Here is a 144,179-nt window from a genome sequence, read left to right as displayed (position 1 = left end):
GTGGGAATTGTCCCAGGGGAAATTGACCTAGGTGGGAATTGTCTAGGGGGCAGGGCCGTGCCTAGGGTCTCTGGTGCCCCCCTGCAGACTATCAGTTGGCGGCAAGGAAATGACGTCAGAAGAAGGCGGAACACAGCGAAGGGAAGGCTAGAGACATCAGGAGCGCCGCCTCCTTCACTGACGCTGCGCTGCCGGAACCGCCATGGAGGTAAATTTAAAAAGGAAAAAAAAAAGAAAAGGGATGTTGGGGGGGGAGGGGGAGAAGAGGGCGGGCAGTTGAACAATGGGAGCGGGAGGGTGAGCGAGGTGAGCATGGTGCGGCGGTGCCCCCCAGAGGGAAGCGCCCCCCTGCCATGCTTACCTCGCTTACCGTGTTGGCACGGCCCTGCTAGGGGGGAATGGGTGGGTGGTGAACTGTCCAGTGGGAACTGTCCAGGTGGAAACTTGCCTGACACTGAAGCGAGTTCAGATAGCCTACTGGTGCTGACTTTGTAGGACAAATGGAAAGGTATTGTGTGATGTCAAAATCTGCAGTAGATTTTGTTTGTCCTTGCATTTCATACGGTACAGTAATCTCATTTATTTACGCAGAAGAATCTTCTTTCACGGCACTTTCCATTTTGTAGTTATTTTCTTCTGAATCTTATTTAGGGTCATAATGCTGGTACTTGAGTTTTCTATAAAACTCACTGATGGTTATTTGACACGTGAGTTCAGAATTTTGTATTCTTTGGTATCTTCACTGTATCCAATAAGAAATCCTTCTACTGCCCTATTCTACAGTTTGGTACATTTCTCTTTTGGGACATAAACATGTATGGGGCAATATTCATCCAGCAACAGGCTGCATTATGTTAAGCACAGACTACATCAGCTAAACTAGGCCTGGATATTCAATTCCAGGCCATGACCAGGCATGAGCATTGACTATTTGGGTATGACTGTCCAGGAGCTAGCCGCTAGCACTTATCTAGGTCCCAGATGAATATCGACTGGGACCAGGATAAGGGGATCTGTCAGGCTAACACCCCAATTGCAGTCCCCTGATCTCTCTGATCCCCCCATCTCTAACACTCTCTGAGTCCCCCTCCTGCTTGATCCTTATTCCAAACACCCTATTCCTAATACTCCTCCCATCTGATCCTTCTTCCAAAACTCCCCCCATTTCTGATGCCTCCTGGCCCACCTGCCTCCACCCAACCCTCTTCTCACCAAGTCCCTCCCCCTACTATCCCTGAGACTTAGCTGGAGGTAATCCCTGGTGTTTAGTGGGATGGGGTAGGAATGGTTCCCTTGTGCTCCTGCCTGTCTGGCTCTGGGTTCAAAAATAGAAGTGCTGACCCCTAGCAGTAGTCTTGCCTTACTGCCACAAGGGGTCTGCCTTCCACATGGTGAATGTCGTTGGCGTTTATCATGTTGTTTCAAACAAATGTGAATTCCTATGTAATCCCCTGTTAGGTTGAGATTACTAAGGGCCCTTTTTACAAAGGCACTCTAGGGGAAGGGAGAGCCTATTCCGATCTGATGGGCTTCACCTTAACCAGGGTGGGACCAGGCTGCTGGTGTCAACTTTTAAAAAGGAAATAGAGCAGCTTTTAATCTATAAACGGGGGAGAAGGCTGACAGTCGCTCAAAAGCGCATGGTTCGGGAGAAGGTATCTTCTGAGGATATCACCCAGATAGGGATAATAGGGTTACTTGTGAGTAAGGATAACAAAGAAATCATAGAGGATCAGATAGCCTTAAATTAATAATGACCAGACAGAAGACAACATATTAATAATGCCATATATTAAACATAATAAAATATGGAACAACACGCATACATTGAAATGTCTATAGGCAAATGCCAGGAGCCTGAGGCATAAGATGGGAGAGCTGGAGTACATTGCACACAATGAAAAAATGGATATTATAGGCTTCTCTGAGACCTGGTGGAAGGAAGATAACCAATGGGACACAGTCATACAGGGCTACAAATTATATCGTAGCGATAGGGTGGATAGGATTGGAGGAGGGGTAGCACTGTATGTAAATGAGAACCTTGACTCAGATAGGCTGCAAATATTGCAGGAGACAAAACATCTATTGGAATCCTTGTGGATTGAAATTCCACGTGAAAAGGGGAAAAGGACAGTGATAGGAGTGTACTACCGTCCACCTGGCCAAGACGAGCAGACGGACGCAGCAATGACAAGGGAAATCAGGGAAGCGAATAAAAAGGGAAATGTAATATTAATGGGTGACTTCAATTATCCAGATATAGACTGGGTGAATGAAACATCGGTACACGCAAGGGAGGTGAAATTTCTTGATGAAATCAAGGACGGCTTCATGGAACAGCTGGTTCAGGAGCCGACAAGAGAAGGAAAAATACTAGACTTAATCATTAGTGGAGCTCATTATCTGGTGCAGGGGGTAACGGTGCGAGGGCCGCTTGATAACAGTTATCTTAATATGATCGGTTTTGATATTGGCTGTGAAGTAAGTGAACTCAGGAAATCAAATACACTAGCGTTTAACTTTAGAAAAGGAAATTACGATAAAATGAGAAGAACGGTGAAAAAAAGACTGAAAGGAGCGGCTGAAAGGGTAAAAAACTTGAATCAGGCGTGGATGCTGTTCAAAAACACCATCCTAGAAGTACAGGACAAATATATTCCGCGTATTAGAAAAAGAGGAAAAAAGACCAAACGTCAGCCGACGTGGCTAAACGGTAAGGTAAAGGAAGCTATTAGAGCCAAAAAACAATCCTTCAGAAAATGGAGAAGGGAACAGACTGAAGACAATAAGGTAAAACATAAGGAATGTCAAACCGAATGCAAAAAGGAGATAAGGAGGGCTAAGAAGGACTTTGAAAAAAAGTTAGCGTTAGAAGCAAAAACACATAGCAAACATTTTTTAGGTATATTAAAAGCAGGAAGCCAGCTAAAGAATCAGTAGGGCCACTGGACGACTGTGGTGTTAAAGGGGCGATCAGGGAAGACAAAGCCATAGCGGAGAAATTGAATGAATTCTTTGCTTCGGTCTTCACCGAGGAGGATTTGGGAGGGATACCGGTGCCGGAAAAGGTATTTGAAGCGGACGAGTCAGAAAGACTAAATGATTTCACTGTAAACTTGGAGGATGTAATGGGGCAGTTCTGCAAACTGAAAAGTAGAAAATCACCGGGACCGGATGGTATTCATCCCAGAGTATTAACAGAGCTGAAAAATGAACTTGTGGAGCTACTGTTAGTAATATGCAATTTATCCCTAAAAACAGGTGTGGTACCGGAAGATTGGAGGGTGGCCAATGTAACGTCGATTTTTTAAAAGGGTTCCAGAGACGATCCGGGAAATTATAGACCGGTGAGTCTGATGTCGGTGCCGGGAAAAATGGTGGAGGCTATTATTAAGAATAAAATTACAGAGCACATACAAAAGCATGGGCTACTGAGACAAAGTCAGCACGGTTTTAGTGAAGGGAAGTCTTGCCTCACAAATCTACTGGGTTTTTTTCGAGGGGGTGAACAAAGATGTGGACAAAGGAGAGCCGGTGGATATTGTATATCTAGATTTTCAGAAGGCGTTTGACAAAGTGCCGCATGAAAGACTCCAAAGGAAACTGGAGAGTCATGGGATCGGAAGCAGTGTATTATTATGGATTAAAGGCTGGTTAAAGGATAGGAAGCAGAGAGTAGGGTTAAATAGCCATTATTCTCGATGGAGAAGGGTGGTTAGTGGGGTCCCTCAGGGGTCTGTGCTGGGACCGCTGCTTTTTAACGTATTTATAAATGACCTCGAGATGGGAGTAACTAGTGAGGTAATTAAATTCGCAGATGACACAAAATTATCCAGGGTCGTCTCGTCGTGGGAGGAGTGTGAAAAATGACAAAAAGTCCTCGTGAGACTGGGGGATTGGGCGTCCAAATGGCAGATGAAGTCAACGTTGACGAGTGCAAAGTGATGCATGTGGGAAGGAGGAACCCGAATTACAGCTATGTTATGCAAGGTTCCGCGTTAGGAGTTACGGACCGAGAAAGGGATCTGGGAGTCATCGTGGATAGGACGTTGAAATCTTCAGCTCAATGTGCTGTGGTGGCTAAGAAGGTGAACAGAATGTTGAGTATTATTAGAAAAGGGATGGAAACCAAGCATGAGGATGTTATAATGCTGTTATATCACTCCATGGTGTGACTGCACCTGGAGTATTGTGTTCAGTTCTGGTCGCTTCATCTCAAAAAAGATATAAAGGAATTGAAGAAGGTGCAGAGAAGGGCGACAAAAATGATAAAAGGGATGGGACGACTACCCTATGAGGAGAGGTTAAGACGGCTAGGACTCTTTAGCCTGGAGAGAAGGCGGCTGAGAGGTGATATGATAGAGGTTTACAAAATAATGAGCAGGATAGAGTGGACAGAGGTGAAATGTTTGTTTACGCTTTCTAACAATAATAGAACCAGGGGACACAAGATGAAATTAAAATGTGGTAGGTTTAAAACAAATAGGAGAAAGTTTTTCTTTACTCAGCGCGTAGTTAGACTCTGGAACTCATTGCTGGAGAAGGTAATGACGGCAGCTGGCCTTGCTGAGTTTAAAGGGGGTCTGGACAGGTTTCTGAAGGAAAGTCCATTGATCGTTATTAAATTTTGGTTTTTTTGCCAGGTTCTTGGGGCCTGGATTGGCCGCTGTCAGAGACAGAGTGCTGGGCTTGATGGACCTTTGGTCTTTCCCAGCGTGGCAGTGCTTATGTGCTTATTTTTAGCATATGCTAAAAATAAGTGTGCGCTAAATGCTAGAGACGCCCATATATTCTTATGGGCATCTCTAGCATTTAGCGCACACTAAAAATGCTAGTGTGCCTTTGTTAAATACCCCCTAAGAGAGTAAGTCCCTGTAGAGATTCACTGGAGGGTGTGACTGGGTGGTCCCTGGATGGAAGGAAGTCCAGCCCAAGGGGAGCGTTTCCGGAATAAAATGCAGAGAGAAAGTGCAGTAAGAGGAAGAGTGACAAATGAGGTGGAGTTAGCTGTTAATAAAAAGACTTAGTTGCTATTTAGGGGAGAGATTGGAGAGAGTTTTGAGTTCTGCATATAGCTTTGGTTCTTTGGTTGCCTACAAGCCCCTGCCAAGTGACTCAAAGAAGGAGAAGGGGGATCCCATTGAAAGAAGTGAATCCATTGACTAAAGAGGAGAGTTGCTGTTAGGAGAAGTAGTGGCTGTGAAGGAAAGCTCCAGGTGGGTAGTGGAGAGACCCAGCACAGGAGCACGGGATAGGAGCCAGGGAGTTGCCATCCTGTAGCCAGAATGAGCCAACGCAAAGTAGACTCTGGGTGGAGGTCAGACCAGGAGGGTCTGCACCTGAAGCATAGTGGGAAGCACGTCCTTTGGAACACTGTCTTTGGGGATAGGAATGGACTGGAGCTGTATAAATTGTAAATAACCCTGTTTAAGAGTGCCTTGTAATGTATATTCCAATAGGAGGAGAATACAGGAGTTCCACTGGGGGAATACCAGTGGAAGATTTACTTAAGGATTGTACTATTGAATGAAGAGTTCATATAGTTGGATGTTCCTGTGGTTTGAAACTGAAGAATAAACTGTTTGAGGTTTAAGCTGCTGACTGCGGAGTGGTTATTTGGAATAAAAGGTGTACAGCTGTCTCCCCACAGGCAGCCTAACTTAACCTCCAGTTTTGCTTCCCACAGAGATTTGGACCTTAACTTTGAGTTATTAGCCCTCTCCTCAAGTCACTTCACTGGCTTCCTATCCGTTTCCTCATACAGTTCAAACTCCTCTTATTGACCTATAAGTACATTCACTCTGCAGCTCCTCCTCAGTACCTCTCCACTCTCATCTCTCTCTACATTCCTCCCCGGGAACTCCGTTCACTTGGTAAATCTCTCTTATCTGCACCCTTCTCCTCCACTGCTAACTCCAGACTCCGTTTCTTTTATCTTGCTGCACCATATGCCTGGAATAGACTTCCTGAGCCAGTACGTCAAGCTCCATCTCTGGCCGTCTTCAAATCTAAGCTAAAAGCCCACCTTTTTGATGCTGCTTTTAACTCCTAACCCTTATTCACTTGTTCAGAACCCCTATTTTATCATCCACACTTTAATATTCCCTTTCTCTTGTTTGTCCTGTTTGTCTTTCCTAATTAGATTGTAAGCTCTGTTGAGCAAGGACTGTCTCTTCATGTTCAAGTGTACAGTGCTGCGTATGTCTAGTAGCGCTTTAGAAATGATAAGTAGTAGTACCCCAAGAAACCCTAATCCACCCTGTTAAAATATCCAGGGGTACAAAATACAACCCATTCTTTATGCCCTAGCGGGGAGAAATATGCCCTATGAAGCACTGTTATGATTTTTTAATCTGTGGATGAATAAGTCATCAGCAATCTCAGGATTCGTCTAGCTCTCCTGTCTTCCACAGTCCTTCCTGCAATAGAGGATGCCTTCTTAGAAGATGTGCTGGTAGCAGGAATGTACAGGATCCCCCATGCAAATTTTGGTAGTTGTGGCCAGCATGTTTGCTTGTTTTTCCAAAAAATCAAAATATTGTCAACTGCATCACTGAAACATAAATAACAACAGACCAGTTCATTAACAGTTTCAAAATAGAAAATGATATGGGGACAGAAATATGCCCTATGATGCACTGTTATGATTTTTTAATCTGTGGATGAATAAGTCATCAGCAGTCTCAGGATTCGTCTAGCTCTCCTGTCTTCCACAGTCCTTCCTGCAATAGAAGATGCCTTCTTAGAAGATGTGCTGGTAGCAGGAATGTACAGGATCCCCCATGCAAATTTTGCTAGTTGTGGCCAGCATGTTTGCTTCTTTTTCCAAAAAATCAAAATATTGTCATCTGCATCACTCAAACATATAAATAACAACAGTCCAGTTCATTAACAGTTTCAAAATAGAAAATGATATGGGGACAGTTAGTCCCCATCCCCATGGGCTCTGTCCCCATCCCCGCCCCATCCCTGTGGGATCTGTCCCCATCCCCGCCCCATCCCTGTGGGATCTGTCCCCGTCCCTGCCCCGTCCCCTCAGGCTCTGTCCCCACCCCATCCCCGCAGGCTTTCTCCTTGTCCCCATCCCCACAGTTACCGTGGGTCCCCACCCCCATGTCTTTCTCTAGATGGCACTCTGGGCTTGGGAAGAGTTCTTTCTGGTACCAGAACTAGTAAATGACGTGGGGACAAAGTTTGTCCCCATCCCTGAAAGCTCTGTCTCCATCCTCGCTCTGTCCCCATCCCTGTCCCATCCTGTGAGCTCTGTCCCTGTCCCCACGGACATTGTCCCTGCCCCCGCCCCATCCCCGCGGACTCTGTCCCTGTCCCCACAAGCTCTGTCTGATCCCATCCAATGAAGTCTCGAACAGTTAGGATTTTATATTTAAATCATTTTATTAAAGTATAAAAAGAAACAATATTCGGTACAACTGTCATTTTATAAATTACAACCAATACAGAACAAGGATTTAAAAAAAAAAAAAAAAAAACCCTGTCTCCCCTACACCCTCACCAATATTCCCTCCACTACTGAGAAAACCGAACAAGCCAAATTACTACAGAATGCTACATGGAAAATTCATGCTAACAGTATACCTCAGATACACACACAGAACACATATGCCAGATACATAATAGCGGACCAAAATTGATAAACATATATTAAACCAAAACCCCAAGAAACCACACCAAAAAAACAGAAAGAGATGCATTTCCTCCGATACCGAGCAAAATGTAAAGATCACACATGCCAGGGATGATGTTAGGGGAGTGCAACTAGGACAACTGCCCCCAGGCCAGAGAGAGCCCTAAGCCTGCTGAAAGCTGAAGAAGGCATGGCCTGGTAGTGGGTTTTAGGGTCCCCTCCCAAATTTCTGCCCTGGGCCCTAGCTACATCTATCACCAGCTCTGGCAGAATACAGTGTGGGTCCAGTACTACCCCCCTTCTTCAGTGTAGGTCTAGCACTACCCCCCTTTCTCTAGCACGGGTCCAACACTACCCCCCCTCCCCCCTTCACCAGCGCAGATCCAGCACTCCCCCTCCTAAAAAATAAAAACTGTGATTACGGCGGATCCAGCGTCTCCTCCCTCCCTCCTTCCTTCCTTTATTCTTCCCTCCCTTACTGTCCTCCCCGTTGTGACACAAGAAGATTCCCCATAGGCCTTCACCAGGGCCTTCCTCCTCCGGTTTCTGCCTTCTGCTGTAACTTCCTGTTTTGTGAAACAGGAAGTTGCATCATAAGGCGGGAGTCAGCAGAGGATGGAAGGGAAGTCCCTGGAGCAGGCCTATGGGAAATCTCCTTGTGTCATGATAGGGAGAAAGGGAAGAACAAAGGAAGGAGGGAGGGAGGAGACGCCAGACCCCTGGTAATCGTGGTTTTTAGTTTTTACCACAGAAGCAAGGCTTTTTACCGCTCCTACAGGGCGGTATAAAGTTTTGCTCCTGCACCCACGGTAAACCTTGGTAGACAAAAAATATTACTGCGCAGATTACCACAGGTCCCTGTCCCTGTGTCATTCTCTAACCAGAACCCACTGATGATCACAAGGCAGGTTGTATATTGAAAGGGTATCATTTTGAGAACGGGGCGAGGGAAAGTGATCTGGACCCCAGGTGAGTTGGAAAGGCGATGTCAACCTCTGAATGGCTATTCTTTGGTCCACCAACACTGGAGGTAGGATGATGTCTGTTTAAAGGAGCGATTGGGTGTAACCTCAAGTTTGGTTGTGTGAATGTGAACCAGTGTGTCCCAAAGCCAAAACTGAAACCTCAAGTTTGATTATGTGAATGCAAACCAGTGAGGGCCGCCCCGCTGGGGATTCTCACAGCTTGCAATGCTAAACCCACAGTATTCAAGCCAAAATATAATCTAAATAATAAACGACTGTATTTTATGTCTATGCAAAATAACCTCCACAAACATGGACCACAGCTAATGAAAACTGAAATTAAAAACCACAGTACTTTTACTGTAGCTGACTTTGAGTCACACTTGGCATGACAGCTGACATCATAACTCCAAATTATTAAGCACACCGGTCAATATTCAGTCGGTGGCAGTCAGTGTTTTTTTATGCTCTGGCTGTCGCCAGCTACATTAAACCCATATATTCAATGCCAGGCGATGTTGGGGCACCAGCATTGACTAGCCAGGTGACTGGACTTCTCCTGGCCTCTGGTACATATGCCGGTCCCACAGGCACCTACATTAGACACTTATCCTTGTCCTAGCTGACTATCGGCTGGAACCCACATAAGGTTATCTAGTCAGGTCCCTCCGCACCGATTCCAATCTCCCCTCCTTGCCTCTCTAAGACCAAAGTCCTTCTCCATTCTGATCCCCCTTCCCCTGTGAGATTTTGCAGCTCTTATCGGAAGGCTGGTCCCAAGGCAGCAGGAGATGTCTTATTAGCGTATCTCCTGCTGCTGATGGAGAGGGCGGTTGCTGAGTGGGGAGCGTGAGACATGACCAACCAAAGCAGGAGTCTCCTGCTGAATGCTGGAGACTTGGCAGGCAGGGGAATTTTTGATCCATGCAAGCACATACAACCCAGATAATAAGATTCATTAGTTCTGGCCAGAAATTCTTGTTAACTGTAGTTTCAGAAGACGGCTGTTTGATTTTACCCCCTCACCCAATGGGGACTTTACAGCTTCATCATATTTGACTAACCCCTCTTCCTTTCATTCCTGACCAGTGACATGGGCACACCTAATGTGTTATTTACCAAGGGTGTGCTGAAAGAAAATTATTGTTTTTTTGGCTTATTTTGGTGTCTTGGTTTATTCAAAGCTAAATAACATACACTACACGAAACAAGATTGAATCAAGGCACATCCCAATTTTTATAGCTTTGCTACAGCTAAATCGCAACCTCAGAAGGTTTCTATCCCAAACTCTATGCATGGAGAGGCTAAAGTAGAGATCAGATCTGAACCTGGTTCTCCAGTGCTCCAGTCACCGGATTCAACAGTAAATTATTGACAGCAGGAGAAGAAGCATAGACAGTGCATGACTGTCTTTGGGGTATTTTTGTATTTTCTGGAGTATAGTTCTGGAAGAATGATTCATGTTGTATGCATTCATACTTGCCAAATGCTGTTTAAATTTGAATCTTCAGCACATATTGTTTTCTTTCACAAAATGCATCCATTAAATTTCCTTCCCAGACAGGCCCTTAGTTGATTTTTAATGTCATGGAACATCATTTGCAACTCGTTAGTAGCTCTTTAGTTAAAAAAAAAATCCCTAGTAAAACAGATGATTAATATTGTTAAGCTGTTTAATTTGCATATTAATTAGTCTCCATACTCAACTAATTAAAATAGAGCTTGTTTATATACTTTCAGAATTCCAGATTGCAGTTCCCATCTAGGTGTCTCCCAAAAGCCAGCATGCTGTTCTTTCCTGCCTAATGTTTTCCTGCAGCTTCCCCAAGTGTGCTGGGTATTGTCCTCATGTCTCTTATTCCCCTTCTGATCCTTCCTAATGGTCGGTGCTTTCTCTTTGGAGACCAAGGTTATATTAGTTTATTTAGGTTGTTAGTCCTATCAACAGAGTCACCCAGTTTCTGGAAGGAGACTTCTTCTCAATCCAGATTTTGAGCACATCTCTCCTCTACATGCAGTACACTGCAGTACTGATCTCAAATGCAAGAAGCAGGGACCACATGCATTATAGTACATTTGTAAATAAACTGAAAAAACTTCTCTCCATTTACTTGCAAACACTGTTCATCAAAAGTCACTCATAATTGTTCTTTTCTCCATTACCAAATCCACACATTCAGCATCCTGTACTATATACCTGAAATAGACTTCCTGAGTTGGCAAATCATGCGACCATATTTAAATCTGACCTAAAACTCCACGTGATCAGCATTCAGCATGTAGAAGCCAACAATTCTTTAAACCCTGACTGCTGCTGGTTAATTTAGACCTAAATATTCACTACAAGGCCATATCAAAGCACTGGCACTGAATATCTGTAGAGATGCCAAGTTACCCAGTTCCAGGCTGGAGATTTTGGGACAGTCCTGGATTTCTGACCACCCCATCCCGGTGCATTATGGGACTTCCAGCGTCGATTTCAATGGGCAGAATCAGACACTACAAATCCCACACTGCTTTGGAATGTAAGTTTAAAACCAAGACTGGCCAAAAAGTCTTCAGCCTGGAACAGGGTAACTTAGAATCTATATATCTGTCTTTGGCAGCGTTCAGAATTTATGTGGATACAGGTGTCTTTTTGCAGTCCTACATGCATGATTAGCTATGCAGGCACTGGTGCCTGCATAACTCCTGACTCCTCCCCTGCCTCTGGACCTCCCTGTCACTATCTGACCAGTGCCACAATGGTCACATCGAATTTTCAGCAGCACTGTGTGGTTAAATGCCACTGAAAATCTGGGGATGGTCTAGTCACTGTAATTTAGCCATCAAGGAGCCTCTCCTGCACAATTAAATCACACTGTAAATTGTTTTGAAAATCAGCCCCCCCCCCCCCCCCCATTTAGGATGCTTTTAAATCTGTATTGTAGCAGTAGTAGTAGTAGCAGACCGTCTTTCTTAGCATCAGTTCCACTGTTCTGCACAAATGGGTGTTATCCCTTCCTACCAGATAAAGAAAACTAAATTCTGCCAGTAATATCACCAGCATAAGCAGAGGTGCTCCCTGGAACAATCCAGTAATTTTCTCTACCTTCAGCAGGTGGTAGGTTGTGGTAATGGTGCTCCTGTCCCTGGCCTAGCTCCCCACTTTGCTGGCCATGGTGGCCGTACAGCCAGGCTGAACCAAACAGCCACTCTCAGGTCACAGTCTCAGGACCATATCTGGTTGAGTTCACAGCTTGGTTCCACAGCCTCCAGTTGCACTTCTTAATGCCACTGTGTGAGGCTTTGGCTCGGTCCTGTGGGGCCTTGCCCAAGGGGTGCAGGCCCCCATTCCCATTCCCCACCCCTCTTGCCCATTCACTCTATTTGGGTGTGCTCCCCTTGCAGTTCCCAGGTTTCCAAAAGTGCTCACATCAGTAGCACATATACAAAAGAAATTCAATTGAACTGGCTAGCTTTATGCTCTTTGTCAGGGACTTATGCTATTGTAAAGAAATAAGTAGGGAATTTCCTTCTAGGCATACTCAGAGCCGGGCACAATGTGCTGGAGCCCCGGACCAAGGTAGGCCAAGCCAGTCAGGCAAGCCCTTACATGTTAACTGCATGGTGGGGCATGCTGGCCAGCACTAGCAATGCAGTCTACAAAGCCAACAGCTGAGCAGGGATAATGGATTAATTTTATAGTGTTTAAATGTGGCTCATTGTTTGTCTCTTTTTTCTTTCAGTGAGCATTTTACATGTGCTGTTCCCCCCCCCCCCCCCAACCATTAAGCTGGCGGTGCCCGGTATATGAGGCTTGGGGAGCCAGCCGCCAGCCCCTAACTTTCACTGGGCCACTCCAGTGCCTGCATCACCCGTGTCCAGACCAGCACCTCTCTTTCCCCCTCCATCCCAGTTCCAGTATCCCTCCCCTTTCTTCCCCCCCACTTCCTGGTTCCAGTGTCTGTCCTTTTCCTTCCCTCCATGCCTCAGGGCTTCAGGCCTTCCCTATAATGCATCCCGCCCTCATTGACACAACCTCTTGCTTCCGCAAGGGTGGGTCATATTACAGGGACGGCCCCAAGGCAAGCTGATTCAGTTGAAGCAGTGCTGCTACCAGCAGCAAGGGGAAAAATGCAGGGACTGAAGGGAGGGAGAGGGTGAAAGGAGATAGATGCTGGAAATGGGAGGAGGGAGTAAAGGTGACAGATGCTGGACCTGCGAGAAGGAAAGGGAAAAAGAGGTGCTGAATCCAGGGGTAGAGAGATGAAGGAGGTGCTGCTCTACCAGATGGGAGAGAGGGACAGACAGGAAGTAGTGCTGGAACAAGGAGATGGAAGGAGTGGGAGAGGGGTAGGTGCTGGACCAGCACGGGGAGGGGGGTTAGAAGGGAGGGAAAGAGAGACTGAGACTGGAGAAAAAGATGATGATGGGGGGAAAGACATCGGACACAAGAAGGAGATACAGTGGAGTGGGGGAGAAGGATGAAGAGAGAGATAAAGGAGAGAGATATTGGCCCCAGGGTACAGAGTAGGGGTTAAGGGGTGTGAGGTGTGGGAGGAAGGGAAAAGAGAGAGGAGGGACAGGAAGACAGAGAAGAGGTATTGGGCATGGAGGAAGCATAAGGACAGGACACAAGAGCAATGCTGGACAGAGAGGAAAGAAGGACAAACAAGGACAATATTGGACATGGAGGATGCTGATCACAGAGGAAGGGATGTAGACTGCAGGACAGGTCACCATAGGGACACAGAGGAGAGATGCTGAAAGTAGAGGAGGGTAAGAACATTGAGATGGCAGATACTGAATGTGGAGGGAAGAAGGGATAGAGACAGGGATATAGAAGGGAAATGCTGGACAGGACAGATGGTGACGCGGAGGGAAGATTGATGGTGGACACGGAGAGGGAAGAAAGTCAAATGGACAGGAGACTGCACAGACAGGAAAAAAGCAGAAAAGAGACACCAGGACCAATGTGAATTGAAAAATAAAAGGATAACAAAGGTAGAAAAATATTTTATTCTGAATTTATTAAATGGAATATATCAACTTTTGAAAATGCACATCTCTGGTATTTTGCATTTCAGTTTCTATCTCTCTATTATTGTTGTATGCAGAGTCTGACTTCCTGAGGTTTCCAGTTCAGTTTCATGCCTTCATACCTCTATTACTGATGTATGGTCCCTTGTTTCATATTTGTTGAGGATCTATCTGGGTTTTGTGAGTTCAACTAAGGCAGTGATTCTCAAACTTTTTACTATACATTGAGGAACCCTTAATTTATATAAAATATTTGTTTATACAAACAGATTCTACAATCTAATTTCTTAAGGAAGAGAGTTTGAGGATCCCTATGGTTCTGCAGAACCCAGTTTGGAAATCACTGGAATAAGGTGTGGTACTCTGCTAGCACATAGTGCCTGTGTAGAGATTTTGTTGCAGTTGTGTTTGTTTTGTGTTTTTTTCAATCAGGGGCGTAGCCACGGGTGGGCCTGGACGGGCCCAGGCCCACCCATTTTCCTTCCAGGCCCGCCCATCCGCATTGCTGTCTCTATCCCTTTTGTCCCACGGAGGCAGCGCTTCCTTCCTGCCCTGTCTTCTCCCGAAGCTCCACTTAATCGGTCCCTCCCTGCAAGTAGAATCCTCCTTCGCCAGTCGCGCTGCGCTGCGCTGCCATGCAATTGCACACGCAGCTATGCTCCTCCCCCTGCCGCGTCTATCTGGCCCTCTGTGATGTACTTCCTGTTTAGGGCCGGATGAACGCGGCAGGGGGAGGAGCGAAGTTGCATGTGCATGGCAGCGCAGCGCGACCGGCGAAGGAGGATTCCACTTGCAGGGAGAGACCGATGCAGCGGAGCTTGGGGAGAAGACAGGGCAGGAAGGAAACGCTGCCTCCGTGGGACAAAAGGGATAGAGACAGCGCGAAGGATGCGGATGGGCGGACCTGGAGGAAAAATGGCTGAGCTGCTGGGACATGGGAGGGAGAGGAGGAAGGAGCTGGAGGGAAGGGAGAGAGTTGCTGGGACATGGGAGGGAGAGGAAGAAGGAACTGGAAGGAAAGGAGAGAGCTACTGGATATGGGAGGGAGAGGAAGAAGGGACTGGAGGAAGGGAGAGAGCTACTGGATATGGGAGGGAGAGGAAGAAGGGACTGGAAGGAAGAGAGAGAGCTACTGGATATGGGAGGGAGAGGAAGAAGGGACTGGAGGGAAGGAGAGAGCTGCTGGGACATGGGAAGGAGAGGAGGAAGGGACTGGAGGGAAGGGAGAGAGCTGCTGGACATGAGAGGGAGAGGAAGAAGGGACTGGAGGGAAGGGAGAGAGCTGCTGGGACATGGGAGGGAGAGGAAGAAGGGACTGGAGGGAAGGGAGAGAGCCGTTGGGACATGGGAGGGAGAGGAGGAAGGGAGAGAGCCGCTGGCCATGGGAGGATAGGGTGAGAAAGAGGGGAGATGGATGGAAGGATGCAGAGAGAAAGGGGAGACACTGGAAGGATGTGGAGAGAGAGAGAGAGGGGAGAATGAACAGAAAAGGGTAGAGAGATAGAGACACTAGATGGAAGGATCAGGAGAGAGGGTAGATGGGTGGAAGGATGAGGAGAGAAAGAGGGAAGACACCAGATGGAAGGGTAGGGAGAAAAATGAGACGCTGGATGCAAAAGAAAGAGGGGAGCTGCTGGATGGAAAGAGGGAGAGGACAGAGTAGGGACAGAGTAGGGAAAGACTGGAGAATAAGAGGCAAGAGAAAGACGAAGGAAAGCAGAATCTAGAGACTGGGAGCAACACAATGAGAAAAAGTAAATGGCCATACAACAAAGGTAAAGAAAATAATTTTATTTTAATTTAGGATAAAGTAATATGGTACCTGTGTTAATAAAGTTTCAGAGACCAATACTTCCTTCCTTAGGTCAGGAGAAGATACCATAACAGCATTATGCTGACCTGAGGCAGGAGGTTTTGGCCTCTGAAAGCTCATTGAAAAGGGTGTTAGGCTTTTAAATAAATTTTCTGAAACCTGATGCACTGAAAAGCAGCACTTTACCCCTATGTGACAAATGCATCTGATTAGTGTGACTAAATTTTGCTGGGGAAGGGGGATAGAGAGAAAATTTTGTGCCCACCCACTTTAGGTTCAGGCCCATCCAAAATTGGCAGTCTGGCTATGCCACTGTTTTCAATAGGTTGTGTATTGGTGTTTTAAGGCATGGTGTAATATTTACAGTGCTGTCTTTTCATGTATAAGGTTGTTGCTTTTTGAGTCTTGGGAGTTAGTGCTGTTAAGGTATGGTAAGGTTCTGAATGTGTTTTTGTACAAGTTTCTGCATAGTGTTTTGTAGTGGAGGGATTGTGTGTTGGCCTTACTGAGGTGACACCAAAACTTAAAACTAGTTTTAGTTTGTCATAACATCAGACAGGGTTTTAGAAAATGTTGCAGAATATGTTGTGTGTTGAGGTAATTGTCTTTATAGCAGACGTGTGTGATCAAGTTTAAATCATGAGATACAGTCGGAAGAGGGATCTTTAAATACAGTTGAATTGTTGCCATAGGTTTGTATGTGGTTTAGAGGGGCATTTTCGATAGAACGTCTAAATCAGAATTTGGACGTTTTCTGAACAGGAAAGAAGGTCATTTTCGAAAAAGATAGACATCTATCTTTTGTGTTCGAAAATACTATGGACGTCTTGTGATTTGGACATCCTTTTTTTTTGGTCCATCTTCGAACAAAAAACGTCCAAATGCAAAACGTCCAAAACAGAGGAGGAGTGGCTTAATACTTAGTGCAGTGGGCTTTGATTCTGGCAACATGGGTTCAATTTCCACTGCTGCTCCTTGTGACTTTGGGCAAGTCAAATGCACAAGAGGCATTTTTGGATATGACATCTAAGTCTGAATTTGGACGTTTTTTGTAAAATGTCCAAAATCAGAACAGGAAAGGTCATTTTCTACAAAAAAAAGTCTCTCTTTTCCTTTTGAAAATGCTATTTGGAAAAATGTTTTGTGACTTGGATAAGCTAGAAAGAATACGAATAGTCTCTGTCTACCGGCTCTTGCCGAAGCAGACCCTGGCCCCTGGGCAGTGGGAGAGGATCCTCTACCAGGAGGTACCAGAGAACCACATACCATGGCCTGCACAAGAGATGGCCTTTCAAAGGCCACAGAGGGAAGACGTAAAGGTCTTCCTCCCAAGGCCATGGTTGAACTAGGGCATCTATCTCCTGGGAGGCCAGCTCCCTCTGCTGACTGAAAATTTGATACTGGACATCATCAAGTTAAAATGAGGAGGACCAAAGTGATCCAGAATGAGCTAAAAGCCTGTTACCCCAACAACCACCCTCCTGAATCCAGAAGGGAGCAACAGAGAACTTCCGCCTGTATCTTGTCCTTGCCCACAATGTGGACGACTGAAAGGACCTGCAGATGGGTCTCTGCCCACCAACAGAGATACGCTGCCTCCAGGGCCACCACATGACTCCTGGCGCCACCCTACTTGTTTATGTGCACCACCGCCATGGCAGTGTCTGACGTCATTCTGACCATTTTCCCCTGGAGAAGTGGCCAATACTTCTGCAGAGCTAGGTGGACTGCCCAGGATTCCAGGTAATTTATGGACCAGGATGCTCCTGGCTTGACCAGGTGCCCTGAGCCTCTCAGCCCAGACAGTGAGCTCCCCAATCAAGGAGGCCTACATCCATGGTGATCAGAACCCACTACAGGGGATCCAGAGGAACACCTCTCAGCAGGTGAACCAGCCTGTCTCACTAGGCCACATTGAGCCTCACCTTGGGTGGCAGAGGCTGAAGACAATGGATGTCCTGCAAGGCTGATGCACATCAGGACAACAGAGCCTGCTGCACAGGGTGCATATGAGCCCTCACCCAAGGCACCACCTCCAGCATAGCAGCCACAGAGCCCAAGAGCTGCAAGTAATCCCAAACCATGGGCTCTGGGAGATTGCATAACCAGCACCACTGCACCTGGAATTTCTCTGCGCATTACTCCAGATGAAAAAAAAATCCCTCTGGCCATGTTTAAGCAGACCATGAGATACTCCAGGGACTGAGACAGGGTCAGATGGCTCTTGGACTGATTCACTAACCAACGCAGGGATTTCAGGAGGGAAATGACCTAAAAGGTAGCCAAACTGGCCTCCAAATCTGGGTTCAGCCAGTTCTGGACACATTCAGCCAGTTATCTAGGTAGGGATGAACTCAAATACCCTGATGCCGGAGGTGCACAGCCATCACCCCCATCACCTTGGAAATAATGTGGGGCGCCATTGCCAGGCCAAAGAGCAAGGCCCAAAATTGAAATTGCTGCCCCAGCACACAGAATCAGTTATCTCTTGTGATGATTTGCAGTGGTGATGTAGAAGTAGACCTCTGTGAGTTCCAGAGAAGTCAAGAACACCCCTGGCTGCACCAAGGCAATGACCAAGCAAAGTGTTTCCATCCGGAACAGCTGGATTCGCAGACAAGCGTTCACCCACTTGAGGTCCAGGAACCACCCTTCTTTGGGACCATGAAGTAGATGGAATACCTGTCCAGGTTGCAGTCCGCTGGCAGAACAGGTTTTGATGCTTTTATATCACAGATGCTGAAGGGTAAGAGCAACAGTCTGGCACTTTAGAGCCAAATTGCAGAGCAAGATAATGAATGTGTCCAGAACTGGATGGGCGCACTCCATGGAGTACCCCCTTTGACCACCTCCAGAACCCATTGTTCTGAGGTGATGTGGACAGCCTACCTCCCACCAGAAACAATGAGGGGCATGACACACCCTAACTGGATAAGCAAGCGGCTGCAGTCCTGCCTGAGGGACCTAAGGGTCCAGCTTGCTTGGGACCTCAAAAGGACTCCTGCTAGAAAGACCTACCCTTCCACTGCCTGGGCTGAATGGCACTGAGCAGAAATGAAGTGGCTCGCCCACTTGAGGCCGAGGATTGCTGCGTACCCTTGCCGCAGCTCAAGGAGATGGCAAGTCATTCTTCCCCCACATCCTTCATCAACTTCTCCAAGTCATCACCAAAGAGCAAGTGTGCAATAAAAAGGCATCTGATTCAAAAGCTTCTTGGAAGCTGCAAACACACTCCCTGGCGAAGCCACAAACAACGGTGACCCTAAATACCACCGAGTGGGAAGCCAGACAGACTAGATTGTAGAGGATGTCTGCCAAAGAAGGCCATCCCAGCTCCAGGAGAGAAATCTCCGAGGACCCCAGCAACTGCTGGAACCAATGTAGCATGGAGCTACATAACCGCCACAAATAGCAGTCTGAATGCTGGTGCCCCCACCAAAAATGCCAGGTGAAGCTACTGCTCCACAATCTTTTCATGGAGCTCCCTAAGGGCCAAACCCCCTTGGACAGGTATAGCAGTCACCTTCGTGACTGCTATAACCTGGGTATCCATCTTCAGGAAGACCCAACACTTTTCAACCTCCTCAGCGAAGGCATAGAGATGATCAAGATCCCCAGCCACCCCAAGGGGACCATCTATAGACTCCCACTCCACCATCATCATGCCGATGAGGGCCTTATGGAGTGGAAAATGCTTCAGGGCCCCCAGGTCTGCTGCAGGAGGCTAAAGCATAGCTAAGGCCCCCACAGCCTTGTCTAAGAGACAAGACAGCTCCTTATGACAAAAGACCTAGAAACCTATGGGACCGTTCTTCTACAGCCTCCCGACAGGGAGGGTCCTCGGAACTGGAGTCCATGGGAGACTGGGAGTCCAAGAGAATCTCTGAGTCCTCCTCCGCTCCCTCTGAAGAACCTGGACCCTCCGGAAAAACCAGATCTGTTCTAAGGCGTTGAGACTCCAAAATGGAACTCCTTAGAGGCCCCCCAACAAGAGGATGAGATTTAGGGTTAGAGATAGGGAAAGGGCTAAGATTAGGTCCCAAAAGGGGACCTGTGCAAGGTGTGCTTAACCATCTGGGTCAAGCTCTGAAGCCAAAATACCACTGGGACATCCAGTGCCCCCCCCCCCCCACCCCCATGCAGAGAGACCTGGGATGGGCAGGATTGAAAAAGCTCATGACCAGGGATTTATTCTCCCTGTGAGTGAATTGAGAAAGAAGGGAGAAGAGAGACACCAAGGGTGGCCCATCCCAATGCTGGAGATTTACCACTGCAATGCTGGAGATTGAAGGCCAAACGAGTGAGATTTTTTTTTTTTTTTTTTTTTTGCGGACCCCAGCCATGTCTAAAACTAGTTCTACAGATGCAGATTCTAAAACTGACATATTCCAATCAATAAATAGAAACTAAGATTATTTTTTTCTACCTCTGTTGTCTGGTCATTTTATTTTTCTTATTATGTTGGTCCTAGTCTCTGATTTCTGCTGTCTTCTCTTAACTGTCTTGCCAGAGTCTCCTTGTCCATTTGGCACTTTTCTTTCCATATCCACCATCCATTTTCTTTCTGCGTCCCTATCTGACCCAGCATCTCCCATTTCTGTGTCCCTATTGCCTCTTCACCCCCCCACCCCGTTCCAACACATCTCTCTCTCTCTCTCTTTTACTTCCCTTCTGTCTCTCCTAGTCAGCATCTCTCCCTCTCTCTCTCTCTTTCCTCCCTCTGCCCCCCCTCAGGGGTCCAGCAAGTGTTTCTCTCTCTCCCCTCGCTCCTGTTCTGTCTCCCCTTTTAGGACCAGCACATCCCCTCTTTCTTCGTTCCCCACAGGTCCTGGCACCTCTCTCTTTCCTTGTCCTTACCCCCCTTAAAGTCCAGCACCTCTTTCCCTATCCATACCCTCTTTCTTCCCCACCCCCTCATTGGATCTCCCCTACATGTCCAGAATCTCTCTCCCTCCTTGCTCCACCAATACTGCACCTCTCACTCCTACCCTTCCCCTGATACAGCACCTCTCATTGCTATCCCCCCAACGCTTGCAGGCACCTTTCACTCCTGCCACCCCCATCCCATGCAGGAACTTCTCACTTTTGCCCCCTCATCCCATGCAGGCATCTTTCACTTCTGCCACACCCATCCCATACAAGCACCTCTCACTTCTGCCACCCCCATCCCATGTAGGCATCTTTCACTTATGGTTTGGCCATTGGAAGGAGATGTTTGGAGATCCATAGGGTTTCCATGCTACTGCACTCCAGGAAGGCCTCTAGGTCCCTGGTTTATGTCAGGATCTGCAAGTTCTTGCATTCTGGAATGGGGAGTGATTCCTGTCTTCCTGGAGGGCGTGTTTTATGTGGGGTAATGTTTGGTATGTGTAAAAAAAACATTTTTTAAGTATGTGGCTTTGTATAAAGAGGTGGTTTGGTCCCTGAGGGTGGCTCATCTGTGCTCCTCTGCTATGCCCTTCATTCCCTTCATGGGACCTCAAGCTGTCCAAGGCTCCATTTGAGCACCTGTGTTCGGATTCTGCCAAGGACCTTATGATCAAGGCAGTGTTTCTGGTAGCTATCACCTTTGCTCATAGAATCTAAGAGCTTCAGGCATTATTTTGGCAGGACCCATATCTGTCCTTCATAGAGGTGTTTCCATTCCATGTTAATCAGGTCTGCTTGCCCTCCTTTTTGGCAGAAGGTTTGGCTCCTGGGAATCAGAAGCTCTATAAGCTAAATATGCTCTGGTACCTGGGAAGAATGAATTTTGACTCTGTCCACCTCTTTGTGCTTTCCATGGCCCTTGGAAGAGCCAGGCAGCCACTAGGCCTCCATTGTGAGGAGGATCAAGGCACCTATTGAGTCTGCCTACACTGGCACGTTGTACATGCAGGATGTCAGACTCACAGAAACAGAATGAAGCCTTGCGATCTGCAGGGCTTCGTTCTGTTTCTGTGAGTCTGACATCCTGCACATTGTAAGTGCAGGATGTCAGACTCAGAAACAGAACGAAGGAAGAAGAGGACCTCGGCTGGCAAGGATTTGGGTTCCCCGCCAGCAAAGGTAACAGACGGTGACGGCGGGAGGGGGGATTGAGAGGGTCGTTGGCAGGGGGGTCCAGGGCCAAATCTATGGGGGCACAGGCCCCTGTGGCCCCATAGTAGCTGCCTTTTTGAAAAGATTCACCCAAAGCAGTGTAGAACAGATACAGCTTGACATAAACAACTTACATTGTGTTAACAAAATAACAATAGTAAAATATGCAAATGGAAGCATAAAACACAATCAACGAACTAAACTCAGATCTAGGCAAATTAAATCCTAGTAATACAAAAGATGATATACAGTACTGGAAATATATTTATTAAAACAGCACAATAGAACAATTCATAAAACAGAAATATTATAGAAGTCAGCAGATTACAAATAATGCTCCATAACTGGCAGCATGGAAGAACATTCATACGACACAAAATCCTAGAATCCATTTCCTTTAAAGTTATATATTAAACATTCCTTCATTGTTTTAAAGCAGCAGTTCTTAACCAGTGTGTCATACCTCTCAGCTTTTCACATGACCAAAAATTTGGCATGGACAGCAAGCCCATGCTTTTCTTAACCACTACATGTATCTGCAGGTGGGGGGTGAATGCAGAGCAGGGTGTCAAGCACTTGAAATCCCCATCCTCATCACTAGTGCTTCTGGATTTTTTTTTGTTAAATTTGTACCCTGTGCTTTCCCACTCATGGCAGGCCCAATGCAGCTTACATGGGGCAATAGAGGGTTAAGTGACTTGCCCAGAGTCACAAGGAGCTGCCTGTGCCTGAAGTGGGAATTGAACTCAGTTCCTCAGGACTAAAGTCCACCACCCTAACCATTAGGCCACTGATTCAGACCTTTTTTAGCTTTGTTGAAAAAATTTTTTTTTCCCCTAGCATACCAGCACCTTTTCCCCATGCTGCAGCTCTATTTCTCACGTGTGGCAAAAGAGCACAAATGAGCAGACAACAGGAGCCAGTTGCAACATGTGCAGTGCTTCATTGCAGTTGCTGCTCTGCTTATAGCTCTCTTCTATCTTCTTGCCACCACCACCAACCCACTGACTGCCTTCTTCTGCCGCTGCTGCAACTGCTACCTAGCTAACTGCCTTCTTCTGCTGCTGCTGATACTGTGTATTTTCTGTGTAAGGAAGGTATCTGTAAAACAGTCCATAATATTTTATTGATTTCCTCTGAGATATTACTGAGAAAATATTTTAAGGAAGTTTTGCATTTGGATAATTTTGAAACTACTTCTATTGTTAAATGTTCTTATCTTTCTAATGCCTACGTTTACTAAGGTACGTTTTAGGTGCGTTAGCATTTTTAACACGCATAAATGGTTTATGCACGTTAAACGCTAACACGCCCATAGAAATGTATAGACACATTAGCGTTTAACGTGCCTTAACTTTACAGGAGCATAAACATACCCCTAAATCTGTTAATTATTTTCCAGAGGGGGCAGCTGACTTAATGCCTGCCTTAGTAATAGGTGATTTAACTGTCGTTTTGGAGGATTCACAGAAGGTTATTTCCTTTTACACTATATTGAATGGAGGAGTGGCCTAGTGGTAAGAGCACTGGTCTTGCAATCCAGAGGTGGCTGGTTCAAATCCTGCTGCTGCTCCTTGTAATCTTGGGCCAGTCATTTAACCCTCCATTGCCTCAGGTACAAACTTAAATTGTGAGCCCTCCTGGGACAGAGAAATATGCAGTGTACCTGAATGTAACTCACCTTGAACTACCATTGAAAAAGGTGTGAGCAAAATCTAAATAAAATTGTAAGCAACATTTGCATCTGAAAAATATGATGTTGTTCATTCTAAAAATGTACTTTAAAGTTTAAAAAAATGTTTTGCAGGCAACCCACACAGATTTTTCCAGATGTGACCCATGTCACTCACAAATGCAGAAAATTATTTTTGTCTTGTCTTTGAAAGCTATTTTTTTCCTTTCACTTCCCCTGTAGATGCTTGATACATTTTCAGGGGAAGACATATTTTCTTTGATCCTTCACACTTGGAGAAATTTGTAAAGGAACAGGAGAAAAATGTTAAGATCTAGGGGTTATTAAGGTAAATTGGCATGTATTATTAGGGATATAAATTATTCCCTTTTATTTTTTTCCTTTTGGAATATAGTACTTATGGATGTTCTCCTGATCTCTCTTCTAGATATGGACTTGAGGATTCATTTGGTTGTAATTGTTCTTTAGAGTCTCAGTGCTTAAAGAATTGTTTCCTTATCTGTTTTATATATTATGTAAATATAAAAGTTTGAAATTTCAACAAAAAAATATTTTATTAATGCAATTCAAAGTATATTGGTGTTTTAAGGCCATTTAATATTTACAGTGCTGCCCTTTGTAGTTATAATTGTTGCTCTTTAAATACTGGGAGTTAGTGCCTTTAAGATATACGAGGTTTGTTAGATAGGTTCTGAGATTTTGATGACAGCTTTCACCCAATCTCTCTCTCTGATCCTTCCTCCCACAGCCTTCACTGTCTCTCTCATACCCCCCTCACAGCTTTCACCCAGTCTGTGTCTGTATCTCTCTTATAACCACCTCGCCACACCTTTCACAGTCTCTCATCCCCCCCAGCCTTCACTCAGTTTCTCTTTCATACCTGCCCCAGCTTTCACTCAGATTGTCTCTCTCATATCCCCCTCCCCCACCTCAAGCTTTCACCCAGTCAGGCTGTGTTTCTCTCTCATAACCACATCCCACACATAGACACAACTTTCACCCAGTATCTCTCTCTCATCCTCCTACAGACTTCACTCACTCTCACTCTCTCTCACACCCACCCTAGCCTTCACTCTGTCTCTCTCTCTCTCTCTCTCTCATACACCCAGTGGCATACCAAGGGGGGGGCAGTGGGGGCGGTCTGCCCCGGGTGCACGCCGCTGGGGGGTGCCGCGGTGCACGCCTGCTGCGAGTTTACTAACTTTGCTTGTTCTCTGCAGCTCCCTCTGCCCCGGAACAGGTTACTTCCTGTTCCGGGGCAAAGGGAGCTGCAGCGAATGAGCAAAGTTAGTAAACTCGCAGCAGGCACGCTGCGGCACCCCCCCCAGCGGCATGCACCCGGGGAGCGGGGCGCCGCCCCGGGTGTCCGCCCGCCTAGGAACGCCACTGCATACACCCACTGTCTCCACTCAGTCTGTCTCTCTTGTGCCCCTTCTCCAGCCTTCACCCAGACTCTCTCTGCCCCCCACCCCCAGGCACTTATCTGTTTCTCTCTGGTTCTCTGTCTTATAGCAGCCACCAACTCTTGCCTCAAACTGCTTCTTTCCTCTCTGCACAGGGTTCTCTATATATTTATTTATTTATCTAATTGTCAAGTGTATATCCCACCTATCCAAAACATCTAAGCGGGTTACAATTTACATATATAAAATGATCAATACACAACTCAAAAATAAAAAATAATACGATAAAACAAAAAACATACAACATACAAGCTCTAAATAAAACCATGTTCAGCACAAAATTAACTTACATAATCAGCAAAATGCCTTATACATAGTAAATGATGGGAGATAAAGACCTGAACGGTCCATCCAGTCTGCCCAACAAGATAAACTCATTTTACATGGTATGTTATACTTTATATGTATATCCGAGTTTGATTTGTCCCTGCCTTTCTCAGGGCACAGACTGTCTGCCAAGCACTGTTCCTGTATTAAAGGTTCTGAAGCTAACCTTGCAGACCCTTAAAATTTACACTCCAGCCATCCATATCTATTCAGCCACCATCAGGCAGCAGACCATAGAAGTCCGCCCAGCATTGTTTTTTTTCTCCAATTACCGGTGTCACCACCCAATCTCCACTAAGATTTCATTGATCCATTCCTTCTAAACAGGATTCCTTTGTGTTTATCCATAAGTACATAAGTATTACCATACTGGAAAAGACCAAAGGTCCATCAAGCCCAGCATCCTGTTTCCAACAGTGGCCAATCCAGGTCACAAATACCTGGCAAGATCCCAAAAAAGCCCAACACATTCCACGCCGCCCATCAAGATCACAAAAAAACAACAAAACATTTTATACTGCTTATCCCAGAAATAGTGGATTTTCCCCAAGTCCATTTAATAATGGTCTATGGACTTCTCCTTTAGGAAGCCGTCCAAACCTTTTTTAAACTCCGCTAAGTAAACCACCTTTACCACATTCTCTGGCAACGAATACCAGAGTTTAATTACACGTTGAGTGAAGAAAACTTTTCTCCAATTCATTTTAAATTTACTACATTGTAGCTTCATCGTAAGCCCCCTAGTCCTAGTATTTTTGGAAAGCGTAAACAGACGCGTCACATATACCCTTCAACTCCTCTCATTATTTTATAGACCTCTATCATATCTCCCCTCAGTGATCTTTTCTCCAAGCTGAAGAGCCCTAGCCGCTTTATCCTTTCCTCATAGGGAAGTCGTCCCATCCCCTTTATCATTTTCGTCGCCCTTCTCTGCACCTTTTCTAATTCCACTATATCTTTTTTTAGATACGGCAATCAGAATTGAACACAATATTCGAGGTGCGGTCGCACCATGGAGCGATACAAAGGCATTATAACATCCTCATGTTTGTTTTCCATTCCTTTCCTAATAATACCTAACATTCTATTTGCTTTCTTAGCCACAGCAGCACACTGAGCAGAAGGTTTCAACGTATACATAGTAACATAGTAGATGGCGGCAGAAAAAGACCGGCATGGTCCATCCAGTCTGCCCAACTCATATGTGCTACGTTTTGTGTATACCTTACCTTGATTTGTACCTACCATTGTCAGGGCACAGACCGTATAGGTCTGCCCAGCACCAGCCCCGCCTCCCAACCACCAGCCCCGCCTCCCCCCACCAGCTCTGCCACCCAATCTCGGCTAAGCTTCTGAGGATCCCTTTCTTCTGAACAGGATTCCTTTATGTTTATCCCACGCATGTTTGAATTCCGTTACCGTTTTCATCTCCACCACCTCCCGTGGGAGGGCATTCCAATTATCCACCACTCTCTCCGTGAAAAAAATACTTCCTGACATTGCTTAGCGAGATGAGCATGCTAATCCAAATTGTTGCCAATAACTGTTAGCACCCAATTATTGGCACTAATTAGCTTGTTAGCCAATTTAGTTTTGCACACATCTCAGAATAGTGTGCAATGTTCTGCACGTAAATTTTTCTGCTATTATAGAATCTGGGGGTAAATGTCTACGAATTTGCTACACCTTTTCTTTACCCAAAACAAACCCGGACCAGGCCCCCTTTCATTTGCAGCACTTGGGTCTAATACTTGTATATCCCAGGCTTTACATAAGTACTGCCATACTGGGTCAGACCAAACGCCCATCAAGCCCAGCATCATGATTCCAACAGTGGCCAATCCAGGCGACAAACACCTGGCAAGATCCCAAAAAAGCCCAACACATTCCACGCCGCCCATCAACGACGACACCTAGATCCCTTTCTTGGTTTGTGACTCCTAACGTGGAACCTTGCATGACGTAGCTATAATTCGGGGTCCTCTTTCCCACATACATCACTTTGCACTTGCTCACATTAAACATCATCTCCCATTTAGACGCCCAGTCTCCCAGTCTCGTAAGGTCCTCTTGTAATTTTTCACAATCCTCCCGCGATTTAATGACTTTGAATAACTTTCAAGCTTATTTTCAAAAGTGATCGCCGACCATTACCTGACATAAATCGGGAGATGGCTGGTGATTTCTTAAAAGCGGCGAAATCGGTATAATTGAAAGCGGCATTTTGGACAGCATCGCCGCTTTCCCATTGCTTCGTTGGCGAAAGTTCAAGGGAGCGTGTCGGTAGCTTAGCGAAGGTGGGACATGGTCGGGCATGGGGTGGCTACCAGATGGCCGGCTTTCACCGATAATGGAACAAAAAAAAGCGGCGTTAAGCAGTATTTCGCCGGGTTTACTTGGTCCTTTTAGTTTCACGACCAAGCCTCAAAAAAGTTCCCCAACTCACCAGATGACCACCGGAAGGAATTGGGGATGACCTCCCCATACTCCCCCAGTGGTCACCAACCCCCTCCCACACTAAAAAAAACACAATTATAAACATATTTTGCCAGCCTCTATGCCAGCCTCAAATGCCGTACCCACCTCCATGACAGCACAATGTGTTCTATCCTCTGACAGCCTTTCCCTGGTTGTGATGTGGCTCTCGGGTGAGTGTGACACCTTTTCTGTAAGGTGCACTGCAGAGTCACATCAGCAATGCATTGTGGTTGGTGTAGAGTAGTGGGCTCTACTCCCATGGTGCTTTTCCCCCTGCTAACTGGGTCAGAGTGTGCCCTGTTTTGTTTCCGGTAGTCCATGAGGTAGTGGCCATTTTTGTAAGCCAGTTTTAGATCCCTTTCATGTGTTACCCACGTTAGAGACCTTAGTTATTACCTTGAATGTTGCTGAAAGAGGGCATTATAAACCATTCTGCCAGCTCTGACCTACTGCTAATCTCAGTCCCAGGGAGACCCTTTGCCAGTGGGGCACAACCTCTGATCTGCAGTTAACTGTGAGTAAACGTGCTTAGTCAAATAAAGGACTTTTTCAAAGAGATTAATCTTCAGGTGTCAACTGGTGTGCCAAGGTTCTACAGCAGCAACAAGTTCTAGAGGCCTGCATGTATGCAGGTCCCTGGAGCACTTTTAGTGGGTACCGCAGTGCACTTAAGGCAGGCGCACCCATGCCCATCCCCCCCTACCTGTAACACTTGTGCTGGTAATGGGAGCCCTCCAAAACCCACTGTACCCACATGTAGTTGCCCCCTTCACCCCTAAGAGCTACAGTAGTGTTGTGCATTTGTGGGTAGTGGGTTTTGGGGGGGGGGGGTTGGGGGGCTCAGCACCCAAAGAAAGGGAACTATGCATGTGGGAGCGTTTTCTGAAGTCCACCGCACTGACCCCTAGGGTGCCCAGTTGGTGTCTTGGCATGTGAGGGGGACCAGTGCACTACAAATGCTGGCTCCTCCCATGACCAAATGCCTTGGATGTCGCCGGGTTGGAGATGGCCGGCATTTTTTTCCATTATCGCTGAAAAACAAAACCGGCCATCTGAACCCCGGCGAACTCTGGCATTTGACCGGGCTAAACCATATTATCGAAAAAAAAAGATGGCCGGCCATCTTTTTTGATAATACGGTTCCGGCCAGCTGTAGGGCCGCCGCCGCCAAAATGTTCGATTATGCCCCTCTTAGTGTCATCAGCAAATTTAATTACCTCACTAGTTACTCCCATCTCTAGGTCATTTATAAATATGTTAAAAAGCAGCAGTCCCAGCACAGACCCCTGGGGAATCTCACTAACTACCCTTCTCCATTCAGAATACTGACCATTTAACCCTAATCTCTGTTTTCTATCTTTTAACCAGTTTTTAATCCACAATAGAACAGTACCTCCTATCCCATGACTCTCCAATTTCCTCTGGAGTCTTTCATGAGGTACTTTGTCAAACGCCTTCTGAAAATCCAGATACACAATATCAACCGGCTCACCTTTATCCACGTTTGTTCACCCCTTCAAAGAAATGTAGTAGATTGGTGAGGCAAGATTTCCGTTCACTAAATCCATGTTGGCTTTCAGACTTATTTTTGAAAGATAAGGGCGCCCATCTTCCGACACAAATCGGGAGATGGGCTTCCTTCTCTCAGGGCTGCCCAAATCGGTATAATCAAAAGCCGATTTTGGGCATCCTCAACTGCTTCCCGTCGTGGGGACGACCAAAGTTCACGGGGCATGTCGGCACAGTAGCAAAGGTGGGACTGGGACGTGATTAGGAGATTGGCGTCCTCGGCTGATAATGTAAAAAAGAAGGGCGTCCCTGATGAGCACTTGGCCGACTTTACTTGGTCCAATTTTTCTTGCGACCAAACTGTGAAAAGGTGCCCAAGCTGACCAGATAACCACCGGAGGGAATCAGGGATGACCTCCCCTAACTCCCCCAGTGGCCACCAACCTCCTCCCACCCTAAAAAAAAAAAATTTTTTTGCAGCCTCTATGCCAGCCTGAAATGTCATACCCAGCTCCATGACAGCAGTATGCAGGTCCCTGGAGCAGTTTTAGTGGGTGCAGTGCACTTCAGCCAGGCGGACCCAGGCCCATCCCCCCTCTACCTTTTACACTTGTGGTGGTAAATGTGAGCCCCCCTTCACCCCTTAGGGCTATGGTAGTGGTGTACAGTTGTGGGGAGTTGGTTTTGGGGTTTTTTGGGGGGGACTCAGCACCCAAGGTAAGGGAGCTATGCACCTGGGAGCAATTTGTGAAGTCCACTGCAGTGCCCCCTATGGTGCCTGGTTGGTGTCCTGGCATGTCAGGGGGACCAGTGCACTACGAATTCTGGCTCCTCCCATGACCAAAGGGCTTGGATTTGGTCATTTTTGAGATGGGCGTCCTCGGTTTCCATTATGGCCGAAAACCGGGAACGACCATCTCTAAGGTCGACCATCTCAACATTTAGGTCGACCATCTCTAAGGTCGACCTAAATGTTGAGATTTGGGCGTCCACGACCGTATTATCGAAACGAAAGATGGACGCCCATCTTGTTTCGATAATACGGGTTTCCCTGTCTCTTCGCCGGGATGTCCTTAGAGATGGGTGCCCTTAGAGATGGTCGTCCCCGTTCGATTATGCCCCCCCATGTCTCATTAATCCATGCTTTTGAATATGCTTTGTAATTTTGTTCTTAATAATAGCCTCTACCATTTTGCCCGGCACCGACGTCAGAGTCATCGGTCTATAATTTCCCAGATCTCCTCTGGATCCTTTTTTAAAAATCGGCATTACATTGGCCACCCTCCAATCTTCTGGTACCACGCTCAATTTTAAGGATAAATTACATATTACTAACAATAGCTCCGCAAGCTCATTTTTGAGTCCTATCAGTACTCTGGGATGAATATCATCCGGTCCAGGAGATTTGCTGCTCTTCAGTTTGTAGAAATGCCCCATTACATCCTCCAGGTTTACAGAGAATTCATTAAGTTTCTCCGACTCATCAGCTTTGAATACCATTTCCGGCACCGGTATCCCACTCAAATCTTCCTCGGTGAAGACCGAAGAAAAGAATTAACTTAATCTCTTCGCTACGGGTTTGTCTTCCCTGATCACCCCTTTTATTCCTCGGTCATCTATCAGTCCAACCGATTCTTTTGCCGGCTTTCTACTTTTAATATACATAAAAAAAATTTTACTATGTGTTTTTGCCTCCAACGCAATCTTTTTTTTGAAGTCCCTCTTAGCCTTCCTTATCAGCGCTTTGCATTTGACTTGACATTCCTAAGCTGTTTCTTATTATTTTCAGTCGGTTCCTTCTTACATTTTCTGAAGGATTTTCTTTTAGCTCTAATAGCTTCCTTCACCTCACTTTTTAACCACACCAGCTATCGTTTGGTCTTCCGTCCTCCTTTTTTAATAAGCGGAATATATTTGGCCTGGGCTTCCAGGATGGTGTTTTTAAACAGCATCCACGCCTGATGTAAAATTTTGACCCTCGCAGTCGCTCCTCTAAGTTTTTTTTTCACCGTTCTTCTCATTTTATCATAGTCTCCTTTTATAAAGTTAAACGCTAATGTATTTGATTTCCTATGTATACTTACTTCAAAGCTAAACTAGATCCTGCAGTGCTTGCTAGATTCTATCTCTTAATGCTGTGGTACAAAGTTTTTAAAACTAAATGGAAAGGACTATGGAGATCAGTTGATAAAATTTGCTTTTTATATTTTTATTTTGCCTATCACTAACCTACAATTCCTCCTTTAAACCCCAATCTTTAAGTTCCCAAAGCACAAAGCAAAACAGTGTTCACTTACCAGAGAAATGTCCTCTTTTCTCGGAACTTCTCAGAAAGAAAGTTCAGTGGGACCTTTCCTCTTTATATAGTTTTGAATCTAAGGGGCCTTTTTAAAACTGTCTCTTTCATGTTTGAATTCCATTACCGCTTTCATCTCCATTTTAATTGTATGAGGCAATTTGATGCAGTTTTAAAGGGAGTGCATTCCATGTAACTAGTCCTGTGACAAAAATTATATAAGCACGATCTTCGGCAAGACGAACTTGACGAACAGGTTAGTGGTTGCTGAGGAAGAGCAGACTGGATGGGCTTTTAGGCCCTTATCTGCTATCATGTTTCTATGTTTCTAAGATGTTTCTGTTTAACAACGCATACTGCTGACATCTTCCTTTCCCTTATCGGGTCTGCTCGGGCTTCAGGAGAGGACATTAGAGCCTACCTATTGTGTTTAACCTTCCCTACTTTTCTATTAAGATTGTAGTTCCTCCCCCTTCCCACCACTATTGGTTCTTGTAATCTCATGCTGTCTACTTCTAGACTGTAAGCCGCCTTGATGGCATTCCATAAGGTGGGATAGAAAATTCCAATAAACTTGAACTTGAATCTTGCCCCCCCCCCCCTTCCAGGTGTGTAGGAAAGGTCACATGTTGGAACAAATGACCATCCAAAAAACTTTGAAATGTAAAACCAAGATGATCATTCTGAACCTAAATCTAAATCACCTAAATCCAATAATTTTGAAGATAAAAGAGACTGAACAGCTACAACCTGAAGGGAGTCAAAGGACACTGGAGGGGGCTAATACATTAACAAAAAGTCAATGCAAGGGGTGGCATGAAGATGAAGCAATAGGGACTCAAAAGTTGCACCCGAGAAAGAATCTACAAAATATAAAGGAAGATGATCTGCATAAGTAACAGCAAGGCACCCACCATGTTTGGCTGACCTGTGGGCACAGTGAAAAGAATAGCTCAAAAGAAAAGTCTGGATGAGATATAAGTACATAAGTACATAAGTAATGCCACACTGGGAAAAGACCAAGGGTCCATCGAGCCCAGCATCCTGTCCACGACAGCGGCCAATCCAGGCCAAGGTCACCTGGCAAGCTTCCCAAACGTACAAACATTCTATACATGTTATTCCCGGAATTGTGGATGTTTCCCAAGTCCATTTAGTAGCGGTTTATGGACTTGTCCTTTAGGAAACTGTCTAACCCCTTTTTAAACTGGATCTGTGGTGCATGTATTGTGGGAGCTGGTTCTGAGGATGTATATGTAAGGGAAGGGGGCCCACTGGGCATTGTGTATGGGAAAATCTGGGAATATATGAAGAGGAAGAAGGTCTATGGAATGTATCATTCCTGATCTATAAATTGGTTTGCCCTGGACATACCATATCAGGAATGAGCCTCACTTTTAAACCAGGGTGTGATCTCAATATCTCAGATTTCCAGCTGGGGCTCTTCTAAGACCTGCATTGTGCCAACACGATCCCTCTCTGGAGCTTCTTAGAAATAATACAGACAGGTTACATAGGAAATTCTTTTCTTCTCATCCCGTTTGAGCCTTTTTGCTACATTTTCCTGATCTCTGATTGCTTCTCTAGATTCTTGATTATCTCCTGCCTGTATAAGTACCACAGAATAGCCCTGTTCAGACTGCTTGGGCCTCTTATCGCTCCTTCTCCCTCCTGATTTTATGATATTGGTGGAACATCTTTCTCCTTTATACTACCTTCCTCCTCCAGCCTACTTAAAATTGCTTCTTAAAACTGATCTTATTTAGAGGAGGGAGGGAGAGGGGATGAATAGGTGAGGGGGGAGGAGGGGAGAATGTTTACTGCTATTTGTAAAAGTTAACGTTGCTTGGTGTGTTAATAAAAATGATTTGAAAATAAAACGGATCTTATGAGATCTGTATTCCCAAGCATTGAATCTTCCTTTCAGCTTTTCATTGTTACTGTTCTTCCTTTTTTAAATAGGATCATAGTTTGAATTTGAAGATCAGAAGAATAGAACCCATTTTGTATGCATGGAATTTTTCTGACTTTAAAAAATTAGAATCCCTGGAAGAGGAGAGGGACGATGACAGTATGGATGTACATTATGTTATACTTTCACAAGCTTCTGGCTTTTAGTAGTCCTCATCATCATATGTGAACAAGTCAGATTGAAAATATTTGTACATGTGTGCCACCTAGTGGTTAGAGGTAAGATTGATACTGGTACCTGTACATAGAGTTTGTTCAAGCAATAAGTTTTATGGGACTTCAGTGCATTCAAAGAAAACTGCTTTCCAAAAATATGCTGTTCCTGCAATCCAGATGTATAGCAAAATATACTACTTCCCTCTTGCACTACCTGGAAAGCAGGTAGGGAGCCAAAACAATGACAGTATTCAAGCAGAAGCCATCAGTTATAACATCACCGTCTTCAGTTACTTCTCTGACTACAGATACATCTGTTTCTTCTGCCCCCATTGAAGTGTTACCATCTTTTAGTCTCCCAACTTTACCCATACTAAGTAGGCTTGTTCAGTCCATGGAGCCTACTATGGCACCTTATGAATCTCTCCCTTCCCGCCTAGTTAAACGTTTTATGCCTGCGTTCCTCCCCTACATCCACTCTGTGGTTTCTCCAAGTCTATCCATGGGCATGATACCTGATAAATGGAGATCTGCTTATGTTCACCCCAAAACTAAAGACCCAGCCCACTCAGAACTTATTTCCAAAAATCAGACCCTACATGCACACCAAACTGACTTTTGTCCTAATCACAACACTGAAACATCCTACAACCTATATCCTTTCCCATATCGACAAGTCTCAATCTGCCCTTCTCTTATCACTTGACCTCACAGCAGGGTTCAACTTGGTGGATCACTCTATCCTGCTTTTCTGTCTTTATCAGGCAGGGGCCTATGCCTGATTTAACTCTTACCTTGACTGTCATTCCTACATAGTGCAGACTGCTCAATCTGACTCAGCCCCTTTCTCCCTTGCTTCTGATGTCCCACAAGGTTCCATCCTGTCTCCTTTGTTATTTAATGTTTTCTTAGCACCCCCCCCCCTTTGCCCCTAGTACACTCCCTTGGGTTTACCACATTTGACTATGCTGATGACATTCGGTTACTCTCTATTCTTGATCTGCTAAATCTTCAGGAAATTCTAGTCCTTAATTCCAAACTCACACAGATTACTGATTGACTCTAGAATAAATTGGCTTTGAATCCTAAGAAATCCAAATTCCTCTTTTTTTGAGTGGAAGTAAAGATATTCCTCTTGTCTCTCCTCTACTTCTCTGTAGTATTTATTTATCGGGATTTATTAACCGCCTTTATGAGGAGATTCACCCAAGGCGGTGTACTGCAGGTACAGTTTAACATAAAACTTACAATTTTGTTAACAGCATAACAACAGTAAAATAAAATAACCAAGAATAAACATAAGTACAATAAGGGCCCCTTTTACTAAGCGGCGGTAAGCCCAATGTGGGCTTACTGCTCGCTATACAGGAAGTACTGTCGAGCTACTGCAGCAGCCTGGCGGTACTTCCCACCCCTAGCACGCCGTCATTTCCAGCACTACAAAACTTTATTTCTTTTTGTAGCATCGGAGTGTACCTGGCAATAATTGGGCAGTGCCGCACGCTGCCTGGTTACTGCCGGGTTAAGGCAAGAACCCTTACCGCCACCTCAATGGGTGGCAGTAAGGGATCCTCCCCAAAATGGCCACGTGGCAAGTGCTTTATTTGCCGCCCAGCCATTTCCTGTAGGAAAGTGAGACTTCCTTTTTACCAGCTGCGGTAAAAGGGGGCCTTGTCATACATGTAAAACAAGTGCAAACGCCAACATTGGCCCCCTTTTGCCGCAGCTTGGTAAAAGGGTCCTAAGTGAGGTAAACTTGAAAACAGTAAATTGAAACCTAATAATAGAATGTTCATTTAAGTCGTATTTTTATAGGTCTGGTTGTTCTCCCATCATCTGAGATTTTACAAAAAGACATTGGTTACTCCAGTCCCTTGGATGATAAATTGACTTTTGACCAACATCTTTATAATGTCATCTGTCGGTCATTTTATAAATTAAAACTGATCCACTCCATTCATTCTCTACTCCAATCATCAGCACTTAATGTCCTTGTCCATTCTCTAGTCATCAGTCAACTCGACTATTGTAACTCGCTATATAAATCTTTTACGTCTAAGAATCTCTACCGTTTACAACTTGCTCAGAACACAGCTATTAAACTGATTCACAAGGCTCAGAAATTTGACCACTTAATACCCCTTCTGAAGTCCTCACATTGGTTGCCACTCCCTCATCGTATTCTTTACAAAATCTTGCTCCTGGTATCAAACATATAAACGGCGAGTGACCGTACTCACTCGCAAATGCGCAGTAGAGACTTCCCTCTCTGCCCCGCCCCCACTTCAATACGTGATGATGGGGCGGGACAGAGAGGGAAGTCTCTACCGGCATGCTGCAGATGTCGGAATCGCTCCCCCTCCCCCGGAGTCGCAGCCGCCCCTCCATCTGGCCCAAACACTGAGAACTTACATCAGCACGCAGCAGCAGGCACATCAGCAAAGCTGCCGTCGGGCTTCCTTCTCTGCCTTTGTCCCACCCTCGCCGACGTTACGTCACACGAGGGCGGGACACAGGCAGAGAAGGAAGCCCGCCCCGACGGCAGCTTTGCTGATGTGCCTGCTGCTGCGTGCTGATGTAAGTTTACAGTGTTGCTCGGGCTGGGTGGAGGGGCGGCGGCAGCGACTCCGAGGGGGGAGAGCTCGGAAACCCCCCCCATTCCAAAAGTAGCCCGTTTTCACGGGCTCAACGGCTAGTTTAAAATAAGGGCCACTGGGGAACCTGCCTTTCTTGCCTGCTTGTTGTCTCCTTATATCCTGTTTTTAATTACCCCTCTCTAGACCCCCGCAGGACCCTTGCCCATGGATATGGAGAGAGGGTTTCAGAAGGCTCATAATAAGTCTCCTAAATATGACCTCTGTTTTCTGGCTCCTAATTTCCAAGGACATCCTAGGGCATCTATTCTCCCACATGATGTACTAGAGTTTAAAAGATAGTCTATTTATGTGATATAAGGTGTGAAATGAAACAGGGAAATTAACACAGAGACTAGAGAATATTGAGATAGAAATAGTCTTTTATTCTCACCAATCAGGACTTCAAGTTGGTACACATATCAGTCAGATTCTGGGTCCAACCGGCCAGAGCTTCGCCCTCTGAGATTCGTTGGGGAAAGACTCCGATTTTAGCTCAGATTTGCATTTCTTATATAGTATCTGGTCCCCATACAAGTCTATGGAGAGGGACTTTTTTTTATCTTAACCACAGGTCAGGTGTCCACCTGTTTCTTAATCTTTTTCCTGTCTTGTAAACTCCTAATATGGTCAACTCCTAATATGGACTGTTGTTCCTAATCTTGTGCAACCATCTCTTCTAAGATGAAGAGATCAGTTCCATATCTTGTGACTCTGGCTGCCATTTTAACTGCAACAGACTCCATGTTCTGAACCAAACTTTTTAGGATTTTAGCCATCAATTCCTTGATCTTGGCTTTTGCACTGCTTTTGAATGTCACACTAAATTCTAATAAGGCTTACCAAGCAACCCTGCTACTGCAGGGGCTCAGCAACCAGGCCGTCATAAGTTTTTCAGGCCTAGCCAGTGCCTTTTAGCAGTTTAAGCTGTTTAAGGTATGTAAATTGACCCACCACTATTCCAGTGGATGGATCCCAAGCTGGGACACATATTAACTTGCAGGAAAAGCAAGTCCTTGCTCAGCCAGTCATAGATTTTTAAACCTAGCTGGTATTTTCACAGCCTGAGTCCTAAAATCTGGCCTTCCACCCTTCCGGTGGGCATCCAGTGAGGGCCTCTTGCTGTACTATAATTATACAATCCCTACCTGCCTCTCCATTCATCGAAACAGCAACGTTTGACCATCTCCACAATCAGAGAGATGTCACTCATGCTAGAATTCGGTGCTGTATTTTTTCAGTACAAGGCCCTGAGCTCTGGAACCAGCTCCCAGAGCATCTTGGATCTCAATTATTTCTTGACCGGTTTGTTGAACTTAAAACTTACCTTTTTCCAGAGGCATTTCGTTGGAATTGGAGAAGGTGCAGAGAAGGGCGACGAAAATGATAGAAGGGGTGGGACGACTACCTTATGAGGAGAGGTTAAGAAGGCTAGGACTCTTTAGCCTGGAGAAAAGGCGGCTGAGGGGTGATATGATAGAGGTCTACAAAATAATGAGTGGGGTAGAGCGGACAGATGTGAAGCGTTTGTTTACGCTTTCTAACAATAATAGAACCAGGGGACACAAGATGAAATTAGAATGTGGTAGGTTTAAAACAAATCAGAGAAATTTTTTCTTTACTCAGCGCGTGGTTAGACTCTGGAACTCATTACTGGAGAAGGTGGCCTTGCTGAGTTTAAAGGTGGCCTGAAGGAAAAGTCCATTGATTGTTATTAAATTTTGGGTTTTTGCCAGGTTCTTGGGGCCTGGATTGGCCGCTGTCGGAGACAGAGTGCTGGGCTTGATGGACCTTTGGTCTTTTCCTAGCGTAGCAGTGCTTATGTACATATGTTGATGCTAGATACGGGTGCCACAGGGCTCTGGATATGTTCCCCTTCCTGATGTGTGTTCTTTGCCCCCCACTTTCCTATCATGATTATCGTAGTTCTTCCCCTTGTTTGTCTTTTTTCTGCTTCCTTCTTCTTCGTCGCTATTGATGTATAGTCTGTAAGCCACCTAGCTGGCATTGCTGATAGGTGAGATAGTACGTTCTTAATAAACTTGAAACAATATAGAATCATAAATATAAAAGTAACAAATATGGACAAAATCGTAAATATGAATGCATGATATATGAATTGTGCATGACTGCATTGTGCATGATATATGAATTGTGCATGACTAAGGGGGCATTTGAAAGTCAATTTCTGTGCAAGACAGAAACAACAACAATCCTACTCACAAATACCTGATAGAGTGGCCTAGTGGTTAGAGCACCGGTCACAGAGTTGCCCGGTTCAAATCCCACTGCTGCTCCTTGTGATCTTGGGCAAGTCACTTAGGACTAGGTTTACTAAGTGGCGCTATGGGCGCGTTAGCATTTTTAACATGCGTAAATGGCTTACGTGCGTTAAACTCTAACGTGCCCATAGAAATATATCAGTGTGTTAGCGTTTAGTGCGCCTTAAATTCCAGTAAGGTAGGAGGAGTTCCTTGGAACCTAAGTTAAGAGACTCTGAGAAGTGACTGTTCAACCTGTGAGAACTGTGTCTGGGACAAGCTACATGTTCCTGATTCATGAAGGAAAACATACATATTGGGAATGTGGAATCTAATGGAGACAGAGTACAAGGATTGTATTTGAGAGACTTTATTAAGGGTGTAGAACCTGTGACAAAACAAGCCTGTTTATTTTCCCATTGCACAGAAATAAAGTTTTTCTTTTGACCTTTTCACTACGCACAGTCTGTATTTTATGAGGAGTCCAAGCCTTCTGGTCGCTCATGTGATCACAATGTTGTTAAAGAATACCATCTTAGAAGCCCAGACTGTCTGTATTCCATGTATTAAAAAAGGTGGAAAGAAGAGCAAATGACAGCCAGTATATACTATGCAAAGCTCTTCATATGCTGCACTCCATGAGTTATACTAATTATATTGTCCACAATATGGCAGCTCTTAATAAAACTGGCAGGGGTGGGCAACCACAGTCCTTGAGGTCCACAACCCAGTTGTTTTTTTAAGATTTGTACAATGAGTATGAATGAGACTGATTAATATGAACAGCTTCCATTGTATGCAGATAGATCTCATACATATTCATTGTGGAAATCTTGAAAACCCAACTGGGTTGTGGCCCTCAAGGACCATTGTTGACCACCCTTGCCTTAATAAAACTGGTTTGGACTGGGTGTACAGGATAGGTAATAACATTCTCTAACCATTGCACCAAAATGTTCATGAAGATCACATAGGAGTTAAGATTGGTTTGTAACTACTGCACTGCGTTTCACTTTTCTCATCCTTGGATATCACCACCACACAAACCCTGTACATAGTATCTGGCACCACACCTGTCTCCAGAGTTTCATTCAATACCCTAGACAAGGCACAACCTAAGCCCTCATAATTTTATAGTACTCTACCACAAATCCATTTCCCTGAGGTCATTGTCTTGATAGCCTCCTTTGGGGAGTTCTCTTTTAATAGGTCTTTACATCTCATGTCTTCCTCAAGGCCACCCTTTTCAAATATTGCCAAATCACCTCTACCCCACAGCCCAACTTAGACTGATATAACCCTGCATAGAACACCCTGAAAGTCTCACAAATGTCATCCATTTGCCTTATAATCCCTCCACCGTCTACTACTTCTTTGACAAACCTGTCCCTCTTCTTCTCCAGCTGCCACACCAATAGCTTGTGAACCTTCTCCCATGCTTCATATAATTTCTCTTCACCATTCTAAGCAGAAATTCTGTTCTCTCAACCTCGATCTCCTTAATTTTACTCTGAACCCCACCAGCCTCTTATAAAACTTTGGGTATCCCTCTTGCTAGTGCTGCATCTGCAGTCTTTCCAATTCCTTATGGAAGATAAATCCAGGAGGCAAACCTTGTGAAAAACACAATCTTGATTTGTAAACTAAAAGCTCCAAGGAGTTCAACATTCGGTGCCCGACATGGCCATGTTTCACCAGGGGCAATGGTTACCAGATGGTGTAAAACCTCAGACGTCACCTTGGCTGGTCCAACTGATAAAATGCGTCGGTAAAAATCTTGTTGATACTCTAGAAATAGTTACTGTAAGCACCTGGCACTCAGAGCTCCTCCTGAGGTTACTGAACTGAGGAAAAGCTGATTTGTGTTTTGCAGAAGGCAGAAGCCAAGTCTGCTGTGTGGACTGAGCTAAAGTCATGGGATATGGCAGTGCTTGAGTTTGACCTGGTCCTGATTTTTACTAGACATCTTGTTTGATTTCACTCTGTTTTAGTCTTCCCTCTTTTCAGCAAACATGTTGATGGTTTCTTCACAGATACCTGAGGGTTGACATGATCAAGATGGTGCCAGATTGAATATGTTGTCCTAGAGCCCAAAAAAGCCTTGAAGGCTTTCTGGGCATGGGCAAGTGCTACCACCTGTGTGCCTTTTGCTGCTCCTCCTTCTCAGTCTGTTGCATCCAGACAGCAACAGCGATGGCTCAGGCCCCATAGTCCCCTCACTCATTGCACCTAACCCCCCCCCCCAAAAAAAAAAACCCAAAAAACAATAAAAACATCCTAAACTGGACGTGATGTTAAATCACTGCATCATGGCTCAAACAATTTTAAATGGTGCACCACCAGTGGTACACTATGGGGCTCATTTTCAAAGCACTTAGCCTCCCAAAGTTCCATAGAAACCTATGGAACTTAGCCTCCCAAAGTGCTTTGAAAATATGCCTCTATGACTAAGTCTGAACCACTTCCACCTGGCTGACATACTGAGGAGCATGACTAAGTGGAGAGAGGCTCCCCAGCCCCTCTTCAGCGTTACATTCAGCTACTCTGGCACATTTTCCAGGACTGCTATTTTCTGCTAAGCATTAGCAAACACTTTTACATTAGGGGAAGGGAAATGGGACTTGACATACCACCTTTCTGAGGTTTTTGCAAATACATTCAAAGCGGTTTACATATATTCAGGTACTTATTTTGTACCAGGGGCAATGGAGGGTTAAGTGACAGGAGCTGCAGAGGGAATCAAACTCAGTTCCCCAGGATCAAAGTCCACTGCACTAACCACTAGGCTACTCCTCCACTTGGCTAGCAAATCAGCAAATGTGACAATGAGTATCAAGAAAACCTGCATCCTTCTTAAGGCAAATTTTATTGACCCTCCATTGCCTTAGGTACAAACTCCAATTGTGACTCTTCCAAAGTTTAGAGAAATACCAACTGCTCCTGAATATAAATTGCTCTTAGGAACCAATGGAAAGGCATTAGCTAAAATCCAATTAAACAAAGGTCAGTTGCCGTGCTCTTTTCTGGAGCACTGCATTGCTGAGTTTAAATTTTTCTTTTTCTTTTAAAGGTTCTTAACATACCGAGCATGAAAGGGAACAGACTTAAAAGTCCACAGCAAGGCTCACATTGTGATCACAACAAACAGACATAAAACCGTCTGGGCAGATACTTCCCATCCCAATTCCCTGCAAGGATTCAGGCCTTTCTTAACAGAGACATAGCTAAAAGTTCAATTTTTGAGGAGCCCAAGGGTAGACTGGAGGGGGAGCAAGCATTTCTTCTCAGCTCTTCCCTCCTCCCCCAGCCCCTGCTCTTTCAGCAGTGAGGAAGCTGGCAGAGTGCTTCAGTTCAGCCATGGATGCCAGCACTGATATCAGATGGGGTGGGCACTAGACTGCCAGGGAGGGCTTTTTATGGGACTGGGGAAGGGGCACTAGACTAAAAAGGTTTTTGCTATGGGACAGGGGAATGGGGTGAAAATTACTACTCTAGAGATATTTGTGTGTGGGTGAGGGAGGGAGCCTAGGTCTTGGGGCCCATTGGACCACCAGGGGAATCTTTTTATGGGTAAGGGGAGGCTCAGCTGGCTCAGGTGGGGGTGGGGGGGGGAGAAATTAGTCTGAGGCAAGGTAGTTCGGTTGGAGGGAGAGAAGGGATGTCACTAGGCCCCCACTCCTCTCAACCAACCCTTCTAGCTGCCCTGGACCTGGCAAAGTTTCCCATGTTAAACCTGTGTGGGAAACTTTTTTTTTCTTTTGCACATAGCTGTAGGGTAACTAATGACCACATTTATGCATGCCACTCACAGTAACCTGCTCGTAAACCAGCATTAACAGCCTGAAATTTGGCCATGTGTGTTCGTATTGTACAGTGCAGAAAAACGAGCACAAAATACTACTACTACTTATCATTTCTAAAGCGCTACTAGACGTAGGCAGCGCTGTACACTTGAACATGAAGAGACAGTCCCTGCTCAAAGAGCTTACAGTCTAATACATGTCGAGCAGGGACTGTCTTTCTTCTTCTATATTTGTGCAGCGCTGCGTACGCTTTGTAGCGCTATAAGAATGCTAAATAGTAGATTGTAAGCTCTTTGAGCAGGGACTGTCTCTCTTTGTTAAATTGTACAGCGCTGCGTAACCCTAGTAGCGCTCTAGAAATGTTAAGTAGTAGTAGTAGTAGTAGTAGTAGCAGCAGCAGGTACTCTGAATCTTAGGAGCCGACTCTGTGGGTGCTTGAGCACCCTCAATGTTGAGAAAAGTCCTTGTATGTGTCCAAGGAAGGGTTATTTCCACTGGGCTTAGCACCCCAATAATTTTGAAAAGTTGGCTCCTATGCTCTGAATATGCATCCAGTTCTTGGGAGACTAGAGAGCTGGGCTGAGGGGCTTCAACGCTGCTCCACTGCTCTGGAACGGTGACGGCTCCCTGTAAACAAGAGGCGGAGTCAATCAGTATTGCTCTCTTACATTCTTGAAGCTGAAAAAAAAAATGAAAGCACTCATTAAATTGGTTGTAGAAGGAGACTTGGCTGTCCACTGCCATTTCTGCAGTTTTCTCGCCCAAACTAACAGTCAAATATTGGTCATAAAATCACAACGCGTAAAGCAAAGCCTGCCTTTTCCTAATCGTAATGTCCTGAGAATTTTTTTTGTAATCTGATGTGACGTTGCCTTGCCACAGCTACTGCGAGTGCTGGGGGTAGTAGTAGCGTCGCGTGACGACAATGCTCAGCTGTTTTGCGCGTATGCGCATGCGCCCTCTTCTTGTTCCTTGAGCTCCTGTTAGTTCGTCCGACTTCGTCGGTGCTGTAATGATATCCTTTGGATCGAAGCCGAGCTGGTTAATGAGAAAGTGGAGAGGAGGCGATTCGTCTCTTCTCTTTACCCGTTCCTTTTCCGTCTATGGACGGTGACAGGGCTCGAAAGGCGCATAGTGGGGTGGGCCCGGCTCCGCGGTGGTGCTCCTAAGGTGGCTTTGGCTATTGACTGACCGGTAGTGGCATAATGGACGTGGATGAGGCCTTAAAGTTGGTGGGGCAAATGGGCATCTACCAGGTGTACTTGTGCTTCTTGTTGGCCTTCCTGCTGCAGGTGAGCCCCTCGCTTCTTGCTGGACATACCTGTATTTGCAATTCAGTAAAATAAGTGAAGTTTTTAGGAGAGAGTCTGTCTTACCTTTTTGTAAGTAGGAGCTGTGCAATATATGTATACGTTATAAAGCGCAAAATGGATTATCATAATTATAGCTTGTCAGGAGGTTCTCTGCGCCTTCCCACCCCCCCTCCCCCCCAAAAAACAAGAACTTATAGCTTTAAATGGAGGTGGGGGGAGTACTTTTAAGAGAGTTGTTCACATATTGTAACCGGCTTTGAGTTGTCAGAACCTCTCAGCACTGAGCACTAATTAGTAATGGCAATACTTCTCTGCCTTGTTTTTTCCTAGCTCTATTCTGCCATGGAAGCAATCCTAATTGCGCTGGTGGGGGCAGTGCCACCATACTATTGGGACCATGGAGGGCTGGTATTTAATACCAGTCAGCCAGCAAGTGATGACCCTGCTTTCCTTGACTGGTATCGGACAGCAAATGCGAGCGAGATACGCAGGCATGTGCACTTTAATGGCACCATCACATCCATTGCCACAGAGGTAATAAAATCAGAGTAGACATTTAATGTAAACATGGCTGGGCTGGTGTTAGGGGTTGGCAAACAGGGGGTAATTACCTTGGGCCCCCATACCATAGGGGGCCCCAAACCTGGCTCAAGATAAAGGAGGCATAGGCTGAAGGCTAGCTTTTGGGCCTTCGCACCGGTTTCTGTCCTGGGCTCCTGAATGTCTAACACCAGCCCTGTGACTGGGCTATTAGGGTTTTAATTTTTACCAGACTCAAATGGAAAGTAAACAAAACCAAAAATCAAAAGCCTGCATTGTGTAAGTATAATATGGGACAGAACACTGTGTACTTTGTTGAGTAGGTGTCATTGAATACATGTGAGCGTTTTCAGTTCTGTGTTGTCACTGGTAACTGTAGATGTTATGCTTTGAAATGGCCTATCCTTTTGTGTGTGTTATAATATTGGGGGGTGAAGGCTTCTGAATGCTTCTAGTCAATAAGATATAAGGCGAGAAGGCACACAGCTGTGTTCAAAATTTTGATGTTGACTAATGTTTTTGGGGGGGTTATCTAGGTTTTTTTTTAATTTCTAGTTTTCATACATTTCAGAGTAATAGGGTAAATTTTTCAGGTCTCTGCCAGATGTATCCCTAAAACCAAATGAACAAACCCTATGCTTGACCCTGTGCTTACACTTTGGAGAGGCCATGTATTTTTCTTAGTAATATTAAAGTGATTTTTTTTTTTGGTCCAGAAGATTCTTCTTTCTCCTGTTTCTTCTCCCCCTTCCCATGCAGTCAGTACCAGTGTTGGAGCTCTGATCCCATGAGCCTTTATTTGCAACTACCTGGGGCTTCTTCTGGAGCTCTGTATCAGCCACCAGATGTTGCCCTTAATGATAAATGTGCCTGTCCCCCCCCCCCCCCGCTCCCTTACGTCTCTAATACTGTCCTCATAGCTACCCGAGCTTCGCTTTTGAACATGTTTTGCTCAGTCTATCCATCCATACATGTGCAGAAATGTTATCATGCAACATTGAATGGAAGGCTTAGTTAGGGCAAATCAATGACTGGCTAGGTTCTAAGTAGCTAGACCCATGGTAGTGGAAGGTCAAATGCAGGTGTCAATTCTTAGCTCCTGCTGGTGAAGATGGGCCAGATAGTTGAGATTCATATGCCAGTGAGAATCTGCCACTACCTGCTGGTGGCACAGTGTAGCAAAAAGCTAGCAGGGGTGCCTAGTTCTCACTTGCAAAGATCGGTCCTGGACCCCATCAGTTAAGTGCAGTGAAGATGCATCCTGACACAGCAGTGGGTAAACTGAAGATCAAATCAAGAGAGAGAGAAAGGGAGGGAGGGACAGAGGGAGGGAGGGTTAACCCCTCCCCCCCCAAACAAGGAGACTCCTACCACCTCACTCATACACATCATCATCTCACATAACCCATTGGCCTCACACTCTACCATGCTTTCACAATACTATATTGTTTCTACCTGTGGAATTTTACATTGATGCATATACGTTCCATGCACTCCTCTGCATAGTGCTCTTTTGTGCAATGCATTTAGGTCAAATGTTTTCCACCTCTGGAAAACAGGAAGTCTGTTGCCTGGCAGACTGTGGTGCATTTTGTAGGTAATGGCCTTTGCCTCTGGAAGGGGTTGCATGATTGTTTGCAAATGAATTGATAATAAAGAGGAAGCCTTTTTCCAAGCCATACTCAACATGGAGAACTTACTTGTACATTTGTGGGGGCACAAAGAGAGGGGAAAATATTACATTAGCTTACATTTTTAAGAATTGTTTCATAAAAGTAGAAACAACTTCTTCTTGCCGTCTTCGCTCAATTTTCCTCTGTACTATTTGGTTATACCCACTAATAATTTCAATGAAGCAGATGCTTACCATGCCTGCAGGTGTGGCTAAAGGAGGATTATTTATAATATTTATGCATAAAACTGTACTAAATCATTTTACAGTACTTTTTAAACAAATACACAGCCAACTAAAGTCATCCCTGTGAGTGATAACCGTGTTCATCTGCAGTAATAATCTTGAAGGGAGATCTATGGTACTCCTCCTTTTAACCCAAATGCCTTTGCTAGCTGGGCTGTTAGACTGTGGAGTTCTTACACTTGCATTCATGTTATCCATTCATTGTTTTGCGGGCAGTTTGGAACCTTGTTTCAGCTTCTCTTGCACTGTGAGACCAATGCCGGTTGCAGAACTGCAGCTAGCAATTGCTGCCACACTTGGAAGAGCTGAGTGAAGAACTGTTTAGCACACTTGCCATCTGCTGCCGCCAAACGATTGCCTGCACTTTGTGAGTCATTCAGAAAGGTAGGCGCATCTGTAGCCCACAAGGATGAGGAATAAAAGGCTGTGCTGACAAAAATGGGAGATTTTATTCCTGTCTCTCTCAACATAATGGAAGTTGAATGGTGTTGCCTTTTTGAAGTCAATTGGCTTTTTTCCCTACCAGTTGTAATTCAACAGCCCAATATGTCAGCATAAATAATAACACTGCATAACTGACCCAAATTGCTCATGAATCAAGCCATCCACCTTTGTTGATATCATTAAGCCTGCAATAATAGGCTGATTTTAATAAATAAGGGTTCTCAGAACTCTTTTGTGGATAACAGCAGTTATATACTAAATGACACTACTGAAATCTTCACACCCCTGGGTGGTAGATCCTAAGATGTAGAGATCCTCAATCCTAATTTTTAAAATAATTTTAGCTGCAATCAAAATTCACAACTTTTCATGTAGATTGTCACAAAATAATATTCCCCTTTGGTGCCTTTAGCATATGAACAATGCATACAGGGGCCCTTTTACTAAGCTTCATAGGCGCCTACGCGCACCCATCTCATGTCAATTTGGAGTTACCGCCCGACTACTGCAAGGCCCGGGCAGTAATTTCATTTTTTATGGACGTCCACTACGTGCGCAGGAAAATAAATTTTATTTTCCTGCGCACGGCAGAAACCGGGCGGTAATCGTCATTTTATGCATGTAGACGATTATTGCACAGTTACCACGTGAGACCTTACTGCTAAGTCAATGGCTCGCAGTAATGTCTTGGACCCAAAATGGACGTGCACCAATTTTTATTTTGCCGCACGTCCATTTTCAGCAAAATTGTATTAAAAAGACCTTTTTCACAGGTGCGCTGAAAAATGGATCTGCGCAAGCCCAAAATACGTGCCTTCACTAATGCAGCTTCCTTGTGCACAACACACATTCTTTCTTATTGACACCCATTGTTGAACTACATCCAGCATGTCATGAACTATATTTAATTAAAACAGTCGTTAACATTAGCTGTGTAACTCTTGTTAGCAATTCATGAGATGTCATTTTCAAAATTAATGGGACATATCTAAGCAACTTTCATAGCGTTAGACACACAAAATAGTGCTTGTGATCAGCATCACATTGTTTGTTTTATATTACAATCCATTATTTTCAATGTAAATCATCCCGGAGTCCAATAATTTGAGTAATGCGGTGTGGTATGTTACCGCTCTTATCTGTGACTGTTCTGAGAATCCTTAATTTAGTGAGATCAACTTGTAGGCTGGAGTTTCTCAACCCAGTCTTCATGTTTTCAGGATGCTTACAATGAATGTGTATGAGATAAATTTGCATGTTCTACCTCCATTGTGTACAAATCTCTCTCATGCATATTTATTGTGAATATTCTGAAAACCTATGGTTGGCTGTGTCCTAAGAACTGGGTTGAGAACCACTGTTCTAGGCTGATATCAAAAAGGTTACTGTCTTGATTCATGAACTGTGGTCAGTTCTGCAGTGTTTTTGAAGTGTTTAACATCAATTACTGTATATGTTGTTCAGTTCAAAAAGTAATTCAACCATGGATCCTTCCTTGGTATCCCCTCAGATTCTTTAAAATTTTTGCTTTTTTCTTCCTCAGTGGTATTTAATTGGTGACACAACATATGAAATCAATGCTGCCAGCTCATTCTACTTCACTGGTGTGCTAGTAGGTGTGATGTTGTTTGGCCAGCTGTCTGATCGTTACGGAAGGAAGAAAGTCTATCTATCAGGTAAAAAACTTAGAGGCTTGCAAACTGGTGAACTGCAGAAAGGAAAAGAGAATAGAAATTTTGTCATTCAAGAAAATATTTTGTGCTTAGAATTCAAGATGCTTGGTGCTTGTGTTGAGACTGGTGAAAGTTCTTCTGTATTGTGTAACATAAGCAGATGGTGAACTGGTGTACATTGCCCAGGGTTTTCTTCCATTGCTAACAGTAGTAAAGGGATTACTTACTTTTTGTAACAAACATAAGCAAACAGCAGCAGAATAGGTTTATTTACATGGTAGTTCCTGTTGTAGAAAGTTGTTCCTTGTTTCTGATATTTTTGATTGTTCTGCTAGTTTGCACAATGCAGATGCACTCATAGGAGTAAGGCTGCTTTGGGCTGAAACATTGTCTGAACAGGTAAAGCAAACAAGGATTCCGCATTAGGTTGGCTTGAGTCTCGCTGCCCTTGTATAGAATTACTAGTCCAAGTTACTCAGTTGCCTACCAGAGAACCTCCAAAATGCACATCAGTTACAGAAAATAATTGGTGGTTATTGTTATGAGAGGCATTAGTACTCTAGCAGTCAGTTACAATCTGTAGAACATACCATCTCTTGATCTCTCAATGCAGAGAGTGATGTCTCATGTCTGATGGTTCAAAGTAGACAGGGCAATTTCCGAGAGGCATATTGTATTCCATGTTCACTCTGTCTTGATTACACATTATATAAAAAGGAATGATTATCCTGGGAAACTAACTGGTGATGATGTTATCAGACGTTCTGCTGCTTTAAGAGTGTCTCAGTTCTTTTAGGTCTTTTAACACTTTGACCTCTTCTTTTCACCTGCTTTGTTGTATCAGCCCTTCTTAGAGAGTTAATGGAAGGAAATATTTTCTTATATATGACAGATAGTAAGGAGCCCTCGTAAATCTCAATGACTTCTTTCTTACCTTTTGCAAGTGCTGCACTGACCTGCAGTTCAGAGCTTTAAGATATAGTCATGCATGATAATTTCAGGTTGGCCGTGAGGTAGCTCCGTCTTGGTGTTGATTTTATTTTTGTTAACAGCTTAGGTGTTCTAAGGGAAAAGTGGTTTCTCAGATAGCATGCAGGCCATTAATATTCTCATCTGGGTGACATTATCCAGAGGAGCCCAGAGCAGACTCTGTCTAGTGTATATAGCTACTAGAAAATTCTAGCAACATCCCATCACGCATGTGCGGGTTCCTTCATGTCCAACATATGAGCACAGGTTCTTCAGTCTGGGTTTCTTTGGAACTGGGAGGACTTATCTTTGCGGTCTCCCTTCAGTGTTTTTCAATGCTATCTTTTCTGTGCCTTCCCATGTGGGTTTTCTTTGTAATCTTTCATTTTTTCAAAAATATATTTCTAGTACCTTTATTTTCTTAAGTTTTTTTTGGTCCTTCAAGTTATGTGTGTGTGGTTTTTTTTTTTTGTTTGTTTTTGCCCAGCTCTTTAGGCTCCCTTTTAGGCCTGAGCATCAGCCTCAGTTTGAGCCTTGCCCCTTTTTGTCGCTCAAAATTGAGACGTAGCTGCGATTCTTTTCTCATTGTCTAAGAAAACCCCCCAGTGATTTCAAAAGATGTGCCCAATGCAGTCAGATAATCTCAGTAATGGACCTGCAGAATTGGTGCATCAGACGCGTAGGCCCTAACCACCAGGATAACGCTTTTTCTCTCTGTTTAAAAATCCAGTTGAGAACAAAGATGTTTCATTGCGTCAGGTCCAGCAAGAGAAACATTTTGGCTCCTAGTGTCAGAGGCCTTTCTCCATTAGGAGGAAGGTCTTTTGTATGCATATCTTCCGATACCTCTTATAGAGAAGACTTTCTGCTGAAACTAAAGCAAGATTGAGGAACTGTTATCCTAATCGCCCGTACTGGCTGAGGCAAATCTGGTTCACACTTCTTCTGGAGTTGTCCTTGAAGAACCATGGAAATTGGAGTGTTTTCCGACCTTCATAATGCAGAACGAGGAGTCCCTTCTGCATCCCAGCCTCTAGTCCCCAGCCCTAATGGCCTGGAGGTTGAAAGCATAGAATTTCAGCCCTTAAATCTGCCTGAAGATGTCTCCAAAATCTTGCTTGCTTGTTTGCTTCTAAGAAAGATTCCACTAAAAGGTGTTATTCTTTTAAATGGTGGAAGTTCACTTTCTGTTATGAGGGCAAGGCTCTAGATCCTCTTTCTTGCTGTACACAAAAACTGCTTGAATACCTCCAATATCTCTGAGTTTGGTTTGAAAATCAACTGTGTAAGAGTAAATCTGTGTAGGGAATAGGCCCATCTCTGGACATTCTCTAGACTCTAGTTGTTGGATTCATGAGAGGTTTGATGTTGACAGAGCACCCTGTCAAACCTCCTACTGTGTCATGGGATGTCAACGTCAGCTGATGAAAGTTCCTTGTGAGCCGCTTGACGCCTGTCACCTGGAAAGTTGTATTTTTGGTGGCAGTCACTTCAGCTCACAGTCGGTGAGCTTCAAGCCCTAGTAGCTAATCCACCTTCTACAAAGCTTCATAACAGCAGAGTAGTTCTTCATACACACCGTAAGTTCCTTCCTAAGGTAGTGTCGGCATTCCATCTTAACCATTCAGTTGTTCTGCCAACATTCTTCTCAAAACCATATACCCATTCTGGCATACTACATACCTAGACTGTGAGCGACTTTTTTTTCTCTTTTGTTTAATTTAAAATTTCTAAAATGTACACAACTGATATATACAAAAAGAATACAAGAATGTGAAATTGAAATATAGAAGAAATCATTTTCATCATAACCATCTAGCCCTACATCAAGGGAAGAGGAAATTACAATAGTAAAGAAGAATATTAAGCAAAATAATTAGGTCCTAAAACTATATTACATCATGGTGTTACAATGTAACATTTACCTCACCAGTCTAAGACTTTTTTCTTATGACCTTTAAGAAATTGTTCCTATTCTAACGAATCCCGCAAAATCTTTACCTTGAAAAGAAAGTAAACATTTACAAGTATACATACATTGCAATGGACATTTTATTTCTTATTTCCTTGTCCCTTATTGTACCCATTTACCCCTACCTTACCTGACCCTTTTTCTAATTGTATTTGTTTAATACCTACCGTACTTGGCGTTCACCATTACGGTATTTTGTAAGCCACATTGAGCCTGCTAGTATGTGGGAAAATGTGGGATACAAATGTTACAAATAAAATATTTCAGAAAAAAAGCCCCTAGGGCCAACTATTCTAGATTTAAAAGCTAAAAAAGCTTTACTTCTAAGTTCAATTGCCTTAGAAAGTTTGGGGGGGAAAAACAGATCTTTGCACCACAAAAAAAAGAAAAAAAATCTTTTTTCTGAAAATAATGTTTCAAAATCAGGGACTTGTCCTTTTCATCGCTAAAAGTTACCAAAAGAGTATGATCCTAGTGCTAAGAACATCTTAATTATCTTCAAGAAAGGCAGTTAAATCTATTTCTGAAGAAACTAATTGATCCACACCCTGATGATCCAACTTGGTCTTACGTTTATCAGATAAATAATAGCAGTTAGAAACTGGTGTAGTATCAGCTGCAGCTAAACCTAGAATCTCCTTTAAATACTTCCTAAGCAAAATCTCAGAAGATAACAAATATATACAAGGAAAATTCAGGAAATGTACATTCCTCACTCTATCATTTTCCATCATTTCTAACTTATGGCTGAGACAGAAGTAGCTTTTCATCTGATATGGTTACCTCCTCTGGAGGTATTCTGTCCCCTGCAAATTCTCAGTACCCTAAAACAATTCAACTGCCTTCCAAAAAAAAAAAAAAGCTTTCAAGCATTTCTTGAACTGCTGAAATGTTGTTGTTGTTTTTTTTTTTTCTGTCTTATTTTCCCCGGGAGTTGATTCCATAACTGAGGAGTACACTAAAAAAGGCACTATTTTTAGTAACAAATAAATGTGCTTTAGCAGCACTGGGTTGAGTCAACTCCACCCTCGTAGGCCCAGTTTTGTTATGTCCCAGGCTGGCACCTTCACAACTAGCTTATATAAGGTTGGTTGACTGCAAGGCCTCGATACTTCAAGTCCCTGTTGTCCTGCCATTGTTTTTGGTAAGCCTGGTAACTAGGGATTCCTAGATGTGAGAAACCAAAGTTACTCACCTGTAGCAGGTGTTCTCTGAGGACTGTAGGCCAAATAGTCTCACATACCCTTCCACCTCCCCTAGGAGTTGTATTCCTTCAGCTATATTATCTTACTAAGGAACCTGTTCTCATGTGACATTCAGGAAACCACCTGTGTATGTGGATGGGACGTTTCTAGAATTTTCTAGTAGCTGTATATGCTAGGCAGTGTCTGCACAGGGCTCCGTCAGATGACATCACCCAGATGAGAAAATACTGGACAGGCCAGGACCAGGCAGACTTCTGCAGTCTATGTCCTTGAAATGCCAAAGAGACAATGATGAAGTATTTTATATCACATTCACTGTGGGTTTAATCATGACTTGATAATGAATATGACTGTTGGGCAGATTGAATAGATCGGTCAGGTCTTTTATCTGCCATCATTCATTTACTATGTTATCAGGCTCATTTTTGAAAGAGATGGACATCCACCTTTCGACATAAATTGCCACTTGGATGTCCATCTCTCAGAGACGCCCAAATCGGTATAATGGAAAACACGATTTTGGACACATCTAGCGGAAGTCCGTCGCAAGGACGTCCAAATCTGAGGGGGGCGTATCGGAGGCGTGGCGAAGGCAAGACTTGGACGTCTTTAAGCGATAATGGAAAAAAAAGCAAAGACATCCAAGACTAAAACTTGGACGTTTTCACTGTCTCTAACCTATATATATATATATATATATATAAGAGAGAGAGAGAGATCCTATATAATAATTTGCACCTCCAACGTTGTACATCTGGATGCCTGGGTTCGTAACATCCATTCCCACTCATTGCCCCGCCCTCGCGTCAAAACGTAATGACGTCAGAGGGCAGAACAATGAGGGGGAAGGGAACAGTGGAGGCGAGATGATGTCAGGAGGAGAGAATCGCGGGACATCGAGGGGACGGGAGGACAGAGTAAAGGCGCCCCGTATAAGAGGCTCGGGGAGGTTATGCCTCCCCAGCTCAACCAGGACCTTCCCCTGGCTGCTGCCCCCCCCCCCCCCCAAAATGCAGGGCTGCCTGGGGGAGGGAGCTGAGGGAGGGCAGGGAGAATCGCTGGACATGGATGGAAGGGCAGAGGGAGAGAAGAGATGGCTAGAATTGGAGAGGAGGGCAGGAGGACAAGAGATCGCTGGAGAGCAGGGGAGAGAGATCACTTGCAACTGCTTCAGAGTACATATAAATGTGTGCATTACTGAGAACAGTTTTGGAAGTCTAGTTTATATTTTAAAAAAGGGTTAGATATTGGTCATGTGATGTGATGCTCGGCAGCGAGAGTGGCTCACAAAGAGAAGACGCAAGGGAAGACTGCGGAGGATAAAATTGCGGCGCCCTCGAGCCCAGCCGGACTCAACAGTCTCCTCAGCGTGGGTAACAGAGATTACCTCCTAAATGACAGTGGTATTGGAAGATCTATTAGAAAGGCGCTTGTCCCCGATCGATTCAAAATTGGGATGTATGCAGGCTCAGCTGGAAGAACTATCCAAGGAATGCAGGGCGTTTCAGTTGAGAACAGCCGAGGTGGAAGACAGAGTCATGATTGTGGAGGAAACACAGAGCACGCTACAAAAAAAGTTAGCTATGTTGGAGGAAAAGGTGGAAGGATCTTGAAAATAGATCCCGCAGGAATAATCTGCGTCTGGTGGGCCTTCCGGAGTCCTTACCTGATAAAAACTTGGTGAGCTTTCTGGAATGGTGGCTAGCTGAAAAGGTGCAGTTGCCGGCAGTGGCCCGTTGAGGGTGGAGAGGGCGCACAGACTAGGGCAGCGGCAAGCGACACAGTCTAAACCGAGAGTGATCATTTTGCGGATTTTGAACGATGTTCACAAACGAGCCATAGTACAAGCACTATGAGGAGGGAAAACGCCGCAGTATGATAACCAGAAGATTATGTGCTTTCAAGATTATTCTGCGGGAGTGGCGGCTCAACATAGAGCGTTTTCACCCATTTGCTCTAAACTATTCGCTCTTAAAATAAAGTTTGCTTTATTGTATCCGGCGACCCTCAAGATCACTCATAATGGAACAGTCCAGTCATACACCGCAGTGGAAGGAGCCCGGGCTTTCCTGCAGCACTTAGAGACTTCGCTAGAACAGGCGGGGGACACTTGAGTTAACAGAAGCTGTTGTTTTGACTACACTAAGGAGAAAGGTCTCATGCCTTACAGGAGAGTGTGATGGGCGTAAAGCTGTTAGCTCCTCTCCACCCATCCTCTCCCTTATGGATTATTATTTTTGTTGGATCTCCTGTGATCACCCTGAAAAGAGAGTTGACAGAGGCTTGTGGTAACGTAGCAGCAATGGGATTGCTAGCACTGGTCTCCTTTTGTTTATTCTTCATTCTGTTTTTTTGAGTTGAATGGATTATGCATAGGGATAGGCTGGGTGCTGGGATAGATGTGGACTTGCTATATGGACTGGGGAGGAGGAGAGAGGAGACAAGTGGTTTGTCGGGGGAGGAGAGTGGGGTGGGCATTTTGTCAAGCCGTTGCACGGGGATGTGTATGTTGGAAAGGGGAAGACCGGGGGGGGGGGGGGAGCGTTAAATGTGACCGCTCCATTGGGAGGAACTGTAAGAAGGGGGCAGGGAGTTCTGGGGAGGGGGAAGAGGGTTGGGGTGGGGTGGGGTTAGGGAGAGGGAGGTGGGAGTTCAGAAGCTATTGAGTGATGTAAGCAGAGACACGAGGGAGATGTGTGGGTGGGTGGAGGATGGAGGCTGGGACATCCTCCCCTATTGTGTAATCCACGTCAAGTCACTAACAATGTCTGTGGGTTAGGCATGGTGCAAATGGTGACATGGAATGTGGGTGGGATAAATTCACCCATTAAAAGATCCAAAATCCTGCAACAATTACATAGACACAAAATTGACATAGGACTATTACAGGAGACACATCTTAATGCATTAGAACATGCGAAGTTGAAAACTTGGTGGGTAGGAGAATGCTTGGCAGCGGCATCCCAGGGGAGTAAGGGAGGGGTGGCAATTTTGTTTAAAAAGGGTTTGGTGGACCAAGCCCAGATAATAAAGCAGACCCAGAGGGTCATTATATATTAGTTCAAGCTGTTATTAATCACCTTACAGTATATATTTGTAATCTGTATGCCCCCAATCAATATGACAAATTTTACCAGACCCTAATTAACTTGTTAATCTCAAAAGAACATTCCCCCTTGGTGGTGGGTGGAGATTTTAATGCCTTGTGGGACCCTGCAGTAGATCGCTCAGTACCAGTGCAGAAGTCTTTATACTATACGAATATGGGCTTGCTTTGAGTCACCTTTTGGATCTAGTGGACGTATGGCGGGAGTTACATCCCTTTGATAAAGATTATACTCATCTGTCTAGGGCACATGCAGCACAGGCACGCATAGATTATCTGCTGGTATCCAGAGAGGAGTTTGGTAGGGTGAGAAAAACAGAAATAGGACCTTATGCCATCTCAGATCACGCATGGGTCTGGATGGATTGGACTCTGGGGCCTTCTAAGGCACACACTAGTAGATGGAGATTCCCATTAGAGTTATATAATGATCCAGCACTTAAAGAGCGGCTATTGAACAAATGGGAAAGCTGTAAGTTAACAAATGTTGAACATGTAGAGGACCCGGTGCTATATTGGGAAGCTGCCAAGGCATTACTTAGGGGGGGAAATTATAAGCTACTCCCATTATATGAGAATACTACGGCTGGGGGCGCTTTTACGGGAGGCCTGGCAGCGGTATGGGCAATTTCATGTAGGGACGGATTGGCAAATACTGCAGAAATACAAACCACTGAATTCGCTTCTGCATCAGTGAGCGGTTAAATCACAAACATATTATCGGTATCAGCTTTATAGATATGGCAATAAAGCAGGAAGGTTGCTGGTGCGGCTGGTAGGCGCGCGAGGGGGGGTACAGAACATTATCTCAATTCGGAATAGTAAAGGGCAAGTTGTTCATACAGATGAGGGTATTTGTGAGGCCTTTTATAATTACTATGGTAAGCTTTATAGGGAACCCGCAGACAAGGGCATTACAGGAGACTTGTACTTGAATAACATCGGTTTGCCTTCACTTAGTCAGAAGGAGAGGGAGGGTTTGAATGCTCCAATCTCAGAGGATGAGGTGGCAGTGATGATAAATCAGTCCATTACTGAAAGCACCTGGAATTGACTGTTTTAGGGCAGAATTCTACAAATTGATGGGCTTGGAGATCATCCCCCCCTTACCAATCTTTTCAGTAAATGTGTGGACGAGGAATCGTTGCCTCCCTCTCTAGAAATGGCTTAGCTTATAGTATTACCTAAGCCAGGTAGAGACCTCACAAGCATAGGCCCAACTGTTTGGGGAAGCTAAAGGGGGCGGGTTAGGGGTGGGGCCAGGGGTGGAGCTTAAATCCATAATTGTCTGATAACACACAGAAAAAATAAATAAAAATAAAAGTCACAATACCTTTTATTAAATTTAGATATTATGTATCTTATGTCTAAGAATAAAGTGGTTGCTCAAAGCATATTCTAACCACAATCGCTCAACTGCAAAACACTATGCACAACTTTGTGCAAAAACACACTCAGAACCTTACTGTACCATAAATATTACACTGGGCAGAACCTAATACACCAATATACCACCCATACGGAAAATACAGACTGTCAACAATATGAAACAAGGGATCATATCATCACAATTCTCATGTAGAGCCACAAAACACCCTAATTCATGTTTAATGTGGGATAAAATGCCATAAATAAGTAAGTAAATGTAAACTTTTAATGTTGAGCACCTGATTCTCAAAGTGGACTTATTCCAAACACTATAATGAAAATAAAATGATCTTTTCTACCTTTGTTGTCTGGTGACTTATTCTGATCATGCTGGCCCAGTATCCGATTCTGCTGCTATCTGTCCTTAGGTGTCAGTGCAAGTCTCTTTGGTATGAACTGCTCATGTGCAGGTCAGGAAGTCATCCTCGTTAAATATCTCCCTGGCAACCCAGGACACCTCCAGCCAACCCCCCCTGCTCTCCCAGCAGTAAGATAAACAAATTAAACCATAAACCAATTTCTACAACTGGTTTCACAAGGCTCCTGCTGTGAGGATTGAGGTAAATCAACAATTTAAACCCCCCAGAGCAGCGGGATTCCACAGCTGATCCATCCTGCTGCAGCAGGGGAGGCTTAGCCTCCCCAAGCCTCTTATACGGGCGCCTATGCTCACAAGGCCGGAATCTTTTCGGCCTATATCACTTTTGAACTATGAGGCTAAGCTGTTTGCTAAAATAATGGCGAGCCGCCTGGCTAAGGTTTTACCTAATCTGGTGCATGAGGCGCAAGTGGGTTTTGTGGGAGGCCGAATGGTAGCTAAGAACTTGCATACCATTTTGTCAACTTTGGAGTGTAGGGGCCGGAGGGACTTCCAGTCAATTCTTATCAGGTTCGACGCTGAGAAAGCCTTTGTCCGGATACACTGGGAGTTTCTTTTTGCCTCTCTGAAGGCTTATTGGTTTTCAGGCCGATTTGTCTCAGTTATTAAGGCACTATACGCCAATCCTTGGGTGAAGGTCTCGGTTAATGGACGGGAATCTGAGCCTTTCAGAGTGCTTTGGGGAACATGGCAGGGTTGCCCCCTCTCCCCGCTTCTCTTTGTGTTATCATTGGATCCTTTGATAAGAGATATAATGGAGAATCCCGATATTCAGGGTGTTCAGATTGGCCCTCATTGCTTTAAGGTGGCAGCTTTTGCGAACGATTTGCTGGTCCACTTAAAAAAATCTGAAGACCTCTTTACAGGCCCTGCTGGACTCTTTCAAGGAGTTTGGGGATTTCGCGGGATTTCATCTTAACTTGGACAAATCAGAGGCCCTACCGTCGTCGTCGCAAGTAAAAGCCTTGTGGGGTTCAGAGTTTCCTTTGCTGTGGAATGCGGGTATAAGGTAGTGCTTAGGGCATATATGGCTGGGGCACAACTGGCGCATGTGGGGGGCAAGGGGAGAATTTAATTGTTCCAAATGTACACAGTCCATTCACACTTTTGCACATGATTTTTGGGGATGCCCAAAAATTAAACTCTTTGAGAGCAAATTAAAAGATTCTTGAGTCTGCTTTTGGCATTGGAGGAATCAGATCCATTTATTGGCATCCTGGGAGGCGAGGGATGAAAGAGGGTCCCCCAAGAGGTGTAAATCCTTTTTGGCAACTTGGAACACTTACCTGCAGACTTTGAGTCCCCGGGAGTCGGTCTTCTGCTTAACAATATGAGATAGGTATGTGGTATGTTATTCTCGCTCAGAAATGTCGAGAGCTGAGTCTTGATAGCTTCTGAAAGGTTGGGGAGTTTGGGTTTGTAGGAGGGGTGGGTGGGGTTCTCTATATGGGGGGTGGGATGGGGGAGGGGATAGTAGGTTTATGGCTGAGCCAGTGGTGAATGTATTTGTTTGGGTAAGATGTTTTGGGAAAGCTGTCAGTAGGGGGAAGGGGGTAGATGGGGGGAGGGGAGGGAAATAAAAATAGGAAAATTGCTGATGAAGGTTTGGATGCTCTCTATTTTTCTATTGCGTTCAGTCGGCAAATTTGTATTGTTATCTATTTAACTGGATGGTTATGTTCGATATGTTGAATTTTCAATAAAAGTGTTGAAACATAAAAAGGACATCGATTATCTAAAAAAAAGGGGTTAAATAGGCTTCCAAAGCTGTTCTCAGTAATGCGTACATTTATATGTACTCTGAAGCAGTTGCAAGTGTGTGAGCTCTCTCTATCTATCTATCTATCTATCTATCTATCTATCTATCTATCTATCTATCTATCTATATATTAAATCACATGTTTTATACAGTACTTGCATACATCTATATCCATGGAAACACCTGTGTATGTGGATGGCAATTTTATAACAGGTCACATCGGTGGGGAGGACAAGTGGATGCTTATGTATCTTTTTTTTTTTTTTTTTTTATATAAAATTGCCCCACAAAAGCTGCTGAAAATGCAGCTAAACCAAAAGATGTAAATGTTCTTACCTATTTTATAAAGTACATGAGTAAACTGTGACTCTACCTGTGTTCTACCCAAAATCTATCCCAAATGTGCCTATACTTTGGTCATGTGAAAATACATGCGTTCTTCTCACTGCACATATTTTTCATGGTTGGGGGGGGGGGGAAAGATTTTATAAGCAGCATGTTATGTATCTATACTTGCATATATGTGCAGAAAAACCTTTATAGAATTACCCCTATATGGAGGCGTATTTTTGAAACACTTAGACTTACAAAGTTACGTGGAGGAGCATTTTCGATATGACGTCAAAGTCCGACTTTGGACTTTTTACAAAAAATATTTTAAAAAACGAATAGAAAAGGTAATTTTCAAAAAAAAAGTCTTGTTTTTTTGTTTTCGAAAATACTGTTTCTAACAAGGTTTTGTGCTTTGGATGTGTTTTTATTTTTTTGTTTTGGTTTTTTTGATCCGTTCTAGAAAAAAATAAAAGTCCAAGTGAAAAATATAGAAAATCAAGCCATTGGGGTGTGGGAGGGACCAGCATTTTTATATTTTTTATTTATATAGAAAAATGTAGAAAATCAAGCCATTGGGATGTGGGAGGGGCCAGCATGTTTATATTTAATTATTTATCTAATATAATAATTTGCTCCTCCAACATTCCAGTTTGTCTCGCTGGGATCGTAACCACCTGCTGACATCACTCCTCCAACGTTCTTCTCCAGCGTTCTCCTCCAACGTTCCAATGTGTGTCACTGGGATTGTAACCACCTGCTGACGTCACTCCTCCAACGTTCTCCGTCCCCCCCTCCCTCCCAGTTCCATGGGACCCTGGAACTGGGAGGGAGGAACGGAGGGACAGAGGGAAGGGGGACCCTGGAAATGGGAAAGAGAGAGGGGGACACTGGAACTTTGGGGGGGGGGGGGAGGGAGGGAGGGGGGCCTGGAACTTGGAGGGAGGTGGAGGGGCAGGGGAGAGATGCTGCACATGGATGGATGGAGGGGGCAGGGCACAGAGGACGTTGCCTGCATATGGATGAATGCAGGGGAGAAAGCATAATGCAGGGGAGGGAGGGGACCCTGGAACTCAGAGGCAGGGAGGGGACGACCCTGGAACTCGGAGGGAGGGAGGGGGGACCCTGGCACACACTCTCATGCTCACACACACACTCTTTTTCTCACAGACACACTCGCACCCAGTCTCACTCTCTCGCTGTCGCACACACACACTCACACATTCACTCTCTCTCTCTCTCTCTCTCTCTCTCTCTCTCTCTCTCTCACAGTCACTCTCACACATACTCTCTCAAACATACACACTCCGAGGAAAACCTTGCTAGCGCCCGTTTCATTTGTGTCAGAAACGGGCCTTTTTTACTAGTATATTATACAGCTCTAATGAGAGAGAATACAGAAATTGGAAAATCAAAAACATAAGCAAAATAACAATATTGTCATTGACCACAAATATATACTAATCAAACTTGGTCCAACTTAGTTAAGCAATTTGGATGCAAGATATTAAGAAATTGTTTTGAACACACTTCTGATGGACTTCATAGAAAAACGACTAAAAATTGGTTTTGAACATATTAATTTGCATGTTTTTGTGAGAAAAATGTCCAAATGCTGCTTAATGCCACTTTTTAGACGTTTTTGTCTTTCGAGAATGAGCTCTATAGTAACCTGTGGAACTTTGTAAGTCTAAGTGCTTTGAAAATGAGCCCCATTGTGTAACAGTTGATGTTTTTCTGGTGTGTCTATATTATGTGCACATATAACCTGAAAACTACATTACATTTGGGCTTATATCCCGCTAACACCTTTTCAGTTCTAAGCAGTTTATAAACATAAGGATATAGAGATCAGAACATTCCTCTGAGAATTACAGTGGTTGCTTTGGAGACGAGCAGGAATCTAATTATAATACATATTTCTTAAATAAGAAAGTTTATATCTTCTTTTGAAACATGAGATATGATTGTGAAGGAGAAAATGTTCTGGCAAAATATTTGATCCTGAATTGCAAAAAGTTGGATCAACCTAACTAAAATTTCAATAAAGTAGCTGCTGTTAGGAGAAAAACTGGAAGAATGAGTCACAAAATCTTATTTTAATTTAAGAATTTACATTCCACCTTTCAGAAGAATTTACAAAGTAGGGCACAGCATTTGTGTTTTCATATTTTATGTTATGTATATGTATACATAACACACAAAATATAATTTAAAAAAATCCAGCCTTAATCTGTAATTTTAAAGACTCCCTTTTGCAAAATATACTTATTGTCTGAACAGATGTATTTTCTTCTTGTCGCTTTATAACAGTGTACTGTACTTTTCTTTATTGTTCTGATGATGATGTTCAAGAAAAGACCTTTTTTTTTTTCTCTTGTGTTTGGGTTAGATATCACCCTGAAATTGGAATACTGTTTTGTTTTGGATTTTTTTTGGTCTCACTTTTAAAGGTGGTGTTTGAAATCATGTCTTGTGCTTCCCTTTCCAGGTCTTGTCCTGGACATCCTGTTCTCGCTAGCAAATGCGCTCACTCCATCTTACCTGTTGTTCGCAATTTCGCGCTTCATGGTGGGCGTAATGAATGGAGGAATGTCGTTGGTAGCTTTTGTGTTACTGAATGAATACGTTGATGCCTCCTACTGGGCCTTAGCAGGTACCACTTCCATTCTGATGATTCACAGATAGCTGCATATGCTAATGCTACTTAATAAACCTCTGTACAGTATTAATCATGGCCTAACCCCAGTAAAATCCAATTTTAATTTGAGCACAAGGAGAGTGTGGCTTGATCAAGGTTACTTCTAAACTTTTTCTCCTTTCTCACCTTCGTCTCTCTGTAAGTTCTCTCTGATGCACCCATCAGCTATTGTTAACTGAGGAAAGAGACTTTTTAAGATTCATCATTAGTACCTGACGCACATATCACAGAATAATTGAATATTTTGAAAGGTCTCATCCTGTAACTGGACAAACAAAATGTTGTTCTGTATTTATTCTAGTATGTATTAGCTTTTAAAGTCTCTCATAGCTCCATCAGATGAGATCATCATATTGAAAATAACAAACAAAAAAGCAATAATTACATTGAAAATAGTCCAATGTAAATTGATAGCTTAACAATTGTGCAACACAGAGTATTTTTTTAAGTTTCCTCATCAAGATAGAAGTGTGCAGTCTTATATACTGGTTAAGTAATATAACTTAATATTACATCATGCATTTAGACTGGGGGGAAGGGAGAAAGAAATTTTGGATTTAGCTTATTCCTTTTCAGGAGTAGCTCAATTCAAGTACAATAGGCATTTTCCTAAATTCAAAGGGCTTAGTCTTAATTTTGTGCCTGAGGTGATGGAGAGTCAAGTGACTTGTCCAAGCTCACAAGGAGTGGCAGTGGGACTGAACCAGGCTTCCCTGGTGCTCAGCCCCTTGAAACCCTCTGTCCTCTCTGTAATTATTGTACAGATATTTGGACTATTTTGTGAAAGAGATTTAACCCACCAAACTTTTATTGCTATGTTAATAAAAGCACTAGACCTAAAAAGGGAAGCAAATTGTTTTGTGTTGGTTCATCGTAGTTTGAGTGTATGAAAACAAGTGCTGAAAGTTTGCCATCAGTTGTATGATAGCAGCTCAGTCTGAGAGCTGCACTTCACAGGCAGTGTGGATGCTCTTGTGGTGTAAGAGAACATAAGCGTTGCCATACTAGGACTGACCAAAGGTCCTTCAAGCCCAGTATCGTGTTTCCAACAGTGGCCAATCCAAGTCACAAGCACCTGGCAAGATCCCAGAACTGTATAACAGATTTTATGCTGTGTATCCTAGAAATATGCAGTTGATATTCTCACACATTTGGGCAGGATAGCAGCTTGGCTTCATGGGGTGTTTTGTTTTTTTGCTTTGCACACCCAAGACAAAATCACACCTTGAACTGAGGATTCACCATTAAAAGACCAGTGTTCCATGTTGGCTTTCTGAAATAGTGTACAATTGATAATACCAACCATTGTTCAGTCGCACACCAGATCAGCTCTGAGAAATCATATGGTTTGTTTATAGTGGATATAGCTTTATAAAATATCCATAAACATTCCTGATGTAGCTAAATAATTGTTAAACGGAGGAGAAAAAGCCTCACATGATAAGAGAACACTCCGTCATTGGTAAACCAATATTAGGGAGGTCTCTTAAATCATCATGGGTAAAAACCTCCTTTCTTTATTCTAAAGGTATGGCTACTGCTCAAAATACTTCAACAAATGAACTGTCTATATATTTAATCAACGGATCATGCACTTACCTTTTTTGCTCAACAGTCTATTAGACACCCTCCACGGCCCGACTTTGGCCTAAGTTTCGAATCCTTCATCAGGGTCCTTGGTGTCTGACTTTCAAGATCTGTTGAGAAAGCACAAACAACATCAGCTAATTTTTTAGAACATAACTTCAGAAATTACTCAACTTCATAAATCTTACAGGGTGCTCCGTGATCTCTTCACTCCTACTCAGCACTGCTCAAAACATGGCCGCGCTTTATCTGTGTTGACGTCAGACGCCTTTGATTAAACCTTCTAAGCTCTTTTCTGAGATTTAGATTTGTTTATAGTGGTTATATGATCCCCTCTGGTAACCACCTAGTCTCAGAGGAGGCTATAATATGTGGAAATTCTTTCTTCAACTTACCATAAGAAATATATCATTTGGATAAGTGGGGTAATAGGGTTTCTGCCTTACACCCACCCCAAAATATAATGGACCAGCCACCCCCAAGATATGGGGTAACAGAGAAGACAGAGACTATGTTTCTTCGAAGGGAAAAGTCTTTATTCCTTACCAATTTTAAATAATAACAAAGCAATCAGGCAATAACAAATAGCAATTTATTATGAGAGGGGGAGAGAGACCAACGCTGTAAAGATTTACGCACTGTTGATCATCTCAGCCTCTGACTAAATACAGTACAACAGTGCCTTATATACAGTGGATTGGGCATCAATTCCCTCCCAAATCATACAGCCTTGCAACTTCAGCTAATTTCTGTCTTACTGCATTGTTTACATAGAATGGAACACACTATCTGAATGTTTATGGAACACAGCATCTTATAACAAGTCCAAGGTTTTTTTTACAGGAGATTGTAGTCACTATTTTGCTACAGGAATCTCTCCAATCTTATCATTGTTTTGTCTAGTAACCTCAACGCATCTTCACTTTCAAACTGTGTACATTCTTGTCCTTGTGATGTGTAGTCAGTCAACTCTGTCAGGGAGGGGACGAGCGCTCTTTGCTGGATCAGCATGACCTTGAATGTACAGCTTTCAGCAGAAAGTAAAGATGCAGCTCTCAGGCATTTTCAGTTTTGAGCCTGTAATTATGCAGTTCATGGGTCATAACTGACCTGTCAGTGGTCAGAAAAGTGCAAATCAATTCAGGTTTCAGAACCTTAAAGCAATAAGAGACACCAGCAGTAATTAAACCTACAGGAGCTCCTCTTTAAGAGCATGCATAGTCAGGTACTCTTCTCCATTCTAGCTACTCTATGAGCCCTAGAATGTGGGAATTAATGAGCAGCACTTATAGTCATGCCCCACATTCTACAGCACTTGAGAATATGCACTGATCACTAATTGTGATTTACTTTGTTCGTTGGGAGTGGCTTGTACTAAAAGAGTTCTTTATGTCCATATATAGCTGCCAGGGTTACTAGCATAGCAGGCTGCTGTTACTACATTGACTTCTTTCTTCTGCACTAGTACTACAGAGGGAGCCGGTCCATTTTGAAACATGTATGTTTGTGCCCCCCTTTTGATTTTAAATTTTGTAAGAGAGACTAATGGGTCTTTCCTTATTGTCCCCCAAATCAGTTCAGAAGTCGCAGGCTATGCCCATCAACCATATCCCTTAAGGATGCAGTCCTAGATTTTCAGTATTTCTTTGCCTCCAGTGCAGGGCAATGGTGCTTTCTGCAGTTTCTGGGGGTTTTTTTTTTTTTGGCTTCTTGGAGCAAAATGTCTACTAAACTTGAAGGAAATCTGCACTAAGAAATTAGTTGGAGGTCTCGAAGTCTCTTTCCTATTTCTCCCTCCTACTCCAGGAGGGGTGTGGTGTTGAGTTGCCTCCAGACTATGCATCTGAATTTGACTCTTGGTCCAGTATTCTTACCTTCATACTAGTTGAGTATTGGGAGTTTGTTAATGGAGATTGTTGAAACCAGAGGGCAGTACTCAGTGGTGCTGAGCTCCTTCCCTCCTCTCCTCACCAGCTGCCATCCTGAAGACTGGCTCTGTGGAGGCTTCTTTCTATGAACAGCAAGTGTACTGTCTTTGCTTGCTTTTGTTCTCTCATTCTTTGACTGTCTAGTGTGTCTTTTTATCTTTCAGATGCAGTTTCCTCTTTGCTGCCTTTCTTCTCAGTTCTGTACTTAATATTGTGGCAGCGCATGGTTTTTCTTCTAGGTGTTTTTTTTCTTCTTCTTTCAGTTATTAGTGAGCGAATTGGTTTACAGAGCAATGGTGATACCATTTGTCCTTTGCTTTATCCCCCCCCCCCCCCCCCCCCCCCGAATTTTCAGCTGCTTCACTTCTACAACTTTTCGAGTATGCTGTTTCCATATCTCTCTCATGGGTTCCATTGCAACCAGGTCAGAAGTGTAGATCTAAGCTTTCTTGGGCTAGCTGCAGATTCAGTTTCAGAATTCCAGTATACTTTACTTTTTCGTTCTGTTTGCAGACCTTTTTGTCTGTGCACTTGTTTTCTCCCTCATGTGAGGGTAGTTTTCCTTCTGAGGGCGGTGGTATTGGAGTTGTTAATGGCCTCTTTACAACACGTTTCTCCCTGGTATAGTGCCATTGCCATAGGGTTGGGAGTAGGGTTGCCAACTAGACCCAGATTCGCCCGAAGGGTTTGATCCAATCCTGGCCTTACCCCAATGCATGCAGGGACTTGTAGCCTGGCTTTTCATAGGGAATTCAATGGGGAAATCAGAACCACAAGTCCCTGCATGCAATGGAGTAGGGCCAGGACTGGATCAACCCTATCTGGCAAATCTGGATCTAGTTGGCATCTCTAATTGGGAGCCTCTGAAAAGGTTCAGTTTTGTTCTGGGGAATAACTAGAATTCCACCTGAGCCAGCAAGAAAGCCCAGTGGCCTGATAGAGAAGGCACTGGCTTCTTAAATCTGGTGTTGTAGATTCAGGTTCCAACTAATCCAGGCAAGAGGAATAAAGGCTAGTGCAAGGATAAACACTAGTGAAAGAATAAAGGAAATATACCGGTTAAACTTAAAGAGAAATAGAAGGCAGTAAGGCTTCTTTATTTCATGGATTTTTTTTCTTTTTGAAATTAAGAACCTTCTGCTGTGATCCTTTGGTTTCCTGATAGTGTCCATATTAATTTCGTATCTTCCTGGGGTCTATCTACCTAATGTTTCCTTGGTATGCCCCTAGTCCCCTCGGTTTTTAGCTCAGAGCTATTAATAGTGATTAATCATCTATTCTGGAAGTTTCTTTGGTTCATATTCTGAGTTGTGTGGTGTTTTTTTTTTAAATCTTTTCCTTGCTGCTTCCTCTTTTCCTTATCTAGCACAGTAGAAAGGTGAGGGCTATTTGTCCTACCCAGTTTTGTGCTGCCTGCATCTAGTGTGTGTGTTCTTGTATTACCAGGAAAATTATTTCTCTTGGCAGTAGCTGCCTTCTTCATTTCGCCTATATGCTCTCTTCGGTCTGTTTCCTATTTTTAACAGTATAGCCTTTTGCTACAGATTTCTCCCTACCACAACAACTTATTCTACAGAGCTACTAGACCCACATTTTTCAACCATTGTGCTGTGGGTGTTGAGGGTCAGTTTTCTTGTCTAGTGGTCGGCAGCAGCGAGCAGAGAACAATGATTCATACAGCCAGCTCACGCCAACCCCGGAACCTTCTCTCTGACTTAACTTTTTTTTTTTTTTGTTACATTTGTACCCCGCGCTTTCCCACTCATGGCAGGCTCAATGCGGCTTACATGGGGCAATGGAGGGTTAAGTGACTTGCCCAGAGTCACAATTTGCTGCCTGTGCCTGAAGTTGGAATCGAACTCAGTTCCTCAGGACCAAAGTCCACCACCCTAACCACTAGGCCACTCCTCCACTCCACTCCACTCCACTTTCTGCTTCTGCATAGGTGTAAAGCATCAGAGAGAAGACTCCAGGGTTGGTTTGAGAAGGCTGTATGAAATACTGCTCGATGCCGCTGATGGCTACAGACAAGAAAACTTTTAAAAAGGTACACTGGGGGGGGGGGGGGGGGGGGGTTGTAAAGAGAGACAAGGGGAGATGTCTGGTCACCAGCTGGAGAGGAGATAGGAGGGAGAGATGCTTAACTATTTGTTGGGGGGGGGGGAAGAGAAGGTAAAATGCTGGATCAGGTGTGGGGGTGTGCCTTCAGTTGGTACATTCACACTGAGACTATTTCTATTGACCCCTGAGGCAGGCGCTGTGGAGCACCAAAACACGGCCTGTGTCGGGTCATTCACAATAAAGACTGTACCATTGTTCCAGTTATGACGGCCCTTTTGTTCTTTGTTCTGTTGTATTCTGTGTACTATTGGACCCTCTCTTTTTTTGCTGCTTGAAAATTTTAGTGCCATTAGATGAAAGGTTGAAAATCTCTGTACTAGACACATGCAACGCTGTACACAAGAACATGTAAGATACAGTCCCTGCTCAATAGAGCTTACAATATATTCAGACCAGACAGGTCAAATAAGGATTGTCCTCATAGACTCTCTTGTAATTGACCTAACTGTCTCAGCTGTCTGTGCCCCCATGAACTTAACGGTACTTGTTTTCTCAATTCACTAGTCATGACCTTGTCTCAGCTACGTTTCCCTTCTCAGATTTATAGTTTATTAATATTGTATTTACCTGTATGCTGCTTACTGGAGAACATAAACGTTTTAGTTATTACATTTGAAGAATAAACACCTTTGGTTTACACCTATTGGTTGTTTTTGGAACTTTTCTTTGGTGACGTCCACTGTTGTGTTTTTCTTTTTGCTTTGCTACTTTTTGTGGAAGGATTGGTTTTAATTTAAAAATGAAACAGAAAAGAACAGAACTCCTGTATATGATGGTAAAGTACATTCACACACAAAGAAGAAAAAAACAAGCAAAGAAAGTAATCATCAATAAAAAAAAATCAGCAAAGTATACAAAAAAATCAGACCCAATAATCCTCAGGGAGAGCAGTACCAAATGCAGTTACATATAATAATGTGCTTTTAAAAGACGTTTAAAATGCAGGAGATACTGCTGAGCCCACAATGACTGTGGAAGTGCATTCCACAGGAGCCACATAAAAAAAAACAACTCTTTTTTTTCTAGTCATTGCCAAACAAACTTTGCCTAAGGAAGGAACTAAGTTACAATGCATCCGTAGAAAGTAAATTGCGTTAATAATGTAGCCAGGCTTTACTGTACTTAACCTCATGGACTCAGCTGTGCTGGACCTCTCTGACTCAAATGGGCCTTACCTCTTGGACCCAGCTGGGCCCCTCCTCGCAGATTCAGCTTGGTTCTCCTTACAGTTTGACTATGATTAGCCTTGAAAACTTTGCTGTCTTTGGCTTCTCTGTCTTACCTGTTCATGGACTCACTCACCTTTGCTTTCCATCACGGACCTAGCTCTGCTCAGCTCTAGACCTCAGCTGTCCTTAGCTTCACAGCCTCATCTGTGCTTAGCTTTGTAGATTCAGTTCTTCTTTGTTGCACACAGAGCCCTGCTTTGCTCACTGACTCGGGTGGATTTATGGTACAACCCTAGCTATGATGCACCTCAGAGCTTAGTCCTTCTTTTCCTCTAAGTTTCACCTATACTTTTCACAGTTTCAGCTGTATCTGTTTTGTTTTTCTCTTGGATTTGGCTGAACTTGTCCTCTTTTACTTGGCTCAACTACCCTTTCGGACTCTGCTGAGCTTCTCGTCTCGGGCTCCGCTCCACCTACCTACTCAAACTCGGTTGTGCGTACCACAAAGGCTCACATGTTCTTCACCTCAGACTTACCAGTTCTTAACCTCTTGAATTTACCAAATTTAACCTTATGGATGCGGTGGCGTTTTAGCTCGCAGTGAGATTTACCTCTCAGGCTCATCTGTTTTTCTTCTCACAGCCTTAGTTCTGTTGCTTCATCTTGCAGGCTCACTTGTTCTCCTCACACATTTGGATGCCTTTAACCTCACTTATTCATCTCTGAGTTGATCCTCTGTCTCAGTTGAACATTATCTTGCAGGTTCACCTAGGCTGCAACTCTCAAGTTCCATGTATATTATTTGATTTACTGCAAATCATAACAAAAATGTCTATATGGTTTACAAAATCAATAAAATTCCTTATTGGGAGCCTAGCGTAGCCTTAGCTCAGAATGAGCTGGGCTTACCCTCACAAGATAGACTGCTTTTCCTCATATAGCCTCGGAGGTGACTACCCTCGAAGAGCAGCTGAGTTTTTTTTTTAACTTACTTGGGTCCAGACAAGTTAACTTTCACACTCGTTTGGGAGTCCCCTCATAAAATCTTCCTGAGATTTATTTTTTCTTTCTTTCCCCCCCCCCCCCCCCCCCCCCACTTCCCCCAATCCATTATGGGAGCAGCCAAACTAATCCTTGCAGTATTTGCTTGTCTTTTTGCCTTGCAGAGAGAGCTGCACTCTGGCCCCATAATGTTGAATAATGTTGACTGGTCTTTAGCCTTCTGGAATTGCAGAGCCTTGGCCTCGCCCATTTAACTTTCTGTACCCTCATAGAATTAGTTGTGCTTTGTCTAGCCACCTCAGCTGTGCCTTCTCTTCACATTATAAGCTACTCTTCATTCTTATGAGCAGCGGGGCTTGGTGCAAAGTCGGTGACATTTCTCCTCACAGCATCAACAGTACTTTGGTTCCTCCTGTCATTGGAATTTTGGCTTCATATTGATACTTCAGTTTGTCAATATGTCCACACAGACTGTATTTTCTAAGGTTCAACTTCATAGTATTGAATATGCTGCCAGCTGTTCTTTCACCCTCGGCCTCTTAACATCTATAAGGCTTCAGACTTTAATTCTCTGCTTGTATTCTTTCAGTCTTATGGACTTCGATCTATGTGTTTATAGCCTAGCAAGCTCTTATTTGGTGTAACTGCTAGTATTCTATAACTTTCACATACACTCAGCACATAAATGTAGGTGTCTAGAACGAGGGGAACTGTATCCATTTGCTTTTTAAATATTGCAGTATTCTCTGCACAGGTGAGAGAAGTCCTGCAAAGCCATTTATTGAATTAATAAAAGAAGCTAAGAATAGTGAACATAGACTGTGCTACATAGTGGTGACCCTATAAAAGCTCAAACTATAAATGTTATAGCCATCTGGGACAGGACCTGACCGTTGATAAGGCTTTGGACTGGTTAAGACATTCTGTAATACTATTGCTAAATTTTCAGATTTTATGTGGTGATTGTGTCTTGTATTGTTAGGAGCAGCCATGAGACTTGATGTTAACTGGAACTAATATGCTGTGAAAGACACTCTGGGGAGCCCTATCTATTCTGTAGATTTTTTTTTCTTTCTTTCTGTAATGCACAATGACAGCGGCACCATACCATCATCAAGAGGGTCTCCAGTAGTCCTGTTCAGACAAATTGCATCATTAGTTCTTACTCATAAGGCCAAGGCTAGTTAAGTACCTGCTTCTTAGAACACTAACTGAAATGGCCTTTCAGAAATGATGGGCTGTGAAGGCTGTGTTTGCTGTCTCAGCTGCTCATGCCTTTCTGGATATGAGTTGCCTTTAAGGCACAGTCCTGCTGCCAGTGGTGATTTGAGCCGGTTGTATGTGGTTTGCATAAGTTTAGTACATGTTCTTCCCCGTTAGTGCACTATAGCAGCCAGTGCTGAGCACTCTGTCTAGTTAATGTGCCTTCTGATCCACCCAGGGTCATGACAAATGCACTAATGGGACAGATCATTAAACATTAATTCCTCCATGACTACATTTCCTTAATTTTTTGGGAAAGCGCACCAAAAGCTGCAATCATCTGTTCCCTAGATACCCCAGTACTTGGTCATTTTCAGTGCAACTGACAAAATGAAGGTCACATAAACACTAGATAACGTGTCCATTTACCAGCAAATGGAGATTTTTTTTTTTTGGGGGGGGGGGGGGGGGGGAGACATGAACTCAGTAAGAGTACCATGCAGTCTCATGTCTTCAGTATTTCTCTGTCTGCGGCAGAGGGTGATGACTGCAGGGTCATCTCTTTAGGGTGATGAGTATCTAGTTTTAAAAAGTTATATCTATTTGTGTATATGATATATATATATTTTATATATTTTTTTCTACAGCCTAGGGTATGGCTCCTTCCCTGTTCTATCCCTCCTTATCCTCTTCATTTTTTCGCTTTTAAAATATAAAAAGAGAATAAGGAAGAAGCAAGAGACGGACTTGAAAAACTAATGTTCCAGTCAGTTACCTTGTAAGCTGTTGCAGCTTGTTTGCTGTTGTAAGGAGGTTGGAGGGTCTAAGCAGCTCAGGAGGAGGTATGGGGCCAGACTACATTCCCCACAAGGCCCTGAGAGAAGGGATCGGGGTGGTAGGTCCCAAAACCCGGTATGGCCCCCACGTGGAAGGGAGGAGGAAAAGGACTGAAAAGAGCAGCTGCTATGGCAGGCGAGGGCCAGAAGGGGGAGCAGGGATGACAAAGCTCAATACCCTTGGGTTAGAAATCAGTACAAGATTCCTTCCACCTGGGAAGGGGAGGAGGTCTCCCACCAACAGCCTAGCAGAGAAGCAGAGTTAATGGAGTGCTTGGAGGAAGGAGAGGCTGGAGAGACCAACACACTAGGTTTGGAGGAGCCAGTTGACATGGACTGTAATTGTACTTTGGGGCAGAGTTGCAGGGACTGAAGGCAGTGGGTGGTCACAGGAGTCAATTAGCTGTGTTGTGGGAGGTGTACTGCCATTCTGCAACCACCCAAGCAGAAAGACTTTTAAAACTGAAACCCAGGCTGTTGAACTGGGGGAGAACTTGGATTTAAAGGGAAGTTTTTTCTTGTTGCTTTATTTTGGAAACTGAATGGGACTTTAACCCCTTGAACTGAGATTTTGTGGAGGAGGGGAAATAAACTGTTTGGAACTAAAAGCTGTGTTGTCTAGAAGGACTTTGTTTGTGGACTGCTGAAGGGAGCCTACCACCCCTGAAGGTTTGCTACCGGGATTACAGATGTTACACCACTGTTCAGAGGTGAGGAGTCCTTTTTTTGGCAACCCAAGGGAGCTTGAGGAGACAGCCTGTTAATTTCAGGGGTGTGGGAGTAGCAGTTTCATTCTGCATTGAGTGGCAGAACTGGGTTCAATGTCTGGAGGAGCAAGCTTGCCTGATGAAAATTGCATCTGCAGTACAAATGGAGGTCAAGCCAAATGCATCAAACATTGGGGCAGTGTGCAAGGCAGTAGGGCGCCCCTTGTTATGGTGGATCCTCTGATGCTGCTGACCATGGATGGAGCTGTGTGACAAGCAGAAAATTGATGTTGGGGCAGAAAAAAGAATTAGTAGCTCCAGTTGTACAGGCCCATGGTTCTAAGGCAGACATCAAGGAGAAATGGCTATTTTGACGCATTTCTCCTTGATACCAGTTTTAGCTTCCTTGCCCAGCTTAGAGGAGTCTTTTGAGATGAGACCATCAGAGACTAGTTTCTCTGGTTTTCTGTTATACTCTAGTCTCATCTGACTGTGCTCAGGACATTCTCAGAACAGAAGTTCGTTTTCTCCTGATTTTGTATGCCTGTATACCTTGGAGGAAAGGAGAAACAGGGTGATATGATACATTCAAATATTTGAAAGGTATTAATCCGCAAACGAACCTTTTCAGGAGACGGGAAGGCGGTAGAACTAGAGGACATGAATTGAGGTTGAAGGGGGGCAGACAGGAGTAATGTCAGGTAGTATTTTTTCACAGAGAGGGTGGTGGATATGTGGCATGCCCTCCCGCAGGAGGTGGTGAAGATGAAAACGGTAATGGAATTCAAACATTCGTAGGATAAACACAAAGGAATCCTGTTTAGAAGGAATGGATCCACGGAATCTTAGCAGAGATTAGGTGGCGACGCCGGTAATTGGGAAGCAAAACCGGTGCTGGGCAGACTTCTACAGTCTACGCCCTGATCGTGACTGAATAGATATGGATGGGCTGGAGTGTAAATTTTAAGGGGCTTCAACGTTAGCTTCAGAACTTAGTACAAGAACAGTGCTCTGCAGACTTCTACGGTCTGCGCCCTGAGAATAGCAAGGACAAATCAAACTCTGGTATGCATATAAAGTATCATATACCATGTAAAATGAGTTTATCTTGTTGGGCAGACTGGATGGACCATACAGGTCTTTATCTGACGTCATTTACTATATTTGTTTTGCTTTTACTCAAATCCTTTCTTTTTAAAATACAAGTAGTTCATAGAATTCAACCACTTTCTTTTTCTTCCCTCTCTGTAGTGGAGGCTTCCCCACAGACCACCGCTTGGTTCTTCCCAACCCTAAAGCAGCTCAATTTGAATTCACCAGAGATCACACTTTTTATTTTATGGCTCCTTTTATTTGGAATTCCTTGCCTTTGCACATCTGTGCTGAAACTTCATTTAAAAACTTTATAGCAGTTGGCTTTTCCAAGAAGCCTTCCAGGCTACTTGATGTATGAGTGGTTGTGGCTGCCAGAAGTAAACAGCACCCAGATGCTTTTCTTCCTTATAACCTCCTCTCTACCTTTCCCCCTCCCCTGTACTTTATATAACATTTCTTAGTTACGCTGGCTTGTTCTGGAGTGTATACCCTTAATCTTTCTCTTTCCTATCAAAGTTTTGTAGTTTTTTTCTGACTTTTGATACTTTATAATTTAGTTTGTACATCACTTAGATCCACTTGTTAGCCCAGGCGGTATAAAAAGTGCTAATAAGTTATAAGCTGTCCAAGCGGAGATGCTTGGACACATTGGAAACTGGAGAGTCCCAGTCTATTTCAGCTGCTGTTTCAGGACATGGGGCATCTCTAGATCTTTTATCAGTTTCCCTGGGTGAGCTAGAGGAGTGTGAACACCCTAAAGGTAAAGGAAATGATCCTTCTATTATTTCTTTTCTGGAGGGAAGGGCTTCCTATATACTAGAACCTTTCAAGCTTTGAGTACTTCTGAAGCCCCAGTTCAGGAACAGCTTTCAATGAGAGATCCCATCTTAGAGGGTATCAAAAAGACTTTGACAGCTTTTCCTGTACATTAAGCTATTCAGGTACTTATTTTGGCAAAAGCGAATCAGACTAGAGTTTGCTCGCCCTCTCACAGCTTCATTCTTGATTTCTCCTTTTCATGCTGCAACCAAGGTAGCAGCATCATAGGTCGTGTTGAACAATCTCCTCAACCTTGAGCAGTAGTACCAGTTCCAGAGGCCAAGCGGTGTCTAGGAAGGTATTTCACTGTTCCAAAAAACACCCCATTTTGGATTTCAAGACAGTAAATTGCACGTTACAAGTGCCGTACTTCAGAGCAGACACCTTAAGATCAGCGATTGTGGCTGTTTGTCCAGGAAAATTTCTATTTTCTTCTTCAGTTCAAGGCAGTGCCCTTTGGTTTGGCATTGGTATCATGATCCTGGACCACCAGGGCCTTTATGCTTGGGGGTCCGGGGGCCACTGGACCACCAGGGCTTTTATGCTTGGCAGTCCAGGAGGGGGTGAGGGATCCACTGGACCTCTAGGGAACTTTTAAGAGATTATGGGGTGGAGGGGTCAGGAGGCAGTCTGGGTTGGGAGGCGGTCCACTAGACCTCCTGGGATTTGATACAAGCTGTCAAATGCATTTGACAGCTTCCAGTTGCAAACAATGATCGATGCACGAAAGGGGATCTGTGCATCTCATTTGCATGTGATCCCCTTTGTGCATTGGTTGCTGTTTGCGACCCAGTAATTTTTGCATGGCACCCATATTTACCAGGTGCCACTATGCATTGGTCAGTAAGTCCCCCTCCTGATAAATGCAATTATTTCTTAGAGAACACTGCTAAGAGCAGAGACTTCAGACTGCAGTGTAATTTGGTGTGTACTTTGGGCTTTCATTATTGTAGAGATTTCTTATAATTAACTGAGCAACAGCAACGTTCCTTCTCTCCCTAAAATGCCAGAAATGTGCTGGTAGGCCACCCACCTAGAGCTTGCTGCCTGTATATTTTTGCTTGCTGTATTATAAAGCAGTTTTATTGCTGTACCCAGTTAGCACATATTTACATGTAATAATCACCATGCTTCATTGGCCTGCTTTTTTTTGTTGTTTGTTTTACTAGGGTCCATTGGTAGCATGTCCTTCGGAGTAGGAATTGCACAGTATGCCCTGATGGGATATTTCATCCAAAACTGGAGGTTACTTGAAATTGTAGTCAATGTGCAGGGAACAATCGTCTTTTTCCTCTCTCTGTAAGTTGGTATTGGTTGCATTGACCTTGTGTGCATGTATCTGGGGAGAAGTGACAAGAGTAATGTGTGTATTTGTATGCAGAGACAAAAATGATGGGAATACATTGGGGTTTAGGTAATAAGTAATATAAAAGTTAATGTTTTTCGATCTTGGCAAAAAGTGTAGGTGGTCTGAATTGATTTAATGGAAAACTTCACCAGGGAAGCTCCATTTAGAAATTGTCTGTACCTGTATATAGTGTGTAAACCGATTTGGTTGTATTACAGAAAGATGGTATATGAAATGCGTTAGCCAATACCCAGTTCTTTCTAAGGTTTGAATTCCAGTTCTTTAGACTTCGTCTGTAAGGTGGTCTACAGTGTTCAGCAAATAACCCAAATAACCCTTTGGTGTCTGGCATTAGGTGTTTTTTTAGATCGATAAAATGCATTCAAACTAACAGTCAAGAACATTAAACCCACAGTTTACAAAAACTGCTTAAAATACAAATTGAAGTCTGTTTGATATTGCCACCTGAGTTTGTCAGCCATACCTTTCAAGCCCAGGGGCCGATTTTCAGAGCTCCCGCACTGTAGTGAACAGCGCCTGAACAGTGCTGCAGAACAGCGCAGAAGAACAGCTCTCCAGTGCACAGCTTTAATGCTATACAGATGCATGCTGTGTAAAGGGGAGGAACGTGCTTGGCACATGCCCAGACAAACTGGGGAGCAGGGAGACCATGCTGATCTATCTGAAATGAAAACTGCTTTCTCCAGCTTGTGTTTTTGCCTAAGTGGTGGGTCCCTCCGACAGCGTGTGTGAGTTCAGAGGGGGAGAGAGAGAGGGCCAAGACAGAGACAAAAGTCTTGCATGCACGACCAAGCAGAAAAAGAGCCCAAATACTTCCAATCTTTTTTTGGCTTGGATTTTGTACTGCTACCTTCAGGTTCCATGAGAAATCCTCTTTTCAAGCCTTCCACTAGCTCCAAGTTGGCATTAGGTTTTCAGAGGTAAGGGCAGGGTTTGGTTTGTGCGCTGTTTCTGAGCATTGGGAGGGAATAACTAAGAACCTTATTTACATAGGATTCTCAAATTTTAATGCTATTTGCAGCTATCCTTGGCGTGCACATTGTCCTCAGCTTAAGTGTCCTCTGAACATTTTGCGAACCCTAACACCGGTGCTAGTCCGGCACTAATCGCCTTTAGCGTGGGCATTAGGTTTTGAGAATCAGTTCCACAATTAAGTAATAATACCTGATTTTGTCTAATGCTTCCATTGCCTCAGGTCTGCACAATCCCCTTACACACATTCTCTATCCTGACAGCATAGTCATTAGAATTTAAGCGATGATATCCATGTTCCCATTTCCTCAGTCATCACTCTATGTTTCTGTATTGGTTTCAGCAGTAAACCAAATTAAAATTATGTCTCTGAGCCATAACTAGATGGTTACAGAGCTCATGCTGCCTTATAATCAGACACATATTTCTATTTTTTGTATTTTTATGCTTCTTAAACCACTTTGTGGTAGACTGTATCCAAGGAAGGTAGGATAGAAATGTAACATAACATAATATATTCCAGTTACTTTTGTGCTTCATTTCCTGGCAGTTATCCCTACATTCAGTTTGCCTTTCCTGCAGTAATGTTCAGCCCTTGAATGAGTGTGACTGTGGAGAAGGCTTGGGCAAATGCATGCAGTTTGGAAAAAAGTCCCCCGAGTATAAAAATGTCTGAAAAATCTCCCTTCAAGAAACTGAGCTGAATCCTCGGATATATTCTTACAGTATCAGCAGGTTTTGTGCCAGTTGTTCAGAAGCACTTTGTGCACTTTGATATTTGTATCTGCTTTTTCTGCATTCAGTAGAAAATAATGTGCACAAATTTTTAAAGTGCAATCTACAGTAGAATGTGAATTATCTGGACTAACCTCGGGAGAGAGCAGCCTGGATAATGGGAAATCTGGATGACTGGACATTCTATTTTGAAAAAAGCACACACTTTTGAGAGTTACATGTTCAGTGTTATTTTTTTGTTTTCATTAATAAATAGGAAAATATGTCAAACTATATTTTTGATATAAATGTTTTTACTGTATATCTGGCATAATGTAATAACTGTAATACAGAGATTACAATAAAAAATTTTCAAAAAGAAAGAATGGAAGCAGTCTGGATAATCAGAGTTCAGATAATTGGCGTTCTAGTTTATATGCTTTCTCCCCCATCCGAAACACTGCCTGGGAGCACTTTCTATTTATATGGGTAGAAGTCTGCATGTGTGAAACAGCAAGTGTACTTTTAGCTACGTAGAGGGAGGAGGCAGTCTTGAGAGACCTCTTTTACCCAGGCTTTTGGTTTTCGCTTGTAATATTTGGGTTTTTTTTTTTTTTTCAGTAGCTTAAAGTAGTTGTTTTGAATTAGCTTGTTGAGATTTTAAGCAAGCATGTATGGAGTAGACTCCAAAGGATATCAGTGGCAGAGGGAGGGAGAAAACAAAGGATAAAGTAAAGACATAGTCACAGGTGGGCAAGTTGTGAGGACCAGGTGGTCCTTACCAATGGACATCTTCCATGTTTGTGTATCTTTCCACTGTTGTTCAGGTGTAATGCATACTATTTGTACTACAGGTTCATTCCTGAGTCCCCTCGCTGGTTGTACTCACAGGGACACTTGAGTGAAGCTGAAGATGTTCTCTACCTCATGGCCAAGAGAAACCTCAAGCACAAGTGCACTTTCTGCTTGACTCCTCACACAAAGGAGATTCAGGAACAAGGCAGCATTTTGGACATCTTCCGCCATAGGGTCCTCTTGCAGCGGACATTGATTATGATGTATATCTGGTGAGCACAATGGCATGCATGTTTAGTGGTAATTTACTTAATTGTATAGCACCTTTCACCCAAATAAGAACCCAAGGTACGTCACATCATAATATTTCACTAACATGCATATGGCTACGCCAGGGCTGATGTCATGACAGCCACTCCAAATACAAGTTAAGAATAGCCGTACTGGGTCAGACCAATGGTCCATCTAGCCCAGTATCCTGTTTCCAACAATGGCCAATGCAGGACACAGTTACCTTGCAGAAACCCAAATAGTAGCAACATTCCATGCTACCAATCCTAGGATAAGCAGTGGCTTCCCCATGTTAAGTTATGCTTGACTTATTGTCTGCAAATATCTATACATAGTTCATTGCAGATTACAAATTAAAGAAAAGAATACTGAGACATAACCTCAGGAATTATATTATGTCGTATATCACTCATCATAATCATAATTATGAAAAACATATAATAAGCATGCCTAGTTACATCAAATATTAATGAAACAAGGTTGTTTTAAGAACTTTACGAAATAACTGATAATTTCAGAACGTAAGCATTTCTAAAGGTAGAGAATTCCAAAAAGACACAACTAAATAATGAAGAGAAGAGTTAAACGTCTATCACAATAGCAAACTGTGGATTTTTCCTCCGGAACTTGTGCAAACCTTTTTGAAACCCTGATACACTAACCACTGTTAACCACATCCTCTGGCATTCATTGAGGCGGTCTTTTACTAAACTGCTGCATTATTTTTAGCTTGCAGTAGAAATCATCTGGCAGTAGGAATATAATGGGCATCTTGGCATTTACCGCCAGCTGACTTCTACTGCAAGCTAAAAACGCTACTGCGGCTTAGTAAAAGACCCCCTGAGTGAAAAAAGGTGGTCGTTGCAGTAGCTTTTTTTTTTTTTTTGGTACTTCATGGACTGTCTCATTAGTGATTCAGGTTTCATATTTAATTCACTCACTCCTTTTTTTTTTTTTTTGTTTTTTTGTTAAAGAAACCTTTATTGTAGTAGCAGGCAAGAACACACAGGAGAAAACAAACACAGATATACAGTTTCTTCACTGCATCTAGCTAATACATACTGCTACCTAACTATTCCTTAGCAGTCCCAAGAACCCCTCCGCAGATTCTGCAACCCCCTCAATCCGTTGATAATGTTCTCCCATAGTTTTAAAGGAAATTCCTGATACAGTGCTAAATAAAGTCCCTAAACTATTAAGGTCCCCTGTATCTTAGTCCCCCCCGCTTCCTTTCTCTGTTTATATATTCACCAGCGTCTAGCAAAGGACTCCATCTGACTGTGGTGTAGAGCTGTCAGACTATACATAGAGGGGCATAATAGAACACGAACGCCCATCTCCATGGGCGTCTATCTCCGAGAACGGGTACGTGAAGGGGCGTATTTTCGAAAAAAAATGGGCGTCCATCTTTTTTCCGATAATACGGTTTGTGCCAGGCAAATGCATCGGATTTGTGCAAATTTGAGCTGGGCGATATCGTTTTTCAGCGATAATGGAAACCAAAGGCGCCCAGCTTAAAAACGAACAAATCCAAGGCATTGGGTCATGGGAGGGGCCAGGATTCGTAGTGCACTGGTCCCCCTCACATGCCAGGACACCAACCAGGCACCCTAGGGGGCACTTGTAACACTTAAAAAAATAAAGTTAACTACCTCTGAAGTCCATAGCTCCCTTCCCTTGGGTGCTGAGCCCCACAACTCTACACCATTACCATAGCACTTATGGTTGAAGGGGGGGCACCTAGATGTGAATACAGTGGGTTTTGGGGGTGGTTTTGAGCGCTTCCGTTTACCACCACAAGTGTGACAGGTGGGAGGGGATGGGCCTGGGTCCACCTGCCTGAAGTCCATTGCCCTCACTAACAACTGCTCCAGGGACCTGCATACTGCTGTGATGGAACTGGTGGGTATGACATTTGAGGCTGGCATACAGGCTGGAAAAAAAAGTTTTTAAAGTTCTTTTTTTTTTGTGGGAGGGGGTTAGTGACCACTGGGGGAGTCAGGGGAGGTCATCCCTGATTCCCTCAGGTGGTCATTTGGTCATTTAGAACACTTTTTTGGGGAAAAAAAGGGGTCCAAAAAAGTGACCTAAATTTGCGCTAAAAACGCCTTTCTTTATTCGATTATCGGCCGAGGACACCCATCTCTCGGCTGATAAACACGCCCCAGTCCCGCCTTCATCACGCATCCGACACGCCCCCATCAACTTTGGCCGTTTCCGCGACAGATTGCAGTTGAAGACTCCCAAAATCGGCTTTTGATTATACCGATTTGGACACCCAAGGGAGAAAGAAGCCCATCTCCCGATTTGGGTCGAAATATGGGCGTCTTTCTCTTTCAAAAATAAGGCGGATAGTGTATCACTGATCCAACTTTAGCACAGCCCTTTCAAGATTAGGGGCCAGGGACATCTTCCACGTACTTGCCTCCACCATCACCCTCACCGCTGTCATGCCCAGTCTCAACAGCATATCTGCACTTTCTGAAAGTTGGGGCAACAGTACATTCAAAAGTGCCAACTCTACGCTAGGGTCCAGATTCTCCCCCCAAATCTGTGAAAGCATTCTAAAAATTCCTTGCCAAAAGGCTGCTACTATGGGGCAATCCTGCCACATGTGGCTATAAGATCCTTGTAGTCCACAGCCACGCCAGCACTGATCCGTGGGGGAAAGCCCCATAGTTCTATGATGTACCGGCGTGTAGTACATCTCAACATGTCTATATAGCCATTTTCTACTATTACTGTGGAGGTACCCATCTTAGCCATATACTCCCATAGTGCCTCCCATTTTTCCTCCTGCAAGTGTCTTCCCAGACCAGTCTTCCATTGTCCAATATATTTATCTCACCCCCCACACTTTACGATTCAGGCACTGATAGATCTGAGAGAGTGCACCTTTCTGTACCGCTGGTCCCAACAGTTGCTCAAAAGGGCTTTTACCTCGTCTTATATCTGCTACCACTCGGGGCCCTGCAAGATAATGCTTGACCTGAAGGTATGGAAAATTATCCTTAGGTTGTAGCTGTAAGTTGCCAAAAGGGCGCACTGTTTGTCTGTCTCCATCAAAAAAACTGTCCCATACATACTAAACCATGTCTTTCCCATCTTTTAAATAGGGCTTGATCTCTCCCTGGGGCAAATTCGGCATTATAAAGTAGCGGCGTGTACAAGGAATAAATCTGGCCCTCCAGTAGTTTCCTTTTAACCATCCACCAGATTCTCATTGTGAGTTCTTGGTAGGGCCCTCCTTTGCCGTCCTCCCTTCCGCCTCTCGACAGGATCCAATGCGAAAGCGGTATATCATCCTCCCCCTCCTGCTTCATTGCAACCCATTGTTTAATTTTCCTTATCTGCCCGACCACAATGGTGCGTATCTGCGATGCATAATAATATCAGATATTGGGCACTACCAGTCCCCCATCTCGCTTCCCCAACCAAAGAATATGTTTCGCGACCCGAGGTTGTTTACCCGCCCAAATAAATTGGGGAAAAAAGACGTTGCAAACCAGCCAGAACCAAAATCGGTAAAGTCATGAAGAAATAAGGAGGCGGGGCAACACCATCATCTTCAACACCTCAATTCTCCCCAATCATAAGACCGTTAGCTTACGCCAACCATTCAAATATCGATGGATATGTCATTCCCTCCATTTTTAAAAAAAAACTTTGTTTGAGCAAGCTGGGTGCTCATCATACGTTACAGAAAACTATATACCTATCTTTAGAAATGCAAAATAGCATTAAAACAGCAGGAGGGGGAGACAGAATATTTAGCATATATACCCTTCACTGTCAATTAAAATGTTCTATTATGCAATGTGTTGACATTGTAATTAGTATAGTATCCATACTTTGTATTGTTTGAATATTTTTACTGCTGTAATTGCCTATTGCTCATGTTTGATTTATTCTTACTGTACACTGCCTTGAGTGAATTCCTTCAAAGAGACAGTAAATAAATCTTAATAAATAAACATGGAGCTTTTGGAATAAAAAAAAAAGACATACACTTACTAAGAATTCTTTCCTTTGAGCATGATGCCGTGTTTCTCATTCATTCTCAAGTACTTTTTATTTTAGTATGGCATTTCTGCTTTAAAACAGGCTTCCTGGACTCTGACCATGGTTTGTTATTTGGGTGTCAGATTCCACCATCTACTCTTCACCAGTGATCCCTCTTCTTTCAGGTTTGTGTGCAGTTTGGTTTATTATGGCTTGACTCTGCATGCTGGAGATTTGAATGGAAATGTTTATACCAACCTCGCCCTGTCTGGCTTGGTGGAAATCCCCTCATATCCCATCTGTCTCTACCTGATTAACAAGAAATGGTGAGTGTGGTATAAAGCAAGCCCCCCCCCCTGAAAATTCTTTTCTATTTATTTATTTTAAACACATGGCAGATATTTTCTTTTCTGTTAAAGCAGGTCAACCCTATCAAATAGTGAGATGGTTCTAGCAGTTAAACGCATAATGTTTGTAGTGAATTAAAACGTTGTGGAGGAATCATCAATCCAACACTCTTAATGGAATTTATTCAGCATGAGCCATTAGTATAGAAATTAGAGAAAAGAAATGTTCACTTTTAATAGGATCTGGCTAAGTACATTTAAAGCTCTTCTGTAACAGACGAGGGAAAGCATTTCCTGCCTATCATATTCAGTAGAGTGACCTCCCTCTACTGCCATGGAAGTAAAAAGCACAATCTCATTGCCTGATAACATTTTTTTTTTTCATATTTTGAGTGCTAAATTGCATTGTGATTTTAATGTCATGAAGTGTTGCCAAAACAATGATTCTTGTCAATGAGACTTTTTAAACATGACTGGGGTACTGTGTATTGTGCATGATCCCCACTTAACAGATGTTTGGAAATGAGGAATATAAGGAAATGAAACCAAACTTGATATGAACTATATTGATATCAGATGATTAAGATTACTAATGATTTACACAGCCCTGTCAACAAAGGCTTCTTGGTTTTAGAAACAGCTCTGTTATGTTCCATCAGGTGTGGCCGCAGACGAACACTTCTGGGATTCCTGTGCTTTGGGGGTCTGGCCTGTCTGATAGTCATGTTTCTACCAAATAAGAAAGGTGAAATAGTTTAATGCATTCCTCCAAATGGTAGGTGGGTGTATGTATGTATGTAATGTGTATATAGAGGTATGAGGTCTTTTCTTTTTCTTCTTGTATTCCCAAAAAAGAAAAACAAATGTTCATTCTTTTTTGCTTTGCTAAAACGTTTTAGCACATTCAAAATGTTAAAAAGCAGTATTAATTTGGATGTGGCCATATGCCTAGCCCTAGGTGTGAATGTTCTTGTTTTTAAACATTTGTTTCCTTAGTGTCCATAACAGATCAATTCAGAACTTGGGCTTCTCCAAGGACAAGCAGGCTTGCATATTCTCCCAAGTGGGTAGACACTGATCCGTGTCACCCGGTCCGACATTTATGCCAGAGTAAAAAGTTAGAGCTTTGTGAAGCGCGAACCTCGCTCCACTGCGCATGTGTAAGTGCCTTCCCGCCCGTTGCATGAACACTGTCTCCTCAGTTCTTTTCTTTTTACATGAGGAGCAGCTGTGGTTTTTTGTCCTCTCCTCACACACCCAGTTCAAAGAACTTTTGAGTGCCTTTCAGCTTTTGTTTCTTTTATCTTTCATTGTGGGTTTTTTTATTTTTTACCTTTAAAACCCGTCCTTTATTTTCTTAGCAAGTTTTGCATAAGTTCAAGTTTTCTTTCTTTTTCGACACGGGCTGATTTTAGGCCCTGACTCTGGTCAGGTTCTTCCGTTCTTTTTTTGTGCCTTTGCCCCTTTTTCAGGCACCATCGAATCATTTGATTTGGCTGATGAGGTTTCCCATCCATGTCCACGAAGACTCCCAGTGGCCTCAAGCACTGTATCCGGTGCAATTGGACCATCTCGGGGAAGGACACCCATTCTTGGTGTCTACAGTGTCTTGGGCCCAACCGTAGCCCAACTGTGTTCTCTGTCTTCGCTTGAAGGAGAGTCTGAACAAGAGAAGATTTTTGGAGCCAGGTCCGGTTCCTTGGCATCGACAAGCATTGCACCGGCATTGGCAGCCTCAGTAAGCATGGCTGGTTCGAGACCTTGAGGCATTAAGTGGGTCTCCACCTGCCTCGAGGCCTCCTGCTGTGCAGGCCCCCTGGGATCGTCCATTGTCTGACCTGACCTCGAGATGACGTGAGGATTCGACATCATCCTTCTCAGCACCGAGGAGCCTGAGTGACGTGCTTCGGGCGAAGGCCAAGAAGCATCGTCATTGGTCACCCTCAATACATGGTGCCAGGAGCTCCAGGGCATCAAAGGATTCAGCACCTGAGAAGCGTCAGCACCGGGAGGACCGCTCTTCCTCCATATAGGAGGTGCAGATGCGACTTCTCCAAGCTGCCAAGATCCTGCTGCCGAATCGACCCCAGCGGTTCTGCAGTGTTGCAGAATCTGTTTGGGGTCTAGAATCCAACTCCTCCCTCCTAGGCCCATTTTATTCTGTTCCAGGCTGCACCCTCAGTTGTATATAGTTTCAGGTTAATCTGTGTTACGTCCTCGCTGTTGCGAGGCCCAATTAACTAATGTTTGTTGTTTTGGGTGAGCCTGGATTCTAGGGATTCCCACTTGTGAGAATATGCAACAGGTTTCATATTCTCACCATCCCGCCCACCTCCCCTTGGAGTTGTCGCCTTGGTTATTTTTATTTTGTTTTTTGCTTCAGTATTAAACTGAGGAGCCCGCTTCACGCTACGGGCAGTAAGGCACTCGCCAATGCGCAGTGGAGATCATCTCACACTTCACAAAGCTCCAACTTTTTACTTCGGCATAAATGCCGGACCGGGCAACGCGGATCGGTGTCTACCCACTTCTAAGAATATGAAGCCTGCTGTCCTCGGAGAATGCCTGCTACAGGTAAGTTATCTTCGCTATATCTACCAGTAAATGGAGATAGAGTACAGAATTGAGCTCCGTCATAAAATGCACTGTGCAACTGCTCCAAACTAATATTTTCCTGTCTCCAGCATGTGGTAGATAGTGTTTTGTGCAGCTCCTGGATTGATGCTTACTCTTGGTCCAGTATCGCTGGTCTCCAGTTGAGCTGGTGGAAAGACTATTAGGTTCTGTCCTTTTTAGGGGGCAGTGCTTAAGCATGAATGATTACAACCTGCACAGAGTGGTGGGTGCAGCTTCGCCGTTGTTGGGCAGACTGGATGGCACTGCTGTGTGTGTGTGTGTGTGTGTGTATATCTGGTGGTGCTGGGTCCCTTCCCCTCTCCTGCTCTCCATCTGCTCATTCTGGTAAATCCTGCCTCCTTAACAAAAAAAGAAGGATGATACAGATTTAAAGGAGGGAAATAATTGCAGGTTTTTTTTCTGCTGCTGCCTGTTGGAGTGCCTCTTTTCTCAGAAGCATTTTGGACTGTTCCTGTCTCTGTGAAATTGTCCAGTGGGGAGGAGGGTGCCTCTTTGCGGGGAAGTACCTTTACAGGTGTTTTTCTTCTGTCCTTCCTTCTGGTACTCAGCTGTCATTTTTCTTTAAGCCCTGACTGCATTCACAAATCTCCCCTTGACAATGGCTGAGGCAGTTAAATGCTGCTCCTGATGTAATACTTGGCAAGCAGTCTCAGGGCAGTGCTTATTGTGTCTCCTCTGTCCTTGGAGGCAGTCAGTCAGCAGGCACTTTAGATGACAGTCTGGCCTAAGTTCAGGATGTGGTGCAGGGACTCAAGTTACGTTAGAATGGGCAGGAGTAGCAGTAAGTTTATATTCCCATGCACTCTCACAGCTCAGTGCTTTCTGCACTTCAGACCTCTCAGCTGTCTTATTCAATTCCCCAGCACTCTGTCTCCAGATTTTTTGAGACTCCCGGGGAACTAGCACCTCCTGTTCCTTTTCTCCTAAGTTTATATTATCACTTTATCAAGCATATTTCCTGAAGAGGGCTTAATAATTTTCTTAGGAGGTTCCTTGTTCTCCACAACTACAGGAAGAATTGCCTCCGAGAGAAGGAGATTAGAGCACACTCAAGATTGGATATGGAATCTTTGCTCTTAGGTCCATGGTCTGATGCAGCTCTTTCTCCAGTTTCTTGAATAAGGGGCTCAAACTCCTTGGAAGAGGGAGAGATCCCAAATGAGGACAGTGATGACCCTACAGTCTTTTTCACAGAGAAGTGCACTTTTCTTTAATCACCAAGGCCTTAGAAGTTCTCATTATCTTCTGTTCTGTGTCAGATCCTATTATGTCAGGAACGAAAAGCCTCCTTGAAGCTTTTCTTGTTCATGAGTCTGTACAGGAATTGATCTCTGCAGTGGATCAGATGCCAGTCTTAAAGTGGCTTGATCTATGTCCAAGCTTTATCCACTTCCAGAAGAATTAGATTAGCTTAAATTGTTTTGTTAGATGCCTTAGTAACAGGTATAACAAAGAAAACAATTCCCATCAAAGGCAGCATAACTCTTAAGGATGTTCAGGACCATAGGCAGGAATTCTCCTTGAAGCTCTCTCTTGAGATAGCTTTGTTGTGTGTTCAGGCTACAGTGTGTAACTCTTATGTTGCCAGAGCTTGTCTCTGTTGGATTCAAGAGGCAAGTGAGTCTACTCAGGATTCTTGGGGCCTAAAAAACTCAGTGTTTGCCTGTTAGTGTGGTGCAGTATATCAAATAAAAATAACCTAAGTCCTTCTGTTTGACTTGGTCTCGATCCTGTCATCGTGAGGAAAAACTATAGGCCTCACCATTCTGTCTTCAAAGGTCATGTGAGGAGTGACCTAGCGGTTAGAGCACCAGTCTTGACATCCAGAGGTGGCTGGTTTTAATCCCACTGCTGCTCTTTGTGATCTTGGGCAAGTCACTTAACCCTCCATTGCCTCAGGTACAAACTTAGTGTGAGCCCTCCTGGGTCAGGAAACTACCCAGGGTACCTGAATGTAACTCACCTTGAGCTACTACTGAAAAAGGTGTGAGCAAAATCCAAATAAATAAAAATAAATAAATGTTTTCAGCAGAAGCAGTCATCCCCACGAAAGGAGAAATGAGGATCAGGACAGGCATCTTGTTCTCCAACGTGGCTCCCCCCATTCATAATAATGTGGTCTAGGTCCATTCCTCAGAGACCTTGATAGGTAAATGCCTGTCAGTTTTTCTCAATGAGTGGACCGGGATAATTTCAAAACACTAGGTTCTGGAGCTCAGAGTGGGTTACAAGGTAGAATTTTCTTGCCCCCTCACAGATTTGACTAAGAGGCAAGCAGTACAAACAACCTTGTAAGGTTGTTTTCTACTATGAGCGGTACAGGTGGTTCCAAGGAGCAACTGAAAGTTAGGAAGGTATTCCATCTATTGTATAGTGCCCTTTAAAAGGGTACCTTCCATGCAATTTTGTATCTCAGGCTTGGAAACTGCACTTCAGAATGGAAATTCTTCGTCCATTGATAGCCTCAGTTCAACTTAGCAAGTTTCTCACTTCTCTAGACCTCAAGGAAGCCCACGTTAACATTTTGATTTGGCCTCCTCATCAGCACTTCTTGCTTTGTGATCTTAGGAGCTCATTATCAGTTTCAGGGGTACCTTTTGGTGTCTCTGACTTGCCGGTATCCTTTCAAAGGTCATGGTCATAGTAGCAGCTTTGCTCTGATTCAAGGAATTAGTTAATTCTTAGCTAAACAAATGGTTGTTTAGGGCCTCTTCTTATCACGAGAGCCTCCAGGCCTCCTCCAGGTAGTGAATCTTCTCCAGTCATTGGGATGGGTGGTTATCTTTGCCAAGGGCCAATTGACACCCTCTCAGTATCTCAAATATTTAGGAATCATGTTACATGCAAGCTGGAAAGGAAACCTGCTCTCAAGAGACGCAAGCTCCAGTCTCAAATTCAGCTTCTATTACTGCTTCAGAGCCCTAGGGCCTAGAAGTATATTCAAGTTTTTTTCAGGTCTACAGCGGCAACATTGGGTGTAATTCCCTGGGCAAGAACACAAAACCATTCCAGCACTATGCCGAGTCATTAGTTGCTCATGTCTCAGGAGTACAGCTGTCACCTTCCTTAGGCTTCTCAAGTGAGACTCTGCGTGAACTGGTAACTCCAATCATTCGTCCTTCAACAAAGAATTTCTTTGGCATTCCCAGAGTGGATAGTGGTGAGCACAAATGTCAGCTTTTCAGACTGGGGTATTCATAGCCTTCATCACACGGCTCAGGGCTGATGGTTTTTTAGCAAATCGTTGTAGTTGATCAATCATCTTGAACTGAGAGCTTGTCATAGAGTACTACTAGTTCTGTGCTTCAGGGAAACCAGTGAGAGTTATTTCAGACAATGCAACAGCAGTGTCTTACATAAGCAGGCAAGGGAGAACCTGGGGTGCTTTCCTAGCTCTGGAGGCTCGTCTTTTCTAGTGGATGGAGAAGCATGTGACACTGATTTTGACAGCATACGTAGCAGGACTCTTGACCACTCAAGTGGCATTCTCAGCAGGAACTCCTTGGATCTGGGGGAATGGGAGCTTTCTAGGAAAGCATTCTCTCTCATCTTAGCCGATGGACACAAGATGCAGTTCCAAAGTTCCCAGATTCTTCAGCCACCAGTTAGTTTGATTCAGAAGGCCTGAACACCCTGCTTCAACCTTGGCCACGGGGTTCACTACTTAGTGTTTTTTCTCTGACCATTGGTAGGCAGAGTGCTCCAATGAGTTGCTGTTCATCCTGGTCAATTTTGTTGCTCCAGATTGACCTAGGAGACCATGGTGTGCTGACATCATTCGTCTTTATAGATCAGCCTCTGCCTCTTCCTTTTTTGCAAGAGGCTTCTCTCCTGGGGCCCAAGCCAAATGGAAGGTCTGTCTCCCTTTATTTTTACAGCTTAGCTCTTGAAAGGTCAAGGATAAAGAAGAAAGGATATACTGATGTTATTACAACCTTACTCCAAGCTAAAAAAAAATAAAAATCTTAATTCTGTAGCTTATGATTACATTGAAGTGTGTGTTTTGAAAAGGCTATTTCTGTCCTTCAGCCTTCCTTGCATCATATACTAGCCTTCTTACAATATAGATTTAAGAAAGGTCTGGCTTTGAAGTCTCTGAAAATGTAGATGTCAACTTTCGTTTTAGAGGGCATCTGTAGAATTCTTTCCTGGCAGCACACCCTGAATATCATCTGATTTTTGAAGGGAGTCAAGCAATTGAAGCCTCCATCTTGACCAGATTGTCTGGAGTGGAATCTTAATTTGGTGCTTAAGACACTGCAGAGAATTCCTTTAAACCTCTTAAGAAGGCTACATTGAAAGATCTTGTGCTGAAGCTGGTTTTCCTGGTAGCTGTTGCTTTGACTAGGAGGGTTTCTGCAGAAGCTAGAGTTTTATCCAGTCAGTTCCCTCCTGTCTTCCAAAGGTGGTTTTCTTGCTAAATCAACATTTGATTCTCCCTTCTTTTTGATGAGAGGAGTGTGGAAATTAGTTTTATTATTTTAGATTTTGCTCACACCTTTTTCAGTAGTAGCTCAAGGTGAGTTACATTTAGATACACTAGATATTTCCCTGTCCCGAGAGAGCTTACAATCTAATTTTGTACCTCAGGCAATAGAAGGTTGAGCGACTTGCCCAAGATCACAAGGAGCAGCAGTGGGATTTGAACCGGCCACCCCTAGATGTCAAGCCTGGTGCTCTAACCACTAGGTTACTCCTCCACTCCACAGGCTTCTGGATGTCTATTGCATCCTAATGGGAGATCTAGAAGTTACAAATGAATTTTATAGATGTAGCAGGCTCTGGATCCCAGTAAAGGCTACCTGCTTCTAAAGCTATCATTACTCATTGGTTGAAAGAGGAAATTTCCTCGGCATATATTTTAGCAAGAAAGCAGCCACCTTCAGTCCTGAAGGCTCATTCTACCAGAGGAATTGCTACCTCTTGGGCTGAATCTCAAGCAGCAATGGTAGAAGAAATTTGCAGATCAGCAACATGGTCTTCATGGAGTGGAGGAGTGGCCTAGTGGTTAGAGCGCACCGGTCTTGCAATCCAGAGGTGGCCATTTCAAATCCTACTGCTGCTCCTTGTGATCTTGGGCAAGTCACTTAACCCTCCATTGCCTCTGGTACAAACTTTAAATTATGAGCCCTCCTGGGACTGAGAAATATCCAGAGTACCTGAATGTAACTCACCTTGAGCTACTACTGAAAAAGGTGTGAGCAAAATCTAAATAAATAAATAATAATACCTTTTCAAGACATTACAGGCTGGATATTTCAGTCAGAAAGAAAGCTACTTTTGAAGTCTCTGCTGTTTAGCAGATATATCTGTTCCCCTTCTCAACTTAGGGCTTGATACATTCTGCAGGTTCTTTACTGATGTATTGTGGATGCTAAGGAAGAAGAAGAAATTAGATGTTACCTGCTAATGTTCTTTCCTTTGGTCCCAACACATCAGTCTAGAAACCAGCCGTTCTAGCTCCTAAGATTTCTCTGTTAAGATATGCAAACCTCCGTTATAGCTGCTGTTTGAACTTTAAGGTTTTGCTGCTTGTTCTTGGTTTCTTAAAGGAAGGAAAAGCTTTTGATTAAAACAATATAGACTAAATTCTATAAATGGTACTGAAAAAAAAGCACTATTCTATAAATGGCACTTGGGCACCATTTATAGAATAGAACTAAGTGCCAGGAACTGCAGTGCAGCTACATTTAGGCATACCATTTACACCAACAAAACCTTGGTATAAATCCTCATGCTTGAATTAGGCGCAGATCCTCCGTATTCTGTAACAACATGCCTAAATTGCAGAAATGCCCCTAAATATAAAATACACCTAGTGCCCATTTCCTGAGACTAAATTTAGTGTTGGCTATTTATGCCAACTAAAACCTGGTGTAAATGCCTGTGCCCTGCCCATTCCCACACCCCGTTTTCAGATCTGAATCTTAGAATTTACGCGCATCACATTTCAGAATGTGCTAAGAAAGGTCAGAATACACTTAGAACGTTGTGTGTATAAATTCTAATTAAAGCCAATGTGTCAATAATTGCTTAAGTGCCAATTAGTGTTGATTGGCTTGTTAAGACAATTAAGTTGCACATGCAAATCGGAGTACGACCAGATTTATACACACAACTTAGGTTGCACTATATAGAATTTTGGGGATAAGCTTGTCTCACTTCATTGGCTCCCTGTCTGTTTCTGTATATTTATTTATTTATTATTACATTTGTACCCCGCACTTTCCCACATAAGCAGGTACAATGCGGCTTACATATAGTTCATACCCCTCTTACTTGATTGCATTTATTCTGCAGCTCTTCAATATCTCTCCCATCTTCTCTCTACACTCCTCCCGGAACTCATTCATCAGGTAGTCACTCTTATTGCCAACTGTAGACTCCGTTCCACTCATCTTGATTTGCTGCTTGTCTGGAATAAACTTCCTGAGTCAGTATGTCATGCTCACTCTGGCCCTATTCAAATCTAGGCTAAAAGCTGATCTTTTTGAGACTACATTTAACTCTTAACCCCTCTCAGCTGTTCAGTATCCAAGATTTGATCATTCCCATAATAAATGTAACTCCCCAGTCACTTATTTGTCCTGTTTGTCTTAAATAGATTGTAAGCTCTCAGCAGAGATGGTCTTATGTGCTTGTGCACAATGCTGTGTACATCGTAGTAGTGCTATAGAAATAAGTAGTAGTAAAAATGGATGTTTTGTGGACCCTATGGGTACTTCTTGCTGACTTAAGGGTGGGCAGTTGTCAGTCATTTACTTTACCCACATAAATTATTTATTCAGGTAATTGGCTTCTGACAGTTGTGCTCCCTGTAGTGTATAGCAGTGTAATTTGTTATATAGAGAATGAACAAGTAATGCTGCAGTTTTGAAGATATTTATTCTACAAAACTTCCTCTCGTTTCCCTCATAAACGGATTTTTTAAAGTCAAAAATATTTCTTCTTTTTCTCTCTCCCTATCCCCTTTGTCTTACCTGGAATCTCTTTGTGTATGTGATATGCTCTTACTCGCTGTCTCTCCTAGATAATAGTGTGTGACCTTTTGTGGATTTTTTTTTCCTTAGGATCTGAGACATTCTTATCGAGCATACAGTTGTTGTCCTTACTGGGGAAGATGACAATCAGTTCATCGTTTAACATTGTTTACATCTACACATCTGAGCTTTATCCTACTGTTGTCAGGTAGGGTTTCCAATTTTGTTAAGAATTTGAACAGACTACTTGTATGCCTGCCTTCTTACCCTCCTATACCAATCTATCCTTCATATACCTATTCTGTATGCACCTCACTCTGCAGAAATTATATAAGTGTTATGTGATTCCACCCATGTTAACATACCAAAATTTTGGCTGCTCTGCCATTAGAAAATGAAAGTCTAATCCCTTTTTTATATAAAATTTAGGGGTAACAAAGGTTTTGGGTTTCTTTTTTTTGGTTGTTTTGTTTTAGAGTTTTTTGTGTGACAGAAGGGGTGAATACATCCACTCATAGAGATGATGTCATTCAATAATGGTGGCTCTCCCGGGCAACCTTTTAACCGTTACTCAGATTTCTCTTCCCCTCCTCGTGGATCAGCACTCTTGAACCCGGTGACAACTGCCGCAGCACCAATTGTCCAAGCAGCAGAAGGCGTGTCATAAGTTCTTGGCCGGAGTGCCTACGACACTTTTGACGTGGCATTCATGATCTCTGCTCAGAGTATAGGAACGCACAGACTCTTATGGCTGCGTGTTTCTCACTTGGAACATTCTGTTCAGCAGAGTTTGGCGGATGCCCCATGCTAGGGGATAACCTTTTTGGAGAGAATGTTGAGGGGGTCACTGACCAAATCAAGAAACATGCCATCTCTTCTCTCTCCCGCCCGACGTCTTCTGCATCTGCCTCCTCATCCAGGAGGTATTTTGGTAAGTCGGGGAAGGGTGCCTACTACCCACAGAGGCATATATATGCTGCTCCCTCTCGCCAGCCTACTCAGGCTCAACCCCAGTGCACGCGTTCTTGTCAACAGCATGTGCCTAAGGCCCTGCTGCTCCCCAGGCAAAAGCAAGGGGCGAGCTTTTGACTGGCTCCAGCAGAGCATATCTGCTGTCAAAATGGCCCCTTATAATCTCCGGTGGGTTCTTCAAATAGTCTGTCTCAGATATGCCCTGAATTGGTTTCAAAAACTTCCAGATTGCCCACCGAGAGCTCATTACTTCAGCTCTCAGCACAAGAAGGTACTTGCAGAGGAATTCTCCACCCTTCTGAAGGTCCATGCGGTCAAATCCATTCCACCAGGGGAAGGAGGGCAGAGATTCTATTCCAGGTACTTCCTCATCCAAAAGAAGATGGGGGATGTGTCCCATCCTAGACTGAAGGGCTGTGAACAAATTCCTGGTCAAAGAAAAGTTCAGGATGATTTCCCTGGGCACACTTCTTCCCATGATTCAGAAACATGATTGGCAATACTCTCTGGACTTAAAGGACGCATATACACACATCCCGATACTTCCATCCCATAGGAATTATATTTGCTTTTGGCTGGGAATGCACCACTTCCAGTACTGTGTGTTGCCTTTTGACCTCTTGTCAGCACCCAGGGTCTTTACCAAATGCCTAGCCGTAGTCGCAGCATTGCTGTGCAGGCTGGGGTGCTTGTGTTCCCTTACCTTGACGATTGGCTGGTGAAGAGCCCGTCGGAAGACGGTGCTCTGGAGTCCATGTGGAGGACTATTCAGGTGTTAGAGCTACTAGGGTTTGTTATAAACTACCCCTATCTTCACCCTGTCCAGCGATTGGAGTTCATTGGAGCATTATTCGATACGCTGCAGGTTCGAGCCTTCTTCCCAGAACCAAGAGCGGACACTCTAGCCGCCCTGGCTTCTCAGGTTTAAGCCTCTCAGCAGGTCACAGCTCGGCAGATGTTGAGGTTGCTGGGCCAGGTGGCTTCTACAGTTTGTGACACACCTTCACATGAGATTATCCCAATGGACCCTAGCCTCCCAGTGGTGCCAAGCCATGGGAAGTCTAGAAGATGTCATTTAAGTGTTCCTAGACCTTTTTCGCTCTTTGTTCTGTTGGACCATTCAATCCAATTTGACTCTGGGACTCCCATTCCAAATTCCTCAGCCTCAAAAGATGCTGACAGTGGATGCATCTCTCCTTAGTTGGGGAGTTCATGTGGATGGCCTTCACACTCAAGGAGGGTGATCTGGAACACTCTAAAGGCTTTCAGAGATTGCCTGTCTCACCAAATTGTACTCATTCAAACAGAGAACCAGGTTGCAATGTATTCCACCAACAAACAGGAGGCCATCCATATGTGCCACCACGGCATATTCCTTCAAGCCACTTATCAGGCGGGCAAAAACAACAGTCTGGCCGACAGACTGAGCAGGGTTAGCAACCGCACGAGTGGTCTCTCTCAGCATGGGAGTTGCCCGCGAGTTCTTCCAAGCATGGGACATTCCCTTGGTGTGGGTCTCTTTGCCACTCACCTGAATCACAAAGAGGCGTATTTTCAAAGCACTTAGCCTTACAAAGTTACATTGTAATCTGTGGAACTTTGTAAGGCTAAGTGCTTTGAAAATGAGCCCCAAAGTCCCTCATTTCTGTTCCAGGATTCAGACACATGACAGACTAGCATAGGATGCCTTTCTCCTGCATTAGGGGTTGGGACTTTTGTATGTGTATCCTCCCAGTCCTCTTGTGGAGAAGACTTTGCCGAAACTCAAGCACGATCACAGGACCGTAATCTTAATCATAGCTTACTGGCCACAGCTGGTGGTGGGAGGCAGGACTAGCGGTTGGGAGGCGGGGCTAATGCTGGGCAGACTTCTACGGTCTGTGCCCTGAAAATGCAGAAACAAATCAAGGTCAGGTATGCACAAAAAGTAGCACATATGAGTTTATCTTGTTGGGCAGACTGGTTGGACCGTGCAGGTCTATTTCTGCCGTCATCTACTATGTTACTATGTTCTTCTGGAGTTATTCTTCGAAGAACTGTGGAGATTGGAGTGTTTTCCAACCCTCATCACGCAGAACGAGGGATATCTTCTACATCCCAACCTCTAGTCTCTGGCCCTCATGACCTGGATGTTGAGAGCCTAGAATTTGCTTCTCTTGGTCTGTCAAAGGGTCTTGCCAGCTTCCAGGAAAGATTCCATCAAATGGTGTAACTCTTTTAAATAGGGGAGGTATGCCATTTGTTTGAGAGCAAGGCCCTAGATTTATTTATTTATTTGTTTGTTTGTTTGTTTGTGACATTTATATCCCACTTTATCCCAAACAACAATGTGGCTTACAATAAACAGTATAGGATACAAAACAAAGAATAATTCATAATAAAGTAATTTGTTTGTAAGAATCCAATTTACAATACAGTATTATAAACTGGGATAACTATGGAAGTTTAACATTTAGAAAATCTATTATGAATGAGAAATTATATATGAAGCAAAGAGAAAGTTAATGGTAAATAGAGTAATAACCAATTCAGGTAATAATTGTTTGAGATATGGTTGTTCTTTATGAGGGTTTGTTTGAATAGGGATTTTGCGGAATCTAGTATATTCCTGTATATTTCTTATTTTGGGTGGTAAGGAGTTCCACCATTTGGTTCCTAGGTAAGTGAAGTCTGCAGAGTGAACAGTTTTGTAGATCACCTTTTTTGCAATTTGGGAGGTGTACTCTGAGATAGTTTCTTGCCTCTTATTTAGTGTTTCTTTGAGGTAAGTTTATTAATGGTACCAAATAGTCTGGAGCTGTGCCATGTAGGATTTGAAAGATAAAGGTACATAATTTGAAGGTGATTCTCGCTTTGATGGGAAGCCAGTGCAATTTGATTAATAAAGGGGACAACGAGAGATTTTGTATATGAACCTGGTTGCAGTGTTTTGAGCTGTTTGGAGTTTTTTCAACAGGTACTCCTTACAGCCAGCATATATGGTATTACAATAATCGAATTGGGATAATGTTAATGATTGTACCAAAATAGTCTGAATGTTTCTGATGAGAAATATGATCTGATCCTTTTTAGTTTCCCAAGAGACCTGAAAGAGTTTGTGATTACTGAGGAAACTTGAGTATCAAAAGTTAAATGTTTATCTATAATTATACCTAGAATTTTCAGATTATTGTCAATGGTGAATGAAGTGTTGTCAATTGTGAAACTGTTGTAATCATTTTGGTCAAATAAGTTGGTAATGACCATGAATTTAGTTTTTTTTCTTTATTTAGCTTTAGTTTGGATTCTGAGGCCCAGATTTCCATCAAACTTAAGCCAAGTTTTGCCTTTTGTAAGATGTCTTTAATGTTCGTTTTGAAGGTTATGTATATGATAACATCATCAGCATATATAAATGTTTTGAATCCTGCTGTTTCTAGTCTGTTACTTAGTTGTGATATCATTACATTAAACAGAATGGGCGATAGTGGAGAGCCCTGAGGGACGCCACAGTCCGGTGACCAAGGAGAGAATAAGGATCCTTTCATTTTCACTTTGTAAGATCTTGATTTCAGGAATGGTTCAGGAATCCTTGAAACCATTTGTGGACTGTTCCACATATGCCAGAGTTGTCTATTATATTTAGTAGGATATTATGATCTACTACATCGAATGCGTTAGACATATCGAACTGCATTATTAAGATCTTAGACCCTGTGTTAATTTCTTTTCTGAGATCCTGTTTCCTGTCCTACACAGACCCTGCTTGAATAACTTCTGCACCTTTCTGAGTCTGGTCTTAAGACCAACTCCATAAGGGTTCACCTCAGTGCTTATCATCACCGTGTAGAGGGTAGGCCCATCTCTGGACAGCCTGTAGTTGTTCACTTCATGATAGGTTTGCTTTTATCAAAGCCCCCTGTCAGACCTCCACCTGTGTCATAGGATCTCAATGTTGTTCTCACCCAACTGATGAAACTCCTTTTGAGCCACTGAAGTCCTGCCATCTGAAGTACTTGACCTTGGAAGGTCATTTTCTTGGTGGCTGGTCTTCAGCTTGTGGAGTTGGTGATCTTCAGGCCTTAGTAGTGGATGCACCTTTATACTAAGTTTCACCACAACGGAGTAGTCCTCGGCACTTACCCTAAGTTCCTACCAGAGGTCATGTTGGAGTTCCATATGACAAAAGAGAGGGAACGAAGTACAAACTAAAGTCCAAACAAAAAAAACAGCACCACGGGCCTTTAAAAATGGAACACAGTTCTTTAATGAATGAGCCTTGACAAAAAGACCCGACACGGGCCGTGTTTCGGTGACTAGCACCTGCGTCAGGGGTCACAGTGATGACGTGGAAAACTTGGGGAATAACTCGAATATATTCCTCTACAATATATTATTCCTTACCCCACGTCTCATATAGTAAAAGCTACAAAACAGAAAGTGAAAGTGCCTTGGTGCTTTGTAGCTTTTACTATATGAGACGTGGGGTAAGGAATATATTCGAGTTATTTCCCAAGTTTTCCACGTCATCACTGTGACCCCTGATGCAGGTGCTAGTCACCGAAACACAGCCCGTGTCGGGTCTTTTTGTCAAGGCTCATTCATTAAAGAACTGTGTTCCATTTTTAAAGGCCTGTGGTGCTGTTTTTTTTGTTTGGCGTTCCATATGAACCAGTCGATTGTCTTGCCAACATTCTTTCCCTGACCTCATTCGCATCCTGGCAAGAGTACCTTGCACACCTTGGAATGCAAGTGAGCTTTGGCCTATTACATGGAGCGGACAAAGCCCCTCAGATAGTCTGTCCAGCTTTTTGTTACTTTTGATCCCAACAGGATGAGGGTTGCCATCGGGGAGCACACAATTTCTAATTGGCTGGCAGATTGCATTTCTTTCACTAATGCCCAGGCTGGGCTGACCCTTGAGGGTTATGTCACGGCTCATAACATCAGAGCCATGCTGCATCGGTAGCCCACTTGCAATCACCCTCAGTTGAAGCGATTTGCAAGGCTGTGAGGTGGTCTTCAGTCCACATGTTCACATCTCATTATTGCCTCTAGCAGGATACCTGCGCGATAGTCGGTTTGAGCAGACAGTCTAGAATCCAACTAAATCCTGCCCCCCCCCCACCCCCAGCCCATTTTATTCTATTCCACGCTGCACTCACTCAGTTTGTATATCATTTCAAGTTAATCTGAGTTATGTCCTTGCCGTTGTGAGGCCCAGTTGTCCAATGTTTATTTGTAGTGAGCCTGGATTCTAGGGATTCCCCACTTGTGAGGATAAATAGGCCTGCTTGCCCTCGGAGAAAGGAAAGGTACTTACCTATAGCAGGTGTTCTCAGAGGACAGCAGGCCTTATATTCTCACAACTCGCCCAACTCCACCCATTGGAGTTGTCTCCTATTTACATTTTTATTTTTGCTATAGTATCTAATCTGCGGGAGACGTGCCTTTGCGGCGGGTGGCAAGGCGCGCGCGCATGCACAGTGGAGCATGTCTCACGCTCCAGAATACTCTTGTTTTGAGCTTGTTAGAAGCTCCGCACCAGGCAACATGGTGCCTCCTTACCCACTTGTGAGAATATATGGCCTGCTGTTCTCAGAGAACATCTGTTACAGTTAAGTTCCTTTGCTATATTGAAGAAAAGGCCTGTATGACTAGGGGAATTCTCAGAGCACAAGAATAGCTAGTTAATAAAGTAGGTGTGTTAATAGTCAGGTTGTTACCACAGGGTTGAATGGCCAATAAAGTTAAATTTGGGCCACTAATGTAGCATTTAAGCTGCTTATTTTTCTTTTGTTTTTATTCCTTGATTGTAACTCTTCCTCCCCCCACCCCCCATTAATACCTTGTTTACCTGGATTAAGAAGAAAGGAAGAGATAAAAACTTTATTCATATTTACTTGGTTCGATTATATGGCTTCCTTTGTTCTTGCATTTCTTTAAGTGAAAGTGTATTTGATTTCTTAATTGTAAATGATAAATTGGGCCGCTGTTCACTTGGTGACACCATGATTGCGCCTACTTACATATGTGCGAGCCTGTAAGAATATAAGAGGTGCTTTCTTACGCCCTTAATTGCTACACAAGGTTATAATAGTGTTGCAACATGCAGTTGTGGGACTCTACAGTGACACTTAATATTAATATGCAGCATGTTTCTAAGCTATTTAAAAAATTAAAATTAGTTTAACATAGAAAATCTGTATACAGTAGTCAAGCAGGATAATAAACTGAAAGAAAATACATTGAGGATGTGAGCAGTATTATCTTTGCATATAAAGAAGTTTATATAATAGTAGAATAAATCAGAATGGTTCATAATGAACAAAAGCCATGCTTAAACTCCATATTTTAAGTGCTTAATTCTGCTGATCTTGATCCCTCACTACCCCCACCCCCTTTCCCTTGAGGAGCAGCACTTGCTAATATACTCTCTTTCTGTACTCTAGGAATGGTGGAATGGGTATTTGCTCCATGTTTTCCCGAGTTGGTGGGATCATTGCTCCTTTTATTCCTGCACTGGTATGTTGGTACAGTCGTGTTTTCCTAAGGTTAATGGTTTAGTAGGATGGCATAAGTACACCCTGGTTATGTGGCTTTATGGCAGATGCATCACAGCTAATCCAGGTTTAGGGTCCAGAAATCTTACAGAAGTGATGAATTTAATCTTTTTTTTTTTTCCAGGAAAATTTATTGAAATTTTGCTTTGCAAGCATTGTGAACTACAAAACAGAGTTAAAATATAAGAGCATAAAAGTTGTAGACACTATATTCCTTTCATCACAGTACTGCTGTCTAATTATTAGAAGGAGACATACAATTATCTAAACTTGACCGTATGTTGAGTAAATCCCAGCTTGTCAGCTAGTTGATAGCTCACTTATGAATTTGCAGTACTGACTGCCACCAGAAGTGAACATTAATTAAGGACAGCTAATTTTATTGCTATATAAATTATAATGTGCAACAGTTTTAAGCCTTCGTGAGAGAAGTTTGAGTCCAAAATTAGAGAGTTGAAAATAACGTTTTTATAAGATAAAAGAATATTGATAAGGAGAATTGTGATTGCATCAAATGATATCAAACCATTTCAGCTATTAAAATGATGTGATGAAAAGTCCAAATTCTGTGTTGAAACTAGTGCAGAGAAGTAACACTTGGAACGTCCATAAGATTATCCATTTCTATTAAATTTGCAAGTGATGAAACAATTATTCTGTTAGATATAAGTTGTTGTGGTAAAAAAAAAAAAGGGTAAACAATTAGAAATAAGGTATGGCTCCCAAAGACTTTTCTCTAAAGACAGCCAGATGTGGACATATGCTAAGTGCATTCTCATCCAATAACAAGACTGTTGGGTATAAATGTTTATGGTTTAATAAGCCAGGGAATGTTACACCTGATGGGTCTTTTGGATCAGTTTTTAGAGCAATCTTAGGGGCTTTTGAAGCCCATAAAAAGTGTGAGAAACTTATCTAGTTGTTTATAACACAGAAAACAAATTGAGTATCCTACTTAAACAATGTTAATCTTTGGCTTGAACCTCATCTTTAAAGTTTCTAATACACCCCACAAGTGAGATGAAGGGGACTCCATGAATGGATTAAGTCCTTGATCATGGTTAAGATTTTTTATTTTTTTTTTTTTAGAATTAGCGTCTGTTGTGGTTTCTAGACTTGTATATATAGTTATAGGCCCAAATATTTAGACATTTGACCATAGCAGTCCAAAGGAAGATGCAATATCAGGGGTTGCATGAATATTAAGGGGAATGATTACAGTTTTCTGTATTTTAATTTATAGCCTGAAAAGCATGCATACATTTCTACTAACTGAGAAAGTTGGCATGTATTTTTTTGCATTAGAGAAGAATAACAGACAGTGTCAGCGTAAAGCCAGTGCTTGATTTCTAGTGAATTCAGGTGGAAGCCTGTTATTTTAGAGTTGATTCTGAGAGCGATGATGAGAGGGTTCTAGGGCCAAATCGAAAAGAGTAGGGAGAGAGGGCAACCTGTTGGGTGCTTCTGGTAGTGAAATGTAGTTTGACAGGGAGTTATTTGCTATAATTTGTACTAGAGGTTGGTATACATTTTTACTTTATTGATATAAGAAGTAGGTGCATCAGGCCACTGTAGTGTTTTGTTAAGTCCCATTCCACCCTGTCAAATGCTGTTCAGCATCAACTGCCATTGCAACCACTGGGTGGGGATGGGATTTTGATAAGAGATCTGATGAAATAGGCTTATAAAAAATGCTTGCTTATCTGGCATAAACCCTGCTTGATTAGGACGAATGACTGATCCAATTTTTTTTTAGTAACCTGTTTGAGAGGATTTTAGCAAAAATTTTACAATCCACATTGAGAAGCGAGAGAGGCCTGTAATTGGATACTAGTGTAGGATCCTTGTTTGGTTTAGGCCCTGATGGCGAACCTATGACACGCGTGTCAGTACTGACACACGTAGCCATTTCGGTGACACGCAGCCGCATGTGGCCGCATACAGAGAAGCAGCAGCATTCCTTGCTGACACCCGGGGCGGATCGCCGATGCGCCCCCCCCCCCCCAGGTGCAGCGCAACCTCCCCCCCCCCCCCCCCCCCCCCCCCCCCCCCCCCCCCCCGGCGAAATCACCCCTCCCCCCCCCCCCCCGGTGCATGTTTACCCGCTGGGGGGGTGCCGTGTGCGCTCCTATTGGCTCCCTCCGAGTCCTCCACTTGTTCCTTCCCTTCTGCTCCCTCTGCCCCGGCTCCTGCACGGTCGTTAGGGGATCTTTGACCTCACTTCCGGCCAGCGGAGCAGAGAACAGCGGAATGCCGTGGGGGACGCATCTCTGGGGGCCCTGTGATCGCCATTACCAGCAACCACATAACCACAGCAACCATCATCCAATCTACTGTTCTGGGGTGTCGTGGATTTCTAATTGACCATCATTACTGAGGTGAGGGGGAGGCTGGGAGAGGCGAGGGCATTTGCTATGGGTGCCGTTTCCCGCCATTAGAAATAGCGGCAGCCATCTTAATTTACATAAGGTGGTCAGTTAGGCTAGTTAACCCCTAATTGCCTGCAGGGCTAACAGGCTATCTATAATTCTATCTTCTGTCACTGCCCCCTGATGGAGAACCCAAAAAATAAAAAAACAAGGTTAAGTAAAGGAAGTGGTAGTAGCAGTAGCCGACCCTTTCAAGAGACATGGACCGAGATGTATGCCATTATAGAAAAAAATGGCAGATCATTTTGCGTTCTATGTACTGAAACGGTAGTAAGCAGAACGTGGAATATAAATAGACATTTTGAAACTAATCATTCCCAGCTCTTGAAAAAAAGTGAGGATGAAAGGAAGGAATACATTTCCAGGCAGCTACACTTTTATAAGAGCCAATCTAATTCCATCCTTAAATTTGTAAAAGGTTCTACAAATTTAACATCTGCAAGTTTGAGCATTGCTCACTCCATAGCTCAGCATGGAAAAGCACTCAATGAGGGAGAATTTATTAAAGAAACTCTCCTAAGATGTGCACCAGTTCTGTTTCATGATATGCAGAATAAAGATGCAATTATTAAGAGAATATCTGAGTTTACCACTCAGTAGAAATATCATAAAAGACCGAATAATGAGACTGAACACAAACGTACAACATCAATTAAAGAGAGACATAAGTAAATGTAAGATGGCTGAGCCGAGGCAAAGTTCTTGAGCGCTTTGTGGAGTGCTTTTGAAGAAAATAAGGTATTTCTGAGGATAAGGATCTGGGAAACTTTCCTCAGCTCAATGATAAGTGGGTCAACACCCTGATGTTTTTTACAGATCTCTCTGTTCATATTAATGAACTGAACTTAAAGTTACAAGGTTTTGGCAAAGTATTGACGTTATGTTTGGATACATAAAAGCTTTTGAAAGTAAACTTAAAATTTTCAAGCGAGATGTAGAAACTAAAACTTATAAGTATTTTCCTCGAGTAACAAAGTATTTGAGAAGGCCAGTGCAGCTATACAAAATGAAATGGAACCCTTGCATATAAAGTACCAGCATGTTTTAGACTCGTTACTTGACCAGTTCAGTGATAGATTTAATCAATTTAGAAGCCTAGAACAGACCATGAAAATAATTAAGTATCCTGATGTAGTATTCTACAGTAGTTTGGAATTAAATGGTTTCCAGTGGATGCAAATTGATGATTTGGAGATGCAACTTGTAGAATTTCAAGACAGCATCTGGGCTCAGGTGTTTGTCGACTTGAGGTCAAAGCTTGAGAATCTGGAAAGGTGCCGCTTGGAGAATCAAGAGGAGTGCCACTACAAACAGGAAATTTGGAGTGCTTGGAACCGATTACCAGACACTTTTAGCACCCTGAAAAATATAGCAATGGCTTTACTCACAATTTTTCCCTCTACGTACTTTTGTGAAACCTATTCTCAGCGGTTAAATAATATCAAAACCAACAAAGAAACAGATTGACAGATAAAGTTAGTAGCGCTTGCTTGGGCTTGAAGTGTACAAAATACCAACCTTCAATTGAAGATTTAGCCAATGAAATTCAGCAACAAAAAAGTCACTAATAGGCAGATTAGTTAAAGAATTCCCCCTCCCCCTCACTTATCTTAGTTCACGGCACCCCACACAAGTTAAATAATATCAAGACCAACAAAAGAAACCGACTGACAGATGAACAAAGAAGTCACTAAGCAGTAAGTTAAATAATTAGTTTTTGGTTTATTAAATACAGTTATATATTACAATTATACATTTTTGTTATTTAAACTATAAATATCGCGAAATTATGGTTTTTTTTCTCGAAGTGACACACCACCCGAGTTATGCTCGGTTTTTTTGGCGAATTTTGACACACCAAGCTCAAAAGGTTGCCCATCACTGGTTTAGGCAGTATCTTGATAATAGTTCTCCGTGGACAAGCAGGCTTATAGGGTCTCACAACTGGGTGACACCAAGCCACGTCACCCGGTCCGGGACTTACGAAAAGCATAAGAAGAGCTTTGTGAAGCGTGAGACACGCTTCACCGTGTATGCACGGGCGCCTTCCCACCAGCCGCGAGAACGCAGTCTCTGTTTTTTTTTCTACCGTGGTGAGGAGGGTGTGTTTTTTGTTTTGTTTTTTTAATCGTCTCTTCACATTCACTCAGTCCAAAGAGCTTTTTGTGCCTTTCAACAAATTTTTTCAGCCATTATTGTGTTCCCGTTTGTGGACCCCTTTTAAATATTTTCCTTTAGTTTCCAGTTTGTTTTGCCTGGTATTGTTTCCTTTCTTTTTCATCATTTGGCTGCTTTTAGGCCTTGACCTATTTCTGGGAAATTCTCTAGAGTCTGCGGATCCTCGCTCTACTAAGCCTGCCTCTTCTATAGCAAGGTCCAAATGGGAGCAGGTAACACATGGCAAAAGCATGACAGCAATCGGATACTGCGCTGCAGTACCCAGTTCCAGCCACCGCGACCTGAGCTTTGTGGGATGCTCTGACTCGGCTCTTCTTCCCCTGTGCCACTTATGTCTTACGGCCTTATGATCCGAGCATGATGGCCCGTCTGTGCTGTCTTTTGGCTGATCGCGTTGTTGTGACATTGAGCAACTGTGTAGCCATGGATGTGTGTGGGCTGAATATGCACCTTAGCCTTTGTTTTGTTTTCTCTTGGGGGGTCTCTTCCTTTATTGGACACTCCTTTTTGTTTGTTTTTGGGTGTCATGGTCTGGTGGGAGGTTGGTGTGGGATGTTTTGGGATGTCATAGGGATATGGATTACTGGAAATTGTGTGTGGGTCTTAGATGGCTTCCAGGGGTGTACTGGAGATGCTTGTTTTCACCATGGAACCCTAAAGAAAACCTGCACTAATGACTGACCTTTATGTTTTTTGATACTTAATGTTAACTGTTTAAATTTGCCTGTCAAGAGACAGCTAATGTTTAAAGAGCTGGTGCGGTTGCAGGTGTATGTAGCTTTCATTCAGGAGACCTTTTTTCTCCCAGCATGTGAAAATTATTGCCAGCATAAGAGTTTACCTTCTCTCTACTTTGCCTCTAGCCATAGCAGTAAAAAGAAAAAGGGGATGTTGATAGTTTTTTTTTTTTCCGCGAGACAACCTTGGCAGCTTAAATGGCTGACTCAGGACAAAGAAAGGTGCTGTTTGCTTCAGGTACTGGCACTGGGTACTGAGGTGTTCACCTTGTGGAATATTTATGCACCCAATGAGGGACAAGAGGATTTTGTGGACAGGCTTACAGTGATCCTTTCCTACAACATAGAAGGCAACCTCTTGAAAGGGGAAGATTTCAGTCTAACTCTTAATCTGGCCCTGAGTAACACAGCAGTGGGTATGACACGTTCTCAGTGAGACTGGATTTGGCTCCATAGTTTCTTAGCCCAGTGGAATTTGTTCAGTTTATGGTGATATTTATACCCCAATGTGAGGGACTTATATATGTCGTTTAGATAGGGACGTGTTTTTTTTTTTCTTTCTGTATTATTGTAAGCCACATTGTGCCTGCGCTTGTGGGAAAATGTGGGATATAAATGCACTAAAATATATATATATATTGTGATAAGTATGAGGCTGTCCTAGCCGGGGTAGGCCACTAGAGGGCGCTAGTAGGAGAATAGGTAGGGGTCGCTAGGACCGGGGAGAGCCCTGGGATGTCCACAGGTGTAGGAGGTTATGGGCTGGGTCCTGTGTAGCTAATTAACCACTTTATACCCCACCTGAGTTGTGAAAGGAAGTGAAGTGAGCTGGCAGCAGAAGAAGAGAGATCCCCCTGGAAGATACGGGCTAACCTTATGGACTTGTGGTGGACTGGGTGTCCAAAGGAGACAAGCAGGCTGAAAAGCCTGGGGTTGGGAGTCCCCAAAGTATTGAAGCTAGTTCTAAGCCCGTGTATCTGTGTGGGGAGGCTCAGTGTGAAGACCTAAGAAAGCATAAAGTATTAAGCTAGAAGAAGTGTGCCCAGAGGCTGGAATAAAGAGTTGCCTGAGAAATATGCTGTTGGTGAGACCTGTCTAATTTGCTTACTGAGAACCAGGTCACCCTGAGCGAGAAAGGGTAGCACACTAATCTTCATATGATCTGCATATTGAGAACCAGGTCACCCTGAGTGAGAAGGGGGATATCACAAATATATATATGTGATGATATATGTATAAGTTATGTATGTATGAATGAAGAATGAATGGTTAGTTGTGGGTTTTAATAAATAATGAACAACAATAAGAATTTGTAACAATATGTAATAATGAAATAAAGATTTATAAATAGCAATAGTTGTATTAGAATTTGCTTGTATGCTTTGTTACAACTATTTTAAGTTATGATACCTTAAATAGATATATATATATATATATATATTTATATATATATATATATATATATATATTTATATATATATATATATATATCCTCCTTGCATTGCTCCTATTCCTGCATAGATATTGGTTCAGGTATCCAAGTCTCCTGCCACACATTCGTACTTGGAAATGCAGGTGGAGTCAAAGCAGTCTTGGTGGCAGTTATGGCCTTGCTAAAGCTGGGGAAGGATCCTCAGCTTTGCAGCTCACGTATGCCGATCTGTCTACTGGGGTCGAACAAGTTTTTTTTTTGTTTGTTTATTTGTTTTTTTACCAAAATATTAGCTAATCGCCTTCAGAGAGTGCTGCTCTGTTTTATCCGTGAAGATCAGACCGCTTTTATCTCTGGAAGACAAATTTTTGATATCCGCAGGGCCTTGCACCCGATTCAGCATGTTGATGATACTTGGATGCCCATGTTGATGGTGTCACTCAGCGCTGAAAAAGTGTTTGACAGGGTGCACTGGCCCTTTGTTTTCTGCGTTAGACTATATGGGGTTCACTGGGCACTTCCTGTTATGGCCTCCACCTTCTTTGTGTCAATCCTTTAGCCTTTCTTAAAATCAATGGAGCCCCCACAGATGTCATTACCTTACACCAGGGTATGAGACAGGGCTGCACGCTCTCACCGCTGTTGTTCGCTCTTACGATACAGCCTTTGGCATGGGTTCTACATTCCCAGAATGCTACCTTGGGAGTTCCCATGGAAGAGGAGGAGCACGAGGAAATGCTCTTTGCCGATGACATCTTGCTCACTCTGATGGATCTGGCATTGTGGCTTTATTTGGGGGGAGGGGGTCTCAGGATTCAAGATTGACATGAATAAATATGAAAGCTTAAGTTTCAGTCTGGACTGGGAGCTAATACACACCTTTCAGAACCTGTTTCCTTTCTGTTGGGCCACCCATTCAATTAGGTATTTGGGAATTAATGTCACACCCACGCTTCAAGGCCTTTATCAGGCTAACTTTCCAAGGTGTAGTAATTGTTTTTGGATTTAGATAGATGGGAAGGCTTGGAATTCTTTGTAGGGTGCAGGCAGTGAAGATAACTCTTTTACCCAAGTTATTGTATTTATTCACGACGCTGACTTTGCCCATCCCTTACCACTTTTTCCAGCAATTGAAGCACAAGGTTTTTGCATTTATCTGGAATAGAAAGCCACCGAGATTGCAGGCAGCTATTTTATGCCAACCTAGGCAGAAGGGGGGGGGGGGGGTATGGGGGTCCCAAATCTTGCTGTGTTATCAGTCAGCTCAACTTCAGGTGCTTGCGGAATGGACCACTGTTACCAGGTAGCACTGGTTGCGAATAGAGCAGCACGGTTGGGGTGGGGAGGGCTAGGCTTAGAGTTATGGCTACCCAGAAAGAAGAAATTGGCTATTATTAAGCGGGCACCTCTGGCAATGCGGTTTCCACTCCAGACTTGGTCTGCAATTCGGGCTAGATTTTTCCCAGATAGGTGTTTTTTTCCACCAAATGGCTGTTTTGCACTGCCCTGGGCTTCTCCTGTGGAGCAGCAGATTCCATTTATAGGGCTTGGGAGCACCAGAGTCTTAGCGCACTGGAACAAATATGGGAGATGGGGAATTATTGCCCTTTGAGGAGCTGCAGGAGGAATATGGCCTACCATATCAGCATCCGTTTCATTACCAGAGAGTATAGGATTATATTAATCGCAAGGTCAGAAGGGAATTGGGCTTAGAGGAGACTGCTTTGGAGTGGGCACTTAGAAGGTGAGATACACAAGGATGTGTTAGACTGTTCAGTATGCCTGTCTTGTGATATACACAGATGGGAGTGAGACTTGGGAGTCAGCTATGAATTTAAGAGTTAGGAGAGGGTACCTTGCTATCTCCTGAAGGTGTCTGTGTCTAGTTTCCTGGTTGAGAATGGTTATATTACTGTTCCACTGGTACTGTATCCTTTACTGACTAGCAAAAATGTATGAGCAGGGCCCAGGTCTTGTTGAAGGGCTGTGCAGACAAGGGTATATGTTTTGTATCTGGTGGTCCTGTCCTGAGATCCGGGGCTATTGGACTGAGCTCCTCTGCATGATGCACCAAGTAACTGAAGTGGATTATCCCGCGAAGGCAGAATATTGCTTATTGTGCTTTTTGGCCATTGGGAGTCGAACCAGATGTGCATAAACTGGCCACGAGTTTTCTTGTGGCTGGTAAAATTGCTTTGGCGGCGGCCTGAAGGTGGCCAGCACTACCCCCTGTTCTGACAGTTCTCCATAAGATAGACTACATTTATCAAAACTAACTGCTTTGAGACTTAACCCTTCATTGCCCCATGTAAGCCGCATTGAGCCTGCCATGAGTGGGAAAGCGCGGGGTACAAATGTAACAAAAAAATAAAAATAAACTGGTCAGTTTCTTCATTTTCACAGACAGTGGGCCCATTATCCAGTTTTGTGGCTCTAATTGGACCTGGATGCACCTCGACTGGTGACTTTCAATGCTTAGTCCAACAAAATCATCCTTGTTTTTGGTGGTGGTTCCCTATTGATCTTAACAATAGATTGGGGGGGGGGGGGAGTTTGGGAAGGGCTACCTGACATGTATCTTTAGTATTTGTATTATGTTTGCAGTTGTTTGTTAAACTTGACTTTCTAACAGTTAAAAGTTAAACAAAAAAACAGTACAGAATATATTTAAAATAATTTAAAAAACAGAGCCCAAAATAAAGGGCTTAGCCTGGGGAAAATGCCCGGATGGGGGGAAAGAAAAACAGACAGTGATTGCCTAATAGGGAAATCACCTCCCACAGGACTATAACTGAAAATACAGTAGATCATATTTTTATGTTTTATTTATTGCATTTGTATCCCACATTTTCCCACCTATTTGCAGGCTCAATGTGGCATACAGAGTTTTGTTATGACATAGTCATTACAGGATGTCAGATACAATTCGTAATGTACAAAGATTAAGAAAGGGTAATGAGAAGGAGGGTGTTAGGCAGGATAGTATAGAGGTGGACTTTAATAGCTGGGTGCGCTGGTAGGTAGTTTTGTAAGGTTATGGGTTCTCTTTGTAGGCCTTGTTGAAGAGATGTCTTCAAAGATTTCCGAAAGCTAGTTATTTTGTCAATAGTTTTCAGGGCTGTAGGTAATGTATTCCACAACTGCGTGCTCATGTAAGAGAAGGTGGTGGCGTGTACCAGCTTGTATTTTAGTCCTTTACAGCTGGGAAAGTGCAGATTGAGAAATTTGCGAGCTGATCTTATGGCGTTTCTGGGAGGCAGGTCCAAAAGATTTAGCATGTATATTGGGGCGTCTGCGTGAATGATTTTATGTACAATCGTGCAGATCTTGATATTAACACTATAACAAGTCAGTCAGCTGACACAAATGGTACACGTGTAATACCGATAAGAAAACGTTTTACACAAATAGCTCTTCAAACACTGAACCAGGTTAGATATAAACTACATTTGTGTAGCATGGAAGCTGGTTAAAAGATAATAAAGTCAGCGTGTCATCCCACTTGAAGCCCGTTGATCTAAAAATACCTAAAGAGCTTCTGGAGAAATGAATGATTTGGTTGTGTTATTTAGGGTGATCGTCATCCACGCAGGATATTGCAATCTGGAACGGGCTCCCAGATCTTTGAGTTGTGTTCGCATTTGTAGGAACTGCTTCCTTTTTATCGCAGTTGTTCTTGAGATATCTGGGACTATTAGGATTTTGCAGCCCTCGTGCAAGATGGACAGGAGTTGGAGAGCTTTCAGGAATTGAAGTAGTTTTACAGTGATTGGCCTGGGATTTTTTATATTTGGTTTTGGTTTTCCTCGAACAGTAAGCACGTCAAACTCCAATGGAGCTTCTAAAGATATTGAATATTGCAGGTGACCAGGAGCCCAGAAATTTAGTTACGTCTTGACCTTCGGAGCTTTGAATTCTCATATTTCTGCAACTCCTATTGGTTAAGTCTTCCAGTTGCTGTTCCAGTACGGCAAATTTTTCAGAGGATGATTTTTTTGATGTGGTTTGAGTTCTGAATTGTTGCTTTCTATTTTTGCTTCAACTTGGTTAAATCTGGTATGAAATTCAGCCACTGAGGCACATAAAGTTGCCAAATCTGTTTTAAGGTCACATGTCACATGTTTCATGGTCAGTTTGCATAGTGCTTTCAGCCCTTCCATCAGATATGGAAGCACTGTAGTAACCTGGCGCCAGCTTTTTTTTTCCAGCGATGGATCACATTTTGTTCTTTTTGTGCCGGCAGGAAGGATATTTCCAGAGTCTAGTTTATGTGATTTTGATCAGTAAATTGCTCTTTCTATTAAGGTTAAAGCCTGTAGCGGGAAAAGCACAATGGGATGGAGCTTCTTAATCAGGCAGCCATCATGTCAAAGGTCCTCTAGCGTCCCCATGATGGATTTAGTCTTATTGATAACCACTCCTCCTATTATTAGGTCCTGAACTAGTGCTAACTGTGTAAGATAGCCAGATAGCCACAATACCTTTGTAAATCTGTGGAATTGCCATATATTTATTTATTTGTTACACTTGTATCCCACATTTTCCCACCTATTTGCAGGCTCAGTGTGGCTTACATAGTACCGTAGAGGCGATCGCCAATATCGGTATGAACAAATACAAAGTGAAGTTGTGGTAGAGTAAAGTTCGTGCGTGACAGAGACAGATTTAGGAATCATAAGGAGGAAGAGGTAATTTATGTCCAAACGAGCTTTGGTTTTGTTGTGTTGCAGAGTTGAGGCATTTAAGTTGGGTCGTTCGGATATGCCTTTTTGAACAGGTAAGTTTTTAGTAGTTTCCAGAAGTTTAGGTGGTCATATGTTGTTTTCACGGCATTTGGTAGTGCGTTCCATAGTTGTGTGCTTATATAGGAGAAGCCGGATGCGTAGAATATGATGATATTCTTTCCAAATGTGTTTCTGAGAAATGCCAAGTACTGCAGCAACCTACATTTTCAAACCATGCAGATAGATGTAGTTGTCTGTGCATGCTTTATACCCACAGACTTTGCATACATTTCCCTTTGAGAATGATGCTTATACTTTCCATCTGAAAACTGTTGTGGTTAAAGTACATATTATTTTTGTGTGGGTAGTTTTTGGCTGAGAAAGTACATATGTACAACAGAAAATGCAAAGCACATGTGTACTTTTATCCAATCCAAACCACCTTCAGTGACACCTCTTTATAGTATGAGTGAAAGTACATGTGCAGTTAGATTACTCATGTACTTTACCAGCCCTAAGAACCTCTGGTCCATTACCTCTGTCTTGCTTGTTTTGTCCAATGGTCCATTATCTCTGTCTTGCTTGTTTTGTCCAATTAAGTCTGTTTGTATGTTCAACTCCTTCAGGTGTCTAGGCCTTTATGATGCCACACATTTCTGTTACTGTATAATTTTCACATGTGCTTAAAAGCTAATCAAAAATTATTGTGCATCGGTGAATGTGTCTTTCTGTGCTGGTGTGTGGTATTTCAAAAATATCCATGACAAGAAATAATAGTAACACTACTATGAAATCACAGTTGCTTTAGTTGACTTTCCTGCATCTAGGAACAATTGTGTTGGCAAAGCAGTCACAAATGACCTCATGCTCACTAGACTGAATTGAAGCTGTCCAAATGATGTTTCTGATATTATAGTATGAACCAGCAGGATCCCATTTCATGTGTAATCATATGTGATGCATTTCTGAACATAATCCTCCCAGGGGTTTAGGGAAATTTATAAGCGAATAAGAGCATTCAACAGCAATGATTGGATCATAAAATTTATAAACGAAGTGAGGCATATTTTATGACTTGACATTGCATATTTTTGAAGTGTGTAGATCTGTCATTTGATCTAAGAGCTTTGGAACTTCATCTTGTCTTACCTAATTGTGCTAGCGTAATGTAGTACTCCAGAAAGTTCCCTTCTTTTTCTCTTTCTTCCAGTTGGCATTTATAGAGAGATTTTGTAAAAATATTTCAGAGGGGCAAGTTGAAAGAATTAGGCAAATTAGCAGGCAGAGAGCTTTTCTGGTGTTGAAAGGTCAAAGAAGAGTTTATAAAATGACTTTTTTTCGTACACATGGTGCATGCTAGCACGTATGTGTAGAATAGGCATGCTCGGCGGAGTTCTAGTGGAGTGTGGGTGGAATTTAGATTTACACACATGTTTTACATGATAACATTTAGACCTGCTCCTGAACATTCAAAAATATTGATGCCCAATCTAGGTACTCTTTAGGTTTTTTGCTAGTATTTTATAAAGACACACTTAATAAAATAGGCGTCTTCCTGCCCTGTTAATCTAGGCGCATCATTTTGAATTACAGAGCGCTGCCTTAGAACAGATTGGGTAACAAATGTTTATCAAGAAGTCCTGTTCTTGTTCAGATATTTTCTTAGTCCACTGAAAGGTATGATTCACCCAAAATCAGTACTTTGATATGTCTGTTGAATATTTGTTGACTTGGGTTAACAAAACTAAGCATGTACTATTTTGTTGTTTAAACAAAATGGCTTAGAAGTCTTGTGTATGTGCATGAGTTTTAAGCTCACTCCTGCTTGTTGTATAGGTGGTCCAAAGTGATCAGTCATATTCTCCTTAGCTGTTCACTAGTGTAAGAGTATTATTTGGCATCCATGTTTGAGTGGAGAAGTAGCCTAATTGTTAGAGCCATCAGCTGAGAATCAGGAAGAGAACCAGAAAAAGCAAGGTTCAAATTTCACCACAGTTCCTTGTAATCTTCTGCCTCAGGTACAGATTTGGATTATTAGCCCTCCAGGGACAGGAAATGCCTACTATATCTGAATGTAATTTTCCTTAAGCTACAGCCAAAAAAAGGTGTGAGCTAAATCCAAAATCCCTTTTCCTTCCCTTCCCATATTTCTCTTTCTTGCAGAAAAACTTGCAGCAGTCTTTGCCATTCATCGTATATGGTGTTGCTGGAGTATCCTCAGGTCTCCTGAGTCTTTTCTTGCCGGAAACTCTAAACAAACCCTTGCCTGATACTATTCTGGACCTGCAGGTGTGCTCCTACCAAAGACTGGGGGACGAGGCGTTGTCATTGCAACCAGTGCTGGATACAGCGGTATGTCCTGTTGTCACATTATGTCTTCACTGCTGCATTTAAAAAAAAAATTTTATAATTCATTTTTCAGTTATTATAAACGATGGGTACAGTTAGAGGTGCAATTACTAATGTGCTACTTTAAAATGTTATTTTACCACAGGTCCTAGTTTATACAGCGAGACCTAGTTACTCATAACTGGGGATAACAGTAAAATAACACGTCTTAACTGTAGCCCACATTAGTAACTATGCCCCTTTTTGTCTTTATAGTGCAATGCTTCTCAAACTTTTATCCAATAAGACCCCATTTTAACACTCAAAAATTCACATTACCCCAGGTGATGATAAAAACAAAACAGCAGACCTTCCCTCCTTCATCTGCTTCATGCTTTGAGTAAGTGGAGAGTAAGGTAGCGGTCAACACAGGCCCTATCCACGAGTATATGATTAGACTCCAGCACCAGTCTAAAAGGAAACAATCCTATTACTGGGCTTTGTCATATTTGAGATCCAGAGGGAGGGAAAGCAACCCTATTTCCGTTCATCGTTTACTGATGCTTGATATGCTGCCAAATACAGTTGAGTGGAGAAGTAGCCTGATGGTTAGTGCAGTGGGCTTTGATCCTGGTGAACTGGGTTAGATTCCCACTGCAGCTCTTTGTGATCTTGGGAAAGTCACTTGCCCCAGGTACAAACCTTTGGAGCCCACTAGGGACAGAGAAAGTACCTGCATATAATGTGTACAGCGCGGCGTACATCTAGTACATGAAACAAAAAAGAACTACAAAGTATGATAGGAAAGCACAAAAACTCCCACGCAACAAAGGAGACAACAAACCCTACCAGACAATCGACAAACACAACCATGTCTCAGGCACCCCACTGTTCGTTATCCAACTGGCCCAAAGGCCTTAGAAAACAGGAAGATCTTCAAGAGCTTACTAAATCTCTTATGGGATGGCTCTGAGTGCATGCATACATTTCCACAGAGTGGGGGGCCAACCAAAAAAACTGCACTAGAGCATGTGACCACTTGGTGAGCCCCAGGCAGCCGGTATGGGAAACCTATGACCAGTAGAAGACCTGGTACATAAGGACGAAGCAGCTCTGCCAAATATGGAGAAGGCCCTGTGTGCAAGAGTGAGAACCTTAAAATCAACATGGTATCTAACGGGGAGCCAGTAGTAATGGACATGTAAAGGTATCACATGGTTCTGTAAGCACACCCTCCCAAACAATCCTATCGCTGAGTTTCTGTGACCCTCATCTACTAATAGTGACCCCATATCAGGTCCCAGCCCATAATTTTGGAAACAGTGATCTAGCGCATTTACAAATAGTCCATAATTTTTAGTGTTTTAATCTCATTTGAGGAGCAGCGTGGCATGTAGCTGCATCACACACTCTAGATGCATATTTGAAGATTTTTTTTTTAATTAGGTGTGCTTCATATAAAAGGGGTGAGTAGCCCACCTTTGTGCATAGTCTTCAGGTAGCTTTGTACTCAGAGCTGACAGGCAGTGGGTACACGCATAGAGAACATGCATACATTTGCACCTGATTTAAAGCAGGTATAAATTTGTGCATCAGCATTTGTCGTTATTAGGGCTAGTTTTGAAAAGCTCTGGAGGTTATTGTAGAAACATCTCCAGATGTAAATGTAGACATTTATTTATCTATTGGTGCTTATATCCCACATAATCCGAATGTTAATTATTCAGTTCTGTGTGACTTACAATAATGAATAGTAGAAATACATACAATATATTTTTACAAGTATGAAGAAAACATAAACACAGATTTTGAAAAGAGCAAATAAATAGAGATATCATAACATTTGCTGTTTAGTTCATTGCCTAACAGTGTAAAAATTTGTTAAAAAGGAGTGCCTTAAGAAATTTGCAAAATATTAGATAGATAGTATTCTTTTTTATCTCACTAAGGATGGAGTTCCACCATTTTGAACCTGTATGTGAGAAATCTCTGTTCAATATGGATTTGTATCTATCTGATGTTTTTACAGCTAGGAAAATGTAGTATGGGATAGTTTCTTGATCTAGTAGATGTATTGAAGGTAGGTAAATCTATCTGCTTTATCATGTAATCTGACTCATGCCATAGATAATTTTGTAGATGAATGTACATGTTTTAAAGATGATTCTGGTCCAGAAGTTCTGGCTGGCCGTATTTCACTTTTTGGGAAAACTTTTAGGTGTGCCAATCCCGTGTCTTCCTCTGGGAGTGCTCCTTGATAAATATAAACTTTTTGCTCTGCAGGGTAAAGGTGCGCAACTTCTGGTTCACAAGTTACACAAGGCTTGTCTCTTGGGAAAACAACTCATTCTGAGTTCTTGGACTAGTGAGCATCTGCCAGATTTTTGGCACTGGCGAAATAAGCTTCTTGAGCTCTTGCTGTTAGAGCGTAGGTTGGTGGGAGCTTCCCCCGGAGGAGAAAGCTGTTTTTGGCTATTTGGGATCTGTATATTCAATATGTGTCTCCAAGGGCCCGTAGTTTTGTTATGAATTCTCTCCCAGGGTGATGCGGGGTGGGGGGGAGAGGAGGAGGAAAGGGTTTTTTTTTAATTTTTTTTCTCTTTCCTCAGTTAGGGTGGGAGATATAGTGGTTGTGCAACTAATTTGTAGAAGACATATGGCAATATTGCTGATTTTTTATTTTGCCATCAATAAAAATGGTGTAGATGACGGACGGGATGCTGGGAGAAACAGAGCATCCGATTTGAACTTTGAATTATACTATTGATGGACTTCCAGATACTATGTGATAGAGGTGGCTGTACTGAATATATCCTTTTTTTTTTTTGTCACCAGACCATATGTTTGTTCTGACAAAGAATGCAAATGTTGCACGTGCTGTTATTGTAATAAAGAAACCCCGTTCAGAAGTTCGAGGGAAGGGTGGGTTAGGGGAATGGTTAGGGCGGGAAGGGAAATGTTAAAATGTTGATGAATATGCTTGCTATTCTGCATCTACTTGGACGGTATGGCTCTGTTATGTACGATCTTTAGAGATTGTTAACACTTTATTTTCATAAATAAAGGAGGAGTGGCCTAGTGGTTAGGATGGTGGACTCTGGTCCTGGGGAACTGAGTTCGATTCCCACTTCAGGCACGGGCAGCTTCTTGTGACTCTGGGCAAGTCACTTTACCCTCCATTGCCCCAGGTACAAATAAGTACCTGTATATGTAAGCCGCATTGAGCCTGCCATGAGTGGGAAAGTGCGGGGTACAAATGTAACAAAAATAAATAAAGATGATTCTGGCTTTGACTGGTAGCCAGTGTAATTTAGATAATAGTGAGGATGCCCTGTTGAATTTTTAAGCTTTGCATATGAGTCTAGCAGCAGTATTTACGGTAGTTTGAAGTTTTTTGATGAGGTATTCCTTATTCCCTAAATAGACAGAGTTGCAGTAATACAGTTGTGAAATGACTAATGTTTGTACAAGGGGAAGAAAAATCTGATTCTCTTAATCTTCCATAAAATTCTAAAGATTTTGGTTACTACAGAATTAACTTGATCTTCATATGCTAGGAATTGGTCAATGATCCCAATAATTTTCAAATTCTGTTCAAATAGATAGTTTGTCTGATTGATGGTAAAACTGGTCTGATTGTGGAAGTTGTTAGGACTAGGAATTATGAGAAATTTAGTTTTCTCCCTGTTTAATTTTGGATGGAAGGATGTTACCCAATTCTCCATGAGATCTAAGATTGATTGAATGTTGGAGAGGATATCCTGAATTTGAGTGTCAAAGGGAAGATAAATAGTCACGTCATCGGTGTATATAAAAAAACTGCAAACCTTTAGCCTCTAGGAGTCGACCTAAGGGTTCCATCATTATGTTAAAGAGAATATTGGAGATCCCTGTAGAACTCCACAATATGGGGGGACCAGGCTGGAGATGGAACCTCTCATTTTAACTTTGTATGTTCTGGATTTGAGGACCCCCATGAACCACTTATGAACATCTCCGCAGATGGTATAATCATGAGTACATAAGCATCGCCATATTGGGACAGACAGAAGTTCCATCAAGCCCACTATCTTGTTTCCAACAGTGGCCAATCCAGGTCACAAGTACCTGGCAAGATCTCAGAAGAGTAAAACAGATTTTATACTGTTTATCCTAGGATTATGCAGCGGATTTTCCGAGAACAAGCAGGACAGATGTATCCTTAAACTTGGGTGATGTCATTCCTGGTGTCAACGCTGCCCAGCGCACATCTTTAGGAGGCTTTTGGTAGCAGTCCCACTGCACCTACACGAGCATGGGACCCTCAGTGTAGTTTTTTTCCACGGAGCAGGGAGGTCGCATCTAGTGGATCTCCTCCTCAATGCTGCTTTTTTGACAATTTGTGCCTTCCTGTGTAGGTCATTTTCATATTTTTCCCTCTTAGGTTTTTTTTTTTCGCCTTCCTTTTTACATTTTCAGCCTTTTAGGGGTTTGTTTGTTTTTTTCGCAGCTCCAGAGGCTCTCTTAGACTGGAGCACTGAGCTTAATTTGAGGTAAGTTCCGTTTTGGCCTCACAATTGAGCCTTTTGATTTGGCTGCTGTTCTTTTCAACATGCCCCAGAAGATGTGCAGTTGGGTGAGTTCCAACATGGACACACAAATGGTGTGTGGGGTGTCTGGGGCCTGACCATGACCCAACTAACTGTGTTCCTTGTTTACAAATGCAGAAAAGAACCCAAAACGCCTCAGGCCTGTCAGAAGGAACTTTTTGGCTCCTCGAAGTCCGGTCCATCAGCATTAGAAGCACTGGCCCCGATGGCTGCATCCGACACTGGGAGTGCACCGACATTAAGGTCTCCCCCTCCCTCAATGTCAGGCGCTAGTAGCAGTTTCCTGGACCGATAAGCATCGGACCCAACACTGAGGACACATGGGGATTTGACATTCTCATCAGCAGTGAGGGACTCCGATGTACGGCATCAGGCGAAGGCCAAGAAGCATTAGTCCCCTTCGAAGCATGGTTAAAGGAGCTCTGGGATGTTATCATTACCAGCACCGGAGGAGTGTTGGCGCCGATAGGACTGCTCCCCTTAGGTTATTCAGGCACCGTTTCCTCGGTCCCCTCGCAGCCAGGACCCTGCTTCCAGTTCACCACCAGCAGTTGAGCAGGCTGTCTCCACTGACACTGGCCCCAGGCTCACTGATACCTGTCTTCAATGACCAGTTCTCAGTCTTCAAGGATGCTTTCACCAGCCATAACACTCTGACCTTGAGGCCCATGCTGTAGTACAGTCCCCAACCCCTTTGCCTCAAGAGGCATCAGCGTTGGTACCGCCCCATGCACTTTAACACTTTAGGTCGGGGGAGGAAGCTCCCTCAAGTTCAAGGAGCGAGCATGCACCTCAACACCTTGCCCTGAAGCCCAGACATCATTCCAGCCAACCAAGTCAGGCACAGACTCTGACTTCTCATGAAGACTTGTTTTTCTGAGTCTGATATGGACCGGTCATGGGAGTCTGGGGAGGAGGTGTTATGACATACCCTCAAACCTCTCCACCTGATGAGAGGGGGAAATCTCCACCTGAACCCCTCTCCTTTACTTGTTTTGTCAAAGAAATGGTGGATGCCATTCCCTTAAAGTTGGAATTGGAAGATGAACCTAGGGCTGAGTTGTTCCAGGCCCCAGAGTTCTTGGGATGCACATAATGATGAACTGAGAGACCCCTCTCTCTGTACAAGTGGTACTCAAAAAGATGGATTCCATGTAACAAATCCAGAAGGCTCCAGGATTCGAAAATGCCCAGTAGCCGCACCACTCCCTGGTGTTCAAATCCACTCTCGAAAGAGCCAGGAGTTCCCAGGTCATTGTGCTTTAGTGCCCCCAGGCAGAGAGGCCCTGACTTTTCTTTTGGGAGGGAGGTTTATCAAACCTCGATTCTCATTTCCTGCATCCAAGACTACCAGCTCTACACAAGCATATACTTGCAGTCTTTGATACTTGCCTGACCAATTTACTTCAATTCTTTGAAGGAGTGAACAAACATGTGGACAAAGGGGAGTCGGTTGATATTGTGTATCTGGATTTTCAAAAGGCGTTTGACAAGGTACCTCATGAAAGGCTACAGAGGAAATTGGAGGGTCATGGGATAGGAGGAAATGTCCTATTGTGGATTAAAAACTGGTTGAAGGATAGGAAACAGAGAGTGGGGTTAAATGGGCAGTATTCACAATGGAGAAGGGTAGTTAGTGGGGTTCCTCAGGGGTCCGTGCTAGGACCGCTGCTTTTTAATATATTTATAAATGATTTAGAGATGGGAGTAACTAGCGAGGTAATTAAATTTGCTGATGACACAAAGTTATTCAAAGTCATTAAATCACGACAGGATTGTGAAAAATTACAAGAGGACCTTACGAGACTGGGAGACTGGGCGGCTAAATGGCAGATGATGTTTAATGTGAGCAAGTGCAAGGTGATGCATGTGGGGAAAAAGAACCCGAATTATAGCTACGTCATGCAAGGTTCCACGTTAGGAGTTACGGACCAAGAAAGGGATCTGGGTGTCGTCGTCAATAACACACTGAAACCTTCTGCTCAGTGTGCTGCTGCGGCTAAGAAAGCGAATAGAATGTTGGGTATTATTAGGAAAGGTATGGAAAACAGGTGTGAGGATGTTATAATGCCGTTGTATCGCTCCATGGTGCGACCGCACCTTGAGTATTGTGTTCAATTCTGGTCGCCGCATCTCAAGAAAGATATAGTAGAATTGGAAAAGGTGCAGCGAAGGGCGACTAAAATGATAGCGGGGATGGGACGACTTCCCTATGAAGAAAGACTAAGGAGGCTAGGGCTATACAGCTTAGAGAAGAGACGGCTGAGGGGAGACATGATAGAGGTATATAAAATAATGAGTGGAGTGGAACAGGTGGATGTGAAGCTTCTGTTCACGCTTTCCAAAAATACTAGGACTAGGGGGCATGCGATGAAACTACAGTGTAGTAAATTTAAAACAAATCGGAGAAAAGTTTTCTTCACCCAACGTGTAATTAAACTCTGGAATTCGTTGCCGGAGAAAGTGGTGAAGGCGGTTAGCTTAGCAGAGTTTAAAAAGGGGTTGGACGGTTTCCTAAAGGACAAGTCCATAAACCGCTACTAAACGGACTTGGAAAAATCCAAAATTCCAGGAATAACATGTATAGAATGTTTGTACGTTTGGGAAGCTTGCCAGGTGCCCTTGGCCTGGATTGGCCGCTGTCGTGGACAGGATGCTGGGCTCGATGGACCCTTGGTCTTTCCCAGTATGGCATTACTTATGTACTTATGTACACTCTCTCCCACAGGATCAGGCTGCAGAGCTTCGCCAGCTGGCCAAAAAAAACAAGGAGAATTGGAAATTCTGGCCAAGGGCGCATATGATGCTTTTGACATTGTGTCGAGATTCTCCACTTTGGGTACGGGGGTGTATAGACTGTCATGACTGTGTCTCTCTGATATTGAACCTGTGATTCAGGAGAGATTAATGGACATTCTCTGCTGGGGCGACGATCTATTTGGGGGCAAAGTGGAGGTCTATGGCCTTGTAAAGAAACATAACTGATACCATCCAGTTTCTCTCCCTGTGCTCTTCTTCTGCACCCTCCACTGCTCGGAGGTTTGCTGGTGCGTCCAAAAGGAGTTCCTACTACCCTTAAAGGTGTAGGTACACTCCTTCTGCCCACCCTCAGCCCCCTGGGCCCTCCAGCAAAAGTCACAGCCTGTACCCCAGTCAGAAATGGGGATGATTTTTTGCCTGGCTCCAGCAAAGCATAGCTGCTATTAAATTGACTATTGCAGATGATCTGCCTGTAGGAGAGATGCTAGCTTTTTTTTTTCCACAAACAGGTGGCCCCTTGTAACCTCAGACCAGTGGGCTCTCCAAATAGTCTGAATGGGGTACACCCTCCATTGGCAAAGGAAACTTCAAAATTCTCCATGGGTGTCATTCTTCAGTGCCCAGCACTTTCAGAGAACCCGTCAGCTGTTCTCCAGGCCCATGTGGTTGAGTCAGTCATACCAGGGCAGGACCCAGTGCAATTGGGGGGGGGGGGCGTCCAGTACCATCACCTCACATGTCTGACATCTCTCTCCCCTCCATCCCTGACTCCAGCACTCCCCCTGTCTCACACCCCTCCCGCACCCATTTAACTCAAAAGGTCCTGTACAGGGCCCTGTCTGCCTTCCGCTGACCGTAACCTCTCTGCTGCGGCCCGCCCCTTTCTGACGTAACTTCCTGCTTCCGCAAAGTTCAGTACATCTTCCCAGGTTTACTGATATTTTTTTCAGTTCCTCTTCATTGTCATGCTTGAAAACCATCTCTGATATAGGTGGTAGATCTCTTGCATCTTCTTCAGTAAAGACAAAGGCAGAGAAGTCATTCAGCCTTTCTGCTAGGGCCCTGTCCTCCCTGAGTGCCCCTTTTACTACTTGATGATCTAACAATCCCACGGATTCCCTCACAGGCTTTTCTGTTTCCGATGTACGTGAAAAAGTTATTACTATGAGTTTTTCTGCTTCCAACGTAAGTTTCTTTGTATTCTCTTTTGACCTTCTTTATTAATCCTTTGCATCTAATTTGCCAGCACTTATGTTGCTTCTTTTTTCTTCATTCTGATCTTTTTTCCATATTCTGAAAGATGATGTTTTGGCTCTAATAGCCTTTCACTTCTCCCTTTAACCATGCTGGCTGTCATTTGCTCTTCTTTCTACCTCTATTAATATGTGGACTACATCTGGTCTGGGCTTCCAAAATGGTATTTTTAAGCAACGTCCATGCGTGATTTAAAGAAGTCATAACCTTTGCAGCTGAACCTTTCAGGGTTTTTTTTTTTTTTTTACTATTTTGCTCATTTTATCATAGCTATCCTTTCAAAAATTAAATGGTGCTACAGTAGAATTGGGCCTCTTGTTTGTTTGTTCAAGTGAAATGAAAGCAGATGGTATTTGCTTTGTCATTTGAAATACTGAGTATCTAAGGCAGCATGGTACCCTTATTGGTTGCAGCACATAGTTCTTTCTCTGTCTCCATCTGCTAATCAACGGGCACAACCCACAGCTTCTGGACCTCTAAGAGTGAATTTCTTCTTTTGTGGTTTTTATTTTGTTTGTTTTTTTGTTTAAAGATAAGTGTGCATCTTTCAGAATGATTGTGCATCCTTTTCCTGATAGTGAATGCATGATAACACTACTCGTACTAGATCAGTGGTTTGAGTGGGTGCACCATTGAGAAAAGAGTACATAGTTTTTCTGAAAGTGTTTGTGTTCTTTCAAAAGAGGACACACTATTTTGCAAAGAATGCACACTCAGAAGCTTTGCTCCCATGATGACAAAATGGCCAAATGAAAACAAAGTGAACATGCCCGGAAATAACACAGGAAATTGCATGAAACAAAACATTCTGGCTGACCATCCCTGCTGTTTACATATGGAGAACTATGCCATGTGTACAGATATCATGGGGAGCATAATTGAGTGGGATAAAAATTTAGATGTGCATTCCCCATTTTACAAGGCGAATACACATGAGGAGCAAAGAATTTTAGCATTTGTTTTTATACCTACCCCAAAATAGTAATGGGATTTGATATACCATCTTTTTGTGGTACGTACAAGTGCCAGCTTGAATGGACAACTGCAAAGGCAGACAGTATCTCCCTCTCTACCTGTCATCTCTTTGAAAGCAATCAAGATCCCCTGGCCTCCAGCAGTGAAAAACCACCCTTCCCCTTCCCACTCCTATCACCTACTGGTAACTATCTATTGTAACCTAGAGGGGAGCAGAAATGATTCCCAGTTGCTTCTAATCCTTCCTGTACCTGGGTTCAAAATGGATCCTGTGGCCCTTATCACTAAGGTTGAAGCTGTCAAATAAAAGCAACAAGCTCTTATTTGTGAGTCTGACCCCCAGCAGTAGTACTGCAAGACTATTGTAGTAAAATCCCAAGGGAATTGTGACCATCATGAATGTCTCTGTTCCAATTTCAATGTTCTATATAAAATGGGCCTTATGTTGGCTTTATAAAATAGGTTCCCTGTTATAAAATGAAGCCCAAAAGGTGACTTTTTCCATTTGTCCATGCCAGACCAGGCCACTGGTATTTCTGAAACCATCCCTCAAAAGGGAAAACGGCCTCTGTTTTTATTAAGGCTAACTAGATAGCCTTCAGGCCATTAAAGATAGATGAGCTGGTTCTGACTGTGTCTCACTGCATATGTGCACATCTGATTCTGACATCTGTAAAGAGACAAGTACTCAGCATGGAATGGGACAAGCAGCATGCATGCAGCAGTTCATCTTTTATGACCTGGCAGCCTTGAGTTCAATGACTAGTCTAAAAGAATTACTGGAGATGTCTGTGTTCTTCCAACTTGCTGTCATTGCTGAAAACAAATATTTTGGTGCAGCATCCTTGGGTTCTGTGCTTCACTAAAGTTAAAATCTAACTAATTCTACTAACTGCTTAAGGTCACAGCACAGTTTTACTGAGTTGTTTTCTTTTCTTTTCCTTTTAACAGATGAGTCATAAGTCGCTGGGGACATACAGTGACAGTGAAAATGAAGAATATTATGATGCAGACGAAGAGACACAGATGATGAAATAAGTGCTGCTGGGCTTATTTGTAGATTCTGGTTAGGGTTGCCTTTCATCGTAGCAGACAGCTGACTGATGGTGATGGTGCAAGCTAGTGGGACCCAGACAGTGCTGACCAATAATTCTAGTGTGGACCACAACTCTGCTGTCGGTACCTGTTGGTTGCACAAAGAAGGGAGAAGTTATGTATGGTACGGACCAAAAAAATAGAAGATTTCTACTTTCTTTCCATGTATCCCCATGCTGCCCAACATCTTCAGCCAAGAATCATTTCTAATAATCACTTTATTGTTCCTGGTAGATAGCTGGGGCTGTGTCAGGTGCGGTCTGTGGACAGAATAAATGCCCAAGGATGAAGAATGTAGACTTAAGATTTGGTCCATGGCCAGGCAGAATGAACATTATCATATACCAATTTAATATTTTAAATGGATCTGAAGAAGACAGTCTGGTTTCATGTTTTATTAAAAAATGAGACTGCATGTTCATATACTTCCTCTTCAAAAATAGTCTTTTCATATTATGTTCAGTGTTCCTGCTAAACAGCTTAGAGCTGCATAGCAGTCTTCCACCAGCATTCTTGCACTTTCAGTTGGGAGGTCAGGCAGATCCTTTGGATTGAAAGCACAATATCATTGCACCCCCCCCCCCCTACACACATACTACCAGCAGAAATGACAGCAGAGGACTTCCTCGTAACTCAAAGTTACTTAGTGGGAACATCTGTTATGTTGTGTTTTTATACTGACTTCCTTGGGTTTAGTCCATTTCTGAGTGGTTTGTATAACGGTAATCTTGTTGTCCTTTTGTCTTCCATTCCACCTCCTTTCCAAACCTTAAATTCCTATAACTGGTTTGCTTTTTTAACCCTTAGATTTTTAAAAACTGACAAGGAGAATGAGCTCTAACTGTAGCACAACCAGTGATCTAACCAGTCTTTCCCTGGGGACGAATGCAGTTAGTAGTGACACTTCATTGGTTTTCAGGAATGTACAAGTCTATATTGATTGAGAGCACACAATCATCATGATTTGTTTCTCATTGTGTAGGTAGGCAGTGATCCTCCACTTTATTTTAACTACTACAAAATAACATTTTCAGTTGTGTCTGATCTTTTTTTTTAATTCCTCCTTTGCATTTCAGTTTAGTTGTTGAAATGTAAATGAACATGAAATACACATATCTTGTAGGTGAGAAAGGAATCATAATCTGAGAAAGCAGGAACAGGTAAAGGTGTATTAGAGTGTTGCTATGCTGCTGTGTTGTATCTCTCTAGCTTAGCATGGAATTTTGCTGTTGTTTTGAGTTCTTTCAGGTACTTGTGACCTGAATTGGCCACTGTTGAAAACAGGATACTGGGCTAGGTGGACCATTGGTCTGGCCAGTATGGCTTCTATTTTGTAAAAGGGAGGTTCATATTTTTTCCAACCACCCTTTGCAGGGCTCACTGGGAATGGGGAAGAGAGACTTGATTGGAGGACGAAGGTTGAAGGGGAGAGAAGTCAGACTGTTCAGGGGGTGGGCAGGACTGGAAGAGAGAGGAAGAGACATGGCATTCAACTGGGGTAGGGTGGGCAGGATAGTACAGGAAGAAGGGAAAAAAAAGAAGGGAGAGACAAGGACAAAGAAAAGATGCTGGGCAGGGAGGAACATTGGGACAGGACTTTGCAAAACTTCTTCCAGCTGCCCTGTGTGTCATACATAATGACTTTTTAAAATAGTTTATGCCCTGAGAAACTGGTGGTTCTAGATCCTTATGTCTTTGTAAACCTTCAGCCTGCTTTGTGTGCTTTATATTGCCACATTAATTGGGCATGGCCGTGACCTGTCTCACCAGTTCGGGTGTTGGCGAGGAGGGAATATTACGCTCTTGGGAGAAACACAGAAAGGCATATGTACAATGGAATTGGTTTTCGTGATTTATTCCCACTTAGCCTCTTGAGCTTTCAGACCTTCACCTACTGAGGCTGTTCTTTCTGCAAAATTCTAAGATTTGGCCCTGAGGGTGTTGAGTTGATGGTTAAGGAAAGATTATGAAAAATATCCTGTATTAATATTTTGTTTTAGTGGGTATTATACTAAAGGTGGTTAGAGGGGTGCAGACAGGGCAATTGCCATGCACACTCATACCATAGGAAGCCCCAGACCTGCCCAAAGTAGAAAAGTGTGCAGCCTGCAACTAGCTTCCCCCCCCTCCCCCCCCCTCCCCCCCCCCCCCCCCCCCCCCCCCCCCCCCCCCCCCCCCCCCCCCGCCACCAAACTAACAAAAAATCCCCACCTGCTCTGGATCCTAGCATTTCTAACAATGCCCTGCCAGAGACCTGTTAAAGTATTGTTGAGCAAATCCACTATGTAGTACTTCAGATTACCCAAAGGAAATTGGTTAATAAGACCAATATTTTTTTTTTACCTCTGTTGATTTAAAGCTGGAATGTTATGCTTCATTTAACCTTGATATACCAAAGGTCTAAAGGACATTTCTATATCATATGAATAAAAGGCGTTTCTTTAAATGTCAATATTAGAAACTATAAATTGTTTAGAGTAATATGGGTTAAATGTTGAAATTGTTGCAGTAAATCCCAGGTCTGTGGAGTTGGTACACCAAACCGTTGACTTTGACGCCGTTGCCTCTATTTTTCTATTGTCTGACTCCGATTCCAGCTCTGACTCCTACTGATATATTGCACTTCAAAATTTTGTTCTGAAGCTAAAGTACTTTTAGATCCAGGCCAAAGATATTATAATGTAAGTCGTGTGGGAGGGTTTTTTGTTTTGTTTTATTTTTAAGCTTGAGTCTGAATTGGTACATTTTTACCTACTCCAACTCCACAGCCCTTCTAAATCCAACACTCTGTTATTGGCTGTTTGATACTTTAAGGAATTGCACATTATCATAGGGTTTTTTTTTGTTTGTTTTTTTAGCATAGGATATGAAGATGTAGTAAAACAAGATAATCCAGAAGCTGTCCGCTAGCATCTATGTGGAACTGACATCCCTGTGTTCAGCTTCCAGAGGTTATACTCCACCTCCCATATTTCCCAGGCAGATAAGGAGAGGCAGCTACAGCAAAGTTAATTTTAGTAATAAATGTTGATGCAGTTTGGAAAATACTTTGCATTGACACACAGTGAAAGGACACAAATCTTTGTTTTTTTTTATTATTGCATAAATTGGTGTTCATGCCCTAGAGGATTTATTGATTTTTTTTTAAGGTTTTATATTTCATGTTAACTGTTTACTTTGTAAAAAAAAAAAAGCCATCGGTTCGGTTTTAGATGTTCAAGCACTATTTAAGAATAACTACATTGTGTGCTGCTTTCTCATTGGCTGCTGCTTAACAGATGTAACATCACTGGAAACTACCTACACGACACAGGTCTAGCTCATTTTTTTAGCCAGTTGAAGGAATTTTCAAATCTGTTTTTAAGATGGGGATAGAGGTGACCATAGAAGTACAGCTCTGGGTTAGAAAGTGAAAGGAAAGTAGGTTAGGCTACTGAATGGAAATAGAGCCAGTGCGGTATTTATGGGGCTTGAGCTGATGGAGTGCCTGGCTTAGCCCCAACCCATCTGCCTCTCAGGATGCATTCCATTCACCATCCCAATCCTATCATTCTAGTTCCTTCTCCCTCCTGAAGACATGCAAGAGAGTATCTGCAAGCCTGGGGGTGATAGGAGGAGATAGAGGACCTGGGATTTTGCAAAGTGAGGTAGAATGGAGAGATAGATAACATGAGGTTGGGAGGCAGTGCAGGAGCGAAAGAATTGGAGAGGGGAGCCAGAAAATAGTGGTTGACGAGGCCCTAAAATTTCTGTCACAGTAGTCAAGCACAGATGTGACCATCTCTGGGAAAACATGACTAAAGTGATGTCTAATGACTTATCATGTTTTCTCAGGGAGGGTCACAGATATCACCAAGGTCTACGTCATAGTCCACAAATTGGACATACCCAAATAGTAATGAAACGTATGCAGCATGTGTAGTTTGAAATGGTCTGCTTTAATAACCTTAGCTACACTTTTCTTCTGGTATTTTAGAGTTAGAACTAGTATCTCTCATTGAACTGGCTCTGCTTCTCTCAAAACCTGGGATGTATTAAGGTTTTCTGCGTAGTTTACAAGAACATGTTAAAGGACAAGAGAGAAATTCTCTCTTCAGGTTTACAGAAGTAGGCTTTGTGTATTGATTGGTAATGAAGATTGTGTAAGGTGGTCATTATTCTGACTGCCAGCTCCATTCTGCTGTAGTTCCATTACCTTAAATCAGGGGAGGGCTGCCACGGTCCTCAAGGGCAACAACCCAGTCGACTTTTCAAGATTTCAACAATGAATATGCATGAGATTGATTTTTCCCACCCACCCCTGCCTTAAATGTTGTGCAGTGGCTGGGATTTTCTCGCTCCCTTAACTGCCTGAAAAGGATCCAGGGGTTCAAGAAATTTAATTTGAGTCTCTCGTATGGCACCACACAGGATATCAACTGGGCTATCAGGATAGCACTTTTTAAAACATAAATGTCAACCTGCCAAGTGTTCTGAGATGTGTGCGCTAATTAAAAAAAAAATGCTAGAACCAAAGAAGTGGATTTAAGTGATCCTTAAAAAGGTTATGTATATCTAAAAAACTTTTGGTCAGGAAATTCTATGACATGAACTTAATGCTGAAACCTGGATAAATTATAGAGGACTATAGGTATTACTAGATATAAATCAATAGTGTAATGAATACTGGATATAACATGCAGCTGTTAATAAATGCTTATGAAATACATTGTTGCTGTGTATATGTGGACACATTTATATGTTCTTACATGCAAAAAGGAACCTGTACCTTCCATTGAACAGAGGTGGCCAAGACTAGAGAAGGGCTTCCAAGAGGTAGAGGGTCTGCAGCAAAGTTTCTGTGAGATGAGACCTACAGTATATATAGACACAGCCTAGAAGAGAGATGGAGGGGTGTGATAAAGATGTGCAAATACTTCAAAGAGGGAAAAACACTAGAAGCAAACCTTTTTGAGTGTAATTTCTATAGCAGTGCCAGAGGGCATGATATAAGCCTCAAAAGGGGTAGACGTTAAGAAATATTTGTTTTTCATAGAAAGAGTGGTGGTTACATGGAGTGGCTTTCCACAGGAGGTGATGGAAACAAAATTTAAGAAAGCCTGGGAGATTGGCTCAGGAAATCCCCCCTGAAGAAAAATAAAGGGTCCATGGCATGGTAAAACAAAGTAAAGTGGGCAAATTAGATGGACCTTGCAATCTTTATCTGCTGTCATAATAAATTTCTGTACACACTGCACAAATTAGTAGGAATAAATGTGTACAGGTAGTTTTTCTGGAGTAATTCTCAAAGTGAAGCTATGCATGTAATTTCACTTTGAAAAGCAGTGTAAAGTCTGAGGGTGAACGTTTTACCTGTGAGCTTTACACTAGTGTGCTGTAGTGTTAAATTACCCCCAAACTGACTGTTAATGTGTGTTCTTCCTGCTTTTGTAGTGCTTGTGTCTTGTGGTCCTGAGTTTTTTGGTTGATCATTAAGAAAAGTGGTACATCTCAATGTGGATGTACTTTTTTTTTTTTTTTTGCTGATGTGGCCAGTTGTCAGCTTTAAGGTATAGCCTTGGAGGACTTATACCATTGCTTAGATTTTGGAAAGATGAATGAATAACAAGTTTCATGATTTTTTGAATAGTGACTTTGATCAGAAAGCCCAGTTATTGTAGGTTGCCTTATTGACCATTTGGCACACCCTAGTGAGCTGTTGGCAACTTCCCAACATTGTCAGAGGTCAGGACTAGTACAAACACAGCAAAAGAAAGAAGTAAGAGTACAGTGCACCAGGCTTCAGAGCAAATGTACGTCCCGTTAGTAATAGGACATTACATTATGGGACATTTATACCCCACACATAACCTGCTTGGTTCAGTGTGTCACACGTATCAAATAGAGCTGGGCAGTCCCCAGGAATATTACAATAAAAATCAAATTACACACATGGCTACCCCAATTTATAATACGTAGGAAATGCCCCCAAAACTGGACCTCCTACATCATAGAATCTTATCTATCATCCGGATAACTATTTTCTAAATTTAAAAAAAAAAAGTTTTTAACAATTTCTGAAAAATAAGAGATCCTTTTTAGAAAGGCGCGCTAGCATTTTTAGCTAACACTAAAAATAAGTACGCGCTAAATGCTAGAGACACCCATATTTTCCTATGGGTGTCTCTAGTGTTTAGTGCAAGCTAACCAGTGCTCACTAAAAATGCTAACACACCTTTGTAAAAGACCCCCATAATTAGCCTCACTTCTAATTTCAATTGGTAAATTGTTTCAGTGAGTCACTGCCCAATATGTGAAAGTACCAACAAAAAATTTCTTATATCTTTTCTAGGATTAGGAAAGTGAAGCAGTAGAAATTCTCTAGAATCAGAGCTTGATTTCCTAGATGATAAATGAACAAGAGGGCACATATAAGGCCTCTGTTAGCAAACCGCGCTAGCAATCCCAGCATGGCAATGCTGACAAAGCCAATTGAATGGACTTTGTCAGCATTTGCCGCTCCGGGAATCGTTAGCATGGTTTAGTAAAAGGGGCAGGTAGGAGCTAACCTGTGCATGATTGACTAAAAATACAAAAGAGCGGAACTTGAACACAACACGTACATGTGTTGGTAACCAATATAATTGTAACAAAAAGGGTGTGGCTTTCAAACTTGGGAAGTTTAAAAATTAAATGAGCTGTAGTATTTAACAAAGACTGAATTCTCTTAATTGTCTCTTTATAGCTCATGTTGACTAAATTACAATAGTCCACATGGAACAACACCAGAGTCTGAACAATCAGTCTAACAACTTCAGATGTAAAATTGGACCTTATACTTCTCTTTCTATAAGACTTTAAAAGATCTACCAGCTATCTCCTGAGATTATGGCTCAAAAGTAAGGTGATTATTAAGATTATTCCTAATATTTTCAGTGTACGTTCCAAAGGAAAGCTCATTCTATCAGTGATTGTTTTCCTCATTACTTGTATTATATGGATTACCAAATGCTAAAAACTTAGTTTTCTCCTTATTTAACTTTAGCTTAAAAACAGGAGCCCATTCCTCTATTATTTCTAACCCTTGTGGATACTGTATCTGCAAGCTCACATGTATTATGTCATCAGTATAGATTAATCGAAAACTACTGTACAGCTTGAGATCTTACAACCCAATGACACCATCAGATTAAATAATATAGGTGAGATAGGGGAGCCCTGTAATATCTAAAACCCCATAATCACTCCAAGACTGTCCCCCCTATACCATTGTATCCAAAACAGCTAATAAAACCTCACGGTCCACCAGATCATAAGCACTCAACATGTCCAATTGTATTAAGAGGGCCCTCCTACCTAAGCCAGTCTCTTGCCCAACTTCTAATAACGTTGCTAGCACTGTTGCAGTGCTACAACCATTCCTGAAACTGGATTATAACGGTGCAGAATCTCATGATGAGTCAAATAATTTGTCAGTTGTTCTGTGACCGCACCCTCCATCAGTTTAACCAACAAAGGGTATGGAGGCTACTGGTCTACAGTATAATTCATTCCCTAGGTACATTGTGGGATTTTGGGGGATGGGAGTAAGCACTATATGACCCATCGCAACTGAGAACCTGCCAGTATTCTAAAAAATTATAATTACTTGATGCAAAAATAACACATTCAGAATATTTTGTATTAAATATGCCAGGCAAGTATCCATTGAGTAGTAAGATCTAGCATACCGCCATAAATATGCTTTAATTGCCGCTATGGGAGGATGAGAGAACTTCTTCCAACATCTATCTGTATCATGCATATAATCCGATTCCTGGATATAGTCTAGAGGGTGCAGTGTTAGATGTAGAATATCTTCCTAGGCTTTACTAAAAAATACAGCAAAGGAATTTGCAGATGGAATAGAATCATAAGGGTTAAAGGAGAGAGCAGAAATGCGGCAATGCCTTCAGTGCTTGCATCTGCTCTTAGGCTTGCTGCACTGTATTACACTGCAGGCCTCACCTGGGATCCTAGAATGCTGATTATAGCCAAGGAAAGATCCTGTATGAAGGACAAGGGCTGGGGGAGAAGAGATAAAGGAGAGGGCAGATGTTGGGGAAAAGGGGAAGGAAATGAGAGGGAGAGTGGGACAGATACTCAGTGAAAAGGTGAAGAGAGTGAGAAGATAATGCTGAAGGGATTTCAAGAGGGGAGGTTAGATACTGAAGGGGAAAGGTTGAATTTGTCAATTTGGTGGGCTATACATGATCTGAGAAATCCCCTTTTTAGTATCTACACATAGCATTATCCACATATAACAGCAGATGAAAAACTAAACCAGAAAAAAAAATATATCACTCTTAGTCGAGAGCGCCACAGGAAGACATGCCAAAAAAATGGGACCATATACTGAGAAAGCCCTGGTTCTTGAGATTGATAACCAAATCTCTGGCATTAAAGGAACAGTCAAAAGTAGCATATTAGCAGCCCACAGATCCCTTTTCAGCTGGTACTCTTAACACTGCTGTTCCAAGAACAGGAGCCTTCACTCATAACAGCAGCTCAAAACATGATCAGTACTAGATCAGTAACCCGTGCAAAACTCAGGTAAGGGATGATATGTTTTGTGGACCTCTAGTGTACAGCTTTACTTGACTGTATCCTACTTGTACCAGCCAACCACTATAGGACATCAATGGTGCAAGTCAGGATGGCCACCAACCTTTTAAAAAAAAATCTATTTTCCAGATTTAATGAAAGCATATTAATCTTAAGACACTCTCCAATCAAAATCCATCAATATCTTAAGAAAATCAAGCCTGTTTCCACCTCCCTCCTCTTATCAGTACCAGTCATTAGTGTAAACATTGGTAAAAATGTCATTATTCTCAAGAAGCACACAGAGGCTGCAAATAGATGTTTAAAAGTGTTGGTGATAAGAACCTCTCAGGATTCCTGAAACCACATTCTCCCACTCAGACACCTTATCTTCCTCCCCCCCCCCCAAAAAACAAAAAACCTACCGAGCTGTGTTCTTCAAACAAGATTGAAATCGGTGTCACAACCCCTTCACAGACTATAGACCTCAGTCTGTATCATAAAATCGAATAACTCAAAGGCCGATGAGATGTCCAAATAAGCCACTAACTTGGACTGCCCCTGGGCAAAGCCACAGTGTAACTTATCAAGCAGGGAAATCGGTACTGCCTTAGTACTATAAACCCTGCCTGAATCGTGACTTACAGAGAATGTGGTAAAGGCGATTAGCTTAGTGGAGTTTTTAAAAGGTTTGGACAGCTTCCTAAAGGAAAAGTCCATAGACCATTATTAAATGGACTTGGGCAAAATCCACTATTTCTGGGATAAGCAGTATAAAATGTTTTGTACATTTTGGGGATCTTACCAGGTATTTGTGACCTGGATTGGCCACTGTTGGAAACAGGATGCTGGGCTTGATGGACCTTTGGTCTTTCCCAGTATGGCGATATTTATGTAAGAGAATGCAAACATTCCAGAAACTCCTGGAGATGACACAAAACAACTGCCTTGAGCACTTTGGCCAAAAAAAATCAAACCCAATGTAGGTCAGTACAAGAGGTTTCTGTATCATTCAAACCCTTTTCTTTAGAACAGGGTGCACAACAGCACATGTAAAGGTCAAGGGGACATTGCTTTGCCTTCATTAACACTCGTAGCAAGATATTCCACATAGCTGTAGCTGAATGGAGAACCAAAGAGAGAATGTGCAGATGCTGATAAGATGAGGAAAGAGAGAGGGCAGATACTGGATGGGGGGTTGGTCCTGGAGCCGGCTCACACCAGCTTGCAAAAGGTGTTTAAGTTTTGTGCCTAGTTTAGCAACTGGCTCCCAAAATTTAGGCTCAGGCCCTCTCCTGGACTCCCTTCTACTTTGGTGGCAGGGATGGCAAACCCCACCAGCCAAGTAGACTGCCTCCGCTCCCTGTTTCTGGATCTCAGAGCCAAAAACAAGCAGCAGGGAGTGATGGCAGTCTATTTGACTGGCGGGACTGTGTCCCTGCCACAAAGGGATGCCTAAAGTACCTGCATTGGGGGGGGGGGGGGAGAGGGGTATGTGTTGGAGGGTCAAATGATCAAGGGACACAAGTTTCAACACGTAATTTATTAACAAAAAAAAATCAAGTTTGTATATCTGCAAAATTGACGCAGATCTGCGTTCCGGCGCCACGTGCACCTACCTCAAGGGTCAGTCATATTGTCATTCAAAGTGGACAAATTACAGTAGATCACAAACTTTCAATAATAATTATAAAATAGCATTAAAGATACAATTGAGAAATGTCAACAGCTACACAGAGTGTAGAATAGCAAGTCTCAGTGTACACTTTGTGTAGCCGTTGACATTTCTTGATTGCATCTCCGGTGCTGTTTTATTAACTTTTTATTGTATGTTTTTGATCTATGTACTGCAATTCAACTTTGAATGACAATATTGATTGACTCCTGAGGCAGGCACATGTGGCACCGAAACGCAGGTTGCCAATTTTGCAGCTATACAAAGTTGATTTTTTTTGTTAAACTATGCATGTTGGAACTGCATTGGTCTACCCCCCCCCCCCCCCCCCCTCTTTTTGTTTGTGTTGCTGTGGTTTGTTGTTAGGGGGACATTTCTGCTTTTTGAATGAGAAGGAGACCAGGAGAATGAGGGGAAGAGATGCTAAAAAATTGGCTGGGGGTGTGGGGAGTGAGCTCTTCACTATCAGGTACCTAGAGGAAAGTGGAGGGCACCCAGAAACTAGGGGGAGGGGAATTCAGGAACTTAGGTTTTGGGGATACAGGCTCCAACATTGGAATGCAGAGAATAGAGACATGATTGAGGAGGAGGGGAATAGTGGAAGATAGGGGTGAAGATGATCTGAGAAGGGTAATAGCGGAAAATGGAAAAATACAACAGATAGATGAGAGGTAAAAAAAGAGGACGATTACAGACTGGGAAGGAAAATAAGATAGTAAGATATGAAGAGATGGAGGGTTAAGATCAAAGATTGGAAGGAGTGAAAGTGCAGGACAAAGAGGAGAAACGGAATGGAGAGGAGAGGTAAATGGTGATTGGGATGGGAACAGATAACTGGAAGGGGAGAACAGTAAAAGGGGGTGGTTGGAGAGAAGAGAATGAGTGTGGGGATGACTGGAGCTGAGTAGAGAGAATACAGAAAAGGTGGTAGAGTCTGAGAAAAGAAAAATGGAGTAAACCTAGAAGAAAAGTGAAAGATCAATGTCAGATATAGTTCAGGACCAAAGTGATTATGAAAATAATGTTCAGGGAGCAGAGGTAGAAAAAATGTCTTTTCATTTTGGTGTTTGTGGCAGTTTTGGTAATATGCATCTTTTAAATCTTTGTGTTTGCTCAGTACAGAAAAAAAATGCATTTTATGTTTATCCAATTTTGCATTGCATTCAGAGTCTGGCTGCTTGGAGCTCCCATTTCAGTTTTTATCTATGTACTGTATTTCAGATTTGTGGTCCCCTTTTCTGTATTGGTTGAGGATTTGTCTGTGTTCTGCTTGTATGACTGAGATGAGGGATTCTGTTAATTATGTCATTTCTTTGTAAGGATCTGCAGTACCCTGTTTTTCCAGTAGGAGGTGCATTGGTAATTGAAGTCTTGTGTAATTTTGCACTGTTAGAGTTCTGGGTTCTATTGCTGGTTTTTATGGCAGTTTTGCTATATATTTAAACAGGATTTTGTTTAATAATCTGCCTTGCAGTGGAGGGAATTTGTAGTACTACTACAGAGGTGACATTAGAATGTGAATGCTTTGTTATGGTGAGTTGTAAAGGGGAAAACCATTTAGTTCTTCACTGTCTGCTGTTTTGTTATGGGTTGAGCCTAGTGTTTTTTCATACAATGGTGATAGTGTTTACATAGCTTTCAGTAGATGACCTGAGCTACCCTTTTATTTGTTTATTTACTTATTTACCATCTTTGTAGCCTGCCTATACCTAGATGGAGACACAGCAAGAATGTACACAATTCTAAAACATTCACCAGATAAAAGCTGTGACTTTTTGTTTTCAGGGCTGCTGACATCAGCATACTTCTTTCAGCCTGAGATGGGAAAACATTTATTGTGTACATTTGGGGGGGGGGGGGGGGGGGGAGAGGGGAAAGTTGTGTCTTTTGATGCCCTGTGGGTTGCTATGAAGAAAATTCCCACAGGCCAATATTTTCCTGCGATCAGCCTCCAGTTCTCTGTATGTTGACACTTAGAGCTTGCTTTGACACACCTTAATAATAGTGTTGTTTGCCCCCTCTGGCTGTATTAGTCATGGTAAGCCCTAGTTTACTCTAAGCAGTACAGCTACAGAGGAGAAATCCCTCAGCACAGGGAGAACTCAGCAGTTCCTGTGTGTGGGCATTGTATGCTCAGGTGAGTCACAGTGGTACTAGTCCACACTGACATATTGACAGAGTGAAGGTCAAAGCGTCCTACAGGAACTGGCCAAGTAAATTCAGTTGTAATCTTAGGGAAATCAGAGTACATTGTGATGTGATTATTTTGAAAACTGCTCTGCTGCTAGTTGTTAGTCCTAACAATTTACAAATTTCTGTACTGAAGAAGGAAATGAGTATCATGAAATGTCACTTCACCTTGTTATGTATTTCATGCATTTTGGCAGTGAAGTTCCAACGTAGAAATGTTTGAATTGTCAAATTCCATGTGTGGAACTTTTTCGCAGGGGAAATCAGAGGTGTTTAACAAACTATGCAAAAACTGGGGGAATGCAGAGAATGAAGTTCCATGAGGATGCAGTGGTACACTTCTCACTGTGATAGGATTCCCATGCCAAGGACGACATACATAGAGGCTCATTTTCAAAGCACTTAGCCTCCCAAAGTTCCATAGAAACCTATGGAACTTAGCCTCCCAAAGTGCTTTGAAAATATGCCTCATAGTATCCTACTTGGCAGCAGCTTAGGAGGCACTGCAGTCTAGCCCTTTGCAAATTTAGTCAAGTTGAAGGCTATACTTGAATGCTATACATCCATCAACCAAGTGAGTCTTTCCTCACAGCTTAAAAACAAATATTGCACAGATTCCCTTGGTCTATTTCCATTTCTGTGGCTACTTGAACTCTTAATTTCTGAAACCAGGTAATTGTATTCCTTGATTATGTTATGACTGTTACTGAAAGAAAAGTTGTGAGGGTTTTTTTCCTCAGCTGCATTGACTTAGGGTGACTGACTCCCAAAGCTACAGTGAGTAATTTTGGAATAAGGAACAAACTTTAAAGTCCTTATGAAAAAGGTTTGGAGCATCTTGGTGACTGATTTGTTTTTAAATCTATTTTCTGTTGTATTTCTCATTTTATTACCACTACTAGTCTCTCTCTATAATTTTTAATTAATGGGCTTGTTCACAGTTACTCTGTACTATAACAGGTTTCATCTGCAGGTTCAAATTAGGTTGGACTCTACAATCAGGTATTATGACAATCACAAACACAAATTATCACTGATGCAAAGACCGGTCAGTGTCCTAGGATGACAACACTGTAATTTTACAGTGATCTTAAAGCAGAATGCAACTGTCTCTTTTTTATACTGGAAGATTTAATAATTTATTCTGTGCCTTTATTCATAATGCAGAATGTATAGAGCTAACCATGCCTTATGACACCTTGAAATATAATTTGATTTACACATTTTGTTTGCGTTTGTGTTTTCTCATTCTCCCTTATCATTGTGGGGTTCCTGTCATTCAAATATAGAGCTTGTTATAAAAAGATCATGCAAATTATTTAAATTTCAAAAGGAACAGAATATAGCCAGACACGGAATAGGTTATTGTGTGCAGTGATGGCCAGGCAAATACTGTAAAATAATGTGGTTAGCAAACTGGTGGGGGTGGGGGGTTGTAAACAGACCTTCTAAAACACGAAGGTGTGAACAAAATCTAAATAAATTAAATGTTGGTTTAGAAGCAGGCTGGCCCAGTTTGAAGGCAGTTAATAGTCACTCTGCAGCTCCTCAGTACCTCTCCACTCTCATCTCTCCCTACATTCCTCCCCGGGAACTCCGTTCACTGGGTAAATCTCTCTTATCTGCACCCTTCTCCTACACTGCTAACTCCAGACTCCGTTCCTTTTATCTTGCTGCACCATATGCCTGGAATAGACTTTCTGAGCCGGTATGTCAAGCTCCATCTCTGACCGTCTTCAAATCTAAGCTAAAAGCCCACCTTTTTTATGCTGCTTTTAACTCCTAACCCTTGTTCACTTGTTCAAAACCCTTATTTTATCATCCTCACTTTAATATTCCCTTATCTCTTGTTTGTCCTGTTTGTCTGTCCTAATTAGATTGTAAGCTCTGTCGAGCAGGGACTGTCTCTTCATGTTCAAGTGTACAGCGCTGTGTACATCTAGTAGTGCTATAGAAATAAGTAGTATTTTACATTTGAGCCTGGTTGTCCCTCAGAAGGGTTTTCAGTAAAGCCTTTGAGTCAGCATTCTTCAGGTTCATCTAACCCAGGCATGTATAATTCATATGTATTATCAATAGAAAGATCCCACCATCTTAATACCCTCCACCTGAGATGACATTTAAGGGCCCTGCCATTCTAATTTTTCTCATTTCCACAACCAACAACCTGGTTAATTTCAGGAAGTGTATTTGCTTCAACGCTCCTAGGTCCACGATCTCTTTTTTGAATACAGGGCCAGCCTAAGGGTATCAGATGGCCTAAGCATAGCATCAGCTATGAAGGCCCCCCCCCCCCCCCAGTGCACTCATAGTCCAGCTTCTCCTCACCCCCCCCCCCAGCTCTCCAGCATCTTTCCTTCCCTACTACCCCTGCCCCCTGTAATCAATACCCCCCCAAGTGTCCAGCATCTCCCTTTATTTCCCTATGCCACCCTCACTACCCTACTAGAATCCTAAAGAAAATGCAGGGGGGTTTTGGCAGGGTGGTACAAGCACAGTGCCAGCAGCAGGGAAACCCTTTATGAGAATATCATCATTTATTGAAACAGTGTAGAACCTTACTGCATATGTGTACACCTGAGTACGGAATAAAGAACAATTTGCACCCATTGCAAAATGTTGTCTGTTAAATCCCCCCTCCCCCCAATGTCCCCCTTTCAGGAAGCTTCAACTTTCACCCTATATATGTCTTTATCTTATCACATGCATAACTGCAAGTATGTGCAGGAATGTGGTCAGCATTCAGACTAGTGAATGCTGCTAATGATTGAAAAGGAAAGATAGCAAAAGTACATTCTTACTGAGAAGTAAAAAGTCCTCTTAAATCCATAAGTCATTTAGAAGTACACTTATCATATGAGTTGTCAGGGAGTTCAAGAAAGGTGTCCATATATTTCAGTTGGATGTTGAGGATGAGCCCAATTGATCATCCTTGACTCCCTACCAAAGGAAGATGAGAGTGCCCATGTACAGCAACCTTAAGGTAGTAAAGATGAAATGTTGGACTACACCCCCTCTCTTGGTACAGCCCACTCATAAGAAGACCAGTTCTATGTATAGACAGGTCAGAAGGTTTCTGGATTCAAGAAGCTCCAGCTTCCACACCATTTCATGGTTATCAAATCCGCTCTCAAAGGAACAAAGAGCTCCAAGACTTGTTCTTTGATGCCCCCAGTGAAGGAGACTTGCACAGGCTGATGGAAAGACACCAGTAGAGAGGCTTGTGACTAGCAAGATGGTCCTGGATATATCAGATTACAGTGGCATTTGGAAAGTAGAAAAAACAGCGCTGCGTATGCCTTGTAGAGCTATAGAAATGATAAGTAGTAGTAGAATGCTTTGAGAGAGGAGGGTCTATCAGATGTGTCAGCAATAAGTTTAGGAATAAGTGGGATGGAAAATTGAATGTCAACTATTTTCTTTGTAAAGGCAGATGCAAGTTCTTGTGCTGTAAAGGAAATAGTAGGGGGAGGGGTTAAAATGAGTTTGTAACTTATTTAAGAATCTTAAATATGGTAGCTCAGTGTCTTTATTTTTAAGTTACTCTACTTATTTAGCAAAGACAGCGTAAGGACTAAGGTTTTCTTTGTTTAGCGTTTAGAGTTTTAATTTTAGTTTGCAGCACAGCTTTTTTTTTCATAGTATAAAACCCTTTTCCCTAAAATTTTAAAACTTGAATTTTCTGCCTCAGCCTACATTATTAACAGATAGCCTCTGGAAGGCACAGCAGGGACTAATTCAGTCGTCCTTCCCACCCATCCCTAGCACAACTCTTCATTTATAGTCTTATTTATTTATTTATTACATTTGTACCCCACATTTTCCCACCTATTTGCAGGTTCAATGTGGCTTACATAGTACCGTGAGGCAATAGCCACCTCCGGTGAAGAAACAAATACGGAGTGATGTTATTGTCAATGAGATAAATATGTTACAGACACATTTGAAATTGTAGAGAGGGAAGTTATATAGTGTTCATTACAAGTTTAGGTTTCTTTGTGTTGTTGGGTTCAGGCACTTACGTTGGGTCAGTGAAGTATGCCTTTTCGAACAGGTTGGTCTTTAGTGATTTCCGGAAGTTGAGGTGGTCGTACGTAGTGTATAATTATAGTACAGCAAGAGACCCTCACTGGATCCACCGGAAGGGTGGGAAGGCCAGATTTTAGGACTCAGGCTGTAAAAATACCAGCTAGGTTTAAAAATCTATGACTGGCTGCGCAAGGACTTGCTTTTCCTGTAAGTTAATATGTGTCCCCGCTTGGGATCCATCCACTGGAATAGTGATGGGTCAATTTACATACCTTTAACAGCTAAAATAACTGAAAAAGTACTGACTAGGCCAAACAACAAGAAAGTGATTTAATATTTGAGAATCTGCAAAAAGCAGGTCTGAACAATGAGTCCTGACACAAACTGGTACAACTGTCACTTTAAATCAGATGAACAAAATGGAGTTTATTAGTTTTGTATAGAAGGCTACAGAGGTTATACAGAGTTCTTAAGATGGTGTGAAAAGTATTGCGACACAGACAGATGTGGAACTGTTATCTCAAAGCTTCTCAAAACATGCTGATAAGACTGCATGGGAAAGTATCATCTCAGAAATTGAGAGCTAGGTATCTCACCATTGACTTCTATGGAGAGTTTGTGTATAAAAGAGGGGACAATTTGCCATAGCTTTGGTATCCGCCCCAACGCTTATCTCAGACGGCGAAGCTCTGTCCGGTTGTACCCAGAATCTGTCTGCTGAATGTACCTGATTAAAGTCTGATGTACAAATAAAATCCTTATTCGAAATGATGATTTGTGGGCTTAACTTAATGATGAAAGGCTGTAAGTATAAATGCTTCTGCTGTATCAGGCTATCACTCGCTGCATTATATAACTTGTAACCTAAATCCAGTTTGTCATAAGGCTGGTATCTATTCCTTGCTAGTGCTGAGAGGCGGACTAATGCGGGTCTCTTAGATCTAACGTCTCTCTCAGTGGCAACTCCTCTTAGAACTTCACAACCCCCTGATTGCCCCAGTTCTAGGGCTATTTAGAGATGGAGTCAGATTAAGGTCATTTAAGCCTTCTTGGGGGGGCTTGGGACCCCTTAATTCTCAACATTGGTGACCCAGCGTTCGATTTAAACACGCCATGAGAATTTTTGTCAAAGTGGGGATTGATTCTAGCTCTTGACTAAAATTCTGTCACTGTCTTTCAATATTCTGTTCTGTTCTTTCTCACCCCCTTTTCTTTCTCCTATTCTGTCCATTTCTTTGATTTGCGTGATGTACGCAAGACTGTGCTTGTTGTGTGAATGGTGCATAACAACGAATCCAGGCGACTGCGATTTGGGGTTTGCTGTAAGTTTATTTCAATGTTCAAAATCTTTGGATTGGTCTTTATGCTAGCATTCTCGCTTAACAATCCTTAGAGATTGGGCATTCTCTGTTTCCCATCCCATCTTGTGTTCTGTCTTAATCCCCCCTTTTCAAATCTCTGTCCCCCTGTTCTTACTATGTATGCTGTTCTTTCTTCTTCTGTCGCCCCCCCCAATCCCTTTCCCTGCTCTCCTTCATCCTAACTTCCTCTGCCTACCTCTTCCTATTAATCCCCTGGCTCTAATCCTGCTCCGTTCTTCTCTGTAGGCTCCCGGATCGGGGGAATTTTCTTTACTCTAGGAGAACAGCACGCTTTCAGATTGCTCCCTTCTAACTCCTTCTGGTTTCTCTGCTCCTAGTACTGACAGCCCCCACCTTTCCACATCTGCTACTGCCTTTACTCTGTGTGTGCGGCACATACTTTTGCTTGTGCTGACCCTCGAGATTTTTTTTTAATGCCTCGGGACTGTCCCTCCTACTTCCTACAACTCTCTTCTCTTTTCAGCTGCAAACACTAATTACGGGGCTCAGCTTTGTAGCTGCTTACCGCCGTTCAACTGCTGTTTTCCCCTTATCTCTAAACTTCTCTGCCTCCCATGACTTTGCCGTATCCAAATCTTTGTGCACTACACTTCCCATAAGACCCTATTCAGTTCTTTAGTTCTCTGAACTATGCTTTCCTTCTAACAGCCCACAGCCCCCCCTCTTCCTGTACTTTTCTCGGCTCTCTTTCATAGTGCAGCATTAGAACCTTTGATTTCCGTTTCTCCTTATGGATATGTAGTTTCTATCTCTTGCTCCTGTGTTATCTTTTCCGCTGTTACATACATTTCCTGATTCTGTATCTCTTATCTCCCCTTTTTAACTTCCGTAGCAGTATATGGCTGTCTTGTGGTCTGGGGCCGGGTCCGCTCTTTTTTCTTTCGCATCTTTGTGTGTGTCTCTGCACTTCGTTTGATTTGGATTTTTTGTGAACTATACTGTACCGTCTCTGTTTTTTCTTATTTCTTATCTCTGTATGCCGCTGTCTAAATCTGGCTTGGCTTTTTTCACTTTGAAGCGCATTTCCTGCCCGTTAACTAATTGTCCTTTTTCACTGCTGCTCAGTTCTGTGCTTTCACCCCACCCCCATAGCCATTTTTTTTTTTTCCCTTACGTTCAATCTGGATTCCTTCCTCCACAACATTTTGTTCTTCTCTCACTTTCTCTGCCCTAATAATCCTCCCTGCCCTCTTCTCTGATGCTCTACCGACTGTTCGTGGTCCGTGTAAAATTTATAAGGATGTGGCCCGCACGATACCAATTGGGGTAACTTAACACCTTACATACACCTTCTTGGCTTCTGGTGCTAACTAGAAATCATTTTTAGATTCCCTATAAAACTAATCTTTTTCCTTCTCAGTCCCATGTGTTGTGAGTCTTATTTTTCTTTCCGGAACAAAGCTTACTACATTACTAGTAGCTGTCATATTTGATATATATATTCCCTCTGCCTTTATAAATCCATTTAAATTTGCCCGAAGAGCTGAAGTTCTAAACCCTTTTTTCCCTCACATATTTCTGTAACTTTTAAGAGTTTTCCCTAACAAGCGCTGTAGTTCACTATCTCAAGGACATGAGAATCTGGGAAGCTTGCCCACTTTAGCTGCCTTATCAGTCCAGCACTGCTTCGGCAGTCACTTTTAAAAGCTCAGAAAGTAATTTTTTTTCCCCTTCTCCGTCCGTTTTCTTCTGTTCTATGCTGGAGTGGTACAAGTTAACCAATCATTTACACAGGGATATTGTGAACCTTTTGCTGTCTATCCTCCGTCAACTGTATTGCTCCTAAATTTATCTAACTATATCTAATTCTCTGGTATATTTCCTCATGCTGCCAAGTCCGTTATACGCGCACTTCTGAGCATGTAAGAATGTACGGATGCATCTTTGCTTTCACT

General features: G+C 43.0%; 1 protein-coding gene across 1 annotated transcript; it reads left to right on the top strand.

Annotated features, from left to right (window-relative positions):
* The first annotated feature begins 42,646 nt into the window (after window positions 1-42,646).
* Window positions 42,647-126,580, top strand: SLC22A15 (solute carrier family 22 member 15). Its single transcript, XM_030203888.1, has 12 exons — window positions 42,647-43,412; window positions 43,764-43,967; window positions 47,879-48,011; window positions 61,648-61,812; window positions 75,494-75,623; window positions 78,234-78,446; window positions 82,653-82,793; window positions 83,474-83,559; window positions 92,522-92,639; window positions 99,835-99,907; window positions 113,609-113,797; window positions 124,303-126,580. The coding sequence occupies exons 1-12, from the start codon at window positions 43,326-43,328 to the stop codon at window positions 124,387-124,389; spliced, it is 1,626 nt and encodes a 541-aa protein (XP_030059748.1). The 5' UTR covers window positions 42,647-43,325; the 3' UTR covers window positions 124,390-126,580.
* Window positions 126,581-144,179: the final 17,599 nt, after the last annotated feature.

The sequence above is a fragment of the Microcaecilia unicolor genome, chromosome 5 (genome assembly GCF_901765095.1).
Source record: "Microcaecilia unicolor chromosome 5, aMicUni1.1, whole genome shotgun sequence".
Classification (NCBI taxonomy): Eukaryota; Metazoa; Chordata; class Amphibia; order Gymnophiona; family Siphonopidae; genus Microcaecilia; species Microcaecilia unicolor.
Note: the sequence above shows the minus strand (reverse complement) of the source record. Positions and strands in the feature narration are given on the sequence as shown.

Excerpts from the sequence above, each read along its gene's own strand:
- SLC22A15 (XM_030203888.1), top strand. The coding sequence starts at position 43,326 with ATGGACGTGGATGAGGCCTTAAAGTTGGTGGGGCAAATGGGCATCTAC. Across the intron at positions 82,794-83,473 it reads TACCTGATTAACAAGAAATG|GTGTGGCCGCAGACGAACAC; the intron begins GTGAGTGTGGTA and ends ATGTTCCATCAG. Across the intron at positions 83,560-92,521 it reads GTTTCTACCAAATAAGAAAG|GATCTGAGACATTCTTATCG; the intron begins GTGAAATAGTTT and ends TTTTTTCCTTAG.